The 136,617-nt window shown below is 42.8% G+C and overlaps 4 protein-coding genes and 1 long non-coding RNA gene across 6 annotated transcripts in view; 1 reads left to right on the top strand and 4 right to left on the bottom strand.

The window, feature by feature from the left end:
* Nucleotides 1–2,021, bottom strand: part of ATP4B (ATPase H+/K+ transporting subunit beta) — a 4,779-nt gene extending 2,758 nt beyond the window's left edge. Inside the window, 3 exon segments of the mRNA XM_032442615.1 lie at nucleotides 49–162; nucleotides 473–601; nucleotides 1,868–2,021. Coding sequence (XP_032298506.1) covers nucleotides 49–162; nucleotides 473–601; nucleotides 1,868–1,979 — 355 coding nt within the window. The 5' untranslated portion in view covers nucleotides 1,980–2,021.
* A 13,404-nt stretch (nucleotides 2,022–15,425) lies between these two features.
* TMEM255B (transmembrane protein 255B) lies at nucleotides 15,426–65,664 on the top strand. 2 transcript variants are annotated; one of them, XM_015849489.2, is made up of 9 exons: nucleotides 15,426–15,551; nucleotides 23,241–23,383; nucleotides 27,108–27,170; nucleotides 40,646–40,735; nucleotides 55,057–55,137; nucleotides 57,494–57,579; nucleotides 58,511–58,670; nucleotides 62,479–62,622; nucleotides 64,942–65,664. In XM_015849489.2, the coding sequence occupies exons 1-9, from the start codon at nucleotides 15,491–15,493 to the stop codon at nucleotides 65,107–65,109; spliced, it is 996 nt and encodes a 331-aa protein (XP_015704975.1). In that variant the 5' UTR covers nucleotides 15,426–15,490; the 3' UTR covers nucleotides 65,110–65,664. The 2 variants fall into 2 exon arrangements, with proteins under 2 accessions (XP_015704975.1, XP_015704983.1); XM_015849497.2 differs by having other exon boundaries at nucleotides 64,214–65,664.
* Nucleotides 47,924–51,217, bottom strand: LOC107306388. The gene is made up of 2 exons (XR_001552106.2): nucleotides 50,562–51,217; nucleotides 47,924–50,103 (listed from the first exon to the last, which is right to left on the bottom strand). It is a non-coding gene; the product is annotated as an uncharacterized LOC107306388 (long non-coding RNA).
* A 3,688-nt stretch (nucleotides 65,665–69,352) lies between the features above and the next one.
* Nucleotides 69,353–100,592, bottom strand: GAS6 (growth arrest specific 6). Its single transcript, XM_015849516.1, has 15 exons — nucleotides 100,433–100,592; nucleotides 100,110–100,276; nucleotides 87,770–87,794; nucleotides 86,947–87,009; nucleotides 82,489–82,611; nucleotides 80,721–80,840; nucleotides 78,781–78,906; nucleotides 78,228–78,349; nucleotides 77,306–77,424; nucleotides 76,758–76,947; nucleotides 74,421–74,585; nucleotides 72,958–73,126; nucleotides 71,469–71,641; nucleotides 70,818–71,046; nucleotides 69,353–69,960 (listed from the first exon to the last, which is right to left on the bottom strand). Exons 1-15 carry the CDS (start codon nucleotides 100,575–100,577, stop codon nucleotides 69,809–69,811), a joined length of 2,088 nt encoding a protein of 695 aa, XP_015705002.1. The 5' UTR covers nucleotides 100,578–100,592; the 3' UTR covers nucleotides 69,353–69,808.
* A 27,784-nt stretch (nucleotides 100,593–128,376) lies between these two features.
* RASA3 (RAS p21 protein activator 3) overlaps nucleotides 128,377–136,617 on the bottom strand; it is a 111,238-nt gene continuing 102,997 nt past the window's right edge. Inside the window, exons 21-24 of the mRNA XM_015849528.2 lie at nucleotides 133,439–133,650; nucleotides 132,576–132,679; nucleotides 130,702–130,885; nucleotides 128,377–130,239 (exon numbers count right to left, since the gene is read on the bottom strand). Of these exons, the coding sequence (XP_015705014.1) occupies nucleotides 130,164–130,239; nucleotides 130,702–130,885; nucleotides 132,576–132,679; nucleotides 133,439–133,650 (576 nt within the window). The 3' untranslated portion in view covers nucleotides 128,377–130,163. The remainder of the gene's footprint in view (nucleotides 130,240–130,701; nucleotides 130,886–132,575; nucleotides 132,680–133,438; nucleotides 133,651–136,617) is intronic.

Below are 136,617 nucleotides of genomic sequence, written 5' to 3'. Positions count from 1 at the left end.
CAGCACGTTTCTCCACTATTCTGCAGGTGGCCTTATTGTCTTCTTTACCTGTCAGAAACGTGTGGAGCATTGTCACCAGCCCCTCCCAGGTCTTGTTGTCAGATGCGTTGTAGTAGATCTGTAGCCCTCTGTGCCCGTACACGTCCGGTCGTAACGTTACACCTTCAAGAGGGAGGAGAGGGGAAAGCAAAGCAGAAGAGAGGTGCTGTTATCAGAGCAGATCACAAAATAATCCCAGTGACTGCAGTGGATTTCCCCAGGACTTGTACTCATTTACAGTAAGAAAACGAGCTGTCCTGCCAGGAGAGAAACAGCTCTTGAAAACACCGCGCTTAGTATTCCCCAGAAATGATATTGTCAGCAAACCTCAAACTAAGAGAATCCTGAGAAAGAAAGCTTCATTAAAATATTTAACATTTGTTAAGTGCTTTCAGGCTGAGGTTGAAAGGGATGGTTAAGGTAGTTGCTGTACCTGGGGACTTGAGCTGGTCTTGGTAATCTGGCTCGTAGGGATTCACTGTCCTCATTAGGGAGTATATGGAGAGGGCGAAGATCCCAGTCATCACCACGTAGAAGGCCAGGTAGTACAGGCTGATCCACACTGGGGGAAAAGGAGGGGAGGGGTCTTTGGGCTCATGCTGAGTGAACGCTGCAGCCAATGGCATCATGTCAGCAAGAAGGGAATGAGCCTGGGCATAGCTGGCACTTGGGTTGTTTAATGCTTGAAGGATTGTGTGGCTTCATGGAGCACAGAGACTGAGCAAAAGAGCCAATAGATTTCATTGATAAAAGCAAGCTGCTGCTTGTATTGCTTGCACCATGGAGCTCAGTGTTCTGGGTGTGCTTGTTTTAAACCCATATCTCACCTCCAGCAAAATGCACTGTCTTGCTATTTCAGTATGGGGTGAGATTCAGAGTAATGCTATTTTTTGTGCATATGTGCATAATGTATACACAGTTGGGAAAGATTCACACTTAGGTCTGCTTTTTGTTTATAGGAATGGCTAATAGGCTACAATTACATGTTTCCCATCAGAAGAAAACCTTCTGGAAGCTTGCAGCTACACTTATGACCCGCAGGAAATGCAGGGACACTAAAATGTTCCAAGCTGCAGTTCCCAGAACACAGATCATCAGCTCATCAAACACATTGTTGTGGCGGACATGAGCTTGGCTACAAACTGGGAGTCTCAGCTGAAATAGGCATTAATTCAACAGTAAAATAGATTTACTCAACATGTGGTAATTTAAAAAGGAAATTCAGAAAAAGCAAAATGTGGTTCCAGAGAATTGGACAGGAAATATCTTCTCACATTTCCCCAGGTAGCTCTAAAGTAGAGAACATCAGTGCAGGTCTGCATCACAGTGCTGCCATTGCTTGGCCCCATCAGCCTGGCATCTGCAGGGCTGAACAATGCCAGTGCAGCAGCAAGGCCAAATTCCCCTACAGCAGAAGCCCTTATAGTCTGCAAAGTCAGCGTCATGTTATAGCCATAACCCTTAGCTATTAATAAGATGTTAACATGTCTAGTGGGAGGTGTCCCTGCCTATAGCAGGGGAGTTGGATCTAGATGATCTTAAAGGTCCCTTCCGACCCAACCCATTCTATGATTCTATATATCAAATGTTGTCCTTATCAAATATTTGGTCCAGAAAGGCTTCAGAGTATTTGCAGGAGCTTCTTGGATCAACGTTTTGACCTAATTGACTATTCGGAGAGGAGGGCTACTGGAAGAAGATCAGGAGCACATCTGAGAATTGAGGTTATAAAAAATTCCATCCTCCCATTACCTCCCATTTATCAGAACAACCCCCATCAAGATTTCTAAGGGTGGCAGAAAGGAGACCCTTGTGCACAGAGACGTACCCCAGTTAATCAAGGTCCTTCCCATAAACAGCTTCGTTTCCGGATTCCAGACAAAACGGCGGAAATTTTCCATCCGTTCACTGCAGGTCTTCTTTTCATTTAAAGTTGCCATTTTCCCACAAGATTTCCCCAAAAAGAGTCTTCCTTGGAAATGAAGAAATTCAACGGAGGCTCAAAGAGTTGCCCAAGCAAACTGCTTTGGTTTTTATACCTTCCCCTCCGCTGAAGGTCGAAGAGATCACTGCCTATACCAACAAAAGCCCCTATGCTGATTACTGACCGCAGCATATGAAGTGCATTATAGGTAGTGCTGATAACACTCATTGCTGAGGCTGGCAAAGGAAAGTCAGCTCCTATCAAATGCCCTTCCCAGGTAAACGGCCCCAAAGAGATTGGCAGGATTACGCACTTTGCAGAGTGCCTTAAGGCTTGTGATATGCTCTGTATGATAGTAGTTATCGATACAGATAAAGAGATGGAGAACCTTTTTTTCACTGGTTTTACTTTATGTTCTTCCCTTCTTTCCTTCCTCTTTCTTTCCAGTTAACGTGCAAATACCGATTGCAATACTCCCACTACAACCTATAGAACTGTGTGCAGAGATATGGGATTCCTGCATTCAGGAGTTTGTGTTATGCTGTGTGGGAAGCTGGCAGTACGCTCTATGAGCCCTAGGCCAAGGATTTCTGTGATTCTGTGTGATTTCATGGGATCATAATCTCTCTTGTGCTATATCTCATTTGTCTGTATCTGTTGCTACATAGGGAACCCCAAGATCTGAGGAGCACAAGTGCAATGCATAGCGTGACAAAGGCTGAGAAATGTGGATGGCAGGAAAGGGCCTTGGGCCTTGAAAACTGCAAATGGAAATGTACAAAAGTAGCAGCAGTATCTACAGTAAAAGGCAAGACTAAAGGAGAAAAATACAACAGATGGAAATCTGCCCTAACTGGAAGCTCCAGAAATACAAATTACATAAATGCATTAACCACATTAATACAACAGCATAAATAAAATTACTGCAAGTTAATTATATCCTTATTTTATAATGAGCCAAGTACATCATTTGAACATGAATAAGTTAAATACATAAATATATTAAGAACAGTAAATTACAAACACGTGTTTACACACGGAATCAGGAGTAAGAAAAACAAAGCGTCAAAGTCCTATGAGAGCAGGTGGTTAAATTAACATGGCTTCTCTCTTCATTGTTTGGAATCAGCAGTGAAAACATCAGAAAATGCAGGCAAAATATCTGTAAGATCTTCAGTTGTTGCTACCTGTCATGGATGCTTCTGACCAAGCAGAGCCACGTTACCTTCATCCCCTGTCCTCTTGCCAAGATGCAGCCAAGACCATGACAAGAGAGGCCCAGCCATGGTCGCTCCTTCTCTCATGCATGATTTTAGAAACATCACAGTGGGAACCTGGAGATTTTCCACCTCTCTTTGGACAAAGTGACTCAGAATTTGATGCTTCCTGTGAAAGGCTGGGGGGAAATTCTGGAATGAAAAGATTTGTAAAGTCAGATTTTTCCTTGGAGGGTTTTTCCATGCAGTGTGTGAAATCTGCCTCAAGGGAGCTGATAAGAGTGCCTTACCTTAATTATTTAACTGATACCTAATTTGCCCACCAAACTGTGCAGCCAGATTTAGTGGCTGAAAAGCTGGAGACAGAAAGCTGTGAGCAGAGGGCACTGACATCTGCAGGTAAAAGAGAAAGTAAAAGAACACCAAAAGCCGGGGTCTGGAAGCACTGATACCCACAGACCTGAATTTAGAGCCATCACAACGTGACAGCTATGTGGCACAGACCAATGTGAGCTGTGACAAGTAAGGAATCACATGGAAAATTCAAGTATGTGAATGGGAATATGCACTGCCTGTCTGAAGAGGTTTATTAATGTAGCAAGGAGATACGACTATTCCAAAGGCTCTGTTGAAGGGTTCCCAGCCACTGCTGAGGCCATTTGTCAGGACATTTGTCACCAACCAGTGGACACCTCTCCGTGTCTCCATGAGAGGCTCATTGGTCTTAGTACCTCCTTGTTTTAGTCCATTAGGATTCAATCCATGCCCATTTTCCTCATCGGGCCATGCAGGGCTAGCCATAGTGTGTGCACTGCCCTGGCCTTGCAGCCAGCTCTGGTCTCTTTATTCCACCCAAATTCTGCAGCCTTTCAGCCTTTAGTTGCAAGGCCATGGTCATGGTGAGCATGCACACACACTGCATCCAGAGAGCAGCGAGGTACTTCATGTACTAAGAGCTGCATGAATGGGGACCAATGTTTGCTTTCCCCTGCTGGTATTTAATGTCTCCATCTCCGACCTTGGGCTGGCTGCTCAGCTGAAGGACAGCCAAGTGGCAGGGTCACACAGGCTGCATCCTCCTCCCTGCTCGTTGTACGGCTCCGGCGGTACGGCAGGCGGCAGCAGCGCACAGCGCACAGCTGGCTTGGAACCGTACCTGGCCTGCCTGCCCTCGCCTCTGCCTCGGCAGCAGCACCGCGGCGACACAAGGTTTGCTCTCCTCTTGCACGCATTGAAATAAATGATTTAAGTAAGTGCTTATTTTTCTGCCTACTGTTTGGATGTGGTGGTCAGGGACATGATGAGGGAGTAGTATGGGCAGGTTGTGGTTGGACTCAATGATCTTTAAGGTCTTTTCCAACCTGAGCAATTCTATCATTCTATGATTCTCTGGCCAGCCAGGAGGTCATAGCCAAGTCCTTTGTGTGGGCACCTCTGTGAGAGAAGTAAGACCAAGCATGGCTCAGAAGAACAGCCCATCCCCACCATGCCCAGTGACCACATCTCTCAGTGCCACATCCACACAGTTCTTGAACACCTCCAGGGATGGTGATTTCACCACCTCCCTGGGCAGACTGTGCCAAGACGTTACATTTTACCCTTCAGAAATGCCACCTTAACTGCCTGCAGGCTGTTCCCCTGCCAAAATCTGCTCCCCATGTCCCATTCTACCTGCTGTTGTAGGGCCTTTCATTTGTAGAGACTTTTGACTGTCATCCTCTGAGATGGGAACATCTTGGAACATTGCTGAGCTTCAGAATGTAAGTATCAGCATGTCTTAATATTGATTTGGCTGCCTGGGATCAGCATCAGTAATGAATATTGAAGCTTGAGATCTTGAGGTCCTGTTGTTTGGAACTATGACTGTAAGCATAATTGACTATCAACAACAGACACAGGATGGCCTGGTCCGTAGCAGAGCCGTGTAACATCTCTTAATAAGTAACAGCCCTGCTTGATATTCACACTGCCACAGAGATCCACTTACATGGGATCCCAAAATATTCACTGCAGGAGGGTTGGAGCCTTGCAATGCATTTACAGACGGGGACACAGAGACAGGGCATTCACAGGACTTGCCAAAGACATATTTTGGATTTGATTGACGGTTCTCGAAAGGCTTTTCCCAGCCTTAATACGTACATCCAGACATAGATTTTATCTACTGCTTTTATTTTCCTCCCTGGGTAGATTTTCATTTGGCCATGAAAATAAATCCTAATTATTTATTCTTTTAAATTTAGAGTTATAGTTTCAGGACTTTCAATGAAATTATAAGTGTTTGTTTATTTGCTCTGTGAGTGGCACTGAGCAGAAATATTAGTTTTACAGGCTTTTCTGTTTACATGGGTAACTGTATATTTTAATATACTTTATATTCAGGACATACTTATGGTGAACAAAAATATCCTGCAGATACAAGTCTGAGTGGAGACCTCAGGCCATAACATGGTAGTGAATCAGATGTTAAAGATGGGATGATAGCCTCTCAAGGCCTGTATGAAATGCTTTTTCTGTATGAAGAAAAGCAAGTAGGAAATCCAGATAACTGATTTTAACAGTGCCATATGTTTTCATGAGAAGAATAACAGCTTTACTCCCCCATGTATATGGGGTCTGACTGCTCAAAATCGCTGGTATATATGCAGATGATGCCCTTCTTAAAACTTGAGTTTAACATTTTATTTTTCCTCCTCCCTTTGTATTTCTCTCTGCAATCCCATTTCAGGCCAAGTCTGACTTCACACTTGAAAAGCAGCTTGGTAATAATATATCATTTGGGAGGTGTCTCATGTAACAGTGCTCATCTAAAAAGAAAAGAATTAGTGGAATGATGCACAACAGAACCAGAGGGAAACAAGCACAATAAGTGACATAATATCTATGGCAGGCAACAAGATACTTTACAATTAGAAAGCCTTCTTCTATGTCTGCTGCTCTCTTTCCATCCTGCATTTTACCTTCTACTTCCTTTGCAATTTGCTTTGCTTTTTCAGTTGCTGTGAAGACACTGGTGCCTTTTTCTACAACTATTTGCCTTTCTCCAGCTTCGTCCATCTTGTTTAGAGCCTGCTGCTGGCCATGAGATGCTTCTGACCTTGTTTCTGGATGTGCCAGCTGCCTTTGAGTCACATGTTGTATTGAGTCTCCTGGCATTCATGATGGTCTTCTATCTCACAAAACTGATGATATCTTTGAATAATGTAAATCTGACCGAGGAGCAACATGAGGAGAGAATATAAGGTGTCATCAGGGGACACGTGGAGTGGCAAATGAGCCAAAGACAATCATGCATGCATAAGGCCCCAGCAGAAGGATTGGGAGGCTGGAGGTGGGTACTCTCTTCCCAGCACACATACATTAAGTGGCTTTATTATTTTTGTACAAAGAGCTTGCAGGACAGCACACAAAAAAAGCTCTGATGTGGGTTTTATTTCATCTCAGGGGCTGAGTCCTGTGGGGGCCCTTAATTTACCACCCATTTGTTAAGCTTCTCTGGGTCCTGAGACTTGCTGTCCCAGCAAGACACAAGCCCCTCTTTCATGGAGGTCCTAGAGCTTTTGGGAAGCCATGGATCTCCTGGTGGCCCTGCAACTCTCTTCCCAACCCTGTTCATCTCCCTTTCAAACAGAAGGGCCCTCCTGGATTTAGTAGTACCAGTGCAGAGGCCATGCAGTACTTTTGATCATCCTGTGAGCCAACGTATCTCTGCATCTCTTCCAGTTCCATCTTTCTGGACAAGGAGAAGCGTGCAGTATTCATCTTCGCAAATATCTTCCACTTTTAAAATTAAAGTAGCTGTCCACCACAATATTTAGGGTGCTTATCAGTCACCTACAGAGCAGAAGGCAGAATGCATCCAGGAGGGGCAAACAGCTATCCAGTTTCATTAGAGTCCAATAAATGAATGATGGATTGCCTGGTAGAGCAATCTGGGCTATCAGATGTCCTTTCATAATAAGGAAGTGTCAGGCCTTGTTTCCTGCTGGTAGGAGTCTCCTTGCAAGCAGCATGACCTTGCAAGCGTACATAGGGAAGTATTACCGGCTGCTGCACGCCACTTCAGTGGGTTCTGATGTTTCCATCACTTGGCCTCTCCTCCCTGTGGCTGCAGACCTTCATAATTTCTGTCAGTGCACTTTTTTCCAGGATACTGATGAGGTATTGTGACATAAATCAGCAGATTTGCTTTGAGGTTTGTAAACAAGCCGTTACACCATCACTTCTATGTAATGTGCCTATGGCTTATGGACTGCGTGGAGAAGAAATGCTGTCCTCTTTGGAGAAGCAAATCCATGGCAAGAGAGGAAGAAAGCTGACTTGCTTTTTTCACTGTTTACTAGACATCCCTTTTCCATAAGGGGTTCTATCTAAGCACTCAGCAATGACTTCTGAAGGGAAGAGTGATGGTGTTGCCTCCTGAACACTGTCTATTAAAGACTTTCACAAAAGGAGTACAGTTCTGATCCCACAGCTGTAACAAAACTGAGCTGGACTGAGCTAGACCAAAACACCATGTATATTTGTGAATTTACTGGAAGCTGAAAGACAGAGAGGCAGTTCATCTCCACATAGACACATTCTTGTTGGTGTGAACAACCCATCTGTGTTTTTGAAGCTAACACACAGAATCACACAGAATGACCCCGGTTGGAAGGGACATCAAGGATCATGTAGTTCCAACCCCCCTGCCTGGCAGGGCCACCAAATACACACATTTACTAGATCAGGTTGCCCAGGGCCCCGTCCAACCTGGTCTTGAACACCTCCAAGGACGGGGCATCCACAACCTCCCAGGGCAGCCTGTTCCAGGGCCTAACCACTCTCCTAGTAAAGAACTTCCCCCTGACATCCAACCTAAATCTTCGAATTTAGTCCTTTCGAAGAGTTTACTCCCCTCCTGGGTGTAGGTTCCCTTCAGGTATTGAAAGGCTGCAATGAGGTCACCCCGCAGCCTTCTCTTCTCCAGGCTGAACAAACCCAACTCCCTCAGCCTGTCCTCATAGGGGAGGTGCTCCAGCCCCCTGATCATCTTTGTGGCCCTCCTCTGGACCCTTTCCAGAATCTCCATGTCTTTTTTGTACTGAGGGCTCCACACCTGGACACAGTACTCCAGATGGGGCCTCACAAGAGCCGAGTAGAGAGGGACAATCACCTCCCTATCCCTGCTGACCACCCCTCTCCTGATGGAGCCCAGGATCCCATTTGCACACACAAGACAAACTGCTACACAATGAGCAGAGTCAGCAGAGTTTCCTACATTCATCTCTCCTGCATAAATTCCAGCATGGTTTGTCTCTCTTGGAAACCCTTCCACTCCCTGTCTCTTCACTATATGGTTGCCCCCTCCTTCAGCTAGGCTGTACTGGTGGTCTGTACCTCTGCCAAAGGCATTAAGTTGGCTGATGGGTTCACATGCTATTACAGAGGATTGATAGGCAGAACAATGACACAAGTCTCAGATTGAATAAAACAAGCTTGATTTCAGAAACCTCCATTCATCCACTGAGTAAAACACAGATCAAGATGGGCCTTCCTAGGCAATGCTCTTCCTCATAAACAAACGCAAGAACACTCCTTCAGTGCAAATACAGTTAGCACATGAACCTGATGACTGGTATTGTATGAACATAAATGTTAACTGTTGTGTGTTATATGCTATCTGCATATATGCTAGCATTAACTTGCAAAACAAAAGTACCTTAAAATTAGTCAGAGACTAATTACTTTACAGAGACTGTAAAAATATGAGTTCAGTGCATCTGGTGTCCATTTGGGAAGGTGAGAAAATGGCAGAAATCTAATTTAAAGCTTCTTCAATTTCAAAGGTATCAAAACAATCCTGCAGTTCAATAAGCAAATCAGCTGCTTGGAGCCTTGTAGTTTCTAGCTGCACCTGCAAACTCCTGTGTTTAATTTCCTTCCTATAGACCAATCTCGCTGTGCATATGTATGGATGTGCACATGGAGATGCAGGTGTCCTGTATGTTCCTACATCAAATATGTACTTGTGCCAAACACCAGCTCCTGTATTAGTCCTTGTCAGGATATATGAGTTTGCTTTCTTGATTTAGTGAAAGTGGCTTTGGACCCAGAGTCCAGAACTTCAGCATTTCCATACGTAACCTCTTTCAGCCTTTTTGTTATTGCATGCTTTGAAAATGGGTGTCTCTATTTTCACCCAGGAAAAAGGAAAGATCTGTTTCCTCCCGATACGGAATGAGAACCCCATGTGAGTGAATTTTGCTTTCAGGCTGTACTACTTCTTTCTGTAACGACACCACTCAGAGTGTCTAATATATTGAATCAGCTCTTTCTAAAGAAATAAGATATCACCTCAGGCAGTCTTAGACCTCCTTACTGGCAACCTCAGCAACCAAGCATTATTTATAAATGAAAGCAAAGTAATCGATAGCAGCAATACAAGCTTGGTGTTCAGTTTCCCTTTATAAAATTACCAGTGTTTCTCTATTCCAAACCACATCTCAGAGTTGGCTGCTATGGGGCCCCACTGAGCTATTTGAAGAGTGTCATCACACACAGGCCATGATGGCTTGAGGTTTTCATCCCCTGAGGTAGAGCTCAGACCAACAGCACCTGTAGGAAGTGCTTCTGCTCTTGGCCAGTATCAGATCTCACTAAGCCAGAGTTTCAGGCAAGAGATGAACGATGCCAGGACAAGTGGAGCTGCCCAAATCCTCCAGACAAACTGTTGCAACCTGAAGCTGACAGAAAATAATTTGGGACCTTGAGGCAAGTCTGATGCAATTATAGAGAAGCAAAGCAAAAGATGAAAAGCAGGTAAAGGGAAAAGATGGAGCGTAATCAGAAGCAGCAGTCAGTAATCAGATAGGATGCACAATTAGGAGGAACTGTTCTACAATACAGGGGGGAGGAGGGGGCCTAATCCAATTCCAGAAGCACTGCCAGAGCACTACAGCACTCTGCCTGCCATTTGGTTATGCTGCAGGAGAGCACTCCCAAACGCAAATCATCATTACAGTAAAGAAGCTTTCATTTCTCTCTTGTTCACTGTGCAATTAATTAAAAAATCATCTTTTATTTGTAAAGTCACCACAAGGTTGGGGTCAATTTATGTCTTGCTGAAAGCACCGTTGCTATCTGAGGAGTTAAAAAAGCTGCAGCATTTACTGCCTATCTCCCTCCCTGCTCTCCTAAATCCTCCCTCTGGTATTCCCCTTCCTCTGCTGAGGTTTTGCCTTGGCCCTCGATCTCATATGACATTTCCCAGCAATTGCCCCCACCTCCAATCCCACTGGAGTGTCTATGTCCCATTTCATTTCTGTTTCTGTATTTTTTAAGACCTCTGAAAAGCAGGCACTGTCCTTCTTTTACCCCCATATGAGAAGCCAGTACATCCTGGGTGCTGCATGAACAGCACATACACTGCAGAATATGCCCATTCTCCTAAAGGTGCCACTCATCAAAATAGGAAGGGTAGAAGTTTCCAAAAGCAAGTTCATATATAGATATATGAGCAGGTAATACTGAGATTAAACACTTGATACCTTTTGTAGGGTGCTGTGTGTCTAGATCTTAAATTAACCTAAGTGTACTGTCAGAGTAGAGAGCGCTTGGGTCTCGTGCCATGTCTCTTGTGCATGCCAGGCTGGCATTGTGCTCAGCAGGAATTTGGACGCAGAGGAAATGTAAAATCAAGGTCCATAAAAGCAGACTTGTTTTAGCATATAAGTGCTCCCAGGTGGCTAAAAAGTAACTTTGGAAACATGCATCCATAATCTCTGCTCAAAAAGCCCTCAAGGGATTATAAATTGGATCAGTAAACTTTGTTATTACTAGTTGTGTTGAGAGAAGAGTGCCTCTACTTGAAGGAACCTAAATTAAAACTTAACAGCCAAATGAAAGCTCTTTTGAAAGTTTTATTACAGGAGAAAGCAATAAGCACCATTAGCACTTGAAATAAGGTGCTAGATACAGGCATGCGTGATCACATCTACTGACTCATTTGAACATGGGATAAGTGTTATTTAAAATAAAACACATACATAGTACATGGCAAGCTGGTTCCTCAAATGCAAGTGGTGATTTCAAGTTTTGGTGGCCCTGCTAGGCAGGGGGGTTGGAACTACATGATCCTTGAGGTCCCTTCCAACCCGGGTAATTCTGTGATTCTGTGATTTCCAACCAGGTCCTCTGCCTCCTTTTTGCCTTATGGAGCTGAGCAGATACAAGGAGCCACAAAACTGTCCAGCCCTAAAGCCAGGCTTTCTCTTTTGTGAATGCTGATAAAATTCAGCAATGAGGTTGCCTCTCTGCCCCCTTTTGTCCAAACCAGACAAACCAAGTGTCACAAACCAAGGCTGTTTTTGGAAAGGAAAAGAGATATTGATATTAGCCTAAGTAAAGATTCAGTACCATATTACTGATGGAAATGGACATCGTCTATTTCTAAAAGTTCCTTGCATCATTTCCACAATAGGTTCACTGGAAGAAAAAAAAAAAAAAAATCATGCTTGAAGATGATTGATGAAAATATTAGGTTTCTTACAGCTTTGTTTACCTCATTAACTTAAACAAAAGGTTGATTTGTAGACAATTGATCACACTCAAATAGAACCTCAGAAACAAGGATGAGGAATTTGTGCATCATCTCTTACTGTTGCATTTATGTTGGAACAAAGCAGATGCTGCAGCTAAGAGGAGCAACCTTAAAAATGATGTCTTGATCATAATCTAGGAAGGAAATCCAGACTGTAAGAGACTCGGATACAAACCCATCCCATCTACTTCACACCTTAAGTTTATTTTTTTTTTAAAATGAGCAGTCATATAAAAGGACAAGGTTAATGTAAGATATAAACCTTCTTTCTCAGTCCGTGAGGCAAAAGCAGATCCTGTTTTATCAAGGTATCTGTTTACTATGAAGAGTCAGCTTATCTCCAGGCATAACTTATTTTATCTCTTTAAAAGTCTGCGAAATCAAGGATAGTGAGGCACCATTTGCACATGCACCTCCAGAGGCGTTGCAGTGCTTACAGCCCATAGAAGTTGACCCTACTTGTGACCACTTTTGTTACTGGTACTAAAAAAACCCCACACAATAGGGAGACTGGTGTCCTCCTTTTATTCCAGTTCTCTAATCTTCTTTCAGCTGTGCATGGGCATGGAATACATCTGTAGTTTTTTTCATCCAGTGCTGCTCCTCCTGAGCAACTGCAGCTCTCCAGTCATTTTGCCACCTTTTGAACTGCAGCACTGGGCCGTTACTCCCCAGCAACTTTGCAGCACTGCCAAAAGTAGCAGGGCTTTCTTCCAGGTTAACAGGCATAAAAGAAAGCAAGTGAGACAGAAGGGCTTTGATTTTGTCCTCCTTCAACCATTTCAATTCAGTGGGATCTGTAGAGTCCTTCAGGAAAATCCTCTCCGTCTCTGCCATCCTCGTGCACTTGGTATCTTAAGGAAAGATGGAGATTTGTCATCAGGGATGAAGGCCTTGTATACATTGAATACTAGTCCGACTCTCAGTCATTCTAATCCATTCTGAACTTTTATTCTTTTTATTTCTTCTATACAATTTTTCCATTATGAAATTGGGCAGCAGTGGCTTTGAACCTTTTGTCCTCTATCTGCATGTCTAAACTTCCACGGCAGCAAGCAGTAGTCCATCTTCCGGGTGCTTAAACGTCCCCAGTAGCAAGTCATGGTCCACCAGCTACTTTTAACTTTCTTTCTGTTCTTGATAATTCAGTATATTACAAAACAAAGTGACTGGCAAGCTCTAAACTGCTGCTGAAAGTGTCTTGGCCCTGAAGATAGAAAACACATTTTAAAACCTGTCACCTTTTTTTATTTCAACATCTCTCCTTATCTCCACGGGCAGCCCATGTTACCACATGCACCATTAATTCTGGTACTTTCAAATCAAGCAGAAAGAATAAACCATGCTGTGGTCCTTCCTTTGTGCTGTCGTAATAAAGCAAGATAGGAATATGAAAGATAAAATACCGACATTTTAACTTTTCATTGAACACTTTCTTCCCCACAGAAGTATCAACAGAGAATACAGCATCATCTTTTCTTTTAAAATTAAAGGCCATGTTTTTCATCTTTGTTTGAGTCAGCATGTATGCTGTCACAAGTGAGGTGGTGTAAAGGCAGCCCCTTCTAGAGTGATATGGAAGGAGTCTGAGAGGTGTGACTTAGCTAAAACAGAGGCTGGTCTAAGTCACTGTGCTGGTCTAAGTCACTAAGTTACTGTGATGCTTGCAGAGAACCACATTGGCTCTTAAACGTGAGCCCGCTTGCTGTTGGTGTACATCTCACTGTCTTCATCTAAATGTGATTCACCTCCTCCACTGCCTTATTTTGCCAACCCTCATCTTTACAGTTAGATAACGCTTAACATCCTCCAGAAGGACCCAACTTCTAAGACAAGTTTTATGGCCTTTTTTTCTGCTACATCTTCAAGTATTTATTTAATCCTAAACATAAAATTTTATAAATTGGCAAGATTCTTCTCTCCTGTGTGAAGTAAATGCTGCACTTCTGACTTTTCAATGGACATGTATACTGAAAAAATGTTGAGACCGTACTACAGTAAGTGCCCATCATCTTACTCTGCTCTAAACAACCTACCTGAGCTGTTTATAAAGGCCTTTGGGAGGAAGAAAGAGAGCCATTTTCTATCACTACAGAACCAGGTACTGGTTAAGGCTGGTTACGTGCCTCCTGCAGTGAGCATCAAGGGCTGACCCACTTGTCTCTGCTCACTTTCTCCCTCCGCCATCGTCCTAGTTGACCAAACTATCACAACTGATCAAGCTACCCCATCCTCCAAACTGTGTTGTGCTCCTTATACCAGTAAATGTTTGCTATGGTGGAAAATATATCAGAATATCACTCCAATTTCATATTTTATTGTTCAGTGTTTCTGAGGAATACTGTGTGTTATCTAAATGTGAGGAGTCTATAAAGCAAGTATGAGATCAGTTTGACAAATGTTGGAGTAGATTACAACACTTGAGGGGCTCCTTCAGCATAGGAAGTTCTGCATGAATGTGAGGAAGAACTTCTTTATGGTGAGGGTGATGGAGCACTGGAACAGGCTGCCCAGGGAGGTGGTGGAGTCTCCTTCTCTGGAGATATTCAAGACCCACCTGGACGCCTACCTGTGTGACGTGGTGTAGGGAGCCTCCTTTGGCAGGGGGGTTGGACTCGATGATCTCTAGAGGTCCCTTCCAACCCCTACAATTCTGTGATTCTGTGGTTCTTGGTTGAAACTTGCCTCTTGGCTCTCCTTGATTGCAATTACATTGTAAAACAGTCTGCTAAGAAAGAGAACAACATAACTGAGACTTTAAATCTGAACTGAGCAGAACTGTTGAGTACATCTTAGAGGAAGCTTGCATGACAAGAAAGAGGTGCAAGGAGTTCTTTTCCGTCACTGAGAGTGCATTATACATTGTCCGTGACTTTAACAGTGTCTACCGCAGTAGAAATGAAGGGCACCTTGACTAAATTAGGGAGCAGCTGATATGAAGAAAGGCACAGGATGCCTCACTTACTTTTGGGCTTTAAAAAAACAAAAAAAAACAACCAGAATTGAAGTGGGCAGTATAATTCACTGTACAGTTAAAGGGATTTTTGTAAATGCTTTAAGACGGGCAAAATAATTACACATTTAAATATATAAATTTGCTGCTTAGAAGTGTAATTGCAATTGCACCTATTAAAACAATTTCAGCATCGCATCCAGATTTCAGATTGATTTATTTTTGTTGCAATAAACTCACTTCTGATACACATGGACCTGTGTGTAGTTCATATATCTTGGATACCTCTGGATGCTGTCACACGTAGCTGTATGTTCTTGAATCCCCTTTTTAGCTGGCATGTTCTTTCAAATCTTCACTGATAAAAAGAAAACAGAATTAAAACAAAACAAAACAACAACAACAAAACCCCACAGCCAGGCAAAATGCACACTGGAAACTGGCTGGAGCCAGGAAGCAGTTTTTGAAGTGATTTATCTAGCAAATGTCTTGTAATAACCAATGACTACTTCATGGTTACTTATCTTGTACTTTTTTCACTTCCTGCATGATTTCCTTAGCACGTCCAGCTGAATTAAAGAGCAGTACACTTAACCATGCCAATACGGAGCTCAACCTCGGGCAGCAGCGCTTGGTACCTCCCGACGGACCGACGGAGCCTCCGTCTGACCGCCCACCCCGCTCCGCCCCGCCACGCTCCCCGTGGGGCGGTCCCGCCCGCACCCCGCGTCCAGCCGCGGCGGCATCGCGGCTTGGAGCGGAGCCGCCCGCGGAGGATGATGGCTCCGGCGACCGCCCCCACGGTGGGGGGCCCGCTGGCCCTGCTGGACCCCACAGGTGAGCCCCGGCCCCGCGGGGAGCTTCGAGGGGAGAGGCGATTCGCTGCTGTGTTGGATGTTGGGGATGGAGGAGCGAAGGCGTGTCCGCCCGCGTCCCTCGGAGCTGGGTGCCGGGGCGGGCGGAGGGGCTGTAACAGTTTGCTGAGGTCTTTACAGACTGCCTGCTTTCTTTTCGGCGTGCCGCTGTGGTTAACAAATCGCGGTGCTGGTGTGTTAGCGTTCAGACCATATAGCTTTACTCTGAGGAGCAGGAGGGGAAGAGGGACCGGCAGCCGGCAACGAGATGCTGGGGATACTTGGCCCCTGCCGTGCACACGGAGGTCCTAACCTTAAGCTTAAACTTCTCCTTACACTTGGAAGAACAGTCTCAGTGTTGAAAAGGTGACGGGAAGATGTGCTGTAACATAACATAACTTGACGAATGTTTTCAGGTGAGCAGTGGGATTCTGCAGGCTGTCCTTAAAGTAACGCTGAGCTGCTCCTTCAATTATTTATTGGTGAAATAGATGCTGCCAAAGCTGTGAGGTCATCTCAGTACTACACGGTAGCACTGTCGCCACACAAGGGAGTGGCAAAGCACTGTGAGTTTGGGTGGGTTGGTTTTGTTCTTCATAACGGAGCTGTTTCAGTGGTTCTGAAGGAGCTGAATGTATATCACACTAATAGATTCTTCCTCACCAGTTAAAGAGACGGACCTGATACACGCTGCTGTCTTGTGGCTTGGAATGAGTGCTGCCGCATCTGCTTTAATTAGTTCAGCACTCTGGACAAGTCAAGCATTTAATCAGGAAAGAGACGGCAACTGCCGGTAGTAGGTGTGAGTATCCCTTTTAAGCATCCCAGTCCATCACATTTAGCTTTAGGAAGCAACGTAGGATTCATTTGGAAAATAGACAGTGAGAGCTACAGCCAGGAGAGAAATGGCACTGAAATGAGCACTGCAGTAATTAAAAAATATTAATTTAGCTACAAACATCTTCCCTTAAGTATTTGCTTTGCAGCACCAAAGCAGCAAGTGCAGAATTTGTATTACTGCTTTGATACCGTATTCCTCTGTCTGGTGACTTTCTGCTTAAATGATCTTGTTATATATGATCAATGCCACTCTGTCAGAAACACAGAATTGCAGTTCTTTCACTAGGTAATGAAGATATACCTTTTCTTTCTGCTAACAAACTTTCCTCAGTTATCTTTTCTCATATTAGGATGCTAATACACATTTGGATGGTACATTATTTCAAATAAGCGTTTCCATTTAGATCACCCTAACTAGATCAAAGAGGAACGTATGGAACTGTGTGCTACCGATATCTAGCAAATGTGATTTAGTCCCAGCAAATTGCTACATCCTGCAGTGTTTCTCTTCTTATGGACTTTATGATAACTGGAGCTGGATTTTAAAAGGAATTGTGAAGTTAGTAAAACAGAGTTTTCTCAGTCTAAATTTAGTCTACTTTGAGTTAAATTGCAGATCACATGTTTTCCAGAGCTGGGAGATACTGTTTCACTCTATTTTTCCCTTCCTTGGCCTCTGCCCGCTTTCTATACCATGGACATGTTGCATCATAAATTCATTCATTCTCCTTTTAAACGCATACTTTTCTTCAGTCAAATACAGAGCCTGCAGTTCATTAAAGGACCTAATGCTTTGCATTGTACCAGAAATCTAATATATACCCTCCCCACCAAACCACTCATTTTCCATGGTTGTCCAGCAAATTGAATTTATCCCCCTGGTCATTGTAAGCAGAGCATTGTAAATAATGTTGCTTTCTGCCACTGATGAACAAAGAAATTTTGCTGTATTTTGTTGCTATGTGACCAGCAGAGCTTGATCTTTAGTGAGCACTTCTTTCTGCTCCCGAGGATGAGATAATAACGTGCACATCCTCTATTGACTGGGTCTTAAGCCACTGAGAATAGGATAAGATTTCTTTCCACACACTTGACTTTCAGCATACTAAGATATGAATTTGATATGTTAAGCAAAGTGGAGTGAGGCTCAGAGTGAGAGTTCACACTGCATCACTATTAAAGAATTTTAAGGGGATACCTGTCAAAAACTTGCAAGGTCAATAGCCTTCATTAACTCTTCCCTGCAGCACAAAAACATCCACAATGGGGGGAAAAATCAACCTAGAAATGCTGACAGCAACTTTTCCTGTGCTTGTAAATGTCTTGACTTTTATGTGGTCAGCCTTTGGTCCAGTGCTTACCACAGAATTGCTGGGGAAGAATCAGGCTGGCTGGCTGTGCTATGAGCAGCACCGTGCCCTTGGGAACAGTCTGGCATTGCTTTTTGGCTGCATGGACCCACGGGAAAGTAATAAAAGCAGATCCGAAAGCTGCATGGCAACTGGTAGAAACAGCAGTAAATAAAGATTTAGAAAGTCTTGGGAGACAGCGTGACTGAAATAGAGTAAGGAAAATAACAGTAAGAACCATTTGCATCCCTTTCCATTTGAAGATATTGTGCTGCTTTACAAATTTACTTAGTCCTCACAATAAGCTGGTGAGGTATATACATATAATTAATACACATTTTGATAAGGGTACCAAACTTTTTTTTATGTGACTAAGGAAACCCAGACTACCAGCAGAAGTCAATTTAGAAGCCAATTTCTACCCACCTAGTTTTACAGTGTCTTGAAGACAAGAGATTTCATGTTCCACTGTCTGCTATAGAGGGGGCCTCTCTCCACACCTATAAGTCATCTCTGCTAAGGGTACAGTCTGTGGCTAGCTACAGGTGGTTGTGAGAGCTTCTAGTGTAGAATGTAAAAAAGAAGGTGTGGTTGGATATTTGCAACTTCCAAGGATGCTGACAGTAAAACCTTATTAGGAGAGCTGTTCCAGTGCTTCCCTCTCCTAATGTTAATTTTTCTTTTTCCTTTTTCCTCACCTGAACACTTATGTTTCAGTTTATGTTCACTGACTTTTGTCCTTCTGCTGTGTACCAACTAGGAAAATCCTGACTCTGTCCTCTTGATGACCAATGACTTGTAGGCATTGGAAGACCGCTACTGGCATTGCCAGAAGCCATCTCTTCTCCAGACCAAACAAGCCTTGTTCTGTCAGGTTCTTCTTACATAGTGAGGACTCCAGCCCCCTCAAGCTTCTCAAGACTGCCCTGTTGAAGTCAATGCAGCCAACTGATGTCTTTCCTGTACTGGGGGTCTAAAATTGGATATAATATTACATGTGATCCAACAAACAGACCCCTGTGGTATTCCATGTGTTCCTGACCTCCAGTATACACTATACATTAACCACTCTCTCTGAAGTCAGTCATCCAGACAGCTTTTTAAACATTTCCTTGTCTACTTAACCAGGCCATGATGTCTCACCTTGGTTTTGAAAACACTGTAGGATGCTGTGTTAAAATCTTTGCCACATTTGCTGTGAATGACATTCACTGCTCCACAATGACAGACTTTTTGTTGTGGTAGGCAGTTGGGTTGGTCAAGTTGTGACTCTTGCCAGCCTCCTTTTGCTTATGTACCCAGAAATGTCTTTCAAGAGGACACGCTCCATAATTTTTTGTTCCAGTCTCCCAGGAACCAACATGAGGTTAATCTGCTTGTAATTCTCCAAATCACTGTTTTGGCCCTATTGAAGACAGGCAATGTGTTTGCCTTTTTTCAGTTACTGAGAGTTCCCTGGTGTCTGTGACTTTTCAAAGATGATAGAGAGAAGCAAGAACCAGTTCTCTTGGTATCCATAGATATAGTCAGTCAATTGGATTTGAATGCATGGATCTTTCTCAAGGAATCTCTAATTCAGTCCTTATGTACTGCAGGGGGTAATTCTCCTCCTTGGTTCTTATCTCTGAGATGGAGACCTTGTTGGTGAAGACAGGAATCAAGTATGTCAGCTTTCTGCAGCAGCTCTTTCATTTATCTGGTTGTTCTGAAACGGCAGAGTAGTTATTAAATCGTTTCTTCTGTTCTGATTTTCATGGCTGTGGAGGGTTAGGCTGGGATAAGGATTTCCAGTAATGAATGTTGGTCTCACCTTTGACCATGCTGCAGTTTCCTTTTCACTTTGAACTGATCTGGCGTGCTTAAGAAGGATCATTCACTGGGAAGGCTTTGCCAGAGAGTTGATATAAGCACCCTTGAGACCTTAAGACCTTCTTTCATTCTTGGTCTTTGCCATACGTCACTGCAAGTACCTTACACATTGCACATCTGTATGCATCACTGCATTATTATGTGTATTATCTACATCTGAGATAATTCATCACTGCCATGTACCCTGAGCCTCCTCATACATAAGCAGAGGCTGAAGCAAAGGTACATGTATGGTGATGGTGGGAAAGCAAGTTCAAAGGTTCTGGGGTAAGCCTGCCTTCCATCCCTTCTGTTCCTCACATGCTCTGCAGTGTTTCAGTTGATGCTATCTGTGTAGTGATGGGTGGGTTTGCTGTATGATGATCAGTGGTAAGTTAACACTGATCAACTTTTCATCGTTCTTCTGAGTCTGAATTAATATTTCACTAAAATGTGTAGACAGAGCTGGTTAATTCCCATCTATTTTCCTTCACTTCCACTTATTTATGTTTATGGTAGGTTTAGAAGTGTACACTTATTTTATTTTTTGTAAATCCTTTTAGATTTGTTTCCCTGTGTGTATTGTGTTTGGCGAGAAGGAATGAGAAGAATTATGTCTTGTCAAATAAGGACGCCAGGTTCTGAATGCACTGGTCAGATTAAAGGCTGTCTGTTTGCATGAGTGTAGGAAAAATCACATTTCAGTCTTCTACTAAAGAAGAATACAGCTTTGCTCTGGTGCTCTGAAGGAACCCATCATTACTACCAGCAAAGTTCTCTGCCTTATAACTTGATTTCCATTCTAGGGATAAGGAAGATGAATGAAGTATTTGAGTCTTTCACACTAGTAGAGAATTCATCACTGCCAAAGAGTTCCCTGACTGACTGCTTAGGAGATCTGAAAAGGTCTGAATGGATTTGGAGAAAGCAACCTCTTTTCCACATATACTTTTCTGTAGGTTACAAAATGACTCATTGGACAGATACGTGAAACTTTATAAGAGTGGAGAGAAAAAAACAGGAAATCCCATTGGTTTTCTGCTGAAAAACAGCAAGCAACTAGTTTGGATATTGTCTGGGAATCTGAAACTAAGTACCTTAATCCATATGCTGAAGGAAAACTTTTATATACATATACACATAATTTTATATATATATGAAAATTTTCTCCTTTTTTTCCCCTTTTTTTTCTGAGTTTTGAGGTTTACCAGCATACTTTTACTTTGTGTGTAGTGTGCTGCATTTCCATCTATTACTTAACACTGCTGGAGCTGCATGCCTGAGAACTGTACCTTTGAGGTGGAACAGAGAACAGATTGCTGCCTTGGTAATGTCAGAAATACTTAAAAGTGTGAGCAGTAAGAGCTTGAAGACTAGAAGTCAAGTAAGAATAAATCACTTCAATACATTAAAAAATCTGGTAGATGTATTGAATCAACCATTTTACTTCATGGGAAGGGTAGCTGACTTGTGGAGTAACACATGTGAAGTCTGCTATTCCATTCTGAACTGGCTTTGGTGAAATGGAACTGGCTTTATTTAAATCCATACATGTAGTGAAGAACGGATTGATAATGAAGAAATTCCATGTCCTCTCTGACTCTCTGTAGATTAATGGGGAGATTAATGGCCAGAGGTGTACAGCTGGCACACAGGCTGAAGGAGTGAAGCCAGAGAATTACTGGAGAGTCCAATGAATTATTTCTTGATGGTTATTGGGAACACATAATACATGCAGATGAAAGAGATGTACCTAAGCTCAGTAGATCATATTTGTTTTCAGCAGAGTTACTTGAATTTCATACCAAAGGACTGGACTGTGTTTTCTCCACGTTAGGAATACCAGCAAACATACAGATTTTTCTTATACATTTTCTTAGAAATACATGATATGATTTGACTTAAGTTTGCAAGTCTGTCTTCTAAACTGAGTAAAATGATTTTAAATAGGCCACATAACTAAAATGACTAATTGCAAATGGATTTTGCTTGTTCTTTAACTTTCTTCATCTCCCATGTTTTGGTTTGCAGCAGAACCATCTTGTCTCACTGTCAGAGTTCAATACAAACAATAATACCTTCTCTCTCACACTTTCCCCTCCGTGGTTTGTGCTGTTGCCCACAGCATTCAGCACAGTGCCAGCCTTTGCCTCACCTTCAGATGAGTCCCAAGTGTGCAGACTGCCATGGAGAGAAATACACTGCTTTCATGCTGTGAGCAGGCCGTGCTCTTGCTGCAGCTCTGTGCCACAAAGCTGTAGCCTGGTGTAGCACAGCACTGCATGACTTAGTGCTCCAGAAATGATCCTGCATGATCTTGCCTTTTGGAGCAAAAAGAGCCTTGAAAGGGGCATTACGAGCTCTGTCTGATTTCTTTGGGTGCATTTTGTTCATTAGTGTCACATACGGATTGCAGTTTACGTAAGTCTGTGCTGTGGCGTGGTGCTCTGATGTTAGCATTCTGTGCCTGTTGCTCACATACACCATGATAACAAGGACAAGTGGCTTGAAGCAGGATAAAAGCATTAAATGAGCCTGCTGCCTTTCGATTCTGACTACCTGAATCCAAATCCTAGTGACAATGAACCTACTTAATTGAGCAGCTGTTATTTGAAAGGGTAGTCCCATATATCATTACCTGATTAATTACATTACAGATACGTTTCAGAGATATAATTTGTTTTGCTTGCCTTAGTATTAATATGCACACCATAGTTTTTATAGTACATATAGTGTCATCAATTTATAAGCAATGAGCCAATAATGTTCCAATTATAAACTTTTATTAATTGTAGCGGGTAAAACTAAAAGGCAATTCAGCGCTGGGCGACAGGGGAATCATCGTTCCTCCAAACTTGGCCGCCACCCTTCCCGTACCCTGCAAAAAAACTTCCTTTTTGTAAGGTCCATCCCGGAGTTGATGTCCTTTAATTGGTCCGTGTGATCGTGCCACTTGGTTGTGTCGTTCCTGTGTGGTCCCTTCGTGAAACTTTGTAATCCATTCGGGACGACGCTTTGCCTGTGTAACTACTCCAGAGACACTAATCTCCCATAAAATTAGAGTGTTCTGCAACCCTTGTGGCCTCCATATTCCACCATCACATCCCGGTCCTAATGAACAAGCACTCCACCACAATGCTACCACATCCCGGTCTTAATGAGCAAACATTTTATCACATATAGTACATAGAGCATATGCTAATCTTGTTGAAAATATAAATTTGTATATTCTGCCAAGATAGACTTAAATTGGAACTTCACAAAAGTGAGCATTGTTCAAGGCCTGCAGGATTTGACTTACAGATGTGAACAACTTAATTATTACAGAAAATAAGGCATTATTATCATCACCTGACATTCAGTTCAGCTTAATAAAAGCTTATCTTGTACGCGTGCCTAATGTGTGTACATTAAGCTGTGTAGAGTTCCAGCTAACTCTGTATTTCTTCAGTCTCTCTGTTGTCTGACAGCAGTTTGCACTACTGGGAGAACAACATTGGTTAACAACAGAAGAGTTTAAGAAATGAAAATGGTCAATTATTTTGTATTTGTTCTGCAGTTTTTGCAATTCAAAACTTTTTTTTTTTTTTTTTTTTTTTTTCCTTATCCTCCCCCCCTCACCTTCACTTCTACAGGGCAATTTGCAAAAAGGAAGAAGACCTCACTTTGGTTCACAGTCTCTCTACTGGTGGTGTCGATTTTCATACTGACCATAGGTCTGGCAGCTACAACAAGAACAGAAAATGTTTCTGTGGGAGGCTACTACCCAGGCATCATTGTGAGTAAAGAAACCTTCTAGATAACTACCAGTGTTCTTCATCCTCTTGTACGGTCTTGGTGTCTGTCCCCATGCACAAATTCTCCTTCTAAATCCTTTGTATTGTTTTTACTTTTGGAACAGGCTGCTTAAACATGTGCCTGCACTGGACACAAGGCTCGTGCTGCATCTGTTTAATTCTGTCGTGTTCCTGTGTCTTCCAGGGAGGCCTTACACAAAAAAACAAGGGCAGCAAATAGTTATTATAGGGCCTTATTTGCCCTCTCCTAGACAGCCAAGAGGAGGTAGTAAAGGATGCAAGGTAAAAAAAAGAAATGTGGTGGGTACAAAGAGGTACAAAATGGGGGGTGAGGGGTCTGGAGCACAGGCCTTATGAGAGACAGCTAAGGGAGATGGGATTGTTCAATTTGGAGAAGAGGAGGTTCAGAGGTAACCTTATAGCTTTCTACAACTACCTGAATGGAGGCTGTAGTGAGCTGGGGGTTGGTCTCTTCTCTCATGTAACTGGTGATAGGATGAGGGGGGATGAACTCAAGTTGCGCCATGGGAGATTCAGGTTGGACATTGGGAAATGCTACTTTTCTGAAAGAGTGGTCAGGTGCTGGAATAGCTGCCCAGGGAGGTGGTGGAGTCACCGATCTTGAAGGTGTTCAGGGACTGTTTAGATATTGTTTTGAGGGACACGCTCTAGTGAGAACTATTGGTGATAGGTGGACAGTTGGACCAGATGATCTTGTAGGTCTTTTCCAACCTTGGTGATTTTATGATTCTATGTATGTGTTGCAAGGTACCGTTAGTTCTTGTTCTCTGTGAAATGCCCAAAGAAAAGGGCATTTAATCTTTTAATACTGTGCATACATTTTGCATTGCCATTAATAACTTACGAGTTAGGACTGTTCCTCCTAAGCAAGTCGTCTTACATCTTAGTGTAATGTTGAGAACAGGTCTTTCAGAAAGATAATTTTGGGATAATGATCTATAAGAAGTGGTGTTTTAAAAATAGAACAAAAACTAGTTCCAAGAATAAAACCTTAAAAGAATGACTCTTCCTTTCATTAAACTAAAATAGATATATTAATACTGATAAAAATATTCTGTAAATTGAAGTAAAGTATTTTAGAAGGCCACATTCTCTGCATTTGTTCCCTTGAAAGGAATTTCTTTTGGAAAGTTGTGTTGAGTCAGTGTAAGAAGCCATAGACTCACGTGCTCAAAATATTTATGTCAGCATTTAGCTTATTTTAGGAAGAAAACAAGGTCTGTTCACTCAGAAAAATAAATTAATCTGCTGATTTTTAGATGTTAACCATTAGTAGTCAAAATAGCTCTGTTTTGAAAACAAAGCCTTTAATTATTAACTTTTCCATTCCAAAGATGGTTGGTTTTCCTAAAATCTGGAATTCTTTTTGTGCACATGCTACCTTATTGAACAAACCGAGAAAGAGTGGTGGTTAATTGGTATCAATATTTTGCAAACCTTATATGATATCTGGCCATGTCAGAGGAACTGTGCTGTCCCTGCCCTGTTTTTCGAGATTGCTGACTCTTGTGCAGCACTTACAGATGAGTACGGAAGACCTTTAAGAGCTCAACAACCTTCAGAAGGTGCTCCTCTTCTCTACGGGCAGTAGAGGGAGCTTAGAAAACTGGCATAGCGCTGATCCCAAACCTCTAAATAGATAGAACTAAATGAGTGAATTCCACATTACCTATTTAATTGCTGGGCTCAAAGAAGTTTAGGAGGTCAGGCAGTGTCAATTACAATTAAAAATAAGATCTAGTTCTCATAGAATTTAACAGTAAGAACATAACTTTCAGGCTGGAAGTTGGTGCTTCTTCAACCTCGCTTCCTTATAAATACTGTTTATACTTAAATACTTCATATCACTTATGTGTGATTACTACTTCTATTTTTTAAATTTTCTATTTTTATAATCTTTCAGCCAGACGACTGCAGAGTCCAAATATCCCAGTCATCATGCTGACTCTAATTCCCAGAGTTCCCAACCCAAGTAGCTTATTATCTTTACAGACAAGAAAAGCAGCAAATATAACATTAAACCAGTCTCAGTATTGCTGTGGTTTTATGTGGCATGATGTCTGTCTGTGGTTCTATGGCTTCTGATTTAATTGCTATTGTTCTTTATTTACTGTTTTTTTTTCTGCATGTGGATAATATTGCTTCACTGTGTCCACTGTGTAAGCCTTAAATGGGACTGCATGCGTTTCTCTTCTTCAGATGAAAAATTGGTGTTGGAACCAGCTGTCATTTTGATGTAGTTGTGTGAATTTACAAAGTTGCTGTCCCCTGAACACAGTGTCCTTGCTCACGGTTCCAAGTCTTCTCTCCTATTCAGCAGTCAGCTCAGACACGCTTCCACACTCTTTTAGTCTGCGCTTTCCATCCTTGTGCCTCCCTTTCACATAAATCTTCCCAAAACACTCAATAGCAAATCCCTTTCCCTACATTCACCTTTCTGAGGAAGAATCATGGGTTCCTGTTGTGATTTTGAGCAATTAAAGTGTTTACAGGAGATTTTTTTTCTGATGTGGGCAGTTGTGCATAAGAGCAAGGAGTTCATGGGCCTCACTCAAGCCCTTGGCTGGAATGCTTAGTCCTTAAAACTTAATTGGGCTTGGAAAAGAGGCTTTGAACTTAGCCCCAGGAAGGGGTTTAGATTCCTTAATGGAAAAGTCATGCTCTGTCTATCCGTGGAGTGTGTGTATGGGAGCTAAGGGGATCGTTGAGGGCTTCTCCAAACAGAGGAGTGCCAGTTGTAGCAAGGAGGGGAACCAGGAATGTGGAAGTGATGGGGTTGAGAATGAGGTGGTGGCAGAGAATCGCATAATAGTCAGGCAAAGAAGGGAAAGAGCACTATGGAGAAAGATCAATGGCATCAGCACTGCTGTGGCTGTTTCTATATCTCTGACCAGCTAAGTCTTGCTTGTGGGGCACAAAAGAGCTTCCTTTTATTCAAATGAACATGAGCCTGATGGGAATCCTGATACCAGAAAGCTGGAATGAAAGGCTGGTTTCCCTGCAGCTACTTTACCTCATGTTGGGTAAGAATGCAAGGAGTCACCCCTACTACAGAGCAGTATTTTCCTGCTGGCTTAGTTCTGATCTAGCACTGGCAAGAACAAATGCCACTTTACTCCACCTTCCTTTCCTCCTCTCTCCTGATATGGCTGCAACTGGTACTTGTCTCTTTGGCATTTAGGCAGGGACTTTTTCTGTGTGATAGTTTTTAGTCATCAACACCAAACAAACCCAACTGTAGGGTTATGAACTTGGGTCACTTGCATGGCAGTAGTGCATCTGTTTTTTGAGGAAAACTCCTGTTTCCTGAAGCTATACATTTTTCCAAGATGATGTGTGGGCAAAATGTCAGTGTTCTTTCCTCCCACTTCACTTAATTTTTGCTTTACAATTTGTTAAACAATACATGATGATGGTAACAATAGCCAGCTTATAAAAACATATATTTTCACAGGATTTCCTTTATTAGATTACAAGCTTTACTCTGAAATACTGGAGACTTGGATTTCTGGTCATTCCCCATCATATTATATGATTTATGCCCAGTGATAATGTTCACCTTTTCCCCTGACCCACCCAAAATAGTGGTATGATTGACCTGCTCAGATATCACTGCTGTGGTTTGGTATGTTGATCAAATAAGCTGACCTCATATGTTTCTCTCGGTTTTGTTCTTTACCTTAGCTTGGCTTTGGATCTTTCCTAGGGATTGTTGGCATCTACCTGGTAGAGAACAGAAGGCAAATGGTAAGCAATGTCACTTTTTGTTCTAATTTTTTGTGTCACGATGTCTTAAAAACACAAAAAGCAAAGATCTTCAATTGACGTAAAACTACTCCAATATGATCCAAAATATTAGTCATGTTCTTCACATTTTCTGAGCAGCTCCTGAGAAGTATGAAGTGACCGTGATTCTGTCTGTACAAGGCAAGGGATGATTTATGGGGATCATCACTTTTGACAATAGAAACCTCTTGTTTTTTAAAAAAACCGAATTAATTTCTGCTGACTTAGTGAATTCACCCGGGGCAGGGTCAGGTGAGTGTGAGTTTGGCCAGGACTCTATAGCAGAGAAAAGGATGGGGAGGGAGGCAAAATGGATGTGATGTGCCAGTTTGGGCATCAGTGTGCCAGCGATCAGCTCTATCACAAGAGGTGATCTCAGCCTATAGAAGTTTCAATCATCAATACTTTCCCAAAAATCCACATGCTGAAAAGAAGAATCTTGCTGTCAAGATTCCCTGGCTAAATCAGACAGGATATGATGTTGCTTTGGTTTGTTTTTATGTCTAGCTTGGCTTGCAAACCCCTTGCTTTTATTTATGTGAGGAGGTCGTATAAAGTCCTTGGGGCCATCTGGGTAAAGGAAGGTGTGTGGGACTGGGTTTGTAGAAAGTCTTATGAGTTTCCTCACTCTCAGCAAAAAATAGCACTGTATTGGTTGAATAAAATGATGTCCAACGTGTACTTTACAGTAGACTGATTACAGCTAAGCGTTATGAGCTACAATTCATTTAATAATGCAGAGCCTCCACAGGTATAAATCAAAAGAGTGGTGTTAGGCTTAGAGGAGGAACTTACTGATGTACCTTACATTTCACGAACAATTTTTAAGTAGTCTGTTTTGATTTCCTGTTTCCTTCTTAGTAATTCCCATCTTGATTTCATTACTTGTAGGCAAATTTATTTCGTAGTATCAGAGTTGTTTTTTTGTTGTTGTTGTTTTGGTGGTTTGGGTGTTTTGGGTCGGGTTTTTTTGTGGGTTTTTTTTTTTTCATTTTTTGAGAGTTTAAGTGGTATACTTTCACATACTCCTCTACTTTGCAACTTTTGTTTCTGGCTGGGCTTCCCAAAGAAATGAGGTCGATAAAGCCGTGAGGTTTGTCTGTATCTTTCTCTGTTCCCCATTCAGTTTTTTGAATTTTTTGAACATGATAACCAATTCCAAGCAAATTCAGCAGGGAGGTGGAGACCTCAGAGATGTGTAGTTCCTTCAAGTTTCAGTGAACAGGTGGGCAGAGAAAAGAACTGTAAATTAATTACTCCCTGATGCTATGGTGTCAGCTCTCCACCCTGAAAAACTAAGGATTCCAAGTGGGATGTGACCTGTGAGACATAATAAAAATAATAATCAGCAACTCATTAATTTTGCTGGTAACAACACAGCTGATTTGTTTTTTAAGAACTGTTGTCTCTGTTTCTAAAGGATGAATTTCAAGGTTCCAAGTTGCAAGCTAGAGAGAGAGGGTAGATAACAATAGCACTGTTTTCTACAGCATTCATGCTACTTCACTAACAACTGTAATGTTTTAGGGTTATTGTACCTTTCAGTTTTCCTCTGTCCTGCCTCTTAGTTCTCCATTGCTTGTCTTTACCAGAAAATGAAATGGCTAATAATAAGAAATAATGTGGATGAGATGTTTCCAAAGCTTCTAAGACTCAGTGTGTTGTATCGTTTGCACAAGGAGAGAGGAAAAATCCAGTATTTTTTATCTTAGAACCTGTTTGCATTTCCCAGTGTGGAACAAGGAAAACAGCTTTCTATTAATAACAGTTATGATTTGGCTGTTGAAATACTGTTAGTGAACAGACCAGGAAAATATCTAGAAAGTTTAATTACGCTTCTTGTTCTGAGTACCATCCACAGTGGGAAAAGCCTCTAACACTGTCTATGCTAAGGCTGAGTGGCTTGCTTTCACTTGTCTCAGAAGTGATTTGTTAAGGGTTTACATCATACTACAACTGAGAGCAGCAATTATTCCCTGAAGTGCAGCTGAGTACATACAATTGAAAAGGTTTAAGGCAGCTTAAACAAATTTGCAGGCATCAGTAATTTGTAAATACTTAGATAAGCATAGAATTGTGACAGAAAAAAATCATATTCTAGTTAATCAATATTCTATTTACTGCATCACAGCAGAAGAGAGCATGGAGGAAAAGGAATTATTTGCTCAATTAGTTCTGTTTTAACTGGAATTCCTTTAACAGTTACTTGTCTATAGTTTGAACTTAAACCAGAGTAGCTCTGACAGTTTTCTGGCCCCTGTAATTTATCGATACTTCATTCTTAGGTTTTTTTCTTGTTTCTTTTTTAAATTAAAAATTAAAGTGAGGCCAGTTACATTAGAAGAAAAAAACACACCTGTTTCTAATTGATGATATCCCCATAAATCTATGTCCTTTTTTATCCTGAAATGGTATTTATTTGTGATCTGCCCTCTGTTCATCTAGTTTTTTTTCATGGTTGATGAAATGCTAAGTGCAATATGAAATATGTAATGGTCAGCAGAGCTAGTCCAGCAAAAATCCACCACTCAATAAACGTAAACATGGAGTTTGAGAAAGAATGAAAGCACACTTAGGCAGAGTGGACAATGTCTGGTTCTTAAAACACAACATTAATAACACTGCACTTCTTTGACCTTGTTTTTGGTGTTCCAGAGTCCACAATGAGGCCTCAATGTGCTGACCAAGATATAACCTTTAATTTAAGGGAACTGCTACTTGCAGAATCAGGCTCTGCCTCATTGACTAGCATGATTTCACTTGAGCTCTCAGCTCTTCATGCTTGCCTGTTATGCAGAGCTTGGCACCAGCAGAATAAAATCTCCTTTTGACTAAGGATAAGATTCCTTTGCACTGATTCAGGATGTTTAGAACTAGCAAACAGCAGAAATTAAAGAATAATGTGTTTCTGTTCCCTTTTTCCTCTCTTGTCCCCTGCAAGACAGGCTATGGTTTAAACAAAGCATAGCTTTAAGTTACTACATTCCAAAGGCAAATAGTCCAGATGGATGTGTGGAAGATCCACCCTTAAATCAAATGTAGCTGATTATATGACTTGAAGTATATTGTTTATTTGCTTGCTTGCCTGCCATCTCCTCACAACATGCTACAGGGTATTTCTGATTAGAAAACAAGACGCTAAAATTAGATACAGAGGTAGGGAAGGGTTTGTGTGGTAGGCACAAATTAGTAAAATGTATGAAAAAAATTATCAGTGAGGATACCTGCTCTGCTCTGTTCAGACAAACTGTGCTGCTTCTTTTTCTTGCCAGTTGAGCATCACGAAAGGTGCAGATTTTCATAAACTATACTAATTGCTGACAGATTCCATATCACATATTAAGCCAATTGAAGCATCAAGTTTACATAAAGAGAAATACCATTAAAATTCTGTAGACCTCACAAATAAATGGAAGAAGTCCTTGCTGTGGTGCCAGGGGAAATGCAGATCATGTGAAGGTAATCATTTTCATTACTGGAACTCAGGCTGCCAAGGAAGTCAACAGCACTTCTCTTTTTTGGTGATTATAGTGTTTCAGTTGTAAATGTGTGCTAGATTTTGTAGTGTGATTTAACAGCGCATTTTGTAAGCAGACATGGAGATTTGTATACAGGTAAACAGTTCAGGTTGACAGTGATTCTTGTATAAGCTCAAGTGTAGCTCTTTTTTACATCTGCATTTCTTTCATAATATAACAGCATCTTACTAGCTGATAAATTAGAGCAGCTTATTCCTTGAGAACATCTTCCTGGTCTCTTGTATTTAGCTCCTGGGCTGCTGTCATGAGGTACCCTTTAGAGGCATCTCCCCTCCTTGGGTCCTGGAAGGAGCCTTCAAAGGTGATTTAGACTACACTATTAAGTTGTAGGTAAGGAAAGAGTGGTAAAAATAATCCCATGTTAAGTGACATTGTATTTGCCTTCTGTAATCCTGAGATCACAAAATGTATTTTACTGTAACTGCACAGCTTTAGAGCAGAGCAGCCTATGTGTAGATTATGCAGTGTCCTTTTATGCTATAAACATGGCTCAGTCTTGGATATCAGCTCCCTTATTTGGAAGGAAGCTGCTTTGTAACCCCTTTTTAATACTTCTGGAGAAGGATTTTGCATGTAGTCAATCACACCTCTTGTCTTCTCTAAGGTTTGAATGTGTTGGTATTTGAAGTATTTGCTCATTGTGAATGTTGAGTACTGGGCAGTATTTTCTGCTGTTTTTTTCCCCACTTGCAGTGTTTTGGCAGAATAAGAGAATTTAAGTTCAAAGGCGCCTCTGATTCAACTAGTTGCCCAAAGCAGGGGCAACTTCAAAGTTAGGTCAGGTTTTGCTGTTACATGTGGACATCTGCAGAGCTGTAGTTGACTGCTTCCCCCTGCTGGGATGTCCTCAGTGAACTTGCTCAGGGTGCACCCTGGGCCATTACTCTGAGCTTAATGAAGATATCCAACAGCTCTGGCACCGACAGGGGCACCCTGAGGGACACAGATCCCACTTGGATTCCCACCGACCATTGCTCTGTGGTCCCAGCTGCTTCCTAGACATCTTATATTCCACCCACACAATATCTTTTGCTCCAATGCAGCTATAAAAATGTGGCAAGACAGCAGTAGAATCCTATCTAGATGCTGGGTAATTGATCTGAAATACGCAAATACACAGTAGCTGTTGTCAGTTTATCTTTTCTGCTCACCACATATTTCTGATAGCAGGAACCACAGCCTTGGGGAAAGAGCCAGGATATTACACTGCCGCTCCAGGCCAGTTACCATGTGCCAACAGATACTCTGCCAATTGCATCTAACTGCGGCACAGTATAGTGGTTATTTCCCTCTCATCTGACCCTATGCCAGTCTGTTTGTTGTACCTCTCCCAGGTCTTACTCACCTTTGGTACCATGTGAAGCAACATGGTGCTGGATCAGACTCAGAAAAGAAACTACCATGTTTACTGATGTTTTTGGCAGAAGGAAATGCCAAATTTACTACAAAGGAGGAACATGTAGGAAAGAGACTTTGATCTCCATTTGGAGAGCTTTCTTGGCCACCATAATGGCTTCAGTTTGATTCTGGAAGCTTTTATTGTACGTATACAGGTATGTATGTATACATGTATGTATATTTGTATGTGTTTGTATATAAACAAATATATATACACGCACAGTTTATTCTCAACACTGCAATTTTTTAGGGTTTTCACTGTTGGGTTTTGGTTTTTTTTTTTGAGTCTGAGACTTAGGTTACCAATTCAGTTTAAATCCTCCATCTTGTTAAATGGAAGTCTTTAGGGATGTAGTCCTCTAAGATCTGTGCTTAGAAACAGTATGTAAGATTAAGGGTATAACAGGATGTTGGGTTTTTTTCTCTGCCAGTTTGTTTTCTCAAGCTGTTTATGTAATAAAAGCATTACAGTCACATAGCTGAGAACAGAAGTAAACTTTATGAGCCACTATATGTGTTTGTGGAACAATAGGGAAATAGATTACTTCCCAAGCAAGCAGGAGACAGGGAATAAAAAGAGTTTTGGTAAAGAGTCTTGGGTAAATGTTCATATATTCATGGATGATAAGGTGAGATGGGATATGTCCACTAAAAAAAGACAAATGGTTTCTGATCCTCTGTTTGAAGAATTAAATGGATGAGTACCCCAGCTGGCCAGATACAGTCTTCCAGACACAGCAGGCAGAACTTCACTACATGCAAGTTTATAATTCGATTGTAATACATTTCTGATAAACAGCATGCATGTCTTAGAAAACAGTGCAGTCACTGTAATGTGAAAGAGGATTTATAAAAACAGATTTTGGTTTTAAGTACATACTGCTAAACAGTGCCAGCCATATTAGTCTTGATCTGTGTCAGTTCATCAAATTTCACCAGGGAGCACAAGGTCTTATGACATGCAGCATGCTATTTATTTCTGTTTTATTGTTTTCATACCGCTCTGAACAGCTGCCTCTGTTTAACTGATCAAATCATAGAATCATAGAATCACCAAGGTTGGAAAAGACCTAAAAGATCATCCAGTCCAACTGTTAACCTATTACTAATAGCTCCCACTAAACCATGTCCTTCAGCACAACATCCAATCTTTCCTTGAACACCTCCAGGGTCAGTGAATCCACCACCTCCCTGGGAAGTCCATTCCAGTGCCTGACCATCCTTTCTGAGAAGTAATACCTCTTGTTCCTCTTTAATCAATATCAATAATCAGGAGCATCCATGTAAGGAAATATGTGATGGATTCCTATAATGTCAGCACTGCTGATCAGTGAATCTACATTCGTTTCACTGTTATTCCCATCGACTTTAATGCTATATTTAATTTTTGCTTCTTGTCTATGTATTTGATATTCCTAAATTTGTAACCCTTTTCAGCCATTCTTAAATAAGGGCTTTTGCTGATACTCAAATTCTTACAAGTCTGAAGTTCCTACTGGATTAAGGCTTGCTTAAGCTGGTTCCAAAACCACTGTGTTTATGTTGTTGTTGTTTTCTGCATTATATTATTCTGTCATCATAAAATCCAAGGCATCCTCCTCTCTTTACACATTACCCATCTTGCTCCACTATCCCAGGCAAATGACTGAGGGAAAGTAGTGATGCGGAGGAGAGAAAAAGTAAGTCAGAGCAGCCAGCATCAAGGGAATAGAAGAAGTATTGACAAGATACTGATTTTGGCAGTATGTATACTGCCTCATCTAGGCTTCCTCATTAGCTAGTGGAAAAAAGACATACCTTCAGAAGGTTATTAATCCCATCCTGTAATAGGTGTAGAAAGTTTCTGGAAGTGCTTGGTTCGCTGTTTGCTACAGAGGAGCAGAGATGAGCAGCTGAAATAAGTACTTATAAGTAGCTGGAGTTAGGAATGATGAAATCCATCCCTTAGGGGAATTATCTTAGCAGCTTCACCACATATAAACAACTCTTGGTTTCACCCAGGAGTTTGTGTAAGAACTAGTGCTTCGCCTTGGATGGTGCACTGCAACATTCCTCTTTCAGAAATACGTTCTGAGACTTCACACCCTGTGTGAACAGTGATCTTCATATGCTATGGGGGAATAAAAGAGCACCAGTAATAGAACTTAACCCCACACTGAGATTAAAAATACTATTTTAGATGGCCTTCTTCTTTTTGTCTTGGAAAACGTGAAGCAAGTGCAGTTCTGCCTGTCCCCTGACACTGGTTTAGCAAGGTCTGGAGTCCAGTAGTTGGGACTGTCCTGAGTCTTCAGCAGACAAGATGTTGCATCAGCAGGGATGGTAATTTTAACTGAGCCAAGACAAGCATTAATTCATTATGAACAAATTATCTTGAATTTATTCTGTGCTCTTTGTTTACGTGTGCATCAAAATCATTCTCTGATTGCAGTATAACAGTGACTTCAGTTTCAGAGTCTAAGTGCATGTAAATTGCTTGATGGAGGTTGATTTCATTCACTTGGCCATTCTAGTAAACATTTGCTCAAACGATTTGAAATAGTTTTCTGGCTGCTTTAGTTCTGGTTTGTAGCTGACATTAGATTCTGAGAGAAGGAAAAATACATTAATAACTTTGTCTTGTGTTTCATAATGGCTAGTGATTGAATTCCTTCTAGGGGAAGAATTATCTTCACTTTGTATAGCATCTTTTGCAGAAACTGTATCTTCAGATGAAAAGTTAACATACAGGATATGTTATAGAAAGATTAGGGGAAAGCAGATAGGCATAAATAATGGATTCATTCAAGAAGCCCTTCTGGAGGGTGAAGGCATGTGAGAGACCCAGACTAGGGGACTGAGTTAACTATACAGGGGACTGAGTTTTTATTTGGACAATACAGTGTTAAGGGAAAATGTTTCCATTACACTTTTCTAGATGACTGGAGTTGCAAAAGAGTTAAAGTGCTCATATTGAAAACAGTGAGGGTAGCACAGCAACTGCTGGCTGTGGAGAGGGGGGTGGGAGGAGGTAGAGGGATAGTTGAATGGGAGAGATGCTGTGTGCACAGATGGCTGGGAAATCCTTGTGAGGGAGCTTAACAGAGGTATTAAGGGATGGGTTTGGTCTATGGGCAGCCAGATCACATGGTCATGAAGTACACTTCATAGGCCACTAAGATGGTGAAAGGCCTGGAGCATCTCCCCTATGAGGAGAGACTTAGGGAACTGGGTCTGTTTAGCCTTGAGAAAAGAAGGCTGAGAGGGGATTTGATCCAGGTTTATAAACACCTGCGGTGTGGGAGCCATAGTGGTGAGTCTGGTCTCTTTTCAGTAGTGTGTGGGGATAGGACTAGGGGTAATGGGATGAAAGTACAGCATAGGAAGTTCCGCACGAATGTGCGCAAGAACTTCTTTACAGTGAGGGTGACGGAGCACTGGAACAGGCTGCCCAGGGAGGTGGTGGAGTCTCCTTCTCTGGAGATATTTAAGACCCGCCTGGATGCCTACCTGTGTGACATGGTGTAGGGAGCCTGCTTTGGCAGGGGGGGGTTGGACTCGATGATCTCTAGAGGTCCCTTCCAACCCCAACAATTCTGTGATACACTGCTCCATGCAGCTGGGCTGTGTCAGCCATCTCCTGCCATGGGACCCAGCACATCCATTACACAGTGCTGAGCATGTTGTCAATATGATGTAAATTAGACGCTAATTTTTCCCATTCCCACAACTGTCACAGCAAATGTCACAAGTTCCCAATAACTCAAGCAGTTTGTTTACCTGACCAGTAAATAAACTTATCCTGTCCTCAGGATTAATCTGTGTGATAGGAGGAGCTGGAATAAGCAGTCTTAGATGACTGTGCTTCCTTCTGTGTTATTCAGCTGTGCTACACAAGTCTTTGTGGGCTGGAGGAGAGCTAAGAGTATTAAGTCACCCTCTTGCATCTTTCCTGACCTTGGGCACTCCTGTAGTCCTTTGCCATTGGGACCTGAGTAATTAATGAATTATCTGCACAAGTTGAGCAACAAGGCTACAGGAGGAGATTAAGAAAAAGCAGTATACATTAACTGTGCCTGCATAGGGCACGAATTAATTGTATTGAAGGAATAGAAGTAGATTTCAAGAATTCTGCTTTTTACTGTTCTGCCCTTCAGGGCATAAAGCAAGAAAAGAAGAGATATTTTCTGAATGGAAGTGACGGCTTTATTTTGAAACTGGGTTTTGATCTAGTTACTTTTTTTTTCTCCTTGGCATAATTGATATCTCTAATGTGGTTTCTGTGTTCCGTACCAACATTTGCTTATCTAATTAATTCAGCCCTTTTGTGCCTGTGAATTTGCTTAAATTTCTCATGGGACCTTTTCCTTGCCTGTGTTCCACCAACTGGCCTTTTCATGTTGCTGTTTTTCCTAATTATCATTGACACAATACTGGAAAACAGTGAATTTCTTCTCAGGCAGGGAAACAAAAGTCTCCTTGATCACAAACAGCACAATAAGTCCAGCCCTTATCATTGATTCATTACAGTCAAAACTTACCTTATACTTCAATAATTCCCAGGAATGTGAATTACATAAAAAAGGTGAAACAACCTAATGGCTTCTGTCAGTACTTCTGCTTTCTTCCCTTTTGCCTTGGTCACTTGGTCTCACGTTCTCATTTGCACTGGGGCTAATACTCCCTAAAACTCCCCTTATAGTAATCTGATTTAACTCACTTTGGGGAACAACTTTCCACCTAGAGAGTTGTTTTGTCCTCAGGCAAGGACTGTATGCAACAGTGCACGCCTTTGATGACACACTGGAATGGGTTGCCCAAGGAGGCTGTGGATGCCCCATCCCTGGATGCATTCAAGGCCAGGCTGGATGTGGCTCTGGGCTGGTGGCTGGCGACCCTGCACATAGCAGGGCAGTTGAAACCAGATGATCATCTTGGTCCTTTTCAACTCAGTCCATTCTATAACTCTGTTATTTGAGATAGGCAACAGAAAAGAAGTCTGGAAAGCATGGGATCAAATTTGTGATAGAAGAGCAAGACACCCTTTCAGAGGGCAGTGAGCAGCTGTATAAGCTCAGCTCTGTAGTCTTGATGATATCCAAGACTATATATATATGTAGACTTGATGAATTCAGTAGCAATGATGGGGAAAGGTTTTATATTTCTAACTTGTCCACTTGATCTAAAGTCAGAAAACTTGATCCAAACACTAGACTGCATCACAGTGCCTGTCTGAAGGTTTTCAATGATGTCTGTTTCACCTTGCTGGTAATACAAGTATCTGCTCTTGACATTTGCTACATAATTAGATGTCTTACCTTTGGAAGTAAATTACATTCATGATGAGATCGGAGCTCTAGTCCTTGTCTTCCAGAACTTTAACAGCACTTGTGCTCTTAAGACACAGACTTTACTGTAATCTTTTTCTCACCTCCTTCATCTTCAAGTCAGTCTGGGAAATAGTTCTTCAGCTGTTATTTAGGCTGTCAGAAAAGTCTCTCATCATTAGGAATTTGTGTCATTGTAACTAGTACTATGACTGGAAGTGGAGTTAATTAATAATGAACATGCTAATCCTATCTCCTGTGGTGTGACAGTCCTCCAGGTGAGCCTGAATTACAGTGGTGCTATTACTGAAGCATCAACCTTTGGAAAGAATAGGTTGTCAGGCCGTAATTTGTGAAGCACATCACCTCCTGTAGTGAGAAACTAATTGCCCAGTTGTGAAAGCCAGTGTAGGAGCCTTGCCTGAACTTAATTTTGATCACAGAAGCAAAGCTTCTTTCCTACGGGCAAGGGGGGGAAAAATGGCAATTGTAGGAGGGGGTGAGCTACAAAAAAAAGAGGATTTTCCAAATTACAGAAAATTAATTCGCAATTAGTAGTACTTTTATGGCCTCTCACTCACAACACAGGCAGCATTTAGATGATAGCAGCATCACAAATGCAATGCAATGAGTTTTCTCATCTTAGCTTCACAGGCTATTAATCTACAGCCCTATTAAGGTGCCCTAACAGATGCAGCTCCCAGTTGAGGTTGCGCCACATGTGAAAAGCGGTCTGTTTTGCATCTGTGACATAGTTTTTGTAAATGTTTGTTCTTACAGCTTCATCTTCAGCATACAGAAAAACGTACAGCAATTTTATTTAAGCCTCTGCTAAGTTCTGAGGTTGGAGACATGGGGAAATCAAAGCAGTAAAAAGCTCCATGAAGTAAACTTTATTTTTTGGAATATACTGCCAGCCTACAGCAAACTGGCTTGTGCCTGTCTTTTCCAGATATGACGGGTGTAGGGAAGCTTGACTACACAGCAATGTAACAACAAGATCTAAACTGCTTCTTGAATGTCTGCTACAATGGATAGCTATGAATAATGAATAGTTTTCCTGACAAGGCATGTTGTTGTTAAAAATGGAGATGTAACGATGAGATGAATCAATATTTATTTTTTAAAAGTGCTGCCCTATCTACAAACAAAATTCTCTGTATATAAATGAAGTGTTCTGCTTTTCTTTCTTGCCACAGATAGGCTTGGTAAACTCACAGATAGGCTTGGTAAACTCACAGCTCCAGCAGTCACCCATCACTCAGGAAAATTAGCTTTTGAATTTACAACAGCTCTCCATTTGGTTGTCTTGGCTGCATTGCATTCTCAGTAAGCAACAGAAGGCTTGAGGAAGAATATGAATCTGTAATTTGATTTTAAGGACTTGCGTTGTAATTGTACTTCTTTTATCTATTGGAAACATGTGGAAGTCCACTGAAGTCAGAAGTACCCCAGCTGAGTTAGAGGCACATCCTGCCACTTCTGCTTTGTAATAAATATTGCTTCCATCAATAAGCGAGCTTCTTAATTCCAGAGACCACTCTGGAGCCTGGCTGACAACCTCTGACTTCCGTGCAGCTCCTTGAATGGAGAAATGCTCGCTATGATTGAGGAGCACAAAGTCAGCTCTAGCTACTGTACATATTACAATTCACCATGCACCTTTGCATGTGGTCTTTTATAGCTGCATGGTGAAATGGAAGGGTCAACTTACTCTTATTAGGTGATTTAGGCTTTCTCAATTAATAGGAAATGTTGGTTTGGGGATGGTAAATCATCAGTAAGTTACTCAAGTGTGAAATGAAAAGCCACTTGGAGGTCAATTTCCAGTACGTTTATCGTGAACTCAGGCAGTGTGGAAATACGTGGCTAAGCCCACTAATTATTTGACTGACTGCTATGACTTGAAAAACAAGATAGGAATATCAGAAAATAATGACTTAATTTGGACTTTAAACACTGCTGCTTTTTCAGTCAGGTTCTGTAGTATGTTCCTGCCTTAGAACCCATGAGTATGCAGTGGTAACAGCTCTCTGCCAGAGAGCTTATTATCTTGAGTTTCCCATTAAGATCTTTAGGTGGCCAGATAAAAGACATTCTGCCATGCTAAAGAGTCAAGGGATAGCAGAGGTCTGAGAGGTGATACAGTGGTTTCTCAGGGTTTCAGCCTTGCTATTTGCAGGATGGCGCTGGCTGTAGGCAGCGTGCAGCAGGTTGTCAACATCAGCCAGTGCTGTCAGGCTCAGGCACTACTGCTTGCCTGTTTCTTCCCCATGCTGAGGGTTCAGATCACAGAGCAATACCTGTTAAGGGAAAATGTTTCCATTACCACCTGTGATTACAAACTATGATCTTGAGCAAACAAAAGAATAAAACAGTTTGTCAGAAAGCATTCAGAAGCCATGATATTTTTTTAGCCTTCTGCTTTTAAGTAAATTGTACTTTTTTGCTGATTTACTGAAAAACTACATCCAAATGTTAATATTGCTTTCACCTGTATGCTTAATGTTATGGGCTTCTAAGGTTGTAATTCCTTACTTGTCCAATATGCATTTTCCTTTTTTTTTATTGCAAGGTTCTGTGGTACGTTACAGGGCCTAGACATGCAAAAACAGTACTTAGGTAATTCAGATAAGGGTTTTGTACGTGCTCTTAGCACTCAGGCTAGAGCCATGCTAAGGACATCTGTTGCTGCTAAAGTACTTTCAAGCCCTTTGCACTGACCTGTAATGAATTGTGGACTTGAGAAACTGAAGGTTTTAATGGGAGAACACCTGTGGAGGCACTTACAAGTTGCATATCTATTGGCTGTTGGTAAGGGAGAGGTCAAGTGTTAAATCAACTGAGTCCTGTTGGTAAAGGATTTGTAACACTTAATGAGCAAAACTGGCTGACTAATGTGGATAATGCAATGTTTGTGCTGTATTTGTGGCATAGGGCTGGGCTGTGCTATGCTATGTTATAACTCTAACAGATGAGGTACTTTTCTTAAGTTTTGAACTTGGTTTGTCAACTCAGCATTAAGAATTTCTGCTTTTTTTTTTCTTTTTTACTCTATGATTGGCAATCAACTGCATAAATATGAAGTTACAGCTGGCAAAAAAAGTAATCTGAAATGCTAGGAAAAACAGTAAAATGTTCTACTTAAATAATTATATTGAAAACATTACTCATTCTGTTTTTCTCTTCTCAGTTAGTAGCCTCCATCGTGTTTATCAGCTTTGGCGTGGTAGCAGCATTCTGTTGTGCAATAGTTGATGGAGTGTTTGCAGCACGGCATATAGTAAGTATAGTGATTTTCTGTCATCTTTCATTTCTGATGACTTATGTCCTTCCTAGCAGGAAAGCATTTTGTTTTTGGTTTATGTCCAGCAGCATGTTATTTCTTGATAATCCTCTTTGTTAGAGAAATATCTTTTGGCACAAAAATCAACAGGAAAGCCCATCATGCCAAGTATGATGGTGCCAAATATTCATTACTCTCTCAGAGAGGTCCAAACACTGAGGTGCTGTAAAATGATGTAATGATAGGTGTGATAAAATGCATAGCTGCTTGCAAATGGAAGATGCTTCAAACACTACCAGCTTCTGTTTCCTCTTGCACATAGGATTTGTGAGCATGGTCAGAATTTGGAATGCACCAAATGGCAATGAGAATTTTTGTCCTGCTTTCATAAGGTCATTAGAAGGTGTTTGGATTGTGCTTGTGCAGTAAGGGAAACTTCAACAACTTGGTGTTTTTTGGGATAAAAACTCAGAATCTCATGCTTCCTGAGGGGACAGGTTATTCTCCTTTGATCACTGTTGGCTCATAATGCAGTAGGTTACCTCAAACTCTTAACAGGACAAGATTAGCTCCTATTCAGCATCACTTTGCCATTTGTAGTGACTTGTTTGCATTTACTTGTATGTCTACCAGATTTTGTGTGGTAGCTTCTTAATCTTCCCTGTCCACAAAGTAGGGTTTTTGGAAGTTACGTACCATTCTTAACATAGACATAACTTAATTGGTAGTCAGCCTTATATAGAGGATAGCCCACAGTCTACACTGAGAGCAAAGGGAAAGCCATGTTAACCGCTCTGCTTGAGGCTTGTGAAGGGCTTGGAGAATCAGCCCTACGAGGAGAGGCTAAGGAAGCTGGGGCTGTTTAGTCTGGGGAAAAGGAGGCTGAGGGGAAACCTTATCTCCCTATTCCAGTACCTGAAAGGTTCTTACAGTGAGAGTGGGGCAGGTCTCTTCTCAATAGTGACAAGTGACAGGACGAGGGGAAATGGCCTCAAGTTGCGCCAGGGCAAGTTTAGGTTGGATGTTAGGAAGAACTTCTTCACAGAAAGGGTAGTTAGGTACTGGAATAGGCTCCCCAGGGAGGTGGTTGAATCGCCATCCCTGGTTGTGTTTAAGAGCCGTTTGGATGTGATGCTCAGGGATATGATTTAGTGTAGGGTTTTTAGAGTTAGGGTTCCGGTTAGGCTGCAGTTGGACTTGATGATCTTCTAGGTCTTTTCCAACCTGGGTAATTCTATGATTCTATAGCAGAGCATGAAGGCACAAGGTCATCCCACTGGCCCGATAAGAAGTCATCTCGCGGTCCTAGGAGTAGTTCTGCATCTGGTTAAGTCAGTGAGTGGGCACAGTTGTATCATCTGTGAAGGGCTGGAGACTGGGAGGGGCTGCTCACCACCCAGGCATTCCTCTGCATGCTGGAGATGTACAATCCAATGACAAGGAGTTGATGGAGTCATAGCATGGCGTGCTTCACAGAAATCCATTTCAGATGTTCTGCACTTCTGTCTAAGAAGCAGCTTAATAGGATCCCGTGAAACAACAATATATATCACCTCATTTTTCTGACTAACAGACCAGGGGAAATCTGTAAGGATGTTGGTTTAGATAACCTCACAGTCTGATCTGTGGAAAGACAGGGCTTTATCAAAGGAAAGATGCAGGCTACTGTGTCATTGCTGCTGCATTACCTTCCTTCTGCTTCACAGCTCCTTTTCTTCAGGAAGAGCACTAGCAACTCATAAAGCTCATTCTGCCACAGGCTGGTACCAGCAATTTTCAGAACTGTCTTACACTGTTGCTTCTTTGGCCTTTGCCTTTGGTGTCGTTGCTGGAAAATGAGAATAAAATGTCTCCCATTCAAGGAAAGGAAAGGACAAACTGCTGGCGTATCAGAGCAGGTGCCTGGGCCTATGTTAAAAGCAAGAAGTATTCACGTGGAGAACGTGTGTGGTGTTCACTTTTCTGTCTCAAGTATTAGGGCGCTGATACCAAGGCTCCAGGTTCCTTTTCCCCTGGGGGAAGAATTGCTAGCTAAAGCCAGGCTGGCTTCAGACATCAACAAGTACAACATCCTCCTTTGCATTAGTTTGGAATAAGAAATGTCTGCTGTTTATCACTTTATTTTTAACTTCACTTGAGTTACGAGGGATGCTAAGAAGACAAATAATGATGGTACAGATTTTTCTGTGTGTGCCTGCTGTCAAGTGGAGACTCTTATTGTTGCATGTCTTTTTTGCTTCTCCTGTAACAGGAGTAAGAAAATGGTTTTTGCCGTTTTATTTATTTTCTTTTTAAGAGGGCATAAAATTGACATAATTTCTTCCTGGAAAGGAATGGATTTTAGAAAAGAGATATTTAAATTATTGAAGACTTAGATGAAAACACTTTGCTTAATAGAAAGATCTGGAGCACAGCACTTACAAATTAAAGCATGGAAGGAAAAGTAGCTCAATTCTTAAAGTAGCAGCTTATTGATGAAGAGTAATGCAGATGCAGTTTATTGTAGCATGTCACCCTTCAGCTGCATTTTTACCCTTTAAAAAGAAAAAAAAAGCCAGAAGGGAATGGAGAAAATCAAAGTTAGAATTAATGTACAGTGATGCTATTTGAGAAAGATGTGGATATCGCAGGACTCCATTATCTTTGTTAGTGTTTGCTTGAGACATTTTGTTACTCAGACCCCACCTCACATGCAGATTCTCTGCTGTATCTGCTGCCCTCATACAGTGACTGCAAACCTTGACAACTGCTACATGATCCTTAACTTTGCTGATATCCCCTCAGGCAGATGCTAAAATAGCCAACAGCAAGAAATTCAGTTAAGAAGTGAGGAAATTGCTTCCTGGGGAGGTCAGGTAGATGAGGGGTAGCAAAGCCATGAGCAAACAAGTTGTAGATACAAATGCTTTTGAACACACACAGCTGGAAATCAAGGAATATCAATACTGATACATATCTAAGTCTTATTTTTCCTGAAGCATGTGTTAAGAAGAAGCTCTATCTGCCTGAAAGCTCTTGGAGAAACTAGAGACTTCCTCCAGCCTACAAGTAATGTTTTTGCTAATGCAGTCTACCACACAGTTGGCCATAAGTGCTGTGAGGTCTCCCTTGCCAACATATGTCCAGCTTGTCCACAAACACCTCAGGGGCTGTTTTGCCAAACTGCTACATATCCAGTCTGAACTGCTGCTTGGGCTTATTCCAGCTTTTATGTAGGATTTTACTCTGACAAGAGTGTGGTCAAGGATTTTAGCTTCAGGTTCAGCTGTGTTTAAAAGTGCATTCGATTTCTCTTCTGAATTTATGTCTCCAATAGAAAGGAGGAAAGATGCTTGGATGCTCCAACTTACATTTCATTACTATTTTTGGCTTTAAGACTGAACTGGGACTAATTTTCTCTGTTTATAAAGCTTCAGTATTTGATAATGACCCTTATTTACCCTATAGTTAATAACTGCTACATCCTCTTAGCTGAAGTTCCGGTTTAATGTGGTTTATAGTTAGACATGAACTGCTTTAATAGAAAGTGGTTTTCAATAGTGTGATTGAAAACCACTTTCAACCCCCCTCCCAAGAGTCTGATTTTTATGTGTGCAATGAAGGGACAGCATAAACTGACAAGTTGGAACTGCTGCACAAATGCACTGTTCTGTCCCCTTGTTATTGGAGCTAGGTTCCTCTGCCAAAGAGAACTGTAAGGTCTAATGAAAACCTTGAACAATTACTGTATTGCTAAGGCATCTTAGAAGTATTTCCATTCTGGACCCAGGATCACCCCTTCCAGTAGCTTACCTGAGTTCCCTGGGTTAGCCACTCTTTCTCCCCTGGTGCTCAACCATGGGTTCAGGCCATAACTTAGCAATTCCCATACAGGCCTTTTAACATCAGCCTCCATATTTCTTATCTGGGTGGGCTGGGACACATCTTTGAAAGAATGTTTAGGAAGCATAATGGATGGTGACTCTTCAAAAGATGGTAATTTTCTTGTGACAAATTGGCACCATAATCAGATGTACTTCAGGTCAGTTCTTACAGGCAGTCAGTAACATAGTACAACTTACTTAACTGCCATAAATTTGAGGAATCACTATGATAAGGCACCGTGTTTGAAGTGAAGCCTGAAGTGGGCTGTTTGTAGGGAAATCAAGTAATAGCTTGAGGAGAAAAGCATATGATATGTTGTTTTGTGATTCCAGGACTCTATTTTTATAGAAATAGACTATAATCAATTCAAGAATTCTCTTAAGTTTCCACAAGCAAGAAACTGAGAAAGCCTTTAAATTGAAGAATACCATGATAGCACTAAGCCCTGAACCTGCAGTTGAACCAGGGGAGACTAAAATACATAACCCTAAGAGGAGATCTTAGTAAAGTGATTTAAATGCAGCTGAAGCATGTCAGCTGTACTACATACAGATTTGAGGGTTTAGAAATTAAACTGGAGATGTGTCTTCTCTGTATGGGCGTTAGAGGGGGGTGTCCACACAGCGAACTGCTCATCTCTTGCTGCTTCCTAAGACTTCGGACAGAGCAGCCAGATGCTGCGTATGTGCTCTCAAGAATTGATGGCACCATCTGGTGGTTGTACAGGCAATGGCCGAGAATGTCAGTCTTTTTTCCATCTTGAAAGTATTTTGTGCAGATTGTAGAAATTTGGTCAAGAATTGCAACACGAGTGCCCAGCAGCTTCACCAAAAAGTTCTGCATTTCACTACAGTGTGGCTCCATAAATTCTTGGTTTGTAAAACAGTTTATTTTCATGGCCCAGAGCCTTTCACATTTTGATCCAGGCTCTGTCAGTCTTTTAAGTCATCTGTTGTTCTGAAAAAGCCTGTTGGCTTTTTGTTTAAAGTAAAAAATAAATACCTTGCATCTGACACTGAGATGGGAAGCACAGACTGTGTTCCTACAGTGCCAATTACAGGAAGGCTGGAGCAAAGGAAGAGCCGTGCATCCAGACTAAGTCCTTCCTGCAAGATTCTTCTTTTGTACTGCAAGACTCTATGACCACACTTGTATAATGGTTATTTATGTTTGTGCATCAAAATGTGATTGAATATACTTTAAGCCCAAAGACAAATACTTTTCTTTGCACATCACAGACCAGATGGTAGAGATCTGTATGCTGGATAGCCCTACAGCCTAATTTGAAGAACCCTGGAATGAGTTTAAAGATATCTATTACTGTGATTTATGTCAGGTGCTTCCAGACATTTTAGGCCACTGCATTGCTGTCTGCTCTGACACACTCTCGTCAAGCAAACTCACCTTTTTTCAGGTAAAGATCTCCCCCACAGCAACCACAGTTACATCAGTGCTCAGAAACTCTTTCCTGGGTTGAAGAAAGGTTTGGGGGATGCTTTTTTATCTTGTGAATACTTTCAGTTGACATGGAAAGAATAGAGAAAAAACATCCTAGCTCTAGGCTACAACTACTAGAAAAGTGGAAAGCAGCAGGTATAAAGAGAAATTAAGCATAAATTTAATAATTTAAATGGAAAGTCATCTACAAGGGAGATGTCGCTAACTGAGCTACCGTTATCCATGAATTAGTGAACATTAATGCCCACTTGCAAGAGGAAACTAATTTACCTATAATAGTGGGTGTTTTGTAAGGTGTTAGTGTCCCTGTCTGCTCTGTTTCTGGCCAGTTAAGTACTGTGCATATAGCCTGAATATATTGCTATTACAGAGGACCTGTTATGCTGCTTTAATTTGGTTGCCAGATATTTTTCAGTAAGAAAAACAATTGCAGCGCTTTCTTTGGAGAACTCCATCCAGTTTGCAGAGCATCTCATATTAGCAGGGGCAAAGCCTTCTGATTATACAGTTTCCCTTCCTTCCTACCTCCCTCCCTCCTAAAGTTCCTTCCAGATGTAGCTAAGTTGAATATTCTTAAAAATCACATTTTCTTCCCTGCTGTAACTTGTTACCCTGAGGGAAAAGGGTTGGCATTGTGTCAACCAAACACAAATATTTGAACCATTCTGCAGCACACGTGTTATGTTTGGATGCCAAAGAGTGAATCTCTTGTCAGTGGCAAAGAAAATGAGAGATTCTTGGTTTCTTTCCTAGCAGCATCTCTCTACATTCCATTTTTGCAGCCTCTGGGACAGGGACAGGGAGAAAACTGTCCTAGGCCTCCTGGCTCTTCTTCATGATAGTAGTGGATCACAGCCTTCACAGTTGAAGCAAACAAGGACTAGCCCAGCTCACAGGGGACACAGGCATTGCTCCGCTGGCTTCCCTTGGTTATATATAGCAGCCCACAGTGAGTTCCCTCTTTGATTCCATGAGTTTAGTCATTTGAGCTGCAGTAAGAGCAGAATTGTTTGAGCTTTAAGGTAAGAACTACTTGAAGGTGCAGTGAGGGACCTCAGACTGGAGCAATAGTGCTTGGCATTTTTTCCCATAATTTGTCAAAGGAAGAGCAGTGCTTTGACTTGCCCTGTGAAAAAACAAGTAGAGTGAAAAAAGGAAAACACCTAGAATCATAGAATGGTTTAGGTTGGAAGAGACCTTTCAAATCATCTGGTTCCAACTCCCAGGCTATAGGCAGGTACATCTCCCTCTAGACCAAGTTGCTCAAACACCCTTTCAGGCTTGAGTTAAATGCTCCCAGAATCCTGTTCCCTTCTGAAATGAGTTCAAGCATGTGAAGGTGGGGAAAATCAGGATACGCATGAAACATTTCACTAATTGTTTAGATCATCTTGATTTTGTAACTTCTGTCTTTCTATTTCTTCTGGGGCTTTTCTCATGGTCTACAGTGGGGTTATTTAGAGGTCCCTATCAGTGGTGTGTCATGCCCTGAAAATTAAAAGCAATGGTGTTTCCACTGCCACATTAAAACCTCAAGCATCTTATTTGAATATATACATATTCAATATATACACTGCTTAACTAGTGCATTTCATACAGACTCTTTTCCTTTAAGGTAAAAAAAAATTCCACAGGAGCATGATAAACATGAAAAACCTGCATTTCAGTCAGCAAGTCATTCAGTATTTCAGATGTTCAGGTTAGTGTTTTGCAAGATGACCTGCAGTAGTAGTCTCAAAGATTCATATATTTCATATGTAAGCTTTAAGGCAAAGAGGAGCAGAGTTGTTTCATATATTTGAAGTACATTACCACAAACAAGGCAAACAGTTCTTGTATTCTTGCAGAAAAGTTAATAACTCATGTGATATAACATCATTTTAATCAAGACAGCAATCAGTTCACATTACAAAACTTATAATTGAGGTAATGTAATCAATGTAAGTAAACAACTATAATAAGCAATTAAGTATCTAACTATATCAAGCAATAACTAAAATTACAGCCTTTAATAATATCAGTAATTGCATCATTAGAAGCTTAGCTTTACCAATGGCTTTTACACAAATTTTTCACTACATGAAATAGCTACCGTAGGTATCATTGAAAGGTCCACACCTCATCCCGAGAGACATCAGACAGCTAAACATAACTAAAGAAAAACAAGTCTGATTCTAGTGTCAGGCTTGGATATAGCACAGGTCTGATGCACTAAGGCAGGGGTAGTCTTCCTCCTTGGAGTCTTGTGTAGCCCCAGCTCCCCAGTACAGCCAAAGCAACCACCTCTGATGACATACCATTTGCAGCACAGCAGCCCTCATGTGAGCAGCATCTTTCAGCAGCACACCTCTGTGCTGCCTGCCCTGCCACCACCTGTGCCTGCAGCAGCTAAAGGTTCCGGCTTGCTGGGCCGCCATGGAGGTGTGCAGGGGTGGCAATTCTTGCTTCTTTAACTTGTTGCCCATGAGCTTGTGAAGACTGATGGACCTATCTTCTCACATTCATGCCAGGCAAAGTAAGGCCAAAAGTCACTGGGGGAAAAAAAAAAAGACTATTTGTAGAGAACTTAACCTTTCCTAACTGAATTTTACTCATATGGAACAGGCCTATCTATGCACATCATGTACTAATGGGTCAGGTCCTGTATCTGGAAGCCTTTTCCTTGGCTACAGCTATACCACCAGTCCTGAAATATTTCCCAAATAAAGAACAGGAGCTACCACTACAAAGCAATTTAAGTTGAACAAAAAGGACACCAAGGAAATGCAAAATGAAATAGATCCACATATGTGTGTTTTCATTCTTGAGAGCATGTAGGTATTCTGTGTTCTTGCTGGTTTGAAAGAACTGAAGATGAATACCTAGTGCTCCTGAGCATTAAGAGAAAAGGATTATATAGGATCAAGTCTTTCAAGTTAAATAGAAATCCTGAGAAGAGCTCCTGGAAAGCACAACATAAAAGAAATCTGGTTTGTGAGAATTAAGAAGTATTTAAGCCATGCTGCCTGTTTTTCCTATTCTCAGCACTGAAGCTGGATTATTTCTGAACAGCAGACAGGGAAAGTCCCTAGACTGGAGCTTTGCATTTCTGCAAGGTTAGTTCCCAAGTTACATTCGTAAGACACAGAAATTGGGCTGTGAGAGTCCAGAAGTAGCTTGTTGCTTCTCTTTTTGTGCTCACCCTTCCAAATCCTAACTACACATGCTGTACTCCCTGGCAGCCCAGGCCTTTCTATGCTGTTAGTCAGTGTGGCGCTTTCAAGAGAACAAAACAGAGAAGAAAAAGTAGGAAGCAAACGCTGGTATCACATGGGAGGAAAATGCAGAAATTAGAAGATTTCAAGTCACACTTGACAAGATAAAACTAAACTGGCACTTGGATTCAAAAGCTGATGATGAGCTTGGTGGCAATGAGGTAAAGCTGTTATTGTCTCTAGAAAAGACTTGCATGTTGCACAGTCAAAATGTGAAACAGGTTGGAAGTATCAATAGACTTCATGTTCTTCCTGTAACTTTCTATACTTTCCCAGCTTACTTCCTTTCATAAGGCAGAGAAACCATAAAAGATGCTTTTCCAGTTGCAGTCTTTCAGACATTTCTCCATAGAGTTAAGGGCTTTATTTTCTAGCATCTGGATTTCCTTTCAGGGCTGTCATTTTTCAGAACTTGGGATTTTGTACAATCACGGCATTCCAAATTGCTGTCAGCCACATGCTCACAGCCAATTTATTATGTGTTTCGGTATTTGTAGCCAATGCAAGAGAGATGGAGGTGCCATTGCTAGTTTAAGTAAGTATCTTAGTACTTCAGTCACTGACTGAAGGAGCATGGCTGCTCACGCCAATGTGTCAAATCCATGGAGCCACAGCCTGGCACTCCTATAAGATCAGTCCTGGTGCGGAAGGAGAAGAAAAGCCTACATTTCCCTGTGGTGATGACAGGCAGCCCCAGCATACTGGCCTTTCCAGAAGGGCTCCCTTCCCTGTGCTCCATCCTGCCCATTGACTCCTGCTGTTGGGCTGCCATCCCTTCCCAAGTGCTCTCTGAAATGCAGAAGATACGAAAAGAATGTCATTATTGCACAAATTCCAGTGCATCATATGAGGAACACTATTTTAACAATTATCTGTAAGCAATGTGTACCAAAGTTCAACTTCCCACAAATTAAAGGTGAGGCATTCTGTGGTCTACCAGGAGATTAAAGATTCTCTATCAAGCACAAGAGAAAACATTGGTCTGTAATTAGCTAACTGGTTTATAATGGTCATTGTAATTAGTTTGTTTTCCATCAGCTGATATGTGTTCAGTATTTGGAACAAACTGTGTAGAGAGGGAGAAGGATATTATTTCTTCCCTTTTCTTAAAATAGTGAAGTTATGCAAGATAAATTGCTTTCTGAAAACCTCTTCTACTCCAGAAACTGAAAACTGAAAACTGAATTGCACCAGTGAATAAACGTTGAAAGAGAGATATAGAAATGACAAAAGATCTGTAACATTACCTCTCATTACTTGTACAGGGTACAAGCTAATCTGCTGTAGTTCAGATCCCAAGACCATGATCCACTCTATCTGCTTTCCCAGATTGCTGTTATGTTGGCACCTTGTTTAATGAGATTCTTTGGAAGCTCTTTGGTCTGTATGCTCTCATGTGCTGCCTCATGCCTTCAGCTACAGAGTCAGTGAGGGCAGATAACTTCATGGAATTATTAAGGCTGGAAAAGGCCACTAAGACCATGTGGTCCAACCACCAACCCATCACCACCCTGCCCACTAAACCCTGTCACCCTTTCATCTCTCCCTTTAGAAAAGCATAAAAGTTGGTTGCCAAGGATATACCTTTGTTCATATCTTCATGTCTGCTTTCATAAAGTTGACAGAGAATGTGATCTTGAAAGGAGTGATAATCTCTGGAACACCGAGCTGCTGGCACAAGGCTGAGCTGGCACCAAAGAATTGTGCTTCGGTTTGCTCTTAGGATTAAACTTGAAAAATCTTGGCAGCTCATCTGCTATTCGCTGCCATCTATGCTGTAGATAAAAAAGACCTTCAATAATGTAATAGAGAAAAACAAGTAGAAAATAAAACACTTCAAGTTAATGAGCCACTAAAAACATTAGTCTGATTTTAAACTACTCAGTTTTATGTATATTAGTCTTTCAGATGTGCCTGGACCCGTTTTCTGGTCCCCAGGGCAACTGGTGTGGAAAAGCCCAAGTCATTACTGCTATGTCTCATAGAGTGACAAACAGAGTGGTGATGTCCAAATTGCTTATTGGGAATGGTTGTTGGTCCATGCTATTTCAAACCAGGCACCAAAGTTATTTTGGAAGAGTGACAGCTTGCCAAGGCCAAAACTATCACAGGCAGAATTCTAACAACCTAATGGGCTGGATAATCAAGTTTCAGGCCTGGGAATGGTTCCTGGCACTCTTTCATCTACACTTCTATTGATGCATTCAGGGAAGCTAAGACTAAATAAATACAGTAATTGGAAAAAAAATAGCCCTCACCATATAATTGTTACAGTAAATTATTAACAAAATTATGTTTTATGTTTGTGAAGTGTGGGATAAATTTCAGTCAATACCATTTACACTACGTCTCCATTTTCAGAAAGTGCACTATATGTAAAGGAGGTGGAATTTTCCCTATGTTATCCAAAATACGTGCTCTCCAAGGAAACAAAAACAGGAGTGGAAAAATGTACTTTCCATACCTCAGTTAAAAGCCACACAAAACCATGCTCCAAAGACATTATGTCAAATTCATCAAGGATACTATTCGAAGAGTACTCTCCTTATTCTCCTTACAGAAGTGATGTATTGCAGTGCTCTCATTATCAAGGAAAATGTGTTGCTTTTCTAAACTTGGTATATGCAGCCAGCAAAGCCAAAACCCTCTATATTTGGGCTGAATCTTATGTAAAGGTGTAAAGCCTTTCCTCTTACCTGTCTGTTCATCATTCACAGGCTCTAGTACACATGCATGCAAAATATGGAAGTAAAAACCATGTAAAAAGATCAGGGAGAGCTATTTTCATCCATAGGGTTCTATTCCGAGCAGCTCTGATTTGCCTGCAATGAAGAGAATTACTGGCTATCCAGGTTTTTGGGTTTTTTTTTGACACAACTGAAAATTATAAGATCTGCTAATTAGAGCTGTGCTGATGTTATATAGTGGACAAACACCAGCAGGCTGGTCAAAAGAGTGAAAAGACTGTACAGAAACATAGCTGTGTGCTTGAATTTGTTTGTTGGTGTCTATAAAAGTGATAGTTGTCTTCTCTGCTTTGTGTCTGCATACTCAGATCTTTTTGTTATGTACTGATACCATTTTTACTTTATGGATGAGTGTGTGTATGTGTAACAGGCAGATACAGTCAGATTGCTGTCAGTTTAAGTCTAGAAAATGTTAATCAGTCGTCTCTCTTTTGGGGACAGTGCTGTTTCTAGCACTTCACAAGCACTCACAGATAAAAACTGCTTTCTCCGTCAAAGACCACATCAATAAAAGGACCTTTAAAAAAAACAAAACATAATACATATATATATATATATTATTATTTTAAATAAGAGGACTGAGGTGTGAAGCGTAGTATATCTATGTGAGCCAAGAGATTAGAGCTGGGGAGATGGTCTTCCAACAGATGATGGATGCTGCATAGACAGCTTTCTCACTGTTACTGTCAAGATATACTGCTGTCACAGAACATTTGAGTTGGAAGGGACCTTTAAAGGTCATGTAGTCCAACTCCCCTGCGCCTATGGCTAGATGAAGTTGTTTGGAGCCCCAGCTATCCTGAAATTTAATATCTTCAAGGACAAGAAATACAGTGCATCTCTGGGCAACCTGTTCCAGTGCCTCACCTCTTTTATTGTAATAAAAACCTTTCTTTTTACATCCAATCTAAATTTCCCTTCTTTTAGTTTGAAACCATTTCCCCTTGTCCTATCACAGCAGACCCCACAAAAGCATCTATCCCCTTCTTTCTAGTAGCCTCCACTTAGATACTGGCCATAAAAGTGAAATTCCTTTTGCCAATATACCAAATGTTCCAATGTTGACCCTCTGGATCCATCCAACCCTCCTCAAGTAATATTTGCTCATCAGTAGGACTGAGGAGAATACCACCTGGTTTCCCATGCCTTTGACCATCTCTCACTTCCAGGATCTTCCAGGATAACACTGGAGCTTGTTACTGTTGGGGATATGATGGACAGCTTTTTTCATGGATTTGCTTCTCATGCTAGAAAAAGCCATTTGAATAGCTAATTCTTCTCCTGTATCACCCCCATTTTATTCCCAAGCAACAGATGAATCAGTGCTGGAGGATGACACTATGAAAAGTACAGTGTGGCCTTTGGCTGATCCTATGCTTGATGTACTAGCCGAGAAACTGCAATCCCGTTAGCTCTCCCAGTCAGATCTGTTCCTGGAAGTCATGGCTAAAGGTTGATGCTTTTCCAGGCCTGTGGAAGAATGTTGCCCTAGCTCAAGACATGGCATGCTGTTTGTGTGGTATTTACATTTCCTCTTGAGAAAATAATAGTTACTAATGCATTTTTTCTAACACTTGTGTGATATAAATATTTTTGGATGCAGGAAGTTAACCTTTCCCTAACCCTTAGGAAATGGTATCCAAACATTCTTAGGTTTGCTAGAGAAATCAGAGAAGCCAACATGTTGTTGGATGAGCTTTATTCATTGACCTCTCTGCATTCCTGCCTAGCTCTGTATTTCTACTGATAAGTATTTTGGGTCAGCAGATTTATACAGTTCACACTTCATTATCTAACAAATGTTGTAGAATACTGAGAAGTGATCATAAAGAGCATAGCTCTTTCTGCAATTCCTAGGTTAGTACTAGGTGGGTCAGAAAGCTTTAAAGCCCAGGCTGATGCCGTGAAGGTTAGTTGACAGTAATTTCTGCTAAAAACCAAAGTGGTCTTTTGCTTGAAAGTTAGCATGGAAAGAGGAAACAGCTGATAGTGAGATCCCATCTTCTCTCTTGGAGTGATCTGATCGACATTGGTGATGATGGCATTTGAGTGCTTTGAAGGTCCAGATCACGACTTGAGACTAGATAAGTGACAAAAAGTTGAAAAACTATTTTATGATAATATAAGTCATTCTCACACTTTGGTTTGGGATGTATACCAGATCACATAGAACTCTTCTGCTGCCAAATACTCCCTAGGCAAATATGTTTGTGTCCTGAAACTGGCTGAGACATGCACCCGCTAGCCTTCAAGTGGCCTTCTGCCAAGTTCAGAAACACGTCTTTCATCTAGCCAAGGATATTTCATTGTGTCCCTCCTTTGTGTCAGCTTGTGGGAACTGTCGCAGGCAAAACTGAAATTACGAGCAGCGAAATACATCTTTTACAATAAGCATAAATGGAAAATAAGACAAAAACAAATTTATGGCAGAATACTTCCCCTGGAATGCTTTCATTTCTTCATTATTCTTTGCTGTTGTTATTCTTTTGTTTTGTTTGTTGGTTTTGAAGTGAATGAAGTAAATGGAATGCTTAAAGTTTTAGGTATTCTACCTTGTTTCACTATGGACATTGCTGAAATCCCTTAAAAGAAAGTCACATAACTTGAGGACATATTGGTAAAGTAATTATTTGTGCTGGTTAAGAAGCTGCCAGGAAAAGGAGTGACTGGGCCATTCTCACAGAGTAGTGCTGTTTGACATTGGGGAAGGAAGTATTTTAATCCCAGGTGATGTCCTCTCAAGATAGTTGATTGGGACAGTGAAAAGTAAATGATTCTCATATAGCTTAGCGGCAAACTGAGGAAGGAAAATGAAGCACTGAGGAGATCTTTTTCTGGAAAGAAGCCAATACCAGAGCCTGTGAGCTGCTTACCCAACTGTCTGCTTTGGTTCCAGCTTAATGGAGCTGTAAACATCTGGCATGGGGATATGAGATGCAGTACTTTCAAACTTCCTCCAGACTGAGTACTTATCTGGATATTCTTCTCTTTACAGGAACCTAGACCTTTGTATAACAGAAGATGCCAGTATTATTCAAGTGGAGTAGGATTCCTATATGATGCCTACCAAACAGAGGTAAACAAAGTTGCTTCCTCATATATTCATTTCTCTTGTGTTTCAAGGGGCTGGGGAGGAGGAAGGAAGTTATTTGAGAGTGTCTCTGTGCATGTAGGTTGATGGTAACCCAACTGTTTTTCCCTCCCACAAGTGAACCCCCATCTGTCTGAGCTCTAATGACTGCAAATCATTACAATCAGTAAGATTTTGAGTCATCATCAAAGTTTATATCCAACACTCTACTCTGGGATTTGAATGATTACCAATGCGTATATATTGCATAAGAGATGTCTGGAATGTTTTTATCACATTGACTTTCTCTAACGAGGTTTTTGTTGACCCGCATCGTCCAGAAGACTTCAAATATTCTCTGTATTTATCCAGCATAGGCCAAAAATGTCTGCGATTTGTATGCAGTTTTTATTAACTCAAGGACATTAAATGATATGAAAAGTGCCTATACCCAAAGGCTACAGCCTCTGGAGAAATCCAGATCTAGTTTCTTTTCCTATTTTTCATTTTAATATTATGGTAAATTGATGGGAGTGAAATGGAAATCAAGCAGAGCAGGATGGAAAACAAACTTTCAAAAAGCCTGATATTCATTTGTTCTGTTAATAATTCTAGATAGGTTAGCAAAGTCTATTACTAACCTAAGCAGTTAATATTGCTTAAATCTTGCTGCTAGGGCACTATGCTGTTGTTTCCAGAAAATGCATGCCAAAAATGTTTCATTCCTTGCTTCAAGAGCTACCCAGACAAACCCTATCCTCTTCCAACATATCCATGCACATTCAGGCCCCAAGTAATGCTTCTGATTCCTCTTTTAAGTGTTAAGCTTGGGTCACATTGACCTCAACTCCCTGCAGGTGACCCCAGCCTCAGGCTTCTGCCTGGAGAGATCTCCTTAGTTCTGCAGATGTTGGGAATGTCTCAGTTTAGGCCACCCTGAACTTCTTTCTCTGTTCTAGCAAAAAGTCTGCCACAGACATATCTTTTAAAAAGTGTGGTTAGTTTGTAATAACATTCTTGTCTGGTTGTCTATGGAGCTGGAGTCAGCGTGTGCTAATTCAGTTACTGATCCATTGCATCTGAACTTGGCTTTTGCTTTCCTGAAGTAAACCAGCTGGTGAGCAGGAGAACTGCTTTGCATTCCAGGCAAACACCAAACCAGGAAGACAGATTGTTTTCTGAGAGTGAGTTTCCTTTTGATTGCCATATCTCACTTCTGAGTGGTCTCCAGCTCATGGAGTCTGATGGATATGTTTCTTTTATTTGCTCAGAGCAAAAATAATTAGATTTTCTTGCAGTTTCTATGAGGTGGGAACATCTCTTGAATTGTGCTGAGGGGATAGAGAGGCAAAAACAACCATCATATGAAAAAGCTAAATGTCTGGTCACTGAAATGGAAAAATATGACTTGACATGCAAGACACCCACAAATGGTCTGTTTCTACCACCCTTGCTCACACCACACAGAAATTTGTTTATTTTGGTTTATCCACTGATCTCCTAAAAATAATTGTCTTGCTCTTTGCATGCTTTAAAAATGCAGGGATAAAAATAGACAACTACAAACATTTTATGCATTTTGAAGCTTCGAAGTAGCTAAAACATTCTATGATTCTGTGTCCAAGATCTTGTCAATCTATCTCCTTCTATCATTCTTCTAGCCTTCCACAGTCAGAAAGGGCAAACTGGAGAGGGGGAAATCAGATACATACTTACCAAACTTAAGTATTCATTATAAGGATTTCTTGTCTGGATTGAGAATGGTTTACGTGTTTCCACTTTTATTGTACTAACATCTCCCTAGTCCGTGCAATTTGTGCTCACAGAAATAAAGCTTTTCAGCTTTCTATTCAGGAGCCTGCAAAATAAGTCTTTTGGGCTCTATAATCAGGAGTCTGCAGTGAATGGTAGTTATTTGCTGGAGTGCTTGGATCTTCTGTGAGTGGTTTTGTTTGTGGGTTTGGATATTGTTGCTGTTGTTGGTCTTAATTATTTCCTTTCCTTGGGAGGATGTTACTGACAGGCAAGAGCTCCCATTTATTAGAAACTCTTTAGAGAAACTGGTATTTTTGCCCATTTCCACAGTAGAAAGGATGGTATATGCAGTGGTTTACCATAGTGTGTGTCCCCAGACACACTGTCACTGTGTCACTGTTGTAGGGATTGCCGGGAGCTCTGGGTTTTAGCAAAGTAGTGTGGAGCACTGTAACAGTGACAGAAAACGCTGCTGTGCCCTGACACACCATCCTTCTGCTTAACAGTAAGTGACACTGTAGTACCTGCATCTTGGGGGTCAGTATGGTGACTTGTATGTTGCACTGAAACACTGAGATTAAAAGTCAGTCTCTTCTTTTTTTGGCAGGTGACATGTTATACCTTAAACACCAGGTGCCAGCTGAAAGTTAAGAGTAATACATGCTATTGCTGTGACCTGTACAACTGTGAGAAGTAAGTGCCTGTGTGCAGCCAGTGGCCTCTGAGAAATCCCTGGTTGTTTGTCCTTCTGCATCAGTAATGGCAAAATTTCCCCCCAGGTCTGGAGAATCATAGAATCATAGAATTACCCAGGTTGGAAAAGACCTTGAAGATCATCAAGTCCAACCGCAGCCTAACCATAGTACCCTAACTCTAACAACCCTCTGCTAAATCATATCCCTGAGCACCACATCCAAACGGCTCTTAAACACATCCAGGGATGGCGATTCAACCACCTCCCTGGGGAGCCTATTCCAGTACCTAACTACCCTTTCTGTAAAGAGGTGTTTCCTAATATCCAACCTAAACTTACCCTGGCGCAACTTGAGGCCATAAGAAGCATGAGAAGCAACACAGGGGGCTTGTATGCTGAGTAATGCATTTCCTTGGTCACTGGTATCCAGATGTCAATCTTTATACTGTACTTTGTAGCATCTGTTCGTTTGGGACTGTAGACACCATAAACAAATGTGGTCAGCTGGCAAAGTCTCCATTCATGTGGCTGAATTAATGCTTGAGCAGCTTGCTGGAGATGCCAGCAGATTTCCAGGTGGACTGGGAAAAATAGCTGTGCTGAGCATGTTTTAGCTAGTAGCTAAATGGCAAGGGCAGCGCCCATAACCAGGTTATCTCTTTGTTCAGAGGCCCTTAGCAAAGAGTTAGTGTTGCTTGTGCCAACACCGATCAGCTAAACTAGAGTTGATACTTGTACAACTAAATGTCTAATGTTATTTTAGCCAAGCAGAGCTTCCTTCAGTTCATCCCAGCAGTGTTAACATCCGTAGGTGTGAGTGTGGATTAAGTACTTTGCCGGAGAGGAAAGTAAGCAGGAGGGATTCAGATCCTCTGGTTCTCTTTGTTTTGTGCAAAACATAGCAGTGATGCTGTCTGCATTCCCTTTCAGCTCAGAGCAGTCCTCCAGCTACTACGAATTCCTTGGCGTGAGCAGTTGTCAGGATGTGGTTCACCTGTATAGGCTGCTGTGGTCCTCCACAGTCCTGAACATCATCGGGCTGTTTCTGGGGATCATCACAGCAGCCATTCTTGGAGCATTTAAAGACATGGTAAGGCTTACAGTTTTTTGCCTTCTGTAATGACTTCTGCGCATGCTGATGTTATCAAGTGAGTTAAAAACCAAGCGTTAAGTACACAAAATAGGCACTTTAAGCATGTTTCCTGTGTGGTCTGGGAGTCTGGAGCCACATATTTAGGCTAAGCAGTTGCCAGCTGCTCACAGCTAAGTAGGTCAGGTCCGGTCAATACATGAGTGGAAGGGGAAAAACAGGCATCTGCATGAACAGATGCTGGTGCTTCATTTGTGACATCTTTTTTTTTTTTTCCCCTTGTAATTCAGCACTGAACATGTGAGCAAGGGCAGAGTTAAAGGTTGCGAGTTTGTAGATAACATAAAACACAAGTCCATGGTGTGATGATTTATGTACTTGTTTTCCCAAGAATAGGGATTAACACTGAAGGACCTGTCAAGTTTATATTCACATAATTATTTTCAGGTCACATTAACCTCCTGTGTTGTTTCACCAAAGATTGCCTCTCTCTAGCTGCTCCCTGTGCCACACAGATAGATGCAAATGTTTGCACCTTTCTCTAACTTAAAGCAAGCAATCACACTGAACCTTCGCATGTAAGCAATGTGCAGCTGACCCTTCCTTTGTGTGAGGGGACCTTTGCAAGGAGCTAACAGTAAACAGCAGCCAGCTAAATGTGAACAACTACAGCTGCTTGAGAGAAGCTTTCTTAGTGCTTCTTGCTGAGGAATCTGAGCCAGGGCTATTAGTGCTTCCCTGAGATTTGAAAAGTTGTGGAGAGCCAGACTGTGCCCATGAAATCTTCCTTGCATCATCCCAGACTTAAATAGGATTTGGGCTGAAGCTTTGTAGCGGGAGTGAGCTCCAGCCCAGGCAGATCTCAGTGCTGCAAGGGTGGGTATCACTGCACTGCTCCTAAGGGACGGCAAGCTGAGGAGACATTCCTGGGACAACTGCTTTCCATGTCCTAGTGCATTCCCTGTGCTGGGAAGCAGAGCTTGGGGTGACTAGCCCTAAGTCCTTCAACTAGGTGGCAAAAAGCCTTGAAGGGAATGTGCGGCAACTTACCCCAGCACTCTGCTGGAGTGGGTCTGTTGGGGCTCCAAGTAAGAACTTGACCTGAATAACCTGTTTAATATCTCTTCTGCTGCAGGAGCAGAAAAAACACCTTAATAGCTTAAGGAGAATGTCTGTTCATCAGCCCAGCATAGGATGCATGCTGTGTTCGTGAAAGAGTTAATAAATGAGTGATCCAAAATGAAATACCTATTCCTTATTCCAGATTGTGCTTTTTCAGGGGTTCTTTCGAGGTATATCAGCTTTGCTCATGTGCTGTTTGCTTTAATTATGAAAGGGGTATCTCATAGGGGGCCAAGAAAACATCAGACTTAAGAAAGAGAGAAGAGAGCATGGGACTGAAATAAGAAAAGGCTTCAAAACATGTGGGAGGACAACTGTCTTTCTTTCAGGATGTCACTTGCAGCCCACAGCAGCGCCTAAGGGCCCAGCTCTGAGGTTGGCTTCCAGGAAACACAAAGCTGGCCAACTACTCCAACAAAACATCATGTTTATCTCTGCAGAATGCTGGCAGCCAAAACACGCTGCAAGGAGAGAGCCTGCAAAACAGGGTAGTTGCTTCTTACACACATCACATTTTTGATAGAAAAGAAGTATTCTTATGGTTGTTGCAGGTTTTCTTTCTTGTGACATGTTCTCTGCAGACCCTGGCATGCTCACTGTGCCTTTGCTGGCCCAGTGGGAAACATTTTATCCTCTCCTGAGCCTTGGGGTATCAGTTCTCTGTAGACCCTGTGCCACTCCGGGGCTGTCTGCTGTGATCTGCTGGAGTATCCACAGCAGTTGTGTCAGTACCTTCCTTTTTAGTTCTACCTTGTGCCTGGATATGGGATTCAGGCTAGGCAGTTACCTTAAAGTCATCTTTAACAAAAGCAGATTAAGGCATAATGTAAACAGAAGTAACCAAAATGGTAAAATATCTTGATCATTTCTTATGTTTGACAGGGGTACAAAAACACATGAAATACTTTACCTTCTATTATAAAGAGTTAACTAAAACATCTCCCTTCCCTGCCCTGGTATTCATCTGATGATTTGGAGATGTTTTCCTGACCCACCTTGCCAAGGAATCTGCCTGCCTTGAGTTTAGGATTGCATTCATCTGAATGACCTCTGGTCCTGGAGGAGTGTGTTGGCTCACTCCTCTTCCTTTTTGACCCTGCACATAGCAGGGGAATTGAAAGTAGATGATCATTGTGGTCCTTTTCAACCCAGGCAATTCTATGATTCTATCATTCTTCCCTCACACTGCTCAAAGATGGAAACCAAAATGAACCCCTAAACACTCATGTCTCGCAAAAGAAGGTGCACTTTGGCGTTAAAAGGACTTATTTCAACTTAAAACGTCTCCGTCTACCCTTGTGTTGTGGTTTAACCAGCAGGTGGCTCAGTCGTTCCCTCACTCCCCCCTTCTCAGTGGGATTGGGGGAGGGGAGAATGGGAAAGAAAAACAAAGGAGAACCCGTGGGTTGAGATAAAAGCTATTTACTAAGATAGAGAAAAGGAAGAGGGGGAAAAAGGATAATATCCATGACAATTATATACATATATACATCACTTGTTTTATATATTTATAAATTATATATATATATACACTTTATATATATATATATATATATAACAAGTGATATACAAGCAATTGTTCAACACGCCCCAGCTGACGCCCAGCTAGACTCCCAGCAAGTGGAAGTGAGTGAGATGCACTCCCATCGCCTTCAAAACTCTCCTTCCACATGGCACCATATGGCATGGAATATCCCTTTGGCCAGTTTAAGTCAGCTGTCTTGATTCTGTCCCCTCCTGGCTCCTCTCTCTGTCCCTTCCCCCAGCCCTTTGCTAGTAGGAACTGAGAAACTGGAATGGCTTTGGCTTTGTACAACACTGCTCAGCAACAACTAGACATGTTGGTGTGTTATCAGCATCGCTTTTCTCCTACAAACAAGACAGCATCATAGCAGACGCTACGAAGAAAAGCAGTTCCATCTCAGTTGGAACAAAGACACCTTGTATGATACATGACTAATTTATCATAGCACCACTACTGAAATACTTGATATCAGCATCTAACTAGCCTCCATACCTCATCACTGACTCCAAGCTGATGGCCTGGTAATAAGGTGCTTGATCAGTGGATTTGGGGTGATTTACTCTGCAAGCCCGTCTACTGCTGTAATCTTCGCCTCTAGCAACTGGAGAATGCCACAAAGTGGTGCCACCGAGCCAGAAGAGAACTCCATTTCACGAGTGGGAGCTGTAAAAGAAAAACAGGTGCTGTGGAAAGAGAGATTCTTGCAGAACTGTGTAGGAAAGCTGAGAGAGGCATCAACTAGTAGCTATAGGAAAGGATCTGCAGCAAAGTGTGAAGGGCTGGGTGCTGGAGTGGATAAGAAGAGGCAGTCAAAGCTGTATGCTGCGCTTTTCAGGGTGTCTCTGGTCTGGAGTCCAGCCAGTGCTTCTGTAAGTGCTGCTAGGGAAGCACCCGCTGTCTTCTTTCCAAGTAAAGAAGATTAAAATATCCATGTAATTCTGGCCAGAAAATTCATTCCAGATACACCCTCCTCTCATTCTGTTTACTGTGTTTTAAATGTGTGGGTTTTTTTTAATTATTATTATTATTATTATTGTAGTACTGGTTCATGCTGGAAGACTGGGAGTTAAATTACAATGTCATTTGTGGTGTTGGGACCAGTTGCTGCTCCAGACCCCTCTGCACAGTGCTGATGAAATTGTTGTTTTCTATGCTCAACAGGTACCTATGTCCCAAATTGCTTTTAGCGCTGCACCACCTCCTCAGATCCTGTACAACCCTGCCCAGCAGATCCTGACATACGCTGGATTTTGTCCTTCTGCAGCAACAATTTCTACATATCCATCCTACCCGTTACCCCTTCAGGTATAGTACAAAATGGCAACCTTCTCACTCCATCAGAAAACCTCGATCTGTTACACAATGCCATCTCCATCTCTGCAGTGTTTTGCCCTCATAGCCTGATGGCAAGAGGCCTCTTGACCCTTCTTTACCAGAGGAGTTTGAACCTTCATAGCCTGCTCCTATTCCAGCTGGCTATCAAATAGCTTTGGTGAAAAATGCACCATTCCTGCTGCCAGGGACACTCTGTGGAGCACAGGCAAAACTAATTCCCTCCACAGAGGTCTTGGCAGCACGTCCCATAAGCCGGATGCTTCACAACCTCAAAGGGCTGTTGTAGAAGGTAGCCCATGCTACAGTGGCTCCCTGTTTAACATGAGACTTATTTAAAATGTGTATTTTCACATCTCTTTCCTACTACACAACATTTAGACATCTGTACCTCATGAGAGTTTGGGATGTGCTCTGGGGGTTGACACATGCCCTGCAGGCTCAGGCTGGTTTCTGTATATCCCTTTTGAACCTCCCTGGCCATGGCAAGGTGTTGGGCCTGGCACAACAGGCATCAGTCGTGGCCATGGCTATGCTCAGACAATGCAGCACAGAGTGAGCAAAGTGAGATGAGCACAGAGATAAGTTGGTAAATAGCTCCACTGGGAGCTGTGGGCTGGAGGCCTTTACAATCCTTCTCAGTGCCCTGTTGCTGCATTCAGGCTTCCACAAGCCCTGCTTGGCTGGTGCTGTACTTGAAGACTCTGGGACTACTGTGATTAACCTAGCTAAACACAGGAGCTGTTGGCATGTGGAAGTCTTGTGCCGTGTGATAATGAGACCAGGTAGCCACCTGGTACTTGCTGCTGCTCTTAGAGGGCCCAGGTCTCAATGTCCCTTCACATCAGTGTGGATGTTTGGCACATTGTGTGGCACCCCTAAAGGGCTACATGCTCATGTGCAGGCAGCTGAATGAAGCTCTAGATGTCTGCAGTGTAGGAGACTCCATCTGAGCGGGTCTGTTCACTTATTTGGTGCCATCATTGGGACCTGAATGGAGACATCAAACCCTGTTATCCTATGACTGTGACACACTTACCTAATGGCACTACATCTGAGGTGGCCTCAGGTTTACTAGACAGCCATAAAGGACTGTCTGAGGGCCAAAGGTCTACACAGGCCTTGCATGGACTTTTGGAGCACCACACAGAGGCCTCATTGTGTGCCAATGAGCACCTCAAAGGTGTAACATTTTTGCTTCCAAGTAGACCAGGCTCCACCTCTGCTGTAGCAGTGCTTAGACACATCACCATACCTGGGTAGATCAGGTATGGTTAGTTTAGTGAGCAAATAAAAGAGACAACAACAGGAAGGCATTTTGACAAAGCTGTAATCAGCAGTTCTTTCGTTTACTATGGCATATGATAACAACATCACTCAGTCCTTACTGGAACAACTCAGACACAGCCATTCTTAGTCAGAGAGCTGCCAGCTGGTCAGGTAAATGATGGAGAGCATTTTTTTTGCATGGTAAGTACCCAAGACAGCACTGTTTTCTTGCTTGGATTTTTTCATTTCCCTTGAAATAACAGATCCATTATTCCTATTTTTGTTTAAATTCCAGGCACTTTAGGCCTGAACCTGAAGGGAGCTGAGCACAACTCTTCTGATGAAGCCCATGGACTGGCATGCGTTGGCATGTGAGGGGAGGAGTGAAATCCTGACCCTCTTGAGATAAATGGCAAAACTTGGCTTAAAGTAGTAGTAGGATTGTATCCAAAACCTTAGTCCCTGGATGCATCCTTATGTTTGAACAAACCCTGGTCGTTACTCAGCATGGGCTGTTTTCCTAAGGTCATTTGTCACGCCTCTTTCCAGCCAAAGCCCCATTATAACTAAGAGAGCTGAAAAAGCTACAGGGAGACACATGCCTGTGATTTTTTTGTGTAAGAGAAGTCTGCATTTGGCATAACAATAAGACCCTTCAGTTAAGCAAGTATTACAACTCTGAGATCAGTTAAATGTCAGTGATGCCTGAAGACTAGCAGCTCCATAGAACTTAAGCAGCCAGTTTTGTGCCGGGCCTCACCCAGGAAACCTGCAGAAATTCCTGTTCTGTTGCTTAGCTGTACGCACAATAAAATGACTTGGGTTACAGATGGAATCTGTATTCTTTCACTATAAGCTGTATTTGCTACCCTTAAGCAGGTGTTTGGAGAGTTACGCTGCAACACAAGAGAAAATTAACCATAGGGGCATACTGGATAATACTTTTATGACAAACAACTCAGAGCTACAAAATGGGGTCTTAATTGTTTATTGAAGAAAATATTTTTCTTTGTCTACATACAGCCTGCCAGCAATTTTCCAGGAACATCATCTACTGACATTTCTTTATCAGAAGAAACTCAGCCTCCATCTCAGTCCAGCTCCAGCTACGGTCTTCCCCCCAATGCTCCACCCCTCTATGCACCAACTTACTTCTTGCCTGGAGAAAAGCCTCCACCATATGCTCCGTAGGACTGAGTATTTATTTTAGGTAGTTAGCAGGCATTGTTTTTCAGAACCCTTTGGAAACCCTGTGCTGTGCAGGCACTAATTAGAACTCTCCAAGGAACCCACTACAGAGTGTGTTACAGCCACTCTGCTTTTAGGCACATCTCACTAAGCAGAGCAGAAACCTGCAAGTGTCAGGGCAGGCTCATCACCAGCGGGGTGACAGGTCACCACCCAGTCTGCCTGCGGTCAAATGCAGTACTGCTTTCTGCTTACCACCAGTCCTTTCCTTCTCCATATACTGCAGAGTGGTTTTTCTTCAAGAGGAGAATTGAAGCAAACAACTCTGGATATGTTCTCTGCTTTCATAAACCAGCATAGGAGGGTTTTAGTCTGTGTTGTCTGAATGAGCATTCCAGAGCCCTACAAGTTAATTGCTTTGGGTAAGAAGAAACTTGGTGTTTGTTTGCTTGTGTTATTTATTTAAGAACCCATTTTTTTTTTGTGAAAGCGTTGTACCAATAAAAAAAGTGTGTCAATTATTTTCCAATAAAATTGACTGTGTATATTTATGCCGTATCTCAGGCTGTTATATTTATGAAGACAGAAGAAAGAACAGAGGGAAACACACTGAATAGTTCCTTCAGTTTGAAACAGAAAGGCGAATTTTAGTGGATTTATCTGTCCCTTGTACCAATCCAGTCTGCATAGTGAAATGCTATGTCAGCGTGCTGAAAATGCCATTTCCAGACAGATACTTAATCTGCACTTTAGCATTGGAATTGATTCCTTCCTAGTGAAAAGAGGATCATAACCAGAATCCCAGTTCTTTATTTTTAAGCTTATCAAGCGCTGGTCCTGTAATTCTGCAACCACTGAAAGAGAGCTGATGAAAGGTTGGAATTCCCTCTTACTTTTTCCTGTTGTACAAAACTGAAAACCCTTTGGCAAGGCAAAGCAGCAATACTTGCAACAGTGTCACTGATAGGAACAAAGTCGTTTGTACCCTGTCACAGAATCATTGAACAGGTCAGCCCCCAACCTGTACTGATGCATTCAGTTATTCCTCCCCAGGTGTAGGACTCTACACTTGCTCTCGTTGAACTTCTTACAGTTCCTTTCCACACAACTCAGCAGCCTGTCCAGGTCTTACTGAACAGCAGCTCAGCCTTCTGGTGTTCCCCTCACTGTGCATGCATGATCATAAGTTGAGATCCTTCAGCACTCGGGTTACTTATTTTGTGGCAGAAGTGGCTACGACAGCATGAAAACCCATCAGATGTCTGCATCCCACCACTGCATTTTGCCTCTGAAAGAGGGATGATGCCGCCGCTTGCTCTGTAGATCTCACTGTCTAGACAGCAATGAATCTACAGAAATTTCCTGAATGCCGAAGAGCAGAGTGGGGAAAGGAAGGTATTTCTCACTTGACTTTAAAGCAGCTGCTTCATATTATGGAAATATAAAGAAACGCTATATAAACAAAACCAGCCTATTTGACAGTTTCCTATGAAAGGAAGTGACACCATCAGACCAGCTGAAAATAGAGCAAAGAACTATCATCCTTTTACATAATACTTTCCACCTTTCATGAACTTCTGTCAATTCATGTGCTCTACCTCTTAAGTTTTTTTACAAAAACTGGTACTAATATGCATAAAATCAGAGGTTAAATTATGTGGCTCATAAAAGCCATGTTTTTCTCCTTTACATTTCTTTTCTGATACATGAAGTTTTAGACAAGCAATGCTAAGGTCAATGACAAGGTGCCTACTGCTGGCGAGGTCAAGGATCTGAATCCAATTAAGAGAAACAGAAGTCAATACGGAGACCACTATTTTTCTTCCGAGTAAAAATCTAACACATCCAAATGCCCTTTTTTTGTGCAAATGCATATTAGGAAGAACACAACCACCCCAATCACACATTGAGTGGAACACGAGTGGACTTGCACCACCTCCATTCATTTCTGGACACCTTTGAACTTTTGGACTCAAAACCCAGAACAGACCCTTTCCTTCTGAGTTGAGCAGCTCGATTGCTAATTGAACAGTATTTCTCTTGGGTTGAAGCACAGTGATTGAAGAGGAATAAAGGAATGTTTATTATTATTATTCTCCTCTTCTCAACAGTACACAGAAGCAGCTGCCTTTTCCTCCAGTATTACAGTATTAAAGCAGTCAAGCTTGAAACAGAAGTTCCCCTCCCCCCAACCCCTTTCTGTAATTCTCCAGACTCTGCCTTTCTCTTCGAAAGCACATTTTGGGTTGGGGGTTGTTGTGATCTCTGCAAAGTATCTCCACATACACACATAGACATGCAAAGCCCTGGAGATATTTTTAGCTCTGAATTAGTCTGCTTTTAGTAGATGGAATTACAGTCTCTTTCACATAGTATTAAGCCTGAGACTGCAGACTAGCACAGTGTACCGCAGGATTCATGTTTCCAGTATCTGGCCTCATAAATAGTACCACTTACATTAACACAAAGGTCAGGAGTATTGGTGATTCACTTGTGCCACATGTTATTTTCTTGGGAACCACGACAAAAAATATACCAGGAAAAAAAAAAAGGAAGAAAAGAAAGGTAGACATAAGACTTGGTTGCTAACACACTTCTCTTCAAAGAACAAAGTTAACACGGTTTGTTTCATCTTCTAAGTTTGTCCTGTTTTCATTAGAGCTCCTCCAAGTTAAAATAGTAGAAGACATATTCTGGTGAACAACCAGGAAAAAGAAACAGAAAACAAACCACCACAGTGAGGAAGTGCTACTTACCGTGGTACCTTCAGGATTCCCAGCTCTCTCTGGAATCACAGACACAGTTTCTTAGCTTCTCCATCACATCTCCAGCTGATGCAGAATCACTGACTGTAGCAGAAAGCTGCTCTTGGGAATAAGTTGCTTTCTCTTGCTTAGCAACAAAAAGCAAAAGCACAGGACTACTTCTGTGTTTTACTATCCATGTACAGTCTGCTAGCAAGCCTGCCTGTTATTGCTGTCTTAGTTAGCAGTTATCCTTTCAGACTGGCATCTGGTCATACCTGAGCATAAAAAGGCCTTCTTACAGGTCTTTTTCTAAGCGCAAAAGAGTAGGCTGGATGAAAGTGATAAGCTCTCATCTTTGCTGCCACACTGCATCACTGCTGCTTCACTCGGCCATGATATGGAGCTACGATGTCATGTACTTTCCACTGTTAAATAAAGCAGAACACCAGGAAAAGTTTGGGATAGTCTTGCCCCTCCATCCTTTCCTTTGGGGCTGCTGTGTCTCCACAACTTGGTCACAGATGTTGTCACATGCAGATTATTAGACTAATCTGCAATATCTGGGTCACCTTAGCCTCCCAGTATTTGGATTTCCATCACAGCATCTCTCTCACTGTCTCAGTTTACTCTAACCTGATGGACAACAAGGACCAAATAAAGCAAGGTTTAAGCATCTTGAGGCAGGGGAAGCAAAGCCTGCTCCAACTGCATGACAGCTTAACAGTTAAATGCACTTCATGGTGCTACAGCTTCTCCTGAGCAAACCCACAGGCATATTCTCACTGCACTGCAATTTGGCCTGGCGAGCTCTCACAATCACAAGCCTCTGTTCTCCCATTATGCTCACGGTGAAAGAGCCAACCTAAAAATCGAGCAGCAAAAAAATGTCATCACCACATAATATTCCCAGTCCTTGACACCTCATCATTAGCTTCAGTGGTTACTGACACAAAAGCCATATGGCTTTCAGCTTATGGAGCCTTTCCTTCTGTTTCCTGCTGACCCAGTTTTGTTTCCCATTCTCTGCTGAACAGAATTTTTCTAAAGGTCACGATTGAGTCTTCTATCTGCAGTACCAGAAACTGCAGCAATAACAATAGCAACAACCATTTGCTCTCCAGCCCATGGAATATCGACTTAAGCATGTAACCTCCAGCCTATAAACAAAACCAAAATGAAACAGAAATGCTCATTAGTTTCATCAGAAGTTCTGCACGAATGCGCGGAAGAACTTCTTTACAGTGAGGGTGACGGAGCACTGAAACAGGCTGCCCAGGGAGGTGGTGGAGTCTCTTTCTCTGGAGATATTCAAGACCCGCCTGGACGCCTACCTGTGTGACGTGGTGTAGGGAGCCTGCTTTGGCAGGGGGGTTGGACTCGATGATCTCTAGAGGTCCCTTCCAACCCCTACAATTCTGTGATTCTGTGATTCATCTGAAGATGAAACTGAGATACCATTGCCAATGAGCAGAGTACAGAATAACCGGAGTACAGGTAAATTAAGAACTTGTATGTAAATATTTTATTCTTTCATATTTTGCAGATCAGAAAGCGGTGTTGGTAATAAAAATAATACAGAATTATTATTTTTCTTCCAGTCCACACTCATATATTACCAGGTTTTCCGAATTACAGATAAAACTGTCTCTTACAGTCTAAACATAACATTCGCTTTAAGTATATTCTGTACTTTTGCCTTGTTTAATATTACTCTTCTGGACTATTTACAAATATATTACAACCTCTAGACCTCGAAGCAAAGGAGTATTTCAATAATCAATCTGACGTAAGGATCAGTAGCTCCTACATAACTTCAGTGTTTAAGAGAAACTATACACGCAGTGCGGTAGGTCTGAATAATTTATATCTTAAAAAAAAACAAAAACAAACAAAAAACGAGGAAAAAAAAAGCACTGAAAGTTTGTGAGTACAAAACTTTCGCATTGCAGTGGTACCTATGGACCTGCCTCAACCGGAGGGCAAGAGTGGGATGTGATGTCGCTGTGCTTGTACAGCGCCTCGTCCAAGTCCAGCGCCTTGCCCTTCAGCTTCACCGTCATGCAGCCGTGGTAGGATGCTGTGACCGGAGTGGCAGTGACGTTAACATCTGCACCAAAAAAGAAACAGGCATCTGTGAGGGCATCTTCTGCAAAAACACCCGTCATACTTACGCTCAGATGATCATAATTGCTCTTTTAGAGCGCTGTACTCATACAAAGAACTGGGCACCTGTCTGATAGAACCTCATGTGAATTTAAACATGTCAGACAATGTCAAGCTACTCAAGACCACTGGAATGAGTCATTTTATCAGAGAACTTCTATACCAGGAGCCCATACAGACCTGGGAGTCAGACCATGAGATTAGATTTTAGATGTAAAACAGCAGAAAACTTTGACGCATATGTTTGAGAAGCTGGAAAGCCAGGTGCTGTGTGCTATGGCACGAAATGTTTAGCCCTCACAGCATCCTTGGGCCAATTCTGACACTTCCTATCAAAGCTGATGGCATTTATAACATCTGCTGTGGAGTACAGATGAGAACTGAGATCTCCCCACAAGGAGAATTTAGGTAAGAACACAAAGCTCATACATTCTCACCTAATGAATATTAATATATTTAAAAGGAACATCAGGTACAAGTCCTATGGATTACACTATGTTTAAGGCAATGATTCTGCTTATAGTTGCCCTTCAGAAAAACCATCCCTATTGCTGACCAGTAAGACCTTCTCTTCCTATTTCCGCCTCCCACTCTCCTCAAAGGACACAATCATTCAGGAAAAAAAGTCAAGTACACTCTCACATCTCTGGAGATCAGATGCCTGTATTGCAGACAAAGCCTGCTCAAGCAGAAACACAGAACGAGGCTCCTGTTTCAATGAGTTGAGACAGTTTTCCTGACTGCCAGCTCATCAAGGTGAGGTGAGAGTCTGAACACCCTGCTAGGAAACTGGCTGCTCACCTGGCAATCCTCCCAAGTACGTCTTCACCGCTGACTGCAAATTGCTCTCCAAGATGGACAGGCTGTCCTCTAACTCAGAGGTGCTTAATTCACTCTCTCCTTCCATCCCATCTGCCCTCAGGGATATCTGGTCTTTCTTGATTAGGATGTCCACAGAATGTTCCTTCTTATCGCAAAGATTCAGTGCCAGTCTGGACACAACTGTGTCCTCCACAGCCAAGATGACAAACTAGACATTAAGGGAAAGAAGAGTTAGGAGGCAGTGAGCTGAATTATACCTAGTCACATTTACACACGGTCTGGAGTAACACCTAAACTTGTCTGCTTTGTGATTATTACTGAAGAGCTCCAGAGAATGGAAATTCTTCGCTTATGACACTGAACAGCTTTTATGCCAGAAAATTCTAACAAAATATGCTGGCATTCGAAAGACTAGCTCCATCTTTTACTTAGACTACATTTGCTGGGAGTTCATGAGAACTGTCCAACACAGATCCTTAAGGGGCAAGACTTCAGCACTCCAGTCCCATACCACGTTCTGAACTGGCAAGTGCAAATAAGCAGGCATAACTTGACAGATGTTTTGTGACAATGACTACCAGCTCCCCAGAATAGCAAGGAGTCTTCTGTAGAAAAATGCTTAGTCTGTACCTGTTGTTTTAGTTTCTTTGTGGAGTGATAGTCGATCAAAGACAGCGATAGAGGGACAGATGCTTCTTCTGTAACCAGAGCAAGCATCACACCGGTATCTGTTGCTGGCTGAATTACAGCATTTAATTCTATTTTCCAACTTGTTTTGGTTTCATTTCCAGAGGAAGGTTGCACTACAAAAAGTAGCAAGACAGACATAACAGGTGAAATGGTAGAATGTGCAGTTTCTGTTGGGAGAAGAGGATGGAGGGATGAGCACATGGATGGACTGCTACACTTCTTGCCAAAGCACCTGAACATACAATCAGAGAAGAAACTGGCATCTGTTTCCTCGTTTTACTTTCTGTAATCTACTGCTGTTCAGAATGCCAAAGGACAAAGTTCAGTTTTTTATCACAAAGGGAGATTCAAATTCCCATGGCTGTCAAGCCATGACATTCAGAGAACTGCTGTGAGGCATGGCACCCAGTTCTGGCATTGTTCTTGACTGTCAAAATATCATTGAGGCATCTACATCTGACATATATATAAAAGCCCGTTTTAAACTGAAAGAGCACACTACTACGATCACCAACTAATCACCTCCTGATCATCACCCTGTCAGAATCGTGTGATGTTGAATTTCACCTGTTGAACTTGGAATTAAAATTGTAATTCCAAAACTGATGCTGGCTATGAAGGCCGCTGCCTCTGCAGCCTTTCCACATGTATTAGCTATGCTGGATCATCATATTTTGCAATAAATATAAACGTAAATAATCTCCCCAGTAAAAGAGCAGGATTATTGTCTGTAGGTGAAAAAAGGACCTAAAAATGAGGGTGCTGAGGACTCATCTGTGTGAAACACTCTCATCTACGCTTTGTCCGTATGTTGCAGCATTTGAATCTGTATGGTAAACAAATTGCTAAACAGGCCAGGCTGGGTAAGGCCCTGGGCAGCTTGATCTATCTGTGGTGTCCCTGTTCAATGCAGTGGAGTTGGACTAGATGGCCTTCAGAGGTCCCTTCCAACTCTAAGGATTCTATGATTCTGTGACAGACAGCTGACACGACAACTTGTAGTTCTCTTCATTCAGGATAATGCACAGGGCTGGAGGCATCTTCTCTGCTGACAGAGGGACTGTGAAGCTCCCTGTGTTGCAACTGAGCTGGAGTCAGCTGAGGTGTTAAATGCACTGCTGGAGCCACACAAAGAGAACCTAACTTGTGCTGGCCATGTCCTTACTAACTAGCCATGACAAATACACCTTCCTTAGCTGTGAATCACAACTTTAGCCACTTCCTCGCCATCCTCAGCTGCCAGTCTCTTCTGCATTAATCAACACTGAGCTAGGCATAACGACAGAACTGTAAAAAATCAAGTCCAATAGAAATTGTCTCCGATTGTCTGACAAGAAGTACAGACTTAAAACAAAATTTCTGTTGTTTATTAACCACATTTGTTTAATGGCAGGACAACAGTCAGAAAAAAAACAACAAAAGTACTTACTGTAAGTAAGATTAAATATAGCAAAACCTCGGCCAGGATAGAAAGACCCTCGTCCTGCTACAGAAAAGCACTGCATCTTTTCATTCATCATTATGGTCTCTTGGATAGTGCTGTCCTCCCCGTTCAGCCAGTTCCATGCCCGCAAGCAGCCATCCAGCCGAGGGTTTATCTAGGAAGAAAATCACTATCTCACACCTTAAACTACTGTTGAGTGAAGAATAGCTATTTCAGGTACAGAGGATATTATGATATCAAATAGGATAAATCACTTTGACATGCCAAAAACATGGAAACCAACTGGTGGCAAGCCTGATCCTGCAGTCTGAAGGAAATATATGGTCAGTATTCCCCATGGAACTGCTCTGGGCTCAGCTTGTTTCTTCAGGACTAAAGGGAGCTGGCTAGGGCAACCACTGATTTGGTTTTAATGATTCTGTTGCTTCTACATGCTGCACATAATCGTTGCAATTCATTCTAAAGCCTTATAGCTAGAGCTTTGTGACTCCCATAATTCTGCATTGCAAGCAGTGGAGACTAAATGGAAGGGAAAATAAATCCTGTGTGTCACTGCACACATCATGTTGGACTCAGTCATGGCAGAAGCTGTGTTCTGGCTTTAGGGAGGGGTGGTTGTGCATGCTACTCTGCACACCTTGTTCCTTCCAGCTTCTTGTGTAGTTATCCTGGACCCAACTCCAGCATTAAAACACATGATAGTATGTAAAGAGAAGACTCCCTGCAAAGTGCCTCAACCAGCACCATTCTCCCCAGTTAACTGAAGCAGAGAGAACTAAGTGTCTGAGCCAGGATAAAAACCTCAGGAGTTTTTGGCACTTAATCAATATCCAGGCCACACCCCTGGCTCAGTGCTTCACAGAAGCATTGGCCCTGAATGACTCCATGGGAGGAAAAGAACCCTGCCTCAGCTGCTGTGCTGCCTGCCCCTGAGCCACCAGCTTGTCACCTCATTTAAAAATAAGGAGATGCCAATTTGGGTTTCAAGGTGCCAGCTCTGTGTGTGGTGGACATACAAGACAGTCTGAGCAGAAGCTATTTCAGACACGCAGCATCATCTAGTCTTATCCACAGAGTGCCCTACCTTTCATCTGTATGCTCTAACTACTTGAATTAGGAAGAGATGAAGAAAAACAGGCTCCTGTTTTCCCTTGGGTCCTACAGCACCAAAGGACTATGTCATGTGCTCCAGCCCTGTGGTATCCTAATTTTGCAGGCCTGGAGTGGGATACATCTCACCCAACCTCACCAACAGTTTCAGCTTTGCTCCTGGCTTCAGCTCTCTCTATACTCAGCAGAGAGAAATCTGTGTCCAAAAGGCGATAATGCTGCCTGTTTCAGGGCAGGCTGAACTGCTCTCAGAAGGGTTCCACATTACCCCAACAGAAACCAATGAAATCAAGCCCTTCAGACCTACAAAACAACAGAAGCAATCGTGCTGTTCTTACCGGCACAATAAGGTCCTTTGTTTTGAAGGGAATGCCTCCTACTGTCAGGTTCAGCTGATACAGACCTCTGACTAGGGTAAACAGGTCCCCTGAGACAGCTATTTTCATAACTGCATCCCTGTTGACCTTTACAACCAAACTTCTCTCAAGTTCTTCAACAGAGATCTGAAGAAGTAAAATTGTAAACAGAAAATGTCAGTACGAAATGAGCTGTAGACTCAATTAGAAGACAGACATCACAAGCAAAATCCCCAGGATGCAGCCACACTAAGTGTAGAGTGCTGACCCCCACAAAAAAGAATAACTGAATATGTCACATTTGAGAAGGTCATACCTATGACAAGGTGCATACTTACAAAGCAAGAGACCAGGCTGCATGGAGAAACACTACAAAGCCTCCAGCTTGGTGGGGAGAGAGGAGGAGAAGCCCAAGGCTGACACCCAACAGCCTGTGGTAATGGCTTGTCCTGCTGCAAGGAGCACTGAGTCTCTGCCATAGTCTGCTTAGAGACTGCCAAGCAGATAGCTCAATGCTCCCATAAGGTCTAGCCATAAAAGCAGGCACTTCTGTGTCTTGGCATCCTGCCTTGGCTAACTGTCTGCTCCTTGCTCAAAAGCAAGCGGGCAGCTCAGCAAGGGACTGGGCTACAGACAGCTGCTGGGTGAGAGCCAAGGTGAATCTGCTTGGGATTGCTTAACTGTCAGCCTGAGTAAGCTGTTATTTGTGCCAGCCATACAGTCCACATACTAGTACTAAACACTACAAATAGGAAAAGAAATGGTGGTTTGGGGGGTGAAACTGAGACAAACAAAAGGTGACTGCATTATCTGCTCTCAGCAGATTACACATGCCACCTCATTCAGCTGGATTACACATACATCACTGTATTAAGAGCTCTTTTTGAGGCTTGCTTGTTTGTGTTTTCAGTGCTGGGAATAATCACCTAGAAGTAGATTAGGACAGATCAACACAGAGTATACCTACATAGAAATATTGGCCTGAACTCTGCAAAATGCCTTAGGATTTCCATAAGAGGATGTAACTTTTGTTCAAGATCAAGAGCCATTGCTTTTTTATATCATTCGCTTTTAAATAGCCAATAAAATAGCAACTTGGATGTTGGTGGCACCTCTGTCCCATCACTGTGTGGCTGCTGGTCACTAACACAGACACCATAGCACCCACAGGGCTATCTGTCTGCATTCAAGGAGAGTCGGGACAGTGGTTTCAGACACAGGGTTTGAATGGTGGACAGTGCTGTGTGGGGCCAAGAGCTGAAACTTATGATCCTTATGGGCTCCTTCCAACTTGGGATATTCCATGATTCTATGAACTCTACAGAAAAGCAAACCAAGCACACCACTGCAGCAACTCAGCCAACTTCTTGGGTATGACTGTGCACGGAGATAAGAGCCCTGGCACTGAGGACTGGCAGGAGACCAGCAATTGTACTTGCTGCCTAAAAACCATAATTAGTTTTATCATACTCCCTTCTCTCCCAGAAGGAAGCAAACACAGCCTTTGTACTATTTACTCTGCAGCTCTCAAGTGTTTGAACATTCTGCACTACTTGAAGACAGAAAATACGCTTCTGATATCTCCCACCAAAACTAGTACAGGAAAGTTCGTAATTCCTTCATAATTCTGGCACTCAACAAGCATGTTACACTCCTGTCTTAAGTGGCTTAGCATGGTAATAACAACTTTTTGTAACTCCTAAGCCATTTGAGCGGCATCAGTTTTGCTTTTCACATCTCCTACCACCATCTTCCCTGTGCAGGCAATTATATTCACCATACTGCGAATCATACAGCGAATTAGCAGGACTGATCTTTGAAACAGACCCCAATAAATTTACAAGGGAAATTGAATGTTTTGTTTGTAAGCAAGATTGAAGAGTTAAAAAATACATACTGTAGCATAATAGAGATCTATTATGCCAAGGCCCAGAGCCAAGCCCCATCACTAAACCAATAAATAACCCACAATGAACACACATATCATAGGCAAAAATGACTCCCCTCAGAGACTTCCTTAAAAGATCTTCATCTTGCTCCTTGCCAAACCCCAACCAGAGGGCATCTTATCAAAGTAACATGAAATGCAAACCAGTGATGCTGTCTAGTTTACACTGGATATAAAGTAAGATTTGACTTCTTTGGAATAGTACCCCATTTTCGCCTTTTCATGGGCAATGTGTGCAAACAGAAGCTCAAATGAATAGGCCGGAAAAGCAGCTTCTCCAAAATACAAGTACATGGAGTCTAACCATGCTTAGCAGAGCCCAGAAGGAAGGTGCAAAGAAAGTTAATGTCCCAGAAGCGGTTCATACTCACTGTCTGCCACATGCCATGGTTGATGAGTGGTCCGCTGCTGGTCACGCGGCCTATTCCGCTGTATTTCAGCTGCAGCTCTAACCGTCCTTTGCGCAAAGCCAAGACTACCCAAGTGCTGTCTCGATGGCCTCCAGCAAAGAAAAGGATACCTTCAGGATCAAAGGTTCTAAAGTCGAACTCAGCCACAAGTCTGACCGCACAGGTGTCAAGAAATAAATTAGTTATGCAGAGTTCAAAAACCACCGAGTACTTTCCATACAGATAGCATCAGCTCTAGCAGTTTTGGTCTGTTAAAACATACTAGCTTTCAATGCACTCTTGAAAGACTTAAGCTGTGAAGATGGATTATAAAATGGCATAAAGAATAAGAAATACATTATAGTACTTTAGTAATTATCTGAGGAGCTCTGTGGCCAAGACTGCCTTTCTCAATTACTGGTTTGGATAATGTTTTGCAAAACAGGACTCCATAATGAAACAATCATTACTTTAGTGACATGCATCAAAGCTGGCCAGCACATTCAGCTGTCCTTCAAAATTGTCCTCACCTTGTCAGTTGTTTCCTCTTAAAGCGCAGTCTGATGACAGGAGTTCCACTAAACATCCTCCCCAGGTATAAGGATTTAACACTTTTTGCAACAGCAAAAGGCACACATGGTATTATGTTCTATAATCAAAACACATTTTTTGAGCACTTACTCTTTTCACATGACAGGATGAGCATTAAGCAGTATGCCTTCTTTTCTCAAACACACAGCTGCTATACAAACATCAGGCTAAGGCACTTTAACAGTTTTATTCTCAAAATATCTGTTTTAGTTCTGGGAACATTTCACCTTTCCTTCCCTCACTTCTCTTCTTTGCCTTGATTGAATGCTTTCCTGTTGTGAAATTAAATCACATTCACAGCATATGTTTTCTACTGCAACTCAGTGCCAGCAAAATCACTAGCTCTTGCTGGTTTATACAGGAGCCTTTGCCACTGAACCCCATCAAATGCCTGGACTGAGGATGTATAAAGCCCTAGTGCTGTTTTGCAACTTACATCGTATGCCCTGAGACCTTTGCTCTTGGTCCTACTAGGCCTAACTCAGATCAGTTTGTGCAGCTAGAGCTAACAGGTGGCTAAACAGAGGGCTGGCTGGGCTATCCTGGTCAAGCACTGCAAGGGGAAATTGTGGATTCCTCATCCCTGGAGGTAATTAAAATATTTTTGTTTGTAGAACTAAGGTACATGGCAGAAGCCTAAGAAGAGAGACTATGAATGAAAAGACTTCCATGAAGGGCTAACAAGACCCCTCCATTTTACCAGGTAAGCCACTGTCCCCAGCTCATGTACCCTTGGCAATCTGACTCCCTCCTGCTGGTCACTCAGCTCAAATGGCTTTGGTCCAGTGCTTCATCAGTTATAATCAATTGCAAAGTACATTAAAGGGCCATTCGGCATTATACGAATGAAGTCTGACATACCTCACATGTATTCATGTCCTGGGAAAGTTTTACTCCCCCTCTGCCATCACAATGACAAGTATAACTCCCTGGCAAGTTGACACACGTCTGTTCACACAGCTGTTCTTCACATTCATTTATATCTACAAAGACCAGCAAAGAAGAGAGAACACAGCTATTAAATTTATCTGAACATGAATTATTTGGTTAAAAAAAAGGAGTTAGAAGTGTTATTTTGTAGCATCTTTCATCTGACCATGCTCATGTGCTCCATATCCATAGACAATACTTACTATATCACAGTATACAAGGAGATACAGCAACACGCACAGATACTTTTGAGCATCCATTGGATCTTGTACTTCTCCTAAGTCCAAGAAATCTCAGTATTCTGCCCCATACAGATTGGTTCATGCACTAAAAATCACTGCAAGCTCAGTGTGTTGCTCACAACTACTGAAAGGCAGTAAGACCTAAAAAAAATTTTTACTGAGCCCTGACGATCCATTTCTGGTTATTTCTTTAATAGCTTTAGAGCACGTAACAACGTTAATGCGTTATTTCATGAGCTTACCATCACAAGTCTTTCTCTGCTCATCATACCTGTAGCCTGCATCACAAACACATTCATATGAGCTTATCAGATTTTTACAGAGAGCTTCTCCACAGATGTCTGCTGATGCTGCACACTCATCTATGTCTGCAAAACAAGTAATTAAACAACACTACATCAGATGAGTAAAATCACTTCAACTGTTTGCACACCGGAGTGGGCTCAGGCTCAAGCGATCGCTCTATTCTGGTAAATGAAAAACCAGTATCTTTAAGGATCTACCTCTAGGGTTCAGCTAGACATAAGGGATGATGTCAGGCTTTCAAAACCAGTTGTTGCTTCTTTCTTTAAGCCATCAAACACCATTGGAAAGGACAATGCAAAATGAGCCTGGAAATGAAACAAAGCAACCCTGTGCTAAACCAAAAAACCCACTCTGTCCATGGGACTGAAACTGAGGGCTAAAAAGCAGGAAATGAGGAAAAGCAGTAAGACTTTTATTAAAACACAGAAGCAGCACTCAGTCTGTGGAGCTGAGATTTCTGTACAAAGATGAGCAAACCACTTTTTCTTCCTTCAGCACATTCACAAAACTGAAATCCAAATCTGCTGATCTGCGCTAGTAAAGGGGAACTGAGGAAGAAGGACTGTCACAAAGAACAAGTCTTGTCTGAGAGATGTTGTGTGGTTGTTGTGCCTACCAAGGCAGGCAATGGACTGGAACTGGAGGTCTGTAAAAGCAGACAAATGCTTTTCTAACTTGGTAACTAATACTCAGCAAAATCCTGGTACTGGAAAAACATCTGTAGTATAGAATTTCACATTTACCTTTGCTTTCTAACACATCTTAAAACTACAACCGCATCTTACACTTTGTGATTTTCCCATGTATTTGAAGTAGTCTACGGTAGTCTATCTATAGTCCAGTCTATAAATCAACAGGCAAAAACTGATGTTGTCGTGTATGCACAAAATGATAGGAATTAACTACCAGAAACTGTCAAAATGCACAAAAGCATTAAAATGCTATTAAAAATCCCAGATAGAATTAATTGCGTCTGCTGCTAACACCAGCAACATGATGCCTGGGCATGGACACATAGCTTGTGTGAGATGTTCACAGTGTTCTAATGAACACTGCAATACAAAGCTAACTCAGCTCATTTGAATGTCTGTGCACATCAGAACGGATGCCATGTAGGCCACACCATCATCTCTCCTGACTGCAGAAGTGACACAGAAACAAAATCCTGCTCTTTTAGTCTGTTAGCATGAATACGTTGAGTCTGGTACGTGAACTGCTCAGAACTGTGTCACTGCATTCATAAGGGGTATATATGCAGACTTGTTTTTCTCAAGACACAAAAAACACTGACAGCTATCTGTGATCACTCATGAGTGTGTGTGTCTCAGCACGCAGTTCCTTAACGCTTTTACAATCTCAGTTGCCCAAGTTCTGTTACGTAAATTCACTCCACCATTTCAGACATTTACTTCAGATCCCCACATTCTGCTCCCAGCTGCCATGTCAAAACAGTGGCATGCCTTCACTGGGGCCTTTCTGCAGTTATTAACAATCAGTGGCAGCGCATTTATCTGTCTTCACATATCTCAGTTAATTTCGTGCTGCTGCACTTATCTAGATTTAGAAAAATGAAACAACAAATACGCAAACTAAAAACAAAAATCACATATACCACAACTCATGAGATTGGGAAGGAGTGTAGCAACACACCTGGGCTGTCCTTCCTCCTCTCAGTGTCGGGATACAAGGACTGATCAGCTACATTGATTTAGCACAACCCCAGCCACAGACCTCTGTGAATCCAGCCTGTACTGGGGCACTGGAGAGCAGTGTGGTAGGACCACAGAGAAAGCAGGATACAGTGATAACATGAGCATCTGCTACCATCCCAGACCTCAGCTTCTGCTGGGCTGGGAGGCAGGACAGGAAGGCTTACCTTCACATGTTTTGCTGTCTTTAAGAGTATAACCACTGTAGCACGAGCAGCGGTAGCTGCCGAGCTTGTTGAGGCAGATCTGGTTACAGCCACCATGCTGCACTTTGCACTCATCGATATCTGCACCAAAAGAAAGTACTGCAGTCAGCTTTTCACCTCTGACATGATCTGAGGAGCGAGAGTGGGGTAAGGAGCTGAGAAGGGGAAAGAGCAAACAAGGAACACTATCACATCTGCAACCCGATGGTTACAAGAAGCACAGAGATTTCATTTAAGCACTTCAAGTGCATTGGCTTGAGTTCATTTGATAAGAGAAAAGACAGAGCAGGAGCTGTAACTGAATCTCCCCCCCATAGGTCAGACAGTGTAGCAGAGTATCTTCAGCCAATGGAGGTGAAGAAGAATATGCTTGCAGAACATATATTACTCATATACTTACATATATTAATTTTTATGATTGTACAATCAAGTTTGTTATTAAACAACACAAAAAGATATCCTCACTACTACAGAGCACAAGACAACATAAGAAATAGTAAGCTCACAGCTACTGTGCTCCACTGACACCAGCAGCAAAGGCCTGCTTGATTCAGGAGAGCCTTCTGTGTGCCCTACCTGCTCACAATGTCCTGTCTGCATAAGGGACTCTGGAGTCAGCTGATAGGTAGAACAGCAATTTCATGGTGTTTTGTATGAAAAAGAGGGGGATATGCTTCGGACTGGCCAGTTGCTAAGCTCTCAAGGCTGCTGAGAGCCGATGGATCAACTGCCTCAAATACTTAAATACACTGCTTGTGAGTGAGCCTATAATTTCACCACAATATTCACAATGGGAACACAGGATTTGGATCTGCTGCTTAGTGGCCACAGTCCTGGACTGGCTGGATGTGCTTTATGGCAGCCATTTAATTTTGGCAGACAGAACAGCAGCGGCCCTGACAGCCAGAAAAAAAAAACAGGAATCAGAGAAGAACAGGAGGAATTACTCAGTATTTCATTACAGAATACAGAAAACCTCTTTGGGCTTGGAACATACTGCATGAAAAAATACTCTGCCTGAATATTCTCTTTGGACTTGATAGGATTATACAGTGGAACATGAGTAGAAGCTGTAGTAGAAGCTGTGGTGCCCCATCCCTGGAGGTGCTCAAGGCCAGGTTGGATGGGGCCCTGGGCAGCCTGAGCTGGTGGGGGACAGCCCTGCCCATGGCAGGGGTTGGGGCTAAGTGGGCTGTGAAGTTCCTTCCAATCTAAGCTATTCTATGAGCGGACTTGGAATCATTCTGCACCACTGAGAAGGGATTTAGAAGACTAATGTCAACAGTTCGTGCATTAGCAAGAAATGACAACCAGCTACCAGAACTGTCTGTTGCTACTGCAAGGAAATGGGCAAATAGGACAATTTAACAGGGTCTAGAATTTGCCCTCTGTTACCACAGCGTTAACTGCATCAGTTGAGGGAGCTGCATCTGCAAAGCAACCACCAATTCACTTGTGCTGCCCTTTTCAGAGGAATGGGACAGGAAGCTGGGGCATAACCTGTTAGATTTCCTTGTCAACAGCAAGCTGAAGTCCATTAAAGTCATTGTAAAAATGCTGACAGGCGGTTATATGATTTCTATAAGGGCTAAAGTATGAGTGGTGTGTAATGCAGGTTCAGTGCTATGACTTTTGAACTGAGCATCACAGTATCAGTGACTAATTTAAAATATAGCAAAACCGAACACATCGCTGTTACAGAGCTGAAAGATAACAAAACACTCATTACCTTTATCACATGTTTTTCCCTGCCATCCACGTTTGCATTCACAATAGAAGTCCCCCTTGAGATCTTCACACCTGACAGTCCCCTCTTTGTAACAAGGATCAGGAGAACACTGATTTGGCAAATCTGATTTACAAAAGGAATTAAAAACAAACACAGAACAAAACAGAGCAATGCATTGAGGTCAATGATGAAAGCTCTTACTAAAAATCAAGACACTTGAATACCAACAGAGAATCACTATCAGAAGAACTTGCAACCTAAGACTGTAAAGGTATAAACTGTTTTCACAGCCTTAACCAGAAGAAGCAGTGCAGGATACATTTAAAAAGGAAGTCCTAAGACATGAACACATGATGCTTGGGCTTCTCTTTTGGTGAGCAGATGTGGCAGTTTCTCATGCCAGAGTGGGGTTGGCAGTGCTACAAAGCAGTGACTCTACCCAGTCGTTTTGGTGGAGGAGACTGAAGCTGTCACAGCTGCTGCAGCTAACAGCCTTTAGGGGAAGGACTGCTGTCATTAGCAACACCTTCTACAGTCCCAGTCCTGGCAACACATGCTTACAACTCAGCAGAACCCCATTCAGCCCAGATAAAAGGAAGGCTATACAAAAGGTTTTACAAAAAGGTAAGTTTGTATCACCTCATTAGCAGCAGCTCTCTACACTGGGCCAAGAACCATGTCCACTGCTTAGACAAAATACATTGATTTCAATGACAAAGTACAGACATCTGACTCATTCTGCTGTAAAAATTATTAGAGAAACTTCATGGGAAGTGCAATATGCAGTCAAAACAATATTTTAGAAGTATTATTTATGTGCAACATTAGCAGCCTTACACAATTCTTCCTACTGCACTCTGTTCACCACTGTGCCCATGGGCCTTTTGGACTTCTGAGCTGTGCTTTGGACAGCTGTTAGGGCTGGTGCTACGTTAGGCAGAGAAATGTGGACAGCCCCATCTACATTACACGAACCTAAACCCTACAGACACCAAATCACTTGAAGATAGTTTAGTTAGTGTGGCAGTTTATCCAGGTTATTGTGGAGAACTCATTTCTTATTTGCTGTCCATTCTTCATTTATCACAATGTGCAATATAAAAATGTCTGCCATTCCTTTCTCTGTAGGGCACTTAACTCAGTTTCATGATTTCACCCACCTCTACCAAAACACAGCTCCAGCCACTTCCTCTCTTCAGGTTCTCCTCCTCTGACACTAGCACAGCTTTAGCTCCTAACTGGGGGCTACATCACTGAGCAGATAATAACTCATCCCGAGCCCCAACAAAATGCTCTACAGAGGACAAGGGAAGAGAGAACCAGAGGGCTGTTCTGGGATGGAATGTGACTAAAATCCTGTCAAAGAAATGTGTATTTTCAGTATTTCATCTTGATGCTCAGAAACTAGAGCCTGAGTAACCCTACAGGACAAGCATACAAACTCAACTTGTAAGAGCCTCACAGAAACAATCATCTCCTCAGCACAAACTAGGTCACATTACTTTTCTTCCTCACCACTCCAGCTTTGCAGAGTTGAAGCAAAGTCACAAACAAGGTAGAAGAAGTGCCACATAAAATACAACACAGTCATGTGGGCTGCCTCCAGCACATGCCCATCAGAATAATCCAGGTAAACCCCTGCCCAGAGACACACCACCAGAGGCAGTGGTTAAAGTGAGGATGACCCGTCACAGAGCAGCTCTTTTTCTTGGGTAGATCAGAATTTGTATACAGTAAATAGAACAGTTTACAGATGGTAAGCCAAGTCTTTTTGAAGAAGCACCAACCAATCCACCCAGACATGGCAAATGTTGTCAGTCAACTGTGTTGGTAGCCAACACAGGTCAACAGGGCTTGTCTTGAGCATCCTCATTCTTCAACTCTTCCTCTTAAACTGGATTCTCATGTGTCTTGCAGAGCCAGATGGAAAATAATATTGCATAATAATAAAATCTTTCTATTCCATCAATAATGTGCTGATAGTCTGCTCCTCTTCTCATGAGCATTTGAAAACACAAGACAGTCCTATGCACTCCCTGTGGCTTCACAGCTGTGCACTTCTACCAGCTTCACTGACATTGATTTACACCATTATAAGAGAAAAAAGCTCTTGTTCCCATTGATTTACTCAGACTTCAGTAAAAGTATTAAAAGTAATAAATAAGTGACACTTTGTGTGCTTTGGTCTATGTCTGATAGCACATATATGTCTCCTAATTGCAGACAGAGAATAATGTTGTTTCCATTTCACAAGTACATGCGGAAACAAGACTCCCTGAGTACAGTCACTGCTGCTTCCAGTTCCTAATCCTGCACGCTGAACTAGTATTTTGATATTAATAAATGGCACAAATTAAAACATCATTTGGAAAATGCTAGGTTACAAAGATTACGACACTCAACACATAACAAAAATCTCATTGTTTTTTTAAGGTCAGATGTAACTTGGGTTTCCAAAAAATCTTGTAGCACTTTCCAAACTCTTGCAGAATCAAATCCCTGAATCCTAGCTGACCCACAATACCTCCTTTAGAAAAAAATCCACCTCTGCAGATCAGAATATAGTTATCTATGTGTAAAGCAAATATCTATGTGTGAAGCAAACGTCTGAGTTCTGTCTGCAGTCAGTGGAGATCTAGTCAGTACTATGGAGTCCATAAGGTGATCTCGCTCTCCCTAGAGCAGACATAAGTTGGTCAGTGGCATCACTATACAGCCACATACAGACTTACTCTGACTCCACTGACTATAACGGGACTTACACAGCCATAGGCACCTGTGCTGGAAACACCTGCATCTACCTGCAGCCCCAATCTAAAGATCCTATGAAACAGATCATTCAAATACCCCAGTAAGGTGCCTATCCACTAACACAATTAATATGTGGACCTTATTTCTAGCATAAACGATACACCCTCCATCTGCTGGGTTATGCAGTGTCCCTTCATGTCAGATTAGAAGAGCCTTCCACTACCTTGTTTTGAGAAGAGAAAGAGACTGTTAAGAAACATCACACTTCAATGTGTCTCGCAGGCACAACCCTGGAGAGCTACACAGCCTTTTGGCAGCGTCTAGGAAAAATAAGGCATGTTGGAATCAGCTAAGCACAAGGTCTGTCATTTTTCCAAGCGCATTTCAGGCTCCTTTTCCTGTGAATTAACAATGGCCAGCCAAAACTCAGCCACTTAAAAATATTTTAGTATTTTAATGGGGGAAAATATTGTCATTTTATTGCCAAACCACCGCATCTCCAGTGGACTGAATCCCTAAAAACAATTACTCAGCTCTCATTTTTTTCATAACACAGAAAATATCCTCCCCCTTCAGACTTCTGTCTCTGAAGCACAGATCAGCTATTTAGAACCAGTGTTCCCAGCCAATGCCACCATTTGCAGCAGCAATTCCCACCTCCCTGGTGTGCTATGCACAGGAGCAAAGGGAAACACCCAGCCCCATATCCTACATTGAATTAGTCTGCATAGCACACACACACAGGTACCTCAGGTCTGAGAGCTCCCATTCCATTGGCTTCAACTTCTGTGACTGATACGTGAGTGCATTACGTGAAGACAAGTCTAGACACACCACTTATTAACTCTGGAATTCACTCTTCAGAATAGAGTGCTCATAAGTATGAAAGCTTGACAAAATCCTGATCCTGCTTTGGTAGCAATGGTCTGAACATAAGAATGATCCAACTCGGTCACAGTAAAAGTCTGAACGGCAGGGACAAAAATGAAAGTAAAAACATGTGTGCATGGTGTTCTCACCGTTTTCACTGATCTGCTTCCATAGTATGTTAAGAATCTTTAAGAGAATATTTACATGGTACCTTTAGCACTGCTAAACTCAAGAGGGAACTGGAAAGGTCTCACAATTTACTGATCCACCAATCCCTAGTGTCAGCAATGAGCAAATTCCTCTCTCCCTTCTACACAGATATCAGATTGACCTCCAAATTGATTTGAAGATTTAAAAGCTGTAAAACCTACAGCATAATCATGTGATGAGTGCAAAGGACCTCCTACTCAAAGCTGTCAAAAGTCTGACATGAGTCTGGCTTACACTTTGTTAAGGTTATTTAATGGGGGAAAGACAAGTTAGCATTCAAAAGGAAACTAAAGGACTAGCACAGAGTACAACGTTATGGTATAACTTACAACTTGTCCCTCTTGCTTCTCAGTTCATCCAAACATTAGGGAAGTGGTAGGAAATAAATGTCCTGAATCATAAAATATCAAACCACTGAGTGATGAGGGAGAAAAGGCAAAAGGTTCTAAAAGTAAAAAAGCCTCGCTCTGTTGCTCAGATTAGACAATCAGTATGGAAGGTCAAGCATAGAAAACAGGAAGAACAGTATTAAATACTAGTTAAAAATGTAAGTGACTGGCCTGGTTTCAGTATTTCAGGGAGCACAAGAGAACATTTAGCTACCACATAGAAAACAAAAATGCTTACTATGTACGCATGTAAGGAAGTCTGGACTTCTTGTATATGGCGACCCATATTTGTGAATACAAGCTGAAGAAGAGAAAACAAAATTGGTATTATTACAATAATTACATGGCGGCTGTTAAAAGCATGTAAAAAGATATCTAGCCTGCTGATGTTTCACTAAGCAAGGTTTTGGAGGGCGTATGCAAAACCTATGCAATAGTATAACCTCTCAGATGTCTTTGACTTCCTAAGTTCATAAACATGTTTTAGCTCTGATGTACAGTGGAGTTATAAGTCATCTGAAGAGAATGATCATTTTACCAGATGACACTATAAATGCATACTAGTAGCTACTCAAATCTGGCCTAGTAAATCTCTTCTGAATCTAAAAGGTACATGGGGTTTTCTCAGATTGTTGGAACTTGTGCTTTTAAATGCTACAGGTTAAACACAAATAGAAAGCAGTACAATGGCACAACGATGACACAGTCGGTAGAAAAAGCCAGTGGACCAATCAATAACATTTTATAATACGGAGATCAATTAATAGCTAAGATAATTTAAAAGGGATGAAAGTGGAAGACTAAATTATTTACCAGTTCTAGAGGCTACAAATAATAAATGCAACATTTTAACACACACAAAACACACAATCTATGCAAATATAAGTTTTAAAAAAGCCCTTAAAACCACATACAAATGTAGAGTAAGTCTTAAAATTAGGAACCCATGCTTATTGCAGTTCTGGTTTCCATTGCTTTCCTTAGAAGAGCTTCAGCTGTGACACACTCCAGTGCCAGGTACCACACACATACGAGGTAACAACGTAAAAGCTGCGACTCACCCAAGTATTTCGGGTAAAAATATTCCTGTAGGAGGAAAGAAAAGAAAAAAAAGAGCAAAGATTTATTGAATTATACTTGCTTTTATTGTCATTCTACTGGTGTTTAACAGCTGCTGTTAGTTTGGTGGTCTTGTACAGCAGCTGTTAAACAAGATCCAAACATAAACGTCCTCATTTATTTCATTGTGAGCCAGAAGAAACAAGTGGTCATAGATCTGTCTCACAAGGATAGTGAGAAACATCAGCTCCTATCTCAGTGCATGGCTGGACAGCTGACCTGCCAATAGCAGTGACTGAGCATTAAGCCACCTCACCACTATCTCAGGGGCAAAGGTGCTCACTGCAAGGTACAGAGAGGAAGATGGATCTAGGAATGAAAACCAGAGGGCAGGTACAGAACAACTTGGTCACCCTGTTCCTCCTCTGCTGAGTCAGAGCACTTGACACAGTAGCCACAAAAATAAAAGGGAAAAGGGTACATCTTACTTTTGTAACATTTAATAACTTACAACTCCAACAACATCCACTGTCATGCTGCCCACTACATCACCTCGTGGAAGGTGAATGAAGGAATTTCATTATCACACAGAGAGATTGGGACAGTAAATGTCATATATTCTACAAAATTAATTTGGACCATGATGTGCAATATTAGAAACTACATCTTTTATTACATCCTCTTATTACAGATCTTTGCAGAAGATCATGCATATATACAAATGTATACGAAGAACACTGATAGGCACATAGTGTGATTCAGTTTGACCTGGACTGTCTAATGCAATCAATTGGTTGTCAAGGTCATATAAACAAAGAGGTTTTCACTGCTGCCATCCTCTATAAAAAAAAAAAAACAAATCAATCATTTCTGGAAAATATGCCCCAGTTAACTGAAAAGTGCCATGTAAATATACAGTCTAAATCATGAAAGGCTCAACAAAGAAGCGGCAGAAGCAGCCCACAGTCTGATTTTCAGTTCCAATACAAAGGTGATAGACAGCATCTTTTGAGGCTGAGCTTTATAATATCTCTTTGGGTTAAGAAACTGAGTGAGGAGTTCACAGCTCAGTACATTTCCCAATCCTATTTATTTATTATTTTATTTTAAGGCTTAGGTTTGGAAAAGACAAGTCAAAAAATAGAGTCAAAAGAAAAGTACAACTATGCAGTCTGAATATTCAGATTATTCAGATAAGCATCCAGCTAAGCCATAGCCACAAACTGAAAATCAGCCAGCACTCAAAAAGATAGCTGCAAATGATGAAATATACCACATATATAGTTATTATTTCCCTTTCATTCAATATTCATCACAAAAATGTGCAGATGTATTTCACCACCACCGCTAGGATAATCCAGACACTGGCAAGAACTACTTTTTCTACATTCACGGGACAAGAATTAGGAGCCTTCATACGCACAGCTGACTGCTTAACTGCTTGAAATCAGTGAAAGCAAAGGTGTAAAGCAAACAAAAAAGAAGACCACCACCAACAAAACAGAAAACCAAACTGATCAGAAGTTTGCCCAGTTAAAGATTCATCTCGTGTCTAACTTGCACAGGACAGCCAGACATGCATTGTTTCCAGTGTGAGTGAGCAATTCTGTAATGCCTTCTCAGACTTCTGTAATGTTTTACTGACCCACGAGCACTGAGGAAGATGAAATCCCTTGGCCCGGTACAGATCATGTCTCTGACAGAAGAAGTCTCAGACTCATTTTCTTTCTGCAAGAAGATTTCAGTTCTATCTTGAGGGTCCAAGAAAAATAAACAATTCTACAATGTCTTGTCAGACTTCTGCGCTGTAATGTCTTAATGACCCGCAGATGTTGAGGAAGATGAAAACCCTCAGCCCTATATACATCATGTCCCTAACAGAAATCTCAGATTCATCATCCCTCCACCAGAAGTCTTTAGTTCTGTTTTTGGGATCCAACAAGAATGTCAGGAGAAATGCTCTGAGGCTTGTTAATAAGAATATTCTCTGTTGGCATTTTGTTGATCTCTCAACTAGTCACCTTAGACTTCAGGCTCACTATCCAGAAACCCAGTCAGGATTCCCTGGATTCAAATGCAAGTTAGTTAACTCTGACCACTGTGGCTTCTATACTGATGCCTCAGAGGAGTACCAACCTTCAAAAGAAACCAACCCTCACCAGAGATGGTTTCACAACTCTGTCTGCCCCTGACCAGTCCACCAAAATATACTGCCAGCCCTGCCTCTTGTGACCCAACATATTCTCTGCTTGGTTCCCACTTGTCTACCAGTGTTAACACATGCCACATCATCTGCCCCCAGCAGTACAACTCAGCACAGCTCTCAGGTAGAGAAGGAGAAATGGGTTTGAGACGAGGAAGTGCCTGGTGTCTGCAGGCCTCCACCCTTCCAGCCATGTGGAAAGCATGGCAGTACGCCCATCCTCCAGACAGGTCCTTGCAGGCTGGTTGCAGTTCAGCTCAAGAGGCCTTTTCTCTGCAGAGATTTAAGCACTACAGCCCCCACCCTTGCCACACAAACACATGCTTAGTATAGAAGCACTTTTTGATGCAGCAAACTCAATTACTGGATTCCAGCATCCGCCAGCAGTGCAAGATCTGGGCAATTCACAGAATGGCCTGGGTTGGAAGGGACCTGAAAGATCATGAATCTCCAACACTCCAGACATAGGCAGGGCCACCAACCTTCACATTTAATATGAGACCAGGCTGCCCATGGCCCCATCCAAGCTGGCCTTGAACACCTCCAGGGATGGGACATCCACAACCTCTCTAGGCAGCCTGTTCCAGCACTCTCATACCAAAGAACTTCCCACTGACATCTGACCTAAACCTTCCCTCCCTCAACTTAAAACCATTTCCCCTTGTCCTACTATTATCTACCCTTTCAAAGAGTTGACTCCCCTCCTGTTTATAGGCTCCCTTTAGGTACTGAAAGGCTGCAATAAGGTCACCCTACAACCTTCTTTTCTCCAGGCTGAACAAGCCCAGCTCCCTCAGTCTGTCTTCACGGGGGAGATGCTCCAGCCCTCTGATCATCTTTGTGGCCCTCCTCCGGACCCTCTCCAACAGTTGTCTTTGGCTGGGGGCTCCAGACCTGGACACAATACTCCAGATGGGGCCTCACAAGGGCACTGCAGGGCTGTGGGGTTAACTGGGCAGAAGTACCATTATGAACTTCTCTGCAAAAGAAAACGAGCAATGTTCCTATGCTCACAACATCTTTTCAACTCCACAGCCAAACTGTTGCTTAGTGCTAAGATCCAGAAGTTACTGAAGTTATACAGGGCATTCATTTGTCCTGCTGCTTTTTTAGAGACGATGGAAGAACACCAAATCAGAACAGCCCTTCCATGACTCACTGTGTATAAATAACCCTTCTGCAAACATAACAATGACCATGTCTACACCAGGAAAATGCTCTCACTATTGCTTAAAGTAATTGGCAGCACTGAGAACCTGAGCCAGAAGGGCCTGCCAGCTGCTCCTGTTTGCTTTGTTTGAGCACTAGGTCAAGTAATTCTGCTCAGCACTGAACCCAGCCAACCCCACGTCTGAGATGCAACAGCAGCAGATGAAAATCTACAGCAGGACTGCAATACTGTCATCACTGAGGGACCTCACTGACTTGCATAAACAGTGGTCATTTCTGAAAAGCGGTTTCTTAGTGCAGACAGGCTCCTGTCACTGGCAGCTTCCAAGCTGCTATGATTACAAAGAATAAATGAAACAAAAGCTACATCAAATTCAGACGTTGCAGAACAGCATGAAAGGGCACAAGTCCAATTAACTTTGCCTTCACAGTTCTCCTTATGAGATAAAATTTGCCTCCAGAAATACAGAATAAAAAAGCCCATATCAGAACACACAGCTCTGCCTGTCAGCAAAAAAAAACTTGTCTTTGGCACAACTGATGTTTCTGCAGGGCTGTATTTGCTGAGCAACCCGTAACAGATGAGCATGTCATCTGTTGCATCAGCACAGCGACAACTCCCACATCATGCCCTTTGCTCATCTCTGTCTAGTGACTCTTTTTTTCTCCTTTTGGGACTGTTTGCCTGGGACATGGCTTGACCTTCTTGTTTATAAATACTCTTTATGTTTCCACTCTGCAGGCCTGCAGAGCAATGGCACTACTAACCATAATTGGCTGTGAGTTACTGTTTGACTTGGGTGTGTATTTGCACCAACTGCTGTTTAACTGTACAACTTGGGAATGCAAATTTCATTAATACCAAAGAGCACTCTGCAGTGCTTTTTAAACAGGGCACGAGGTTTCTGTTGCACAGCAAACCTCATGCTGAATGACTGGGTCTCCCTCCCATACCGTGTAATTGAACAGACCTGCAATTCAGAACTTAAACTCCATAGAAACTATAGGCGTAGAAGTTAAGCTTCAGTCAATGCCAAATGGCTTATGAAATCATTCCTCCTCGGTGTGAGCAGCACTATGCTCAGCCAGGTCAGTTGTATTCCTATCTTGCTCTGAAACAATGTGCATTCTCTGTGCAAAGAGCAAACTCTCGCAATCTGGCAAGAGAGGCCTCAGATAACCAGGCCTCAGATAACACTGACAAATGTGGTTCAGTTGTCACCTGGAGACTTCAAGCAAATTCAAGGAAACTGAATCTGATGAAACACCTCGTGTAAGTAAAAACTATCATCTCCACTTAACATCCTATATTGTGTCACTGCTCTCCTGTTATTTAAGTCATATTTAAAACAGATTATACATCCCAGTGAATGTGGCTTATATGCTTGAGATCTCTCCTACAAGCTCTGCAATATTTTATCCACTGAGACAAAACTGCGTTTTTCTTCTTCATTCACACTAATGATACTGTTAAGTTGTCTTTTAGGATTCTGCTTAAGTGCAGCTTATGGCAGCTGCAGTGTTTGGTCACTTTAAGGCACCACCGCATTTTGCTACATTGTGGACAGGCAAGCAGGAATGGGGAAGTACATTTGAGACAACTCCAGGCCCTTGTGACAGAATCTGACTTTACACTTCCCTGTTCATAACTTTAATAACTAAATAACTTTTGCATTTTTGTTCCTACCCCACACATTTTCTGGAACTGAGCTAGGACTTGTTGTTCCAGGAGGCAGCCAAAGGCAGCAGCTCTCCAGATGCACATGGTTTTGTACAGTGCCAGCATAACAGGTTCTCCTTTTATCACTTTATTTATGTACCCCACTGGCCAGTAGCATAAAATGTTGCAAAGACAACAGCAACACTCTCCTCTTTTCCTGGGTATCCACCTTGTTTTGCAACCTTGCTCTTCCTCTTGGCTCCCCTGCTCAAGGGAACAGGAAGAAAACCCCACACATCAGGAAAAGAAACTTCCCAACAGATGTTGTTCACGCGTGAAAGAGCCTCTAGAACAGCAAGTCACAACAAAACAGTGATGAAGGTATAAATACAGAAGGCAGACCTGCTGAAGAACTTGCAGTCTCATTCTTCATAGCTTGGTTCTTCATTTTTTTCTTCAACAGCATGTGCTGTGATGATCTTTTGCTTTTTCTCAGCACATGGCCTTCCCTTCCTGAAAACATGCTGTCCTTTCCAGTGTGATGGCACAGCCCTTTGTGGGGTGAATTAACCTGTAGAACCAACCCAGCCAGAAAATGATCCCTTTTCCCTCACAATTGCTCTCCTTCAGATTGGTACCCTAAATTAGTTCACGCAGTCACACAAGCTGCTGGGCAGGGAGCGCAAACAGAATGGGCAAGGGCAGATTTCCATCAGCTGAGCTCCCAGATGTGAATCCAAAGCTGCTGAAAAATAATGTGAGTAGAGGAGAAACGAGCTGGGAGAATCCCTTCCCACTCTGCCACTGGTTCTGCTTTCATATTGCCACAGTTTGGGTCATTTAATGGTTGCTGAATTACTTCATCATGAAACGAACTATGAGTTAATGACCATTTTTACTGCTGCTTTTGTTTTGCCCCAAGACATTCCCCTCTTCCCAACCCAGCTCTGCGTCCCACAGCCTCCAGAGCAGCCATGCTGCCTACTTTCCCTTGCTATATCCTTTCTTTAAACCTCTGGTGCTGGCTCCATCCTTGTTCTTCATACCTACTGGAAAGTAACTGCTCATAATGCATTAAGTTCATCTAGAGTTTGGAGCGCATGTGAACCATAACTGCCAACTTATACATATTCAGTGTTTCCCATACCTGATTCTCAAGCATCTGTACTAACACAGTCTGTATTAATTTCCAGCAGGCTAATCCTCATTTATTTTATTTATTTATTTTTTTAATTTAGAAAGAAAACAAAAGGAGCCCATAACCACAACACTGCTTTCTTCATTTACTTAATTGGCTTTTTTCCCCCTCTCATTAAAACCTATTGTATTCTGCTAAAAAAAACCCTCCAACTTAACCTAACATTATCTGTTTTTTCCATTATCCCCCTCCTTGCCCCAAAACTGCATAATCCTCTGCTTCAATTTGCCATTCTTAGCACCTTTTTCCATTCTAGCTTTGAACAAGCCCTTGGCGTAATATCAGCCACTTTTGTTCTCCCTAGCTTCTCACCTCATGGTTTACTGAAATGTAGAATGCTTCCATGATGGGCTGCATCAGTATTTCCAGCTCTATTCTGATAATCTGTGCTTAATTCACACAAGTGGAAACAGGTAAGGACCAGGTAGGCCTGACTCATGCAGAGCTGATGGAAGTTTCTCTGCTTTGACCAGCAGCAAACTTGATTCACCCTTCTCAATAACCTCTGATAATGCAGCATGTAGCTAACAAATGTACAAGCTGCATTTGAAGGCAGGCTCAAGTATTTCTGTCACCCTCCTGCTACTAAAGTCTGCTACTCAAGCAGATGGCAGTCCATACTGCCAAGTACATAGAGGCATACTGCACCACTGTCCCCATCAAGATCAAGCAGACCTACTGGAGTTAAGAGCCGTTTGGATGCGGTGCTCAGGGATATGATTTAGCAGAAGGTTGTTAGAGTTAGGGTACTATGGTTAGGCTGCGGTTGGACTTGATGATCTTCAAGGTCTTTTCCAATCTGAGTAATTCTATGATTCCATGATTCTCTCCCATCCTACAAGGAGAAGATAGAAAGGGAAGGGGGAACCTGGTGAACATTCAGATCGCACCCCAACAGAGGGCTGGGATTCTTCATGTCACTGTCACATAAAGCTCATTGCTTCATCTGCATTTCAGATTCTTGCTAAACCCAGCCTAGAAGAAAGAATGCTGGCATTGCTAGATGTTTTGTTAGGATCAGCAGTTTCCAAGCCATGAAAGCAAAACGCCCCAAGTACCCCTGGTGTGGTCACTGCTGACCTTGAGTGAGTGGGGGACTGGACAAGACACCTCCCACATACCTTCCAGCCCAAGTTATTCTGCAGTTCAGTGCCATGTGTATCCCTTCATAGAGTCAAAGAATGATTAAGTCATTCAGTCCAACCCCAGCCCCTCTTCACCATGCCCACTAACCATATTCCTCAGTGCCACATCTATACATTTTTTGAACACCTCAGGGCTCCAACACCTCCCTGTTGCAAATCTTCAACAGTAACAACAGCAAGCACGACAAGCAGTGCCAAACAGATGCTGTACTGATAAACTGTGGTCCAAAATGATGAGGCTTCACATATTCACTGTGTTGAACCTTTTTACACAGAGAAACTCCTTGCACAAGAAACCTGCTTTGCTGTATTTACTTTCCATTGTTTCTGAGAACACCAGCAGCCACATTACCTTCTGCCCTTGATTTTACATGCTTGGATAGCCACATATTTAGAACAGGTCAACCAAATTCCAGGGCAGTTTATCAGTCAGTTAACAAGCTGTAATACCTTGACTGCATACCAAGGTCAAATATTTCTGCAGCAAAGCTTTTTATAAGGCCTCATCAACATTTGAAATGAGATAAGAATGTTATCTCCACATCCAAAATATTCTGCAACTTCTCCCATCCATCAAACTCTGCATATCTTTCCAATAGATTCCATTTACAAACACAATGCACCGCATTTCAGTCCACAACTCCCATGAATGTGCTTTCCAACTTTTTTCCCACCATACCATTTCTTCATTTTCCTGCTTGGTATCTCCAGCCTAGTTTAAACTGTAATACAAAAGCCTTCCTAGAATTCTGCAGTAACATCTAAGGATGTTATCACCAGCTCCATGAAAAAAGGCTGCAGGATGCATTAACCTGGGCTCACGCTTGTTTTTACCATGTATAGTCATACAAGTTGAGCAGACTGAGTTTTGTTCTGCCTCCTAAAAAAACCTCACAATCTAAAAATGTTTCAATTGATCTTCCTTCCTCCAGTCTGGGCAAGCTGATATTTATATTTTCCGTGACTTAAAAGACAAAAGCTGCTCTGGCCTGCAAATGAATGGCTTTTTAGCCCCACCTAATACACTATTATTAGCAGTTGATGTAAGTAATGGCACATGTGGCAACACCCGCATACAGGTTTCAAGGAAAGCCAATCTACTGCTGACTGCCTGCAGTTTCTTTGAAAAGCTGATCACCAAAACAATGAAGGCCTGATGTGTACACAAGTGTGCTCTGTTAGAGGAGTATGCAATTCCATTGCTGTCTACGGCCTTGTCCAGTAAATGGTTACCTTTCCATAACATAACTCTTGTCTGGATGTTTCTGTTGCTTTGGCTGGAAAGCATCAAGGAAGCTACCTAACAGCCTTGCTCCATCTTGTTTAAACATCTGGAGCTTCCTGACTGAACCATTTAATGTAATTTCACATCTCAGCTTTAAGTCATAGGTCTCTGTGGTAGGTTGACCCTAGTAGGCATCCAAGCACCATGCAGCCACCCATCCGGCCTGTCAGCAACAGGACAGGGAGGGAGGAAAGGAAGAGCAAAAGCAAGAAAACTTGTGGGTTAGGATAAAAACTGCTTACTAAGCAGAAGAGAAGTGGAAGAAGAGAAGAAACAAAGCAAAACAAAAAAAGTGATGCAAAGGCAGCCACTCACCACCTGCAGGTAGATCAACGTCCAGCCGGATGCCAAGCAGAAGATGTCCAGCCAACCCCTTTTCCTCTCCCTTTTTACTACTAAGCACATTGCTATACAGCATAGAATGGCTCCTTGGTTGTTTCAGGTCACCAGCCTGGCTTCCTGCACACCCTCAAACTGTTCACTGGGTTGGGAAAGGCAAGGTCTGACTAATCATTAATGAACCTTCAACCATCATGGCTGCAAGACCACTGCCCCACAGCACAGAGAGCACCCGTGGGGATACATTCATGCTCCTCTTGAATTTTATGGCATTAAACTGGGGAGATGTGGACAGACCCAACAGAGCATACAAGCAATGCACGGATATGTTCCCTATGACTAGCCCACCATGGGGATCCTTGCAAGGCTAAGGCAAGGCAAGAATCATAAAGGTTGGAAAAAGTCTCTCTGATCATCTAATTCAGCCACCAGCCTAACCCCACCATGTCCACAGACCATGTACCTCAGTGCCACATCCACATGGTTCTTGGATAACTCCAGGGACAGGTAACTCTATCACCTTTCTCAGTAGCCTGTGCTAATGTACCACCAGTCTTTCTGAGAAGAATTTTTTCCTAATATCCAACCTCAGAAGCAAGTCGTGCAGCTTCTTCTGACATGCCCTAAGCAGTTAGCCTCTGTGACCACATTCAGCCTTCAGAGACCAACATTTCAGCCTTCCTACATGCAAGAAATCAGCAGCTGTCAACAGTAATCAGTATATTTCCCCAGTCACTAAGAAACACAGAATCACAGAATTGTAGAAGTCCTCGTTCTACCAAATATGCCAAAGCGTGGCAGCAGTTATTGCAACTCACAAACTGCTAGGCAATGTTTGTTGAACACTTTTCACCTTTCCCCAGCCAGCTCTCTCTCAGCTCACTTCCTTCTCCTGTCAGCCAACAGGACTGGGTGTAAATGAAGCATCAGGGAGATGGCAGCACAATAATTGCCACTATTTAAGAGATACCTCCTCTACCTCAGGTGCGTAGCAAGAAAATGTAACAAGATTAAGACAAATAGAAGGGCAGGCGAGCAAAATATTCTGCTCATCACATCCATAGGTACTGCCAGAGTCATCTATGCCTTACAAAGAACAGGTGGCTTCCAGCGTTTGCAGTAGTAAAAGTTCATACATATGACTCCAAGCTGTGTGCATCGGAAGCCTTCTAATGAATAGCTGCTGCTACCTTGTGACATATGCTGGTTGGAAAAGATAGGGAAGGCCCTAAATCCACCTGACAGGAGGTGCCATGGCTGCTCCTCAGCCAAATTCAAGCGATGTGGCAGTGAGGAGCAACGACACACTGCCCAGAGCAAGTAAATTCACAGCTCTTGGGAGCTCTGAGTCAGAACAGCAGCCAGGAAGTTTCCCATGATAACATACAGTGTTTTGCTGCAGAATCACAGAATCGTAGGGATTGGAAGGGACCTCTGGAGATCATCAAGTCCAACCCTCCTGTTAAAGAAGGTTCCTTACAGTAACAGGAAACATAGGAAAGCATCCAGGTGGGTTTTGAGTATTTCCAGAGAAGGAGACTCCACAGACTCTCTAGGCAGCCTGTTCCCGTGCTCTGTCATCTTCAAAGAAGCTAATTCTCATGTTCAGATGGAACTGTGTACCCATTTGTGCCCACTGCCCCTTGTCCTATCATCAGGCACCAATAAAAAGAGCCTGGCCCCATTCCCTTGACTCCTGCCCTTTAGATATTTATAAGCTCTTTCCTGTGCTGAACATCCCCAGGTCTCTCAGCCTTTCGTCATATGGGAGATGCTCCAGGCCTCTAATCATCTTTATGGCTCTCCAGTGCACTTTCTCCAGCAGTTTGCTGTCCTTCTTGAACTGAGGAGCCCAGAACTGGACGCAGTACTCCAGATGTGGCCTCAACAGGGCAGAGTAGAGAGGAACCTCCCTCAACCTGCTGGCCACATTCTTTGTACATATCTCAGGATGTCATCCATTGACCTTCTTGGCCACCAGGGCACACTGCTGGCTCATGGCCAACCTGTTGCTCACCAGGACACCCAGGTCCTTCACTGGAGAGTTCTTCTTACCACAAAGGCCTTCAGCATGTTTGTATAGAACTTCCTATGTTCAAGTTTTAGGCCATTGCTCCTTGTCCTATTGCTACACACCACCAAGAAGAGCCTGGCCTCATCCATTTGCCTCCCACTTCCCTTCAGATATTTATAAACATTAATCAGATCTCTCCCCTCAGCCTTATTTTCCCCAGGCAGCACAGAGCCAGGTTACTCAGCCTTTTCTCACATAGGAGATGCTCCAGGCCCTTAATTATCTTTATGTCCCTTTGCTGGACTCCTTCTGAGAGATCCCTTGTCTTTTTTGAACTGGGGAGCTCAGAACTAGACACAATGTTCTCAACATTGCCTGGCCAGGGCAAAGCGGGAGGATCACTTCCCTCAACCCCCTGGCCATGCACTTTTTAATGCACCCCAGCTGCAGGCAGAAGCTGTTGTTGAGACACACACAGAACTGGTGCACTGCTCAACACTGCCTGGGCAGCAGCTCTGTATTATGCTCCAAATTAAAACTTGGCAGAAAGCGAAGCCAACCTCTCTGCTGCCCTTAACACTGCTTTGTAACAACAGCCAGTGCCTGACTGAGTGCACATGTCAAGGCTTGTCCCAAGGAGATGCAGAACAGCTCCTCCATCCCTCCCTCGCCCCTGGTGCGTGTGCTGTGTACAAACACACCTACACATTCACACACATACACGCTCCCTATCTCCTCGAAGCACCGAGCTATTAAGAGGAACACACTGTGCAATGAGAAAAACACCTCCTGCTGCTACTCGGTGCCAGATCAGCTCTGCAACGGGAGCGGCTGCTTCCAAGCAGCGTGGAGAGGAAGGAATGGGGCAGACGAGCCAAGCTCTGTAAAGCAGCACAGCCGCATGTGCAGGGAGAGAGGACAGCAGACGTGACAGCCTGCAACTGGGAGCCCAGCAAGGTCAGCCCTTCATGCTGGGTGCTTCTAGCTGCACCTGGCTGGGGGAGCATAGCAGCAGTGGGCCTGATAAGCGTGCCTCCATAGTGACAGCTCCTGAAGCTGCCTGCTCCACAACGCTCACCCAGCTGGAGCTGAATAGGGAGCATCAGCGTGCGTTCATCAGCTCTGCTTCACTGCCGGGCGAAGGGCCCTCAGCACAGCTGGCGATATGACAGCAAGGTGTCCGGGATGCCCCGCATCACCTTGCAGTGCCCTCAACCAGCATCCTGCCGGCACGCCCTGCTCAAGTACCCGCAGCATCCTCCTCACTGGGGCTCTTCCACCGGCCTCGGCCCCATCGCTTTGTCCTCCTCCACCTGCGCGGTCCTTACCGTTTCGGGGTCGTTCTCGAAGACCTCCCGTGCCTCCTCTTTGCTGCAGTGCTCCTCCACGCACTCTCTCTCCAAGTGCCCTTGCTTAGTCTCCTCGAAGATCTGGTACGCTCTCCGCTGCCTGTGCCGCAGGAACTGGGCAGCCTCCGGTGCTCGCAGCAGCACGGCTGGGCCAGGCGGCGGGGAGGAAGAAGGGCGAAATGCAGAGCGATAAGCGGCCGAGCTCGGTAGCGGCGCAGCCCCGCGCCCGGCCGCCCCCCGCCGCCGCCTCCCAGGGAGATGCCGCACCCGCCGCCGTGTTCCCGGTGCGGCTCGGTACTCACCCTGCGAGCAGTCCGCCGCCAGCAGCGCCAGCAGCAGGGCGGCCCCGAGGGGCTGCGGCATGGTGCGGCGGAGCGGAGCGGAACGGAGCGGGGCGGGAGGGGAGCGACGAGCCTGCCGAACCCGCCGGGGGAGCCGCTCGCCCATCCCACCCAATGGCTCCCGGCCGCCGCGGGCGGGACACACCTCGCGGCGGGGCACCGGGATCGGCCTCACGCCCCCTGCCCGCCCCCAGCCGCCCACCTGCACGAGGGGCTGCCCCCGCGTGGGGAGGGCGGTGTGACCGCGTAGCTCTGCGTGGAAAGGCTCCTCGTGCTGCTTCTCCTGTTTTATTCGCCGCTAATGTTGCGGCTTCTCCTGGTGTTTTACAATCAGCTCCTAAGGAAAGAGGTTGCTACGATCCATACCGCTATGTCAAGCGCCGCTGTGCTAATAACCCTTTTCCATCCGCGGTCACACGGCACACGTCCTGTGTAGGAAACCTACTGCAAGGGGATGGACTGGGTGATTGTCCCTTCCAAACTCTGTGATTCCATGAAACCCCTTTACAGAATCACAGAATGACCCGGGTTGGAAGGGACCTCAAGGATCATGTAGTTCCAACCCCCCTGCCTGGCAGGGCCACCAAACATACACAGTTTACTAGATCAGGTTGCCCAGGGCCCCGTCCAACCTGGTCTTGAACACCTCCAAGGACGGGGCATCCACAACCTCCCTGGGCAGCCTGTTCCAGGGCCTAACTACTCTCCTAGTCTCCTTTAGCTGTTACCCAGAACTGTGGGCACAGCTCCCAACTGCACCTGGAGTTCACCAAGGTTTATTGCTGCTGTTTTCAGCAGACAAGGGAATGTGACATATCATAGGATGTCATTTATTTTGCTGTATCTAACAGACACCTGTATATCCACAATTATCTACAGCATTCGCAGTGTAACTAATGCAAACAACACATATTACATATATACTAGATTGGATATTAAGAAGCATTTCTTCACAGGCGTGGTGCTGCAGTGGCACAGGCTGCCCAGGGAGGGGGTGCAGTCATCACCCCTGGAGGTGTTGAAGAACCATGTGGATGTGGCACTGAGGGATGTGGTCAGTGGGCACAGTGGGGGTGGGCTGCTGGTTGGACTGGATGATTTTAATGGTCATTTCCAACCCTAATGATTCTATGATTCCTACCTTTCCTGAGCCCTGCATTCTGTGCCTGGTAATGCCATAGTGTACCCTATATTCCTGTCTTCTAGGAGTCCATGATCACACCCTTTTTGTTTGCACGCATAGGCCTCTGTTGTATCCCGCCTAAAGCAGCTCCTTTCTAAAGCAGCAGAGCTTCAGGCCATTTGGGCCGTAGTTTCCAGCACTGCTCCAAGGAACAGTCCTACTGTTCCCACCCTTTAGTCACGTCTGCTTCTTGTGCTGGCATGCAGCAAACCTAACCAGAGCAACCCAACTAATCTGTGAGGTGGCTGCCCCAGTGCTGCCCTCCACCTCCCTTTCTGTGTCTGCAAGCCATCATCATGGCATTGCATTTCTCCAAAACATTTCTGAATATGTCTAGAAGCAGAGATATTTGTGGGCTCTGGAAACTATGTTATGTAAACTAGTGGCAAGTTTTCTTTCTTTTAGATAGTTTTTTTTTAGCCTCTTATTTATAAGAACGCACTTTGAAACCCTATGGTAAAAGACAAATCAAAAGCTTTTTGTAAATACAGTTAAATAATATGATCAGAATCACCTTTCTCTACAAACAAAATCACTCCTTGAAAGCCTAATGGATTTGCAAACATATGAACTTCTACTTGATATGCAATGCTGATTTTTCTCCAGTGTGTCACTGAGTCTACTAATTCTATACCTCCTTACAGCTTCCAGTAAGTTGCCTGGCACAGACCTCAAACACTGACTTGGGTGAGCCCCAAGGTTCTTTAAATCGTCACGTTTTCCACCTTCCATTCTTCTGGCACTGTTGAATTTAAGGCAGATTTAAGCAGTTAGTTGGATAAAACGGGATTTCGTTTTCTTCAGAATTTGCATGCTCGTGCCGTCTGACCTCAGCTGTTGCAGTGAGGTCTCAGGGAACGTAAGAACCAAGATAGGAAAATGCTGCAGAAAATACTGAAACAAATGTTATAGGAACTGCTTGTAAACTCAGCATGTCCCACTTCAGACTCCTTTTTGACTTAAAAGCCATGTTACTTAGGCAGAGGTTTCCAGATGTATCTCTGAACCTTTAGGATTAGTAGGTGCTGGTAGATTCTACTGGTTAGCAGACTGATCATGTATAAAATATGTGCAAAATGCAATAGATTTAATAGATCACTTGGAAAAAAAGTCATTAAAAATACCATATTGAGTTATGAAGAAGAGGAAGGGATTCCCAGATGTGACCTTCCTTCCACCCATCCACCCATCCATCCATCCATCCATCCATCCATCCATCCATCCATCCACCCACCTGAATAGCATTTCCTCAGCCTGGGGCATGTGGGATGTGCTTCTTGTTGACCATCTCTGGTGCCACCTTGTTCATATAACACATCCCTGGATGTGTTTAAGAGCTGTTTGGATGTGATGCTCAGGGATATGATTTAGCAGAGGGTTGTTAGAGTTAGGTTGTTATGGTTAGGCTGCGATTGGACTTGATGATCTTCAAGGTCTTTTCCAACCTGGGTAATTCTATGATTCTATGATTCAAAAGTGCTTCAAAGATTACATTCTGGTTTTGTTTTTCTTTTTCCTTGCCTTTCTGCAAGGTGGGAGGGATAAAGGGATGTGAGATCACATGAGAACATTAAGAAAAAAATAGCTGGCTGTGGAAGGTAATGTACTTAACCAGCAAATCTCTATGGGAGTGAGAAAGCTGATTCCACGTTATTTGACTAGAATGTGCTGCAGGCTGGGCACATGCCAAATATACTCGGCACATTAAGACCTGGGAGTTGCTCCTTAATTGTGTGAACTGTAAATTGCAGCCTGATGCCAGGAAATAAACTGGAATTTTCAAGGACAGAAGGCTCTGCACTGTCATCCTCCCTGTGTCACCCTTGGTGCCACCTCAATAGGATTTCCCTTTGTTAGAGGTCAGAATTGTGAACTGACCTCAGAAAAATGTCTTCAGGCAGCAGCAAACCCAAATGCCAACCTGGGCAGTGGCATTCTGTCTGCTGTGAGTGAGGAAATGTACAAACCCTTCTTCACCATGTTGAACAACACTGAGCTAAAGCAGGCAACCTCCCACCGCAAGCTCCATAAACCAGCCTTTGCAGGTGTGCTCTTCAGTTAAGGATATTAAATTAAGGCATAAACTATGTATTGCTTGAGGATGATGTGTCCATCACACCATGCTCTTTTCACATCTCCTTTTGTCGCTTCTGGGAACAAAAATTCTACAGAGCTTGAGAAACATGTCAATGAGCAGGAGGAGAGCCCACAGACTGGAAACATGGGGGGCAGAAAGGTTATCATGGGGATGCCTGACAATGACTTTGCATTAAAAGGCATCTCAAATATTGGTGCTCTCACCTCTCCTCTTCCAAATATGAATCCTTCCTGGCACCACACAACCATGTATGTTTGTTTGGATTAAGCCCATGTTTTTGTGGGAGGATGTGAAATTTCAGGAGGAGATCTCTATTAATGTTATAAAATACCTCTTATCCAGCATGCTAGAATCAAACATTTCCTAAGGAAAACAAACACAGGAAAGGTTTCATGACACCACTTAACTCTTTAAGCAAATAGCATGTTGATTTTCAAAATACACATCATTTTACTAGAGGAAGAAATAGATGAGAAAAGAAAGCAAGTGTAGGCTCAAGAGAAAGAAGAACTATGGGATAAAGAAGTGGAGTTGGATAAGTGGAGAAAGATAAGAAAGGAAGGTGAGTTACCTTCCACACATAGTTTGCTCAAGCGTAAACTTCAGAACGGACTTTTCTGTTGGTATCTCTCTTCAAAAATGGGTCAGAACCAAGAGGGAAGAGGAACAGTGGTGTGGGCGTATGGACCCATTACTGACCTAGGGCGAGGACAAGAGTTCAACAAGCCTGAATCCCAAACCAGGCTCCCAAATACAAATGAACACGTGAGTGGTGTAAAGTATTTCATAAACACTGTGAGTAGAAGTGATTTGTCTGTCATTATATCATCAATTGTATATTGAAGTGAAAAGGCCCATATGAGTTAATCATGGTTTCTAGTCTTAGGAATTCCACAAGTGCTTGTTTTCTAGGGGACTTTAATTGGTTGAATAAAGCTTAAAATAAATACAAACAAATTAAAATGTGACGTGAAGAGTCAAAGAAAATTGCAGTCAAATTGTCAGAACAGATACAAGCCCACACAGTGCATTATGCCCTGTAAAATATCAGCAGGGATGACATGAGCACTAAGCTGCTAAATGGCTGAGCTATGAGATAACGTGTGTGCAAACGGTCCCTGAGGCAGCAGGGAGTGTGCTGATATGTCCAGGATTGCCTTTGAAATGGGCTTCTTATCAGAAGAGCATGATGCTTTCCTTATTGCTCTCATCAACACAAAGCAATAAGGACGTAGCTCAAAAATGGCTTGTAGATGGATAAAAGATTGGCTTATTGGAAGGCATTGGCTAACCTCCTGGCTGTGACATGATGTGAAGGGGTGGCGAGAGATGAGCCTTTGGTTTGAGATGTGGCAGTGCAAATGCCCTGAGCTCTCAGAGCTGCCTCTTTCTCTCTGGCTGCCAAAATGTTCTGAATGAGCTGAATAGCAGCAGGGCAGAAATGCAGCTTAACGTTTTGGGGTTTAATGTAACAAAATAGAGGAGTCCTTTAATGGTAACTCTAAATTATTTACCAGGAACTCTGTTCTTTTCTGGCAAAGTGAGCAAAAACTGTTCAATCGTTTGCCATAATTAACATTTCTCATGTGGATGTGTTTTATTTTAAGCAGGTAAAAATGCCGATAAGTCATCTCCTGTGCAGCTCTGTGCTGTAACATTTTATTTTTGTATTTTATTTTTGTAACATTTTATTTTTGTCTCTCACCTTTTTCCTAATGGCAGCAGGAAATACTTATCTCCATATTGAAGCCAAATGTGTCCATTAGTTATTTGTCCCTAATGAAAAGGTGAACAAAAGGGGTAGCCTAAATGAAATTGCACAAATGTAAAGCACAGACTGCTACTATCCTGTTTGTGTATAGCACAGACACACATTCTGTGGCTGAAAGTGTATTTATTAAATACAAGGAAGGCGTTTTGCCCTCTAGATGAAATCTTTATTATTTTATATTTGCAGCACAGTTGCGTTAGATCCACATTGCAAACTGACAGCAGGGCTTCCTGTAGCCCTTAATCAATGAGTTACTTGCCCCAGCAAGGTTTGTCTGCATGGTGCTACAGGCTTCAGCAAAGGAAACAGTGGAGGGGAGTGCACCAGAGCAAGGCAAGCCATGAACGTGACTGAGAAACTGATTTCTGTTTTATTAGTAACAACAGCATGAAGATTTCCGTAGGCTAAGTAAAGCAGGAGTTCTGAGCTTAGTTCTAAAATAGATGGTGGTGTGTTGTGTTTTGTTCTGGTTTGTTGTGCTTCTGAGAGGGAAATCCTTGCTGAACAGGTTGGGAGGTAATAAAAAGTGAATCGTGCCACTAATAGCGATATGGAAATGGAGGCTGGGTCAGAGCTATTGTGCTGCTGCCTTGTCATCAGTGAGGAAAGTGTTTTCCAGATGGGATGTTGTTGGCCAGTCTGACTGCTATGAGATTCCCATCTCCTAAAGCTGGAGGAAAGGAGAGCCCAACACTGAACACCATGACAGAGCTGCAGGTGTCCCTGTTCATTGCAGGGGATTTGCACTAGGTAAGCGTTAAGAATCCCTTCCAACTCTAATGATTCTATTATTCTATATTGAAAAAAAAAAAAAAGAAAAAAATCAATGACAGCAAAGGCAAACAAAACTGAGGTCTGGGGTATACAGAAGGGCTCACAAGAACATGGAACAAAAGGTGTTATTGATGTAGGCTGCAACGTGGGAGTCAGGCGAACAAAGAGCTCCTCATGGAGCTTGTGTGACCTGTGTCTGAGGGCGCTGGCAGCAGAGAGAAATTCCTTTTTTGCCTCAATTCAAACTATTGACGTTCAGTAGTGTGTTATTTGAACCAGCAAAGTTACGGGAGGCGTATTTAGACTTTTCACTTCCAGATTGCTCTGAAGACCTGATAATGTGACTGTATGTTGCAAATGAAAGCCTGTTCTGAGCCTGTGTTCTGCCTTTGTTATCAAATATCAAAACGTTCTGCCACTGGCACTTGGAAGGTGCATAAAGCTTATACATCAAGGAAGTGCAGTACTTCATTCCTGTGCAAGCCTGTGTTCACTTAAACATATCAAGCCCCTCATGCCTACCAGAAAGCTTTGTGTTTAGGAAGACAGTAATGTGGTGAAGAGAAAAACAGCAGGTGTACACAAAAATAAAATGTAAGAAGTCCATGTGTCTGCCTTTGACTACATACAAATATACTTGTGCATGTATCTCCATATTGCCATGGCATGGCACCCTACAACCACGAATCACTTGATCTTCCTACAGTACTGCTCTGAGACAGGAAAGGATTATTCCTGTTTACAGACTAGAAAGCTGAAGCCTGAAGGTAAGGAAGCTCGGATGTAAGACACAGGAAGAGCTAAAGTTGGCTTTATTTTATCACAAGTTTGTCGGTCTTTTAAGTCCAAGGTTTACGATGCCATCTTTTCTTTTAAACATTTGACTTGATCTCCAAATTCTCTGGTGAAGAGGGGGAATGATGGGTAGAACAACACAAAAAAGAAAGAAGACAGAATTGTGCTTTCCTTCTGGGAGAGATTTTTTCCCCTCCCTTAGTCTGTGCAGCTGGGTCTGTCAGAGATGGGGATGGCAATGCTGCAGTGTGTGGGCAGGTTCACCCACTGATGCACAACATGATGTTCCCTAGACTTATGTGTAGAACCCATATTGGACTTTGCTGCAGTTCTGCTCTCCATTTTCTGACACATGGCTTGTATCGACTCTCCCCAGACAAAACCAGCCACCCAGTAAGTCAGTGGGTTCCCTTCATCTTTCATGACTTTGTTTTCATCTCTGATTTGGCACCCATGGCACCACAAAAAAATATTCGACTGTGTGAAATTATAGTTTGTTTCTATGATGTTTAACCAGAAATTCAGATTTTAAGTCCCAGAAATTACACACTGGTTACTATTAAGAATAAATGTCAAGTATCCTGCTAAGTATCATAAAATAGTATAATCACAGGATGGCCTGGGTTGAAAAGGACCACAATGTTCATCTGCTTTCAACCCCCTACTATGTGCAGGGTCACCAACCACCAGACCAGGCTGCCCAGAGCCACATCCAGCCTGGCCTTGAATGCCTCCAGGGATGGGGCATCCACAACCTCCTTGGGCAACCTGTTCCAGTGCATCACCACTCTCTGTGTGAAAAACGTCCTCCTAATCTCTAATCTAAACCTTGTTTAGGGCTTCAAGTCTGTATATGAGGTACAGGGACAATCCTCATGCTGTGCCAGGTGCACTTTCTACCTTTTAGGTGCAAAGTAAGAGGCTGTGGCAGCGCCACTGGTATGTCAGCCGATTTTCTTGGCTGTGCCTCCATCCCCTGGCACCAACTGCATGGAGGAAAGGAGGCTGCCTCCACCCCAAAATGTTCTCCCTGTGTTAAATCAGAACTGTGTATGGTTGTGGCATTGTGCAGCTCCTGATTGCAGAGGATAAGCAGGTTGCAAAGCCTATTTTTTCTGGAAAGGAAGAAAATTAAGGCAAACAACATTGGCTGTGGTTTTTTCATATGTGCAGCTTGATGCTTATCAAACCAATTGTGCATGAGGTGCAGGAATGGTGGGATTGTCCTCCTTGTCTTGCAGGGACCTCACCAAGAAAACCATGAAACTCTCTGTGTTACAGTCAAGTGCAACCAGGGCCTTCACATTTCTAAGAGCAAAGCAGGTTCTCCAGACAAATTAAAGAAAGTGGAGAATTGCCAAAGCAAACATTTTTGTCCAGCTCTGCTTATCTGATGTTACTTCACGGGCTGATGCTTTATTGTAGCAAGTCATTTCCGCTGCTAGACATAGAAGAACAGGAGTAAGCATGGATAAACAATGAGTGCAACCTAACTCCAAACACTGAACTATTTTTGCCTGCCATGGTAGGGGTGTGGGGATAAGAGGCAGAATTGAGCATTCCTCAAAATGATTGAAATTGGGGATTTGCAGTGAGGACTCTAAGAAGACTCAAGGGAAGCTGACTAGTTCCAAAGGCTCCAACTTTGTTCATACCCACTCGTTTTACCTTTTTCCTAATTATCTGGGACTTTGGGATTACAGTTAGCAAGGAAATAAAGTGGAAAGGCTCATGAGACAACCATGGGAAGCTACACACTGACCAAGATTCCAGCATCCAGGGAAGACGTTCCTGCTATCAGTAATAGTAGCACATCCAGGGTTGTTTTTACATGCAGGCTTAAGACTTCTGCAGCCTATCTTGATTCAGAAGACCTAATCCCTGCAGCTGCAAAATGGGACTGACTGAGCCGTTCAGCAGCACTGTTTATATTGATACATTCCTGTCTGGTTGAAAGCTGTTTCTTTTGTTTTTTGTGAGTCCTTTTTGTTTTGTCTTTCTGACTGCAGAATATTTGGGAGAAAAAAAAACAAACAAACAACAAACCAACAACTTAAATGTGATCCAAATCTAGAAAAGACAACTGTGACTGTCTGGGAATAGTTGGAACATTTTCTTTCCTACAGATGATGAATGATATAAAGGGGAAATCCTTAAGTCCTCCAGGAAGCTCCCCACTGATTAAGCAATTTGTTGTTGTTGGGGGAAATGGTAATATCTGGGACACTGCCAACATCTGTTTGTGTCTTCAGAGTCTCCTGAACACTCAGATACAGTGACTGATTTCCAGTTCCACGTTCCATCACAGATATGAGTACTTTACTGTGAAACTTTACATCAGTATGGAGGTTGCATGTCAGTGCCGTGGTTATGTAGTAAAACTTTGAAAGCGTTCTGTTTTTCAGACAGGATATCGCAAGTCTGTTGCCTCTATGGCAGTGATAAGGGAGCTCTGGAACACCTTAGAGTAGTCAAAGAAATTAGATCTAGCACTTCATTTTGAACCGTTGGGTAAATTTGGAGTTGTTTGTTTGCTTCTGGTGTGCTATCCAAAAAGAAGTAAAGTGACAGAAATGTGGATATCACCCGTTATAAAAGCACATTCTTCAATAATAAAGAAAAGAAGAAAGAGAGGAGTATGTTTCTGCTACATCTATGGTGATTAGTAACAACAACAAAACTGAGATAATTTCTTCAGTGTTGTGTTTTCCTCTCTTTGACAGCCTTTGCACTGTTACTCCATCAAAGCTGATAGAAATAATCAGGCTTAGACTGCACTAATCCTCCCAAAGCAAATGAAGAAGTGAAATATTTTTCAACTCTTCATTGGAAAACCTACACATTACCACAAAACATTATGCTTCTGATTTCTTTCCAAAGAACTGCATTTTCTTCCTTACTTAATTCTCTCTTGGAACTGATTTGTGTTGTCTCCTCTTGTCTATCTGTAATGTGCAAACAGTGTATTAGTCTTCCCTTTTCCTTTCTGCCTCTGTTTTAGTTTTTCTTCACTCACGGTGGATCTCCAGTGATTCGGGAGAAAAGGATTCTGTTATCTGATCTACAGAGGAGATACATACAGCAGCATAACTTTGCTGTTTTTCACAGCAGATTGACAATATTGAATCACTTCACCTTAACAGACACTAAAAGTTGCAAACCTATCTGTGATACTCAATGGATTGTTTTTCATATTACACCATTCATTTCTCAAGATCTTTTTGAATGTCCATCCTGTTCACCAGAGGGCTTGTCCTGTTCTACAAAATAGGAAGTACTAAGTACACTTTTCATTACACTGTTGAAGTTATTCTTACAAGTATTGAATAGCCCAAGACTCCAGCCCTTGATATGTCTAGTTCACACATCCTTCTATTCTGATCATGAGTTACTGATAACAACATTCTGAATACAGTTTTCCATCCACTTACTTACTTCTCTTGGTTATATGTGACCTGAATAAGGACGTCATGTGAACCGGTAGCAAGATCTTGCTAAACTGAAGAGATATTGCTCCTCCCCTATCTACAAACATGTTATAAAAAATGAATACATCCTTTTCCCATGTCATGGAAAGATCTTAATTTGGTATGACCTGCTCTTGCTAAATCCGTGATAAGTGATACTTCTGTCCTTGCTTTGGTTTGGACACAGTAGGAAGGGATGAAGTGTGTGATGGATAAAATATGTTTCCATTTTGAGCAACCTCATGTCACTGATGGTCTCTCTCAATACAAAGGCCAAGCTCCTTGGGTCATTAATGAAGTTGCTTTCAGTAGATGCAAAGTGTCTTGGACTGGAAGGGAATCCAGATTACACCAATTGCAGTGTTGCTCCTTCACTAGACCTCCAGGTGGAACTCTTGAGAGCAAGGGCTTTTGCTATTGCACAGATCATCTCAGAAGATGGGTGCATTTTGCCTACGTTCATCAGAGCTGGAAAAAGTACCAAGTGGTTGTGTTCCCTTCTGTGAGGTTACTGCAAGCCTATTTCTGACTTGACTTGAAGGGAACTAATAATATGAAATACTCCCCTTGGTAGCAAGCGAGCAGAGCTCATTTGTTTCACTTAACAAAAATAAAATAAACATAATATTTTCCTTCTGAAAATAAACAGGGATAGTATGGTAAGAAGTGAATCAAAAATAGATGTTTAAGTCATGAAAAAATGCCTTTCCTTTTTGCTATTTTAAACCAAAATCATTTATATTCATTTTGTCTTTTTCAACAGTATCTAGTGGTAATGAAGTAACCAAAACCAAAAAGAGCATAAGTCATGGAATCAGAGCACAGTGAGTTTTGTAATATTGTGACCTATATGTTCCTATTCGGTTACTTCCAAGTTGAAAAAAAAATGTGTGTTTCTTTAGGAGCATGTAGTCAGGCAGTTGGAAAAGAAGTATATAAAGGATAATAAGAAAAAGAAATACAGCTGAACATGGAAAGACAAGGCTGTGAGTTACTGCACTTGTATTTTTTCATTCAGATTCATCTGTTTATCATACATTTTCATGGCTGTGCAAGTGTATTAGAAGATATTCAGTTATGCGGTAGTTACTGGAATCATTACAACAACAATAAACTTGAGAAGAAAGCCAATTTTTCAACATTTTATTTACTATACAGGACAAGCAATAGGAAGTACTGTACAGTATTGAAACTTCACGGTTACAATCCCCAAGCACTCCACAAGAAAAGCGCAGTTATGCAGCAGGTCTCAATTACATTCATTACAGATTACAGGGCAATTACATCAGCTCCTATATGCTGGTCAAGCACAGAGGCTGATTAGAGTGGATGAATTGTGTACACAGGCAGTTGTGGTTGTTCTCTTGGTTATCTCCTATCCATTTTCTTCTGCCAGCACACAGGTTTTTAAAGAACCTGGTACTTCAAATTAGCCTTACAGAATCACAGAATTATCAAGGTTGGAAAAGACCTAGAAGATCATCTAGTCCAACCATCACCAATACTTCCCAGCTAAATCATATTCCTCAACACAACATCCAAACGTTTCTTGAACAGTCCCATGGTCGGTGACTCCACCACCTCCCTGGGCAGTGCATTCCAATGCCTGACTACCCTTTCTGAGAAGTAATACTTCCTAATGTTCAGCCTGAACATTACAATAAGCTGTAGGCAGATTTTTCTGCTGAAAATCAGGCTGGTGATGAAATCTCCTTTCCTAGGAATCCGGGAGTCAATGAACATCTTGGCTACATATGTGGCTTGTCTATTTGGATTTATTTTAAATTCTTACTTTATGCAGACACAATTTCTATTTTATTATTCAGCAGACAAAGGAAGACACCAGCAACATAAACGTTTCCCCAGTGTGATTTTAAGGAGCAGACTGTGGCTCTTGGAGAATGTGTTTTAAATGGAAAGAGGAGGAGACCTCACAAAAGATTAAATGGATTTTAATGCAATGTTGTTTTATAAGCAAACTGAGTGTTGGAGAAAAAGGAAAAAACCAAAAAACAGACGTAGACTAAATATGGCCTCTGTGAGCTTTAAAAAAAACCCAGTGCAGAGCCTGGACAGTTCATTACAAAGACAAGTGCAAAATCAGCAAGCCAAACATCATCATCAATTGTTCGTCTAGACATAGTCCTCCCACCTTCTCCTCAGTCCTCATTGCTCTCCATTCCTGAAATGCCTTTGCAGTGACTGCCTGTGCATCCTTTCAGACGAGCAAGGAATCCCCATGCCATGCTCCAAATGTCCCAGTCATTCATTTCTTCCTGCTGTTTGACTCAGGTAACAAGTTTCCACAGCTACAAAATGAAAGGGGGGAGGAGCGCAGGTCTGAAATGAACAACTACTTGTAGTAACAAAAGGAAGAGGGGCTGGAGGTGCTTTATTCAGAGCTGAGGGGGCTTCTGTCTGTGTGGTTGTGGTATGGGGTGCTGCAGGCTGGTGAGCTTTGCTGAGCATCCAAAGGGGGACCTGTTGTTGCTTCAGGCAGTGCTCCCGTATGGAAGGACATCTCATGGGAAGTTCAAAATACCTCTTAGGAGCAGGTGCAAGCAGCCATATGGGAACTCTTTGGCCACATGGGCTGTTAGGTTCTCAGCAGCAACAGCAGGTCCCAGCTGGAGGGATAGAACCATAGAATTACCCAGGTTGGAAAGGACCTTGAAGATCATCAAGTCCAACCGCAGCCTAACCACAGTACCCTAACTCTAACAACCCTCTGCTAAATCATATCCCTGAGCACCACAATGTGATGATGATGCATGCTGGGGGAAATTTGGCTCTTCAAGAAGTCGGGTTGCATGGGAATGTGGTCCTTGAGGGGGCACCACGAGAGAAGGGGCTGGTGGAGGTACAGGGCTCTTGGCGCTCAGGGAGGTCACGTGAAGTAGCTGGCAAAGAGCCTGGGTGTGGGAATGATTTCTGGCAGGGGGAGCGGCAGGTTGTCACATCCACATATTGGGGTGCAGGCGTCTGGGCTAAGTCAGGCAGCAGATGAACACAAAGCCACAGGGGGAGTAGAAGAAATGAGGCACCCAGGGGTGGAGTGCCCAGAGAGCCATTGAAGGGGAGCACAGCATAAGGGCTCCAGTCAGCTGAGGACTGCAGAAATCCATTGAAAAGCTGGATGAGTTCCCATCATTATATGGTTGTCCACTGACTTCAGAAGAAACTCACTACAATTCCCTTTCTGAAAAGCTGCTGTTTTGAAGCAATCCTGTATGTTTCACAGATGCGCCAATATACTGGCTTGAAAAAGCTTCTGTGTTCCAAAGAGGAATATATTTTTTCTTCTTGATGAGAAGTCAAAGAAGAAAGGAATAAACCAAAATCACATTTCAGTGTATTTGTTGCTTCCAAGCTCCTAATTGAGAAGAACAGAGTTGCACAACATTTGGTGTGATTTCATCCATGATTGTTCTCCAAAGGATCAAATGTTACATGAGACACTCATGCAGACGGCCAGGCAAGTATCTCCTTCAAAATTCCAGCAGGGTGATTTTCTGGAAATCACTCCATGCAAAACATTGTCCAAATTCAATTCGAATGAAAAAGCACGTCCACAAATGAAGCACATGACCAGCTTTTAGCCTTCAAGGGCAGTAATTTCTTATTTATATCTCTGCTGTCAAGCAGAAAGAGTCCTATACTATTAAAAGCTACAAACACAGGGTGTTCAGCAGATTTCATGATGATAAGATGGAGACCTTTTCTCTCAGCATCCCAGCTCTCCATAAAGCCTGCAGATCAGTTCTTAGTGATCAGACAAGTTTACACATCAGGGATAACTGTTAATTCATTGGACAGTCTTTTTGCAGCTAAAGCATACATGCTATTCTACATACATGAGTGAATCCAACAAAGTATAGTAAGCAGAAGAGTTGGACAAGGTGAAGAAAAATCTGCAGGGCTATAATTAAAATAGCCAAAGAAAATAAAATTCTAGAATAACATCTATTTGAAGACAAAAGCTCTCTCACACACAACTATTAACATACATATTAGCCTGATTTCCACATGCAATGTGACCTGTGCATCCAAGTGTCCAACTGTCTGTAGCCTCATTTCAAACCAGTTTTGACATGCGCAGTCCTTGCCACTTGGGTTTGATATGGTTTTATATCAGTTGCCCAGGGCCCCATCCAACCTAGCCTTGAATGCCTCCAGGGATGGGGCACCACATCTTCTCCATGCAACTGTGCCAGCACCTCACCACCCTCTGAGTGAAGAATTTTCATCTAACATCTAGTCTATATCTCCCCTCTTTTAGTTTAAAATCCTGCCCCCTTGTCCTATCCCCAATTTACTCATGTAGAACGTTGATTTCCTTCCTGCTTATAGGCTGTTAAGTTTGGCCACAATAATGCGTCCCCAGAGCCTTCTCTTCTCCAGGCTGAACAAACCCACCTGCCTCAGCATGCTGTATAAGAGAGATAGTACAGTCTATATTATAAAAGCAAATAACAGAAACTTCAGAGGGCAGCATGGCTGCTGAGTTACTGCAGTAGGTTGCAGAAAGTCACCAAACAGAAAAAGACTACTAGAAATCAGGCCTTGTTTATTCTCCTTCTCCCAGAACAGGAAAATGCATATTCAGCTTTACCTCAGGCAACCTATTCGTGCAACTCAAACTATTCCCTCAGGCGCAGGTGATTGCAGCAGGTCCAGTTTACAGGATTATCATCTCTGCAGAATGCATCATGCAGGGCATCTGGCCCCCACATTTTCTCCGTTGTGAACAGCACCGATATCTCTGCAGTACTCTTAGTGTGGGGCAGACGCCCAGCTGTGCTCCACCAGGCTGTGGCTGTGACAGCTGGGCTCCTGCTCCCATTTGTTTGTATCACATTAGCAACAGCACCAAGAGCAAGCTCATCCCAGCAAGAGAGAGGAACATCTCTCTCTGAAACGTCAGCTGACAGACTCTCCAGTTCACAGTCTGCCTGCATAAAGGGAAATGCCTGACCATTGTGATGTTATGTGCTCACATGCACCAGATCCTCCTGGGAGAAGGCAGGCCTGTGTGAGAAGGACCTGAAGGAAATCAAAGTGGCACTGGAGGTGAGGGCCTGATCCTGATTGATGGCTGTGCCAATAGCTGGCCCTGGGTGTGGGCATTTCCTCTTTTATAGGGGCAAGCATCAACGCCATATCTGTAAACATCTGCAGTGCAACAAAGCCTAATGAGCTCTTCCTTTCTCAGCATTTCACGTTGTCTGGGTGATTGGCAGCAAAAGGCACAGCTCTCTAGATGCATCTATCTGTCAAACTGCTCTCAGATATGCAAAAGTGAGTGAATTCTGCTTCTTTGCAGAGAAAATAATGATTGCTTCTGACTAAGCTCAGAAAACTTTGTCATGGCTGATTTTGCTGGACGCTCCAGCCCCTCATGCCAAGATATGGTATCACACATCAAGAACAGCTAAACAGCCCCAGGTGGCCCAGTTGTTTCGCTTCAGCCTCTGTGTCTTCTTGCAGCACTGTCACAGACCCTGTTAGTATTGGACAGTGCAGACATAGCTTTTCAGAGCCAGGTTTGTCAACAGTTGGAGTGGATCCTCCAGAGCTCCATTCCAGGACTCAATGCACTTTGGCTTGGCGCGTGTATAAAGTATGCTCCGGTTTAGAATAAATCGTCTCCCCATGTACTACCATAAAAGAATGTGGATGATCCTTTTGTGGTTATCCACAACATCTTTGCGGAGACTTTGGGAAGCAAAACAAACAGCACCCTTCCAGATGTTTTGAAATGTTACCTCCAACTGTGAGGCAGGAAAAGTTTAAAGAGAAATGGAGCTGCTGTGAGTTGTTTGGACTGATAACCATTGGGAGAAGAAGAAGCCAACTTCCAAAAATACTGTTCATCTGAGATCTCTGCGGCTGACATTTTTACTGATCCATGTGGTAATGCACACACTATAAAGACATTCAGTGACTCAATAGGTAGCCAGCAAGCTCCAAAATACAGTTTTATTGCACAGATTCCAGTCTGCGTGAACTGAAAGACAAGGCAGAGCTCCTACTGAGTGCTATGGAGAAGTATTCTCTATCATTGATTAGATTGGTTAGATTAGATGGTCTTAGTGGTCCTTTCCAGCCTTAGTGTCTCTGTGATTCTATGATCATCTTTTAAGTTGGATTATCTTATTGGTAACAACTCCAGCTGTGGTCTCCATCAAGATGTTAGACCTGTAAAGGCTGAACTAAAAGGATCTGCAGAGGCTTCTCAGGGTGGTGTAGTATAACTCGTTTGTTTTGCTCATTTGCTGAGTTTGGGGTTTGCTTTTTCAAGAATTCCTTCATCAGGACTCAGCAGAAACTTTGACAACTTCTTCAAAAGAAAAATCTGGTCTTCATTACGTGCTACCTCATATCAAGTTGAAAGAGGAAGACACCATTATTTTAGCTCAGTTTGGGTCACTGTGACCTGTATCCTGCCATTGATCTATATCTGGGGCCCCAAGCTTTGGCCATTAACATTTCTGAAGAAGTATCAATGGCAGGATATAGCCCTTTGTTCTTTTGTGTTATAACCATGAGGAAAATGAGCGGGATCTGGCTCCCAGGATTCCAAGCTGGCCTGCAGCTATTAACTTTATGAGAATGGCTTGCATCCCGTGATGAGAAATGCCTTTGGAAAAACAGGCCATCATCTGATAGCTTCCAAACCCTGATACTGCCAAGCAGCAACGACTTTCTCATTGTTTGTGCATACCAAACACTGTAATGCTTTGGTGGCGGTTTGTATTTAATAACAGTGTGCTCTTGGGTCTTTCTGGCAACACATCTTGACCTACTTTCACTTATTGTATCCTAATCTCTCATCATCCAAACAAAGGTATGATTTCCCTGAAGCTCTTGTGTGCTGCATTAGCCCCATGCGTGCACGCTTGACTGGAAAGCAGTAGAGGTCTGTTCAAAGCTTTCCTGATGCTAAGTATTCCTCAGGTCCTTACGTCCCCACATCCTTGCAGCTTCTGCAGTTATGTGCTATGAAACGACGATGATGGTGATTTATCTTGTTAAATGTCACTATAGTTTGATGAAGGAATACACATTCTGTTATTCATTCATTCATTCATAACACATGCAGGATACCATAACTCTATGTTTATGCATTTGATTACAAGATTTACTATATCCTTCTGAGCCAAACCAGTGGTGAGTTTTATAATGAGATGCTTGTCATTGAGAGGTGCATAATTTTGATGATGGAAAGAGGAAGGAAAAAGGAACACCTGGAGTTTAACTGGGTTCACTACTTGCCACAGCTATGCTAACTCTTGCAAGTTTACTACTGCTTGTCATGCATCTTCAGCTACAATATAGTTCATGGGATTTCCTATTGCTCTTTCTTGTGATCCACATGGAAGGAAAAACACTCTGTCCTCATGAGCTGAAGTCTCCAGCAGCACTAGCACAGAGCTCCACAACCCTCAAGGCTGAGCAGAGAGCTCACTACATGCCACAAGCTCACATCCCTTCCAAGCTTTTCCCTTCTGGCTCATGAAAGGAACCTACGAGCTGCCCAGAAACATTCTGAAATGTGAACATGAAGAGGTAACTGAGGGGTTCAGGAGAGGACACAAAACCTGATCAGTGGACACCACTACAGTGAGCTTCTTCCCCTCGCCAGTTTCCTCTAACAAGCAAAGGTGCAGAATGACTATCTCCTGCTGGCTCCAACCACCTCCATGTGGGAGCACAGCTCTGAATTTAGTTCCCACAAGAGAGATTCCTGTTTCTTTTATTTCAATTAGTGGTTAAAGACAGTATTTGTTTTTATGTTTGTGTTCTGCCTGCAGCAATGCCTCCATGGCACGTCCCAGGCTGCTGCTGCTGCTCTATGATGCCGAAGCAAAACACTCCTTTGTTTTGGACTACTCATGGGTTGTGAGGCATTTCATGCCTCGTCATCATAGCTGATGCTGGGATTCAAAGCTTTTCTGTTGTGCATGCTATAAACCAGGCTGTAATTTCAAAAACATTTTTATTGCTGCTAATTTCCCTTTAGGGAGACTGTAAAACAGACTCTTCATGGAAATATCTGGGCTGCCTGGAGGAAACATATGAGTGTGATTAGTCACATTTGCTAACCAGTGTCACAGAGATCACCCCTATGCCCCTGTGCCCAGCTTGTGATGTGTTTACAAATCGGCTCCTCTTAGCTGTTCTGAATGCTGTTAACCTCTCAGGAGGGGAAAAAGTTCCTTAAGTTGCTCCTCTGATTCCAAAATTAACACTTCATCCAATCTTCTGATTGTGGACTGCAGATGTCCCATTTTCAAATAGCTGTGCTGTAAAATGGCTTAGAATCATAGAATCATTAAGGCCAGAAAAGACCTCTAAGATCATCTACTCCAACCAGCAGCCCATCCTCACCATGCCCACTAACCATCCTTCAGTGCCACATCCACACAGTTCTTGAACACCTCCAGGGATGGTGACTTGGTGCTTTGGTCTGATACAGCAGAAGGCAGCCCATGAGCAGGCCCAGAAGAAGAGGAGACCAAGCTCTACTCAAAGCCTGGGTTACAGTGATGTGGAAAACAAAGTGTTGGAGGCAAGAGGTCCAGCTAAGCTGCCCATGTCTGCCACCAAGCCCTGGTCGAGCTGAGAGCTTTGGGTATAGTAATAACATTTGGCTTTCATTAGCACTCTGAGGCATGGCTGAAAATGGCATTGCAGACTGCTGAAATGGGGTGACAGGGCTGTACATCTTCTCCAGCCACATGTTGCTCCCTCTGCACTTTGGCTTGGCCTCAGAGCAAGTGCTGAAGAAATGAAGTGCTGGTCCCTGCCCCTGCCCATGGAAACATAGATCTGCTCCTGACTGCTGTCCAGGAGGGGCATGCAGGGCTGATGGTGCATATGGCACCTCATTTTGCAGATTTAAAACTATCTTGGAGTGTTTCATTGTATTTTTCAAGAGATATAAGTGAAGATGGGCAAGACTAAAAGCTGTGGCCCGAACAGCACTGAGCTTGGAGCTCATTCTGCTGCAATAATCTCCAGAAGCACAGCAGTTGTAGGCAGCTCTTGGATCTTACATCTTGTACTCCTCAAGATTTTCCTTCAATAGCTTCGCTTTTTTTGCAACTCATCAAAGTTCATTTCATATGATTATTTGCTTGACCATGATGTGCTTAATTTTTAAGGAAACAAGGCACAGGATGCTTAAGATCTGGTAGATTTCTGCCAGAATGAACTGCAAAGTAGTGTGAAAAACTCCCCATCCTTGGGGAGCTTAAATGCAACCAGTTTTCTCTCCAAGGGAGCCAAAAAATTCAGCACGAAAACCTTCCTGGCAGGACTTGTATGCTAGAGCTGATGCGATCATGTGAAGAAACTTTGTCTGTAACCACAGAAACTGAAAATCCGAATACATTTGCTGAGCTTAAGCTATGATTCTGTCAGGAAACATCCTCTTTTGGGTAGGTGTGGGTGCCTGCTGCTTGCCAGCTGTGCTACTCCTGATATTGTGAGCCCTGATCTCCTAGGGAAGGCAAATGGCAAGTGCCTGGTGTTGTCCTCCTTGGGATTGATGTCCTGGACATGCGGGTGAGGAATGACGTCTCCCATAAGCCCTGCCATTGCTGCCATGTTTCTGTGTGCCCTTCTTCCTAAGTAGGAGTCTCAGAAGTAACCCACCGAGGTTATTTTTCTCCTGATAGCCTTCCAAGGCCTCAGCTCTGCAGCCACAAAATGCTTCCAAGCAATGTTGAGCACATGGGAAGAAGTATCTGTTGTTTGTGACAAGTTTTCTTGACCCTCAGGGGAAGTGGCCGGTGTGAAATAGCTGAAGGCTGCACCTCATAGTATTTGCATATGGTTTTCTGGACTCTGTAAAGTGCAATGACAGAAGTGCTAAAAGAAGTCAATTTCAATGGTTGCCAGGGGGCAGCTCCAGACAAGCCCAGCCCATGACGAGTCTCAACTCACATTATTGATTTATTCTTCTGTGTGGTAAAAATCTTCACGTTCCAAAGGCCGGGCATTGGTGCCAAAATATGAGCAAATACCACAAAAATTAAACACCCACAAGACAGAGGTGCTGTATGGGAGAACCGCACCCTCGGGAGGTGCTGTAGTTTTGAGTCCTGCCCAATGTGGGGTTGCTAGCTCAGAGTGTCTGGTGGGACAACCCTCATAGAGATCAAATGCTAGATTTTATTCAGGCTTTCAAGAAGGTTACACTCTCTTGCTAGAAGTCTTTTTCAAAGCTCAGTGAAATCCCTCTGAATTGTCCCAGTGAGGTTTTTGGATCAGGCCGTACATTGTGCCTTAAGCCCTGCTAGGCAGGGGGGTTGGAGCTTCATGATCCTTGAGGTCTCTTCCAGCCCGGGTCATTCTGTGTGATTCTGTGTGATTGACAGACTTTAAAGAAGTGTGGATGGGATCAATTTCAACAAGAGCTCATGAGGGGACCAAGTACCTGTATCTCCTTTTCCATGGCATTTCTATGTACGCAGATGCATACAGTTCAGGGATGAACCCTTCAAAGTCCCTATGCTTCATTTCTGGAGAACAGTGAAGATAAGATAAATGTCAAACACCACTCATGAAGTCGCGTCAGACTAGGCTACCTTCCCCATTAGCAGTATCTTTCCCATTTGGGTCCCACTTTAATAGCAGCAAACACATTTTCTATAATTTCCTTTATAATAGGAAATATTATTCCGGTGGAGTGAGTTGGTTGTACACACATCTCAGGTTTTCCAAGTGTGTACACAAGGTCCAAGCTGGTAGAGTCTTAAATGGTAAGAACTGATCTACAATTTGAGATCAGTCCTTCCAATTCTTAGTGCTCAAATACAATTGAGATAATGAATTTACTGTAATAAATGGCAAGATATTCCTGCGCGCAAGAGATGACAGGTTATAATTTTGAAAGCCTAGAGGTGCATGATAAAGGGAATAGAAAATATGATTGCTGTCATGCCAGCACAGGATAATAAACTCTTAATGGATTTGGTAAATTCAGTCCCAGAAGGATGCAATAATTTAAACAGTAATTCACAACAGTCAGAAAAATTGAAGTTCCCGTTGATTTAATCGAGGGCAGGTTTGATCCCATAGGACACTCTGTGCTGTTTTGGTCAACAGCTTACAGTATTTAACCTTATGATTTCCAGCAAAGAGAGCCACACAAGACACCTCACTGTCTCTCAGTGCTCTGAGGCTGCTGTAAAGAAAACATCTGCTGAAGAAAGCACAGGAGGAAGGGATGAGATGATGGCTGAGCATCACCTGATTCTGAGTGCCCCCAGGACCTAAATAATTCCTAAATTCCTAAAGATTCCTAAATAATCTCTTCCCATTTTGCCTGACTTTGATGTTCAGCCTCAAAAGCCCCAGGACAAGGAGAAGAAAACCTGTTTTGGAGCGACTGACCCTTCAAGGACATTGCAAAATACAGCCTGAACACTGTGATCAGTCCTGCTCATCAGTGCCAAAAGTAAAGGTGAAATCCTGACTTTTACAGGAAAAGGCAAGCAACTCTGCAACAGGTGGGATGGCCAGTGATGCACAATATAAGCAGAAAATGATGCTGTCATTCAAGGACAGGGTAAGAAACAGTTTGTGGAAGCATAGAATCTTTTGAGTTGGAAAGAACCCTTAAGTCATCTCATCCAACTACCAGTGGATGTAGTGGGTGCAGTCCCAGCAATTCAATCATTTATGCCTTCAGCAGCCATGAAAACCTGCTTGAGCTGGTCATGAAACTGTATCTTACAAGATGCTGAAGAGCTGTAATCTTACCAAAAGTACCAAAGTAATAGCCAACTAGAGAGGACATCAATTCTCCCAAACTGCCCTTTGATTTATATCCACACAAACTGACCTGGGTGAAGGACTGGGAGGCTGGAGACTTAGGTATCCTGTGTGACCTGCTTTACTGGTGGGTTGGACCTTATGGCTCTGTTCTTCTGAGTCCAGAAGAGCTCCATTAGCCTTAGCAGATACAGGATGCCTCCTGCCCACCCAGGAGGAGCAAGCCAAGCCTCACAAGCATTGCTGTCAGGAGACAAGAAGAAACAAAAGCAACAGCTTCTAAAGAGAGTTTAAAGAGGGGCATGGTCTCAGGAGCTGCCACCAGGGCTCAATCCATTTTTAAGGGCTAAGGCTTAAAATCTGCCAAATGATCCAAAAGCTGTGCAGATGGAGGGAAACACAGCCCACTGGAGCTGCCAACCCACAGGTATGGAGGGAATTTTACCACATATTGTGCGTAGTAACTGAATAGGGGAAAGGCAAACAGCATTTTTCATAGAAGACAGCTTACTCCCGATAAAATCTGCTGAAGATTAATGACCTTACTCAATACAGCTGCTGAAGATACAAATACATTTACATGCTGCAGTTGGACACGTCCTTATTTTCAGTGTTTCTTTTGTGCTTGATGTATGTATGAAGAATCTGTGCTATGGAAACGTTCCTAAAGCCAGAGCTTCTCAAGACTGTGGGACCAGGGGACTGAGTAGAAAGAGCAGATCCAGATGTGCCCAGGATGAACATTAGACAACCCCTGACAGCAGTGAGGATCCCGGCACAGGTGGGAAGTGGAGAGGTTTGCGTGGAGCACTTTTTGCCCTCAGACTTACAACCCTTAAGTTCTGGATCTCTTACTCACTGTTAGTGCCCCCCAACTCACATAAGAACACATGCAGAGCCAAGGAGCTTCCTAACCTACGACTACTTCTGAGGACCAAAACGAATGCCAAGCCAGCAGGTCTGGAGGACCAGGAACTTCTGGGAGTGTGAAACCAGGTGCAATGCACAGGCAGGATTGAGACTTGCAAGAGGAGAGCAAGGGGTGGGTCACAGTACTGTGAGTGTAAGGTATGTAAAAGAACATCTGGTAAAAGGATACAAAATTATAGCAGCGATGGATGATAAATGAAAGTACATTAAAAAGAGAAGTTTGGCAGGATGTCTGAAGCAACTGCCTCTGGTAGAGACTGTTTTGGACTTTATACTAATGATCTGGTGAAAGCACTGCTCACCAATCACAAAGGATGGGCCTGTAAAGTAGGCTGGAGGCTCTGAGAGGGGTTCTCCTCATTTGGGAATGCAAGGGAAGCACCCCAAAGAGCCATCCTCACATCAGCAGTTTGAAAAGGGAGATTTGCTGATGGCCAAGCCTGAAGGAGAAAGGTCAGACTGTCACCTACTGATCCAAAGTGCCCAAGAGCCTCCAAAGGCTGTCCCTGCTGGGATGGCACTGTATGCTTACAGAAATGCATCTAAGAGTCTTTGATCGAATCTACATCAACACCTCAAAAAGAAAAAAGTCCAGCTAACAAAGTTCTCCACACAAATATCAGCCCCATGCTCTTCTATGGGGCTTTCTAGTGACTTAAACTTGTTTTAAGTTTCCGAATGGTTTTTGAAAGAACAAAGTGCCAATGAAGCACTTTGGTTGGGCTCTTCTATCCCGCAGACTAGCAGAGCCAGCACTGCTGCCCAGCAGCTCAGAGCATGTCACACACTCGTGGGATTCTTGGAAACCCTGTTGTCCCCACCAGCAGGGAGTAAACAGTGCTGGGACCTTGGATAAGGACGTCAGTTTTCCTGTAGGTCACCAAGGGCTTCTTTGAGGTCCCAGGAGGAGGGCAGGGAGGAGCTGCCTGGCTGAATAAGCCTCCATTCAAGTTTAGCCAGTGGGATGCCCATCCTTCTCCTCCACGGCTTTTGCCTTCTGGCACTGACCTGGCTCTGCCACCCAAAATCTCTGCATCAGACCCAGTGTTGGGTGTCCTGAGCTGCTTTTGCGATATGCTGCTCTGCTCTTTTACAGGACCCTCTGAGGTGGTTTCCAGCCACCAGAGCCAATATTTGTGTGCAAGGTGAACAGTAACTCTCCTATCTGCCAACTCGGGAGAAGCTCTCCTGACCGGGGTCTCACACCGGGCAGTTGGGTGGAGGAGAGATGATGGTTGCTCCCAGAGCAGCCAGCCTCCATTGATGGGCAGCCACAACAGGCTTTGTTCTGCAGGTTTAAGCTCCCCAGTGGCCACGGGCTTTCTTCTCTTTGCATCAACCCCAGCAAGGTCATAAAGGCACTGAACAGAGAAAATGCTCCTCTTTCAGTTCCAGGCCCCTCACTACAAGAAAGACATGGAGGCCCTGGAGTGTGTCCAGAGAAGGGCAGTGAAGCTGTGAGGGGTCTGGAGCACAAGTCTTATGGGGAGCGGCTGAGGGAACTGGGGTTGTTCAGTCTGGAGGAGGCTCAGGGGAGACCATATCACTCTCTACAATGACCTGAAAGGAGGTTGTGGTGAGGTGGGAGTTGGCCTCTTTCCCAGGTAACAGTGATAGGATGAGAGGGAATGGCTTCATGTTGCTTCAGGGGAGATTCATGACAAATTCTAGGAAAAATTTATTCTCAGAAAGAGTGATGAGGCAGTGGCACAGGCTGCCTAGGAAGGTGGTCTGTCCCTGGAGGTGTTGAAGTAATGTGGAGACGTGGCACTGAGGGATGTGGTTAGTGGGCATGGTGAGGATGGACTGGTGGTTGGAGGAGGTTTTTCCAACCTTAATGATTCTACGAATCTATGACGCTATGATTACAGTGCCTCTGGGCCCTGGTGAGTGCTGGTGAGCACTGACCCTACCTGGGCTATGTCACGCATCATCCTATGCACAGAGGGCAGATATGGAAAGACAGTGACACTCACAGAACCATTGCAGGGGGTGAAAGGGACCTCTGGAGGTCATCTAGTTCAACCCCCCTGCTAGAACAAAGAGAGTGGAAAGCAAGGTTCTAAACAAATTTAAAAGCTTGAATTGAAATAGAACAGGAGCTGCTAGTTCTAGGCTGCAGCCAAAAGAGTTAATGTGGCTTTTGTTTAGGTGCATGAAGAAATAGTCAGAAACAGGGAAGAGCTGGCAAATCTATCCCTGGATGACTGGATTTGAATGCATTATCTGTCTTTTGAAGATGCTGAATAATCTGAGAAGAGTGCAGTCTGCTGCCAGACGGAGGCTTGTCTGGAAAACATCAGGTCATGGCCTACAGCATGTCCATGTTTCTCCATGGCCACCTCTTGTGTTGTTTCTGGACTGTGTTGCCAAGCACATTGGTTGGTCAGATAGGGTGAAGAAATCCAGCTTGCAGAGACGCCTGGCTGGACCCCTGCAAGCCCAGTGCTGTAAATGACATATTTGCTCTGGTAAAAATGATCTCAGAATAGCCCCAGATCTCTCGGCCTTTCCTCGTATGGGAGATGCTCCAGGCCTCTAATCATTTTCGTGGCCCTATGCTGGACTCTCTCCAGCAGTTCCCTGTCTTTCTTGAACTGAGGAGCCCAGAACTGGACACAGTGCTCCAGATGTGACCTCATCAGGGCAGAGTAGATGGGAAAGAACTCCTCCCTCAACCTGCTGGCCATGTTCTTTCTAATATACCCCAGGATACCACTGGTCTTCTTGGCTACTAAGGCACACTGTTACCAACCAGGGTGCTCAGGTCCTATAAGCAGACTGGAGTGAGGAAGACTGTAACAGGTCCTCGTCAGCCCTTGCAGCCAAGGTTGGGTGATCCAGCGCCAGCAGCCAGACAGCGTGCAAGAGGGTCAGTCCATGACATGGGCCCGAGCAGCACCAGCAGAGCCCTGCCTGACATGAGGGTTCCCAGGGTGACACAGGGCACTGTGCTTCATTAGTGGCATAGCAGAAGAGGGGCTGGCTGAAAAGCACTGCACTCCCACGGCCCAGCACTGGCTCCAAACTCAGGCAAATATTTCTTGGGAAGGGATATCTGCTGGCCAACCATCACGTGCCTTCCAGGGAAAAGCAGGCAGCACAAACAGAAATCTGATCTGCACCCAGTGGGAGTAGTGGGGGGAGAAACCACACAGCACGTGAGATTTATGCTGCCTTTTCCAGGCCGTGCCTTTGAGAGATGCTCTGCAGCCACATGGCACAGCCCTACCAGCATACTACTCTCCTTTTGCTAATGCCAATAGGAGATGCTATTTTTAATTAAAGAACGCTACTACCCTTGATGTGTTTCTTCTTTAAATCTTTTCTCAGACCTGTTTTCAGAAGATAAGTCCTGTAGGTCGGTTCTATCACAGGTGTGATGGTTGCTGTGCTCTCAATGCCTTTAAGCTGTGTGTCCTTTTGTTTTCCTCCCAGCTGCCCCAGAAATAAGTGCATGGCCGACAGCTCCAGGCCGTGAGCCACAGCAGGGGAATCTCTTGTCCTGCTTGCTGTCATTGACAACGGGAAGGATTCAGCCCTCTGCCAAAAAGAAACGTCCTTTTACATTGCAGGTACCAGTTAAAAACACAGTGGATGCACAGTGCAAGGCTTGAATCTGTCTGCTCAGGAGCTGTTGGGGGGATGAATGCAGAGACCCAGAGTGAACGAATGCTGACCAAAGAGCAATCACAGCATTCTCCAGGTTGGATTCGTTGCTGAAGAGTGCAGTGCTGAGCAATGCCGTGGGACGGCTCCTGCATGACAGCACTCCCACCTAGTGGTGTGAGCCTTCCCTGAGACACCATGGGCAGCATCTCCATGATAGACATCTGCGTTGGGAGAGAGAGATCCCATCTTCTCTGTCTCGGAGTTGTTCTGGGAATACCGACAGACTTTTCTTCCTGTGGGGTCTTCATCCACCCCCATGCAGACTTCCATACCTTCCTCCTTTTAATGCAATGGCTAACACGTGGCTTCTGGGCAGGATGAGAAGTAGGACTTGCAGCTGAGCTGTAACACAGAAGACCTTGCTGAAGAAAGCAAAACACGAGTCATTTCAAGCAGTCGCCTTTTTTTGCAGCTTCTGTGTTCAAGTGAATAGCTCCCATTCTCATTGTTCAGTCAGGAGGGCTGAACTGTAGCCTCACAATGAATATCCTAGAATCCTGTTTTATCCTGTGTTATTTTAGGAACCCAACACAATTCTTTGCTCTACAATGGCTTCTTCCAGCCTTTTCTTACACAGCCCAGATTCAGAATCTTGCACATGTAGGAATATAGTGTTTGTCTTAAAACACTGTTTTTCCCTCAGTGCCCACTTGAGCTTTGAAATAATTCATTTACTGTTTAACATTAGCTCAGAGTCTGAAGCAAACCTTTGCCAGTCAGCTTGCTAATCTCTTTCTCCAGCAGAAATGAACAAGGTGGTGGCTCCTGGAAAGACCCTGTCCTTTATGTCCAAGTGTCACACTGCATCGCAGCCTCTGGTGGCACACAGCCCTACATCTCCCACTGCAGTCTTCTTACACATCCCATTGTACGAAGCATGCTTACAGGATTAGAAGTTGAAATGACCTCGAAACAGTGCAAAGTATTGCAATGAAGGGATGGAGCGAAGAATCTCATCTTAAAAGGCGTCTCTGACAGCCTCACCATACAAGCCAGTCCTCTCAAATCAGTGTCTCGTACAGGCAGCGGTCACTGGTGCTGACTTCTGAGAGCCTCTGTAAGGGTTAGAGGGGGCACCCTCTCTCACTCTTCCCTCCTGTCCTTTCAGCAGGGTCCCTAACAGCCACAGCAATTATGTAGTAACACAAGGAAACAGCTGAAAATGTACAGTTGAGCAGTAACTGCTTTCTTTGCTGCATTAGGTTGTGGCTGGATCAGGTGTCAGTTTGGTTCAATACAGAATCCCACCATGGCGACCCAAGGAAAGGAGTGGACATAAAAAAAAGAGTCTGATGCACAGCAGCCCCAGCAGAGATAGGTTTGCACTCACAAAGATCTCCATCCACAGGCCAACTTGATCAGCTGATGCTCTGCCAACAGCCAGCCCTGGTGACCATGGTGAATCTAAACAGACTTCAAATGTACACACAGTTTTCAGAAATAAAACATTTTTTTTAATTGGCAAGTAGAACACACATAACAGGTCATTAGTATTTTATAAACAATATTAAGTTACAAATACATGTTAAAAATTGCAGTTCATGGCAGCTAAAAGCTTTGAGTCCAAAATGCATCTCTGCAATGCGTCATTACTTCCCTTTCCCCAGTCTGCTGGGTGAAGATGAATAAAAGATCATCTACTGTCTACTATGAGGTGGTCTAATATATACTCAAACAAGAAGAAAACCTCATTCCTAAGAGCATCAATAAGAAACAGAGGCATTCAAAGTAATTCAGCCATCTTAACTCATGTGGGATGCAAGGAGGACACAGTTGAGTTACTCCGTAACACTTTAAGCAAAGATACAGACACCTTCACATTAAACCAATAGTTCAATGTTTTCTGTTCCAATTCAGCTGAACACCAAAACTAGCTTCTACCCCACAGAAGCATAAAGTCCATCATGCAGGCTTCTGTGCCATCAAAGCTAGATGTTTTGTAGATCAGACCCTTATACAGAGGAAAGTTACCAAGTACAACTAAACAGCGTACATAAATATATATCTAATATTCAGCAGATCTTTATTCCCCCTCCTTAATGACTTTTGTTGGTATTAGTGAGATACACAGCTCATTCCATTTTGTACTACCCTCAGAACATTAACAAGTTACCATAGATGTGTTAATATACTAAATACCTTTTAGCAGGTCTCTTTAAAAAAAAAAAAAAAAGTATTTAGAAACAGTTTTGGAAAAGTAGAAATCTATTTTCCATAAAAGCAAGCAGGATCAGGATGGCGCAGACTCCAGCCCTTAAACATCCTCTCATATAAAAGTCATCTTGACGGCTTTTGTGCCTGGGACTCAGCGTGTCTCATCTGCCAGATGTGTTCTATTCATCCTCTTTGCTGTGGGTGGTACAAGGTCATCAAAACCACCTTAGTTTGCCTTTCAGCTGGCAGACTTTGTTACTGGTCTGTATGAAAAGGGACACATCACTTTGACATCAGTTCATCTCCTTCTTACTCACGTCTGTGAGAGTCAGTTTCGTTACACCACTGAGATTTCATCTTCACGACCGAAGTCTGCTGAATGTATCTGGAGAAACGACTTTGTATCTCAAAAATATCAAAAGTACCATTCAGATCTGAATTTCTATTAAAAACTGTGCACGTTTAGCAAAAAATTATGCTGCTGTAAAAACAAAAGGCCTGCACCTCGGCCTGCTCATAATACAAGCTACAACACAAGAGATTATTACACTAAGAGCTTTTTTTTCTCTGCTTCTTAACTAAATGCAGGCATTAAAAGCAAAGTGTTACTAAGCTTTTCCTAAAAGAGCACGCAGGGGTGTGGCATAATATACATTAACCAGGAACAAAAACAGTTACAAACAACGATGCTAGAAAATGCCACGTATCGGCAGCACGCCCGGTTTCTGAAACGTAAGGAACTGCATGGGAGTCGTCAAGATGAAGTCCACACACCTCGATCATTGAACTGATCACTAGATTCCAAGAAACCAAAGCAAATTGAAAAATACACAAGACAACAACTGCCTAGAAGGCAGAGTTTTATCATCTGTCAATAACCAGATGAATAAAGTGCATAGCAACTATTATAACAGTTCCTTGAAAAGACGATACGTTTCGCGAGTCTCAAAGTTTGTAAGCTTGACACTTATCCATACATTTTGCTACATGTGTGGCTTCCCTTTGTTTTGCTCTTTAGCGTCACCGATCGACTCTTCAGCACTGTCTGTGACATCCTTCACACTTCATATGGAATGTGCTGAGATCTCTGACTGCTGCCTAATGTATGTCTGGAAGCTCTTGTCACCAATAGGATGCTCTCTAGAATTGAAACAAATAATAAAAGGAGTATTACATGTAGAATTTTCTGCACCGCAACATCAGAACAGAAAGTGAATACACACGGTGTTTTGCCTAAGCTTAATTTTCAAAATTGAAACTGTAATTATATATTGCATCTCCCTCAGAAGTGGAAGTACTGATGATGGACTGCTGAATTGATCCTGGTATTTGTTGTATTTATTGCTCACTTCATGTGCACAGGCACAACATTAATCAGGCATATTTCATTTTTATGAATTATTTTCATGAACTAAAAAGGAACATTTAGAAATTTCCAGTAATTCAAGTATTTAACATGCTGTGATAGCAATACTAAGTCAAAATCTTACTTTGTGTGTATTTTCAGGATCTTTTTGAATGTGAATATGGTGAAGGCCAGAACACAAGGAAGGGAAATACCATATCCAGTAATGTCAACCTGCTGGGACAGCCCATACTTACTGGCTTCCATATTTTGTCTTCTTAAACTTATCCCTCTTATACTGAGCATGCTCTTGCTCTAAAGTTCCAACACCTTCAATAATCAGCTTTAGTGTCTTATATGTCTCTTTAGGGTCATCGATGATGAACGTTGAATATTCTTCCTCCTCAGGTCCATCATACACAGATTTGCTGCCACAGGCCTCTGCAGAAAAAAATAAAGGTATACAAATAGGTATCAGATATGTAGAAAATAAAAAGTGGGACAAGCGGACTAAAAGCACTCAGTCTAGAATTCATGCAGGCCAGCAGTTCTTCTTGTTTTTTATCATTATAACCACCACAGAACTGTGGCCAGCATCAACAGAAGAAAGAGCAATTCCCTGCCCTTTGCTGGGCTGTTCGAAGGCACAGTGGTTGGCTTATGCCCATTCCCTCCTCCTAGTCTCAAAAAAAAAGGGCAGCAAGCTTGGCAGCTGCTCCTGGCTTTGCACAACTCTGTCCTACACTGTACAGGCAATGCTTTCACCTACATTATCACTAGCACCACTACAAATACACTTTGGGAACTCTGACAGAACCTGGGAACTATTTGCCAGATTGTTGCAGGGTTGGAGCAGCATGAAATCAAGTGTTTATCTGTCACAAGGGTTACAATCATACACAGAATTAGGTACAGCGCTTTACAACAGACTGAATTCTAAACACTTACAGGTTGCAGTAGTCATGGAAGATGTTTTACAACAGTATGTAATATCACATTCTATCCTATGCAGGGAGCCTTCCTGGCTACATCAAGACACTGCTTACATGGACACGTGCATCACATCCATCGTGTGATCTGCTTCATCATCAAAGGTGAGCACATCAGAAAGGGAGAGAGTGTTTTGCTCTTTTTCCCCAGCTTTCCAGCTCAACTGCTCTTTCAGTCTCAGCTGTCCAGTTACCTTCCCCTTGCTGTGCTGTCTGTGCCAAACCTGCGTCCTTTCCCCTGACACTGAAACTCAATGCTGGCGCTGGCAGCGGGGATTCGGAACAGGGGAAGGCTGGGCATTGGTTCAGACAGCTCGGAAGTGGTGGGGGATCTTAAGTTGGCAATTGCATGGCATCCAGGACTGGATTAAAGTGCTTTCCAATCTGTGTGTTTGACACCACCAGCTTATCCCATATTACAAAATCAAGTGCTATTTAGAGATCAGTGCCACGGTGAAGGCTTCCCTGCCACTCCCTGTGCTAAACTGGGATTTCAAGTCTGGCACCATGTACACCGGATACTTTTCTTGGCATGTCTACCAGTACTAACTTCCTCTGCTGTTTCTTCTTTCTTTTGTCCTTCATGTCACATCTTTGTTCCCCACAGCTCTTAAGGGTTTCTCAGCCCAAACACCACTTCCCATCCTTCCACAGACACCCAAAGCTGAGCTTTTGCTGATGATTCTGAAAGAGCCTGCCTAGGAAATCCACTTGGATCCAGCCTGTTCTGGGGATCTGAATCAGGGAATGTGCACATGGCTTCTGGTAACATAAAACCACGTTGCACTGAAACCTCAACTTTGCTGGTGCTTCTTTTCAGGACCAGCAAACTTCTGGTTTAGTTCAAACAGCGATTTGTCAATTCAAGGGCATCCAGACTAAGCCCTGTGCCCATATTTCAGGATGGTTAAGACCATATTTCAAATAACCGTTTATTATGGAAAAAAACTGTGCACAGACTATGAGACTACACACTGCACCAAAAATAATTCACCCAACTGCCTCAAGATAGCAGCCGGGGAAATAAATAATGGCTAAAGAGGATCTGATCTGCAAGGCTTGTGTAACTAAAACACGCAATTTTTCAAAGATATTTTTGCTCTGCTGAGTGTGTCAGAGTTGCAAAAATGTTTTGGCTTTACCTTGCATTTTCTCCAATTTTGGCATATATAAGTTGAAAAGAGAGTAGATGCGCTCAGTTTCTCTATCTCCATCTATATCCAGTTGTATATTTGCTGGTAGGCCTCTGCAAGGCATCAGGAAGAGGAGTTAGATGTTAAACAGTGCATTATGGCACCAGAAGCACTAAACAAGGATGAAAACAGTATTCCCAAAAGATGACAAACTGTATGTAACAGAGCACAAACCCTGATATTCCCAAGAGAAAAGGAAGACAGATTTAAACTTCCCTATGCCTGGATTTATCCAGCATGTTTTCACTGTGACTTGAAAGAGAAAACTCAGTATCCGGACATTTAGATGAGTTCATCTGTTATAACCAGATGGAGGAGCCAAAGCACTGTATTCTCAGCTATCCGGGTTTTATATTCCAATAAAAACTACTACAGACTTGCTGCTTTCCTCAGTTTAGATGGAAGTAAGTTTCCTAGAAACAAGACAGTATCGTTGCATTTAACAGAGACCAGGAGTAACCTGCTCAGAAGAGACTGGTTTAGAATTAAATCCAGAAGCAGATGCTTGTCTGTTTCAGAAATTTACAAACAGAACAATGAACGGATTTATGGCTTATTTTCTAATAGAAGGTGATCAGAATCAAAATATCCCACAGTCAACTCCTATCAATGTTCTGAACTCTAAAAATCTCAGCATTTTGACTAGGATATGCAGATATTGACAGCATCAGAAGTGACAGCAAGGATGATCTCTGAAAACACCTCAATGCCTGCATGTCCAGCACATCTTGGTATCTGCATTCCTGCCACACTGCAGTGATCCACCTTCTCCTTGTAATATACAGACCTGCATGTTATCCATCAATACTCACCCTGTACAAGGTGTGCAGCCAGGAGTATTATCTGCAGTAGCTTTACAGCAAAGCCAGTGGCCATTAAGATAGGCAGAGGGATGGTAGACTGTGAGGCGCTTCTTGTTGCATTGGCTAACTTTGGTGAGTATATCAATCCAGTCCTTGGCCTCCACGCAGTTGTTTGCTTGAATATACAAGACTCTTCTTTCAGGCTGGATCACCTGAAACATCTGCAAACACAGAAGTAAACCACAGAATAAACTACCAGAATGAGTTGCTGAGCCTAGCAGCAAACTCAGACTGATCAATTAATTAGAATAAAAACCAATACTGAAAGAATGCACCAATAAATATAATAAATATAATGAAGAAATAAATGTGCCCTTGAAATAAGACTTTTCAGCTGGTACAAGGACTAAGATACAGTTCCTGAAGGAGATGATTTACAAGCAGCTAGTATCAATTTGCTGATTGGGTCTCAGCAAGATTTGTTGTCAGCCTCAGGGATGCAATTTCAGTAAAGCTGCAGCTCTAAGTTTTGGATGGCTGCAAGAAAGAACCAATACAGGACTGAAAGGAAATGGTAAAGGAAATGGGAGTCAGTGGGAGGCAGAAAAGAGAAATAATGAGAGTCTAGACCCAGCCTTTGGGGCAGCTTTGCTCTAACTGCCATGTCTCTAGTCTTTTTAACACTTACTTCAACATGATTTTTTCCTGTTACTACCTTCCATGGTTCTGCATCCAACTACAGCTAAAAAACACAGTAATGCAGTTTTCTCTGTTTCTCCTTAATTGCCTGGTTCAAATAACTACACATTAATTCTGCACTATGGTTTGGGCACTCAAAATCTAAATGAAAGCTCCCCTGCCTGTTCAAAACAGCTTCTGCTCTGAGATGGCACAACTGCCTTTATCTTCAACCCTTTGAAGACATAGGTTTCAAGCCTTAGTGCTTAATTACACTGATCCAAATCTCACAGACCGAGATCCCTCCTTTCCATTACCTTCTGCAAATACTTCATTTTAAGGGGTTTTCCTCTATCAGGTATTCCTAACCTATCCTTTTCCTACTCTACTTTTCCATTTGATTATTCAAATGGTTAGACTCTGCACTGCCTGTATGTTGAATATTGTTTTCCAAACAGCTGATTTCTCTGTAGTACTTCTAAAGAAACAAAGATGCAACACAATACATACATATACATATATACATACATACATACATATATATATATATATATATATATATAAAACCTGGCAGGTTGTAGAATCAAAGAAAGGCTTAGGTTGGAGGAGACCTTAAAGATCATCTAGTTGTAACACTCTGTCACGGACAAGGCTGCCAACTGCTAGATCAGGTTGCCCAAAATTCCATCCAACCTGACCCTGAATGCATTCAAGGATGGGGGCATTCACAGCCTCTCTGGGCAACCCGTTCCAGACTCTCCCCACCCTCCAACTAAAAAAGTTTTCCCTGACTATCTATGTCACTGATAAATATGTTGAAGAGCACCAGTTTCAAGACAGACCCCACACCACTCATAACTGGCCTCCACATGGACACAGAACCATTGACAACAACCCTCTGGCAACGATCATCCAACCAATTCTTTTATCTAACAAACAGTCCAATCTTCAAATCCGTATATCTCCAATTTAGAAATAAGGATGTGGTATGGGACCATGTCAAAGGCCTTGCATAAGTCCAAGCAGACAACATCAGTTCCTTTATCCACTGATGCTGTCACTCCATCATAGAAGACCACCAGATTGGTCAGGCACCATCTGCCCTTGGGGAGAATGTTGTAGGCTCTTGGCAGGCACAATCTTCTCTTGGTATCTTTCAAAACATCTTGCAAACATACTTGCTAATTTGTGAATAAACAGCTTTCTTGTAATTACAATGTCACTTCCACCATGAAACAGAAGCTACAACAGTAATTTCTTTGGATTTAGTAACTTTACAAATCCCAGACAATCATCAGAAAGGCACAAAGATTAACATATCAGCAGTAGAGGGGCTGCTAAGGTCAGTCCAGCACTGCTGAAATACTGGAGTAGAGTCCTTTTAATAAAACTTTTCAGACCATAACTGGCAATCCAAGTTTGGATAATAGGGACAAAAGGGAAGAGGAAGACGGAAGGGAAGAGGAGTGTGCAGCTCAACTCCTGTTGACACATGATGACAGGAAAGATAATTTCCCTGTCCAGCAGGAGTAAATGGAGCCTTCTGCATTTGAACAAAGGAAAAAAAAAAGGAAAAAATGTAAGGGGTATAGTTTTATGTAAGGGGATACCAACCTAAGTGAACTAGCACACAGCAAATGCTACTGAGAAGCCAACAGCTAAGTCACGAATTTCAAGTGGTTGCCAAGACCTTTAAGCCATCAAAAACACCAGCTGATCCTCAAACAACAGAAAACCTGAATACTTAGATTCACACACTAAATGCTGCAGTGTGCTTAAGGAAAATGAAGGCTACTTGAAAGGCAATACACTGACTTACTGGCTTTAATGCTGGACATGTTGCTTAATCAGGAGTGATGGAAATAAATTTGGTACAAATACATACAAAATTATTTACAGAACTGTGCATCTTTAATTACAGTTAACACCCATGGTGGACTGTGTGTTACAAATACACCTGATGTGGATTTTCGAGCATTCTCCTCTCACTGCAGTATTCTATTTATGTATGGGGATAGAAATGTCACCATGGGAAGGTGATAATGGTGTTTTCTACTGCTGCTGGAAAGTCTCTGAATCTTACTTTCCTGAATAGATGTAGTTACCTTTATTTTCATAAGGTATTTAAGAATCCAAAGCAACTCATAGTTTCTGTTCCTGCTCACAGTAATATCTTCTATTGTTAACAATAAAAGGATATTTTTCCTATAATAAATCGTTTAAATAAAGGGATATTCTGAATGCATCTCAGCCCAGCAAACTCAGCGTAAGCTAAAGCCTGCCTTGACTGAAGAGTTAATCGGAATTACAGCTCAGCTCCTCTCATCACACAGTAAGTTTTATCTCAGCTGTATGTCTGTGATCCTTCAGAAGCAGCGAGTTCCTTCATAACAGAGAGGTCTGACAGAAAAGGCAGAGACTTGATTACTGTACCCGTGTACAGCACTATGGAGCCCAGACAGCTGATCGGCAGTGGTCAGTACTGAGTGTGCTGCAGATCACGAAACCCA

Source organism: Coturnix japonica, chromosome 1 (genome assembly GCF_001577835.2).
Source record: "Coturnix japonica isolate 7356 chromosome 1, Coturnix japonica 2.1, whole genome shotgun sequence".
Lineage (NCBI taxonomy): Eukaryota > Metazoa > Chordata > Aves > Galliformes > Phasianidae > Coturnix > Coturnix japonica.
The sequence above is the reverse complement of the archived record's forward strand: the minus strand, read 5'-3'. Positions and strand labels throughout refer to the sequence as shown.

Bases quoted from the DNA above. Each gene is read 5' to 3' on its own strand.
- TMEM255B (XM_015849489.2), top strand. From the start codon at position 15,491: ATGATGGCTCCGGCGACCGCCCCCACGGTGGGGGGCCCGCTGGCCCTG. The intron at 57,580-58,510 runs GTAAGTGCCTGT...ATTCCCTTTCAG, and splicing joins GACCTGTACAACTGTGAGAA to CTCAGAGCAGTCCTCCAGCT. The intron at 62,623-64,941 runs GTATAGTACAAA...GTCTACATACAG, and splicing joins CCTACCCGTTACCCCTTCAG to CCTGCCAGCAATTTTCCAGG.
- GAS6 (XM_015849516.1), bottom strand. From the start codon at position 100,577: ATGGGCGAGCGGCTCCCCCGGCGGGTTCGGCAGGCTCGTCGCTCCCCT. The intron at 80,841-82,488 runs GTAATGAGTGTT...CTTTTGGTGCAG, and splicing joins GGGAAAAACATGTGATAAAG to ATATCGATGAGTGCAAAGTG. The intron at 76,948-77,305 runs GTGAGGACAATT...CTGTGCGGTCAG, and splicing joins AAGAGGAAACAACTGACAAG to ACTTGTGGCTGAGTTCGACT.